Source organism: Dipodomys merriami, unplaced genomic scaffold, assembly GCF_024711535.1.
Source record: "Dipodomys merriami isolate MVZ:Mamm:240054 unplaced genomic scaffold, mDipMer1.0.p SCAF_259, whole genome shotgun sequence".
NCBI classification, from domain to species: domain Eukaryota; kingdom Metazoa; phylum Chordata; class Mammalia; order Rodentia; family Heteromyidae; genus Dipodomys; species Dipodomys merriami.
This window is the reverse complement of record NW_027204037.1, coordinates 1,288,762-1,432,940: the sequence shown is the minus strand read 5'-3', so window position 1 is coordinate 1,432,940 and position 144,179 is coordinate 1,288,762. Positions and strand designations below refer to the sequence as shown.

The following is a 144,179-nucleotide window of genomic DNA, read 5'->3' as shown; positions in this document are numbered from 1 at the left end:
CATGAACCACTGAAACTCAGGTTATGTGTACTCATTTTAAACAAATATCTACAATGAACAATTCTCTTGCTTTCACACACAAAAGTATATGTATTCTAAATTAACCAAATTTCATCCACATTTTGAAGGAATAACCTAAAATTTAGCCCATGTTGCTATGTTGTATATATTAGAATTTCTGAAAATATATGCTCTTTACCATGTAAGAACAAATATGAGACTATTACCCTTCTACTGGGGACACTTTCCAGAACCCTAATGCATGCTTGAAATGGCAGAGACCCCTGAGCTCTGTAAGACTGGTTTCTCCATACAAACTGGTGCCAGGTAGTGAATAACAATGATGACAAATGATAATTGTTTTCATAATATACTGTAATACAGCTTTCAATTAAACTATTGTACATTTAGGACACAATGTTAAATCAAAGAAAGGCTACTTGAGCTCTTTTGCAGTGAGAGCATCAGTCAGCCTGATGACTGACAGAATTAGGTAATCAATAGGAGAGTAGTGTAGGCTGTACAGATACACTGCAGAGAAGTGAGCTACACTGTGTGTCAGGATGAGGAAACCTGGCTCCCAATCTCACTATGCTATCAGTAATAAAAGGATGCAACTTGAAACTAATGAATTGTTTATTTCTGGAATTTTTCACTGAATATTTACAGATTATGATCAATTATATGTAACTGAAGCTGAACCGCAAAACCATGGATAACAAAATAAACCTCTTTTTAATGATTAAATCTTGATAAGAGGAAAACTATACTGTAGGGAAAAAGTGAATGATATAAAAATAATTTTTTACAGGTTGGCAGGACATTATTTGTTCTATTTTTAATGGACCTTGACATTTTAAACATCTTTTTCCAATATTTTATGTGTGTCCCATTCAGATATATTGTTTCTCTAAAATTACTTAAACTCCAGTCTTCTTTAGCTCCTTGTGGCATCTGTACTCTTAATTTTCTATTAACAAAATTTCACCAGTGCAAAACAAGGTTTGGATTTGCACAAATGTTAATGTGATTCCTTTTTCTAAGGTATTGTACTGTTAATTGAAACATCTCTGGTTGTAAGCTTCATTTAAATAAGGGTTTAAATTTGTAAACACTAGTGCACCTGTTAAGAGAAGCATTCTGCATCGATTAAACGCGAGGCAGAGATGGCTGGGAAGGAAATAAAAAGACAGATGCTTTCTGATTAAGAGTGCAATATTTATGACAGTCTGGTAGTCCAAGGCACAGTTCTTCTGTCACTTACCAGCTGTTTCACACAATCCTTGTTCCAGATTGCTCTAGTTACTCCCTGTAGGCCAGGTCAGAGGGCCTCCCTCTCTTAGTATATCAAGAGATCAATTCATAACCTATCAAGCTTCATGCCACAGACAGAAGCTTTGGTTCCTCACTCTGCTTAACCTCATATTTCTTGCTCTTTTGTTTGAAACGTTCTACTTTAAACCAAATTTACCTCTAGAATAGAGCTTTGACATTTAAATAATAATAGGCTGAATGGGTATTATAGCTTTTATATATTCGAAGTCATGATATCATTATTTCTATATCATTTAGTAAATCATAGGTATATATCTAAGTAGCATTAGTGTATTGAAAGTTTTTATTAGCTTTTCCTTACATGCTAGATGGCCTGAGTGACAATTGAGATTCTTTTTTTTTATTGTGAAAATACCGTACAGAGGGGTTACAATTACATGGGCAAGGTAATGAGTACATTTCTTATCAAGCATTGTTGCCTCCTCCTTTGTTTGCTCTTCCCATCCCACTACCCCCCAATTGAGATTCTTGAATCAATATTCAACAGAATGTAGGAAAGTATTTGTGTGTATGCATCCATGTGTGTGCATGCATACGTGTGTGTGTGCATATGTATGTGTGTGACTTTGACGTGGAAAATTTTATGGAGTAAAACCAATAATTTATATTTGCAGATATAGTAAAATACAGCTCAGTAACAAATATATACATATTTTTGATTAAAGTAATAAATAGTTTACATGTTGATGCATCATGCTTTATTCCAAATAGAAGAAGAATTTGTACTTTATTTGGTGATCACTATTTTCTGCTTGGAATTTGCTCCTGTCCCTGTTTAGTTACTAGATATTGTTAGTATAAATGTCAATTATAATAACCAGAAGAGTTCTGCTTCACTCTGTGTTCTACAAGTGATTTGCAGTATATGATAGAATGTGCTCCATACTAAGTGCTAAACATACTTAATCAATGCTACTCACTCTGAGATGAGAATTTCTTGTTTCATTTTTTATTAATTTGCAGGTAGTGCATTCTCACTCCAGTTTGTTTGATTTTCTGGCACTCTCATAGCTGAACCATTCCACCAGTCCAGCTTTTTGCTGGACTGATCCTATGTACCTCAGATTCCTGGGCAGTTAAGATAATAAGCTTGAGCTACTCAATACTCAGATCTTTTCTACTTCAAATTATGCCAACCAGAAAGAAAGGTTCTTTAGGCATGTCTCTGGCCTAGTCTTTGTACTTTATTTTAGCAAAACCACTGAAAAAATTGTACCAAGATACATGGCATTATTATCTCCTGATCAAATTTGCTTCATTTGAGGAAGTTCTTGCCCATTTTTGATCTGACCGTCTAAAATTCTGAAGATTGATTCCCCAAAATAGATTTTGTTTTCTGAATAATATGTACAAATATTTATCATATTAGGAATTAATTTTTATTTAACTTTCATTTATCCACTTTTATTTAACTTTCATTTATCCACTTTTATTTAACTTTCATTTATCCACTTAAATGACAATAATCCCTAATTTATTAATGATCTATTGTTAAATTTATGAAACTTAATTAACAATGAGAGTAAAATTTAATATGAAATATGGAAAGAACTTATTTTACAAAATATAACCATATTTACAAAGACAAAAACAAATAAATTAGAAGAGTGGTTTTGTTTCCCATCTTTGCAAATTTCTTACAAAAGACTTTTGCAAGATGCAGCTGGATGTTTCTGTTTCTGCATCTCCTTTCTGTAATGTCTTGTTTTGGTGAATAAGCAGTTGTGGTAAGTTTCTCTGTCTGATACAGAAATCAATAAAACATAAATATGGAAAAAAGAACTTTGCCTCTTAGTAGCCAACAGCCTAGATTAGGAATTACAGATATAAACCATCAAGTGAGTTACAAGGTAAGAGCATGTTGTTGACTCACAGGCTGAGCAGACAGTTCTCACTCATAAGGATCAAGACTCAAGGATCTCTTCATCTTCCCCTTCAAAGAGTCCTTTCTAAACTTTGTCCACTTCTTTCAGATTCAGGGGTATGATTGCCTGGAGTCTATGAGATCCTTGCATCTACCTATGACCCTTGAATTTAAAATCGATAATTACATAATTTAATTATTACATAAATTAGTGCATAATAAGTAAGAAAAAATAATATTACCTTAAAAAGAAGCATCTAAAGCCAAGAGCTATGGACTCATTCCTGCAATCCTAGCTACCCAGCAATCTGAGATCTGGATGCTAACAGTTCAAGGCCAGCTTTAGTGATGAAAAGTCAGAGGTACTGTGCCTCTCATCTAAAATAAAACCAGGCCAGAAGCATGGCTCAAATGGTAGAATGATACCCAAGCAAATACAATCAGCAAATATTAGACCCAGTACCAAATAACACAAACAAAAATAAGCTTCTAGTTAAAAAAAATATGTATAGAGAAGAGGCAATGTTCAGAGACTGGAGAATTTTAGTATTACTGTAGATGCATTTTGCATCTAATATGAAGTAAAATGCCTTTTATAGTATGTTTATCTTTGAAAGTTCTACTTTAAGTAAAAGGTTTTTTTTATTGGGGGGGCAGTCCTGGGGGCTGAACTCTGGGCCTGGGCTCTGTCCCTCAGCTCTTCAGCTCAAAGGGAGTGCTCTACCACTTGAGCCATAGCGCCACTTCAAGCTTTTTCTGCTTATGTGGGCTGAGGAATCAAACCCAAACTTTGCATTTCAGATATTCAAGTGACTGAATTAAAATATGCAAAAACAAGCTAAAATTAAGCTATTCCAAATATGACCATTTACTTTCATAAATGTAAAATAATGAAGATATAAGCTGAGTGCCGGTGGCTCACGCCTGTAATCCTAGCTACTCAGGAGGCTAACATCTGAGGATCGTGATTCAAAGCCAGCCCGGGCAAGAAAGTCCATGAAACTCTTATCTGTGATAAACCACCAGAAAATCAGAAGTGGCACTGCAGCTCAAGTGGTAGAGCTCTCGCCTTGAGCTGAAGAGCCGAGGGACAGCACTCAGGCCCAGAGTTCAAGCCCAATGACTGACCAAAAAATAAAATAAAATGCAAATATGACACTGGGGCACCTGTAGTTCATGCCTATAATCCAAGCCAATGAGGAGGCTCAGTGCGGAGGATCATGGTACAAATCCACTTTAGGCTAACAAATCCAAGAGAATCGTACCTTTAATTAAATCAATTGGACTTAATTTAATTAATTAAAATAATTAAAAGACAGATATGATGATTATTTGGCTTATTTATTCTTTCTTCAAGAATTGTCCACATTATGTAATAGCTACCAGCTGTCTGTGTGTGTGTGTATGTGTGTGCATTCCATCCTCTGTTTCCTAATTTCATTTCCAAGTTAATTTTGGAAGCTAGAAAACAGACAAATTCTTTTCTTCTAATTCAGTGTTCATGCCAATTTCTTTGAATATTTTTAGATCTACAGACATTTGGAAGAACTAATTTAGAAAACTTCTTTTTTTCAAAACATCGAACTAAAATGTTAAGAACTTTGGTACCAACTTCCTTTAGTAATGAAGTCTAGAAGTCTAGATGGAGGGACTTACCTAGTGCTCACATTTTGAATGAGGGCTGTGGCCACCAATGAAATATCTTGTGCTTTCTTTGCCTTGATACCTTTGTCATTTCTCTTCATTTGTGTCTGGAGTCACAGATTTTCTGGGTTATTTTTCACCATTTACATAAACCAAAGTTTCTAACTTCTGAGGCTTCTTTCCCCCCTCCTCCAACCTCCAACTTGGGCTTCTTTTTTAGATAAGCAAATGTTTCTATATGAACTACAAAGAATGACATGTTTCTTAAGTCCCATAAATGTTAAGACATTTTAAAAAATTCCTCAGATGAAAGCCAAGGACACTGCCATATAATGATCCTTATTACTTCCTAATGAAAGTTCTGACTTTTCTCTAAGTCTCAAGAAAGAGATCATTGTCTTTGGTCTCCTTTTTTATTTTGTTCTTTAAATGGAGAGAGGATTCTACTGGAAGAGAAGAAAGTGTTTATCAGACTTTTGATTTCTTTTTTAAAATTTATTGTGAAAACACTGTACAGAGGGGTTACAAAGGTTACAAGGTAATGAGTGCATTTCTTATCAAGCATTGTTGCCTCCTTCTTTGTTTCCCCTTCCCATCCCTCCCCATCTCCCCAGCCTCCCCACCAAAGTTGTGAAGTTCGTTTTTGACATAATGTCTTGTACATCTCATTGTTGCAATGGGTCCACCTGTATCCCTATTTAAACAATTTGGTTTTTCCGTTCCCCTCCACAAATTATACCAACATCAAATACAGTGAAAACAGGGATTATACCTTGTGGAAGGGACATACAAAGCAACAAAGAAATTATAACTATGTTAGAAACAATCTCAAGAAAGAAAAAACATTTGAATCCTTATCTTGGGGTTCATTTCGCCTAACATCAACTTATCTGACCTTTTCTGCTTGTCTCAGATATATACTAGTAATTGCAAATAAGGGAAACCATGGGACTTATGTTTCTTTGGGCTTGGCTTACTTCACTTAATAATATTTTTTCCAAGTTTTTCCATTTCCTAACAAATGGGGCAATGTCATTCTTTGTGATGGAGGCATAGAATTCCATTGGGTATACATACCACATTTTCTTGATCCATTCATCTACTGGGGGGCATCTGGGTTGGTTCCATATCTTAGCTATGGTAAATAATGCTGCAATAAACATAGTTGTGCTGATAGCTATAGTAGGGTCTTGTTTGCGATCATTTGTGTAAATGTCCAAAAGTGGGATTGCTGGGTCATAGGGGAGCTCTATGTGGAGTGTTTTCAGGAATCTCCATACTACTTTCCAAAGTGGTTGAATAAGTTTACTACAAAGTGTTATCAATAGCTTGCATCTTGAAATTATTCTGGCCCTATTTTCTCTTATCAGAGAGAGCATTTTAAACCTAAATAGTACAGTATTTATGTAGTACTGAGAAGAGGGCAAAAGTGGGAAAGAAGTGGTATCTTTATGTACAAAATGACCTGGGACAAGGGCTGCCTAATCAGCATATCTGAGATTTTAGAAATAAGGATAATGAGAAGTGGGTATCGAAAAGGAGAGTTTTGGCTAGCTGAAATATATCTTTTTGAGTAGGCTAAAAAACTACAGACCATAAAAAGTACAAAACAACAATTAAGCTCTAGAACTTGATGTCCAGTATCCCAAATGATAGATAGTCCCAGTGCAGAAAAGTTAACTTCTTATAGACAGCTGCTCAGAGGCATTAGACTTGTGAAATGTTTGTCATTAAAAAACCTAGAGACCTGAACCAATTATTAAAATGTCATTGGCAATTTCATTCGTAAATTGTGAAAAACTGGGTTTACAAAGTATGGATTTGTAGCTGAAGCTTAGGAGGTACTGTAATACAAGATGAATTTGAAAATTTGTTCAAAGATATCAGGCTTAACGGGAACATTAAAAAAAACAAAACCTAACAAGTTGGCCTATCATGAAGAGTCTTCAAAGGTGTACACATATTCGGTTTAGGTAGTATACTTTTAAGGGAAAATTCACTGCAGAAGACTTTCTAAAAATAGAATACATGGGCTGGGAAGATGGCTCAGTGGTAGAGTGCTTGCCTTGCATTCAAGAGGCCCTCGGTTTGATTCCATAAGCAGAAAAAGCTGGAGGTGTTGCTGCAGCTCAAGTGGTAAAGTGCTCGCCTTGAGCTGAAAAGCTGAGGGACAGCACCCAAGCCCAGATTTCAAGCCCCACCACTGACACCAAAAAAAAAAAAAAAGGAATGCATTACTGAATGTGGATGACTGAACTAGATTCTGCTTCCAGTGCTGTCTGCCACCAGCTCCATTTCAGAGCTATGAACACATACATGGTAGTTTGTGTGTTTAGAGCAACAGAGTGTATGGGTATGAGTAGTAAAATGTTTCAAGCAATGCAACATCTTGCATGTTTTTGACAGACAGGTATTACCCTTTACATGTTTGAATCCTAATCAGAAAATGTAAATTCTAGATTTAAACACTAAAAGGAAAATAGAAAATGTTAAGTATTCAGGTCAACTAACACAGGTTCCTTATATTCTATCATTAGCCATGGTATTTAGGTTCTATCTTGCCAAAAGAAACAATATGTAGACTAATAAAACTACAATATTAGACCAGAAAATAAAATAATTGTGCTGATATTATATTTGTTAAATGAAAGGGTGAGTAAATTCATACAGCAATGTTATTAGTATTTTGATTAGTTTCAAGACACATCTAAACTTTAACCTTTTCTTTCCTCTCCTTTCTCTTCTCCTCCCTTCTCTTCCTTTTCCTCTCTCTTTCCTCTCTTTCTTCCTTCCTTTTTTGCTTCCTTCCCTCCTTCCCTCTTTCCCTCCTTCCCTCCTTCCTTCCTTCCTTCCTTCTTTCCTTCCTTCTCCTTCCTCTTTTTTATTTTTTTGTGTTGTCCATATTTTTACATTTATTTATTTTAAGGAATGTTAATGGTATTTTATTTTATTTTAAAACATGATCATAGTGTATAGTATTGTCATGCCTATTATAATTATTTACTCATAATTAGAAGTTACCATAAAACCATAAAATATTTTATTGACTATTTTTAGACTTGATCATTGTACTTGTCTCTAGTTTGTCTTGATAAATTCCTATCCATAAAGTTTAGATCAAAGTATAAATATTTAAAGCCCTGAAATGTACTGAAAAGAAACCGGCCTCACTGGTTATACATTTCAGAACCTTTATATAGAGATCAAAGTATTCTTTAAAGTCACTCTTACTGAAAGTTAGTGTATATATTTTTTTAAAGTCTACAGATCTGTGTTCCAATCAATTTTATCTTATTTAACTTGCTCAGCTGTAGTTTACTGATATGGATTATTTTTTAAAAGATATTCAATATAAAGTCAGTTTTGAGAAATGAATACATTAGCATAGAACAAGAAATTGAACTTTCCTTTCAGAAATAAAAATTGGAAATATGGCATCAAATTTAACCTGAGGACAAACCAAAAGAGAATATGAATTTGTAATTAATTTACTAGTTAGTGCCAAGATGGCATTCATAAATGATTCTGTTTAAGTTTAGCACTGTTGGAGTGTTTCTGCATACTCACATATTCTTGAGATGTAAGAAGCACTGAAGTGTTTGAAATGTTGAGACTGGAACATAGAAAATGTGTGAGAACCAGCTTGACAGGTGTCAGAGATTTCCTTATGAAAATCTCACTACTTTTCCCCCAAAACTACTGCAAAGAAATAGCATATAGAACTCCTTCAGCAAGGTCAGAACAGATCCTAAGAAAGGGAAGAAAGGGGGATGATGAAAAGAATCTGAGCTAAAAGTGTGCAAAAATCAAGGTTAATCATTCCAAAGACATAATTTTAACATTACAGATATTTGCTTTTAGTGCTGAACAAAGGTATATGTGTGTGCTTAAGGATGGGTAGTGCGCAGGTTTTTAAGAGACTCAAGACATGATTAGTATCTCTGTCTAGTGAGCATGCCACCCTTCAAAATAGCTTGTGCTATTACTACACTATGATTAACCTGTAATGCAACAGAAAAATAGACTCACACCACATTGCTTTCTATCATTCTCTGAAATCATTTTTTAGAAAGTGCCATAAGAAAAAATTACACTTCAGCTTTGGTAGTTGGGTGGATAGTTCAGTGCGTAAGGTGCAGGTATAGATTATTCGATCTAAATTCTATTCAATACATCTATTTTATTAGTAGATTATATCTGCTTTTCATATATGATGCAATGTAAAACATTTTTTTCAAAATAACAAATGGAATTTAATTTATGTTAAACATAAAACAATGTTGGGTGTAACAATGTTTGACAAGAAATGTCCTTATTACCTTGTTTATGTAACTGTAACCCCTCTGATATCACCCTTATAATAACATAATATTAAATTTTAAAAAAGTCTCTACCTCTCATGCTAAAAAATAACATCAGACCTGAGCACTTAGAGATTTCTTACAATCATTTATAAGGCAAGCGTATATTTGTAAAAAAAAAAAAAAAACAGATTGGGGAAGGTGGAATAAACAGGCATCTTATGGTAACAGGAAAGTAATTTCATCTTTTCTTCCTTAAGAATATTAATCATAACTCTTCAGGATACTATACCATTTGCAAAGAACAGATAAAGCAATGATATAATCCATAGTCCTCAAGGGATTTATAATCTCATTAGAGCATCCAAGCATAAGCATAAACAAATATATGGCAATAAAAAGAAGCCAAGGCTCAATGCCAAGAGATTTCTGTAGACAGTAAGGTTATCTGTGGCATATCAAACAGAGTGGTGCATTTAAATATAAATGAATATTTAAATGTACCTACAGTTATATCTATTTTAAAGTTCCTTGGATAGTACAGATACATATACTGAAGATAAAATTATCTTGAGTAACAAGAAAAAAAATGAAGCTATGTCTATCCAGTGATAACTTAGAGATAGTGGTTTCAGATAAGCAGGTATTTAAGTGTTCAAACCACTCTCCAAAAATGATGTCGATTACCTTTGTATAGTAATCAGAGTGAGTTTCTAGTATCACCCAGGTAGAATCCATTTTTAAAGACTTCTGTTGGAAGTGGCACTGTGGCTCAAATGGTAGAGTGCTTGCCTTGAGCTGAAGAGCTCAGGGACACTCAGGTCCAGAGTGCAAGTTCAATGACTGACAAAAAAAGACTTTCATATATAATAACATATTTATTTCAAAACTTAGACTTGTATTAATACCACTCACCAGGAACATTGTTATAAACACCTCAATCTAAGTGTTGATTTGGATTTATTTTCTGATGCTGGTACTGGGCTTTATAAGCATGTTTGCTGAGCTTTTTCTGTTGAGGCTGATGCTGTAAAAATTGAGCCATACTTCTACTTCCCAACCTTTTAATGCTTTATATTATTGTTTGCTATTTTCATTTCTCACTCAAGTCAGTTTTTAGAAGTACTGCTATTGACAGTACTATGTAGTTGAGTTCACTTTTCCCCTTAAAGACTTTGTATCATGGCCACCAATTAATTGCTAATAATTACTACTCATTCATGCCATTCAGCATTCTTTCACATCTAGTCCTTGTTGCTTTTTACCAACCATATCATCCTCTACATTACTTGAAAATGGTTGTCTGAACAACTTTCCATGTTTGCTGTGAACGATTCTTTATGGTACCATAAATAAATACTACTATCTTTTTCTTCTTTTTTTTAATGCTAGTACTGGGGCTGAACTCAAGGCCTAGGTACTATCCCTTAGCAGCCATGTTTTCCCCCAAAGCTGGCCCTCTACCTACCATTTGAGTTACAGCTCCACTTCTGGGTTTTGGTGGTTGATTGGAAATAAAGAGTTTCATGGACTTGCTCAGGCTGGCTTTAAGCTCCAATCTTCAGATCTCAGCCTCCTAAGTAGCTAGGATTACCGTGAAGATCCATTTGTGTCTGGCTATAGTCTTTCCTCTTTCCTGTTGTCTTTAGCATTCTCATGACATTTAAGAGGGCAGTAATATGAAGTTAATTGAGTTCTTTTTTTCCTAATAGTTCACTGAGGGTTGATGATATTTTTCCTAGTCCTTTTATATACTGCATATGTGCCCAGAGTCTAAAAAGACAAATAGTTCAAATTGTTTATTGAGATAGATTTAGTGCATAATTTTTAGTCTGTTAAGGTTTTGGATATCTATAACAGAGAACCAGAAATCAGATGTTTTAACAACAAAAAAAATTACCGTCTCTGTCCAGAGACTACAAGTTCAAGGTCAAGAGGTCACCAAGTAAGGCTGGTTGCTTCTGAGGACTTGGAAGACAGTGGCTTTAGAGTATTCCTTGCTTTTATAAAGCTTTTTTGGTCTGTTGCAGGATAATTTCCATCAACGCATTTTTTTACCTTCATCTAGCTGCCTAAATTTTCTCTATTAATACTACCTTAAATATTTTATTGTAAAATTCTCCTTTGATATCTCAGCTTGAAGACTTTACTCCTCAACAGAGTCTATTTTTGGATGAGGTGAGCCCAATTCACAATGATGATGTTGATGCAATAATATAGATCAATGGCTATTGAAGAATTTAGTTTGCAGGTTATTTCCTATGTTGCTATTTTTTCTCTTCCTGAAGTGCTCCTATGACCCTATAACATGCCTATAAAATGTCTTACTTTCCTATTTTTCCATACCCCTCTTTTAGCATAGACTTAAGAAACACTTGACACCAAGTTTCAATCTTGTTTTACAAAGAGCTTGAGTGATTTGAGTCAAGAGGATCTAACAAACTACTGAAACATTTCCAAGTTTCATACTGTGTATTTGTTTATGTTCCAGTTAGCCTGGTTCATGGCTCTGAATGATTATCTAATCACATTGCTACACAATATTGCAAAGTAGACAACTGCATAAGTTTTCCTTGATCGGTCATCATGGAAAATAGAATCTTGATTCGATGTGGTTCCAGATGGTGGTTTGCTTACAATAGTTCAGATTTAATCATGGTCATTATAAAGGAAATGCAAATAAATTATACAACCTTTGTGAGAATTTTTATGTTATGTGCAACTACAGGCTTTCATTAAAGGCATTGTAGAGACAAAAGTAGATTTTCTTTAGGATTTAAAAAAATATTTCTGTTATCTTCACCGTATGAATAATTTAATTTTTAAAACCAGTACCTCATAGTTTTGATTGTTATTTACTTGCTGTTCATTGCTTTGAGCATGTCAAGATGCAATATTTTTTTCAGTGTTCTTAAACCTGCTCTCCAGAAACATGACAAGTGGGTTAAGATTATTACTAGCATTGTCAATTTTTTCTGAGAAAATATTTTTAGTATATATTAGTATAAAATCTCTGTAGTTTAAAAATTATTTATATAAATTCAGTATGCAACATTTTATGCTAGCTGTCCAGAATCCTGCTCTGTATGACTTACAGAACATTTATTTTTACCACTGAAGTCATAAAAGTTGTTTTCCATATCCTCTGTCAAACTTAACTACAGGCAAAAAGCAGTAAGAAATTACCTGTCAAGGGTATAAAGTTAACCCCCCAAAATCAATGGCTTTTCTGTATGCCAACAAAAAGTATGCCAAAGAAAAGTGTGGCTGAATTTAGGAAAGTAACTCCATTTGTAATAGCCCCACAAAAAATAAAATACCTAGGAATTAACTAAACCAAAGAAGTGAAGGACCTCTATGATGAAAACTTTAAAATCTTGAAAAAGGAAATCAAAACAGAACTTAGAAAATGGGAAAAACTCCCATGCTCCTGGATTGGAAAGATTAACATCGTGAAAATGGCAATACTTCCCAAGGCTATCTACAAATTCAATGCGATACCTATCAAAATTCCAACCTCATTCTTCAAGGAAATAGAAGAGGCAATCCAAAAATTCATATGGAACAATAAGAGACCCCGAATAGCAAAAATGCTCCTCAACGGAAAGAACACTGCTGGAAGAATATCAATACCAAATTTCAAACTCTACTATAAAGCCATAGTAATCAAAACAGCTTGGTATTGGCATAAGAACAGACCTCAGGACCAATGGAATAGAATTGAAAACCCAGAAATGAACCTACAGACCTATAGCCATCTAATCTTCGATAAGGAAGCTAAAACAATAGAATGGAAGAAAGACAGCCTCTTCAGTAAATGGTGCTGGCAAAATTAGCTAACAACTTGTAGAAAACTAAAGCTAGATCCTTATATATTACCTTGCACCAGAATCAACTACAAATGGATCAAAGACCTTGAACTCAAAGCAGACACTCTGAAAACATTACAGGATGGAATAGGAGAAACCCTAGGTCTCCTTGGCTCAGGCCGAAATTTTCTGAATAGAGACTCTGAAACACAACAAATCAAAGAAAGGTTGGACAAATGGGATTGCATAAAGTTGCAGAGCTTCTGCATGGCAAAGGACATAGCTAGCAAGATCAATAGAAAGCCCACCGATTGGGCGAAGATCTTTAATAGCCATACAACAGACAAGGGTCTCATATCTAGAATATACCTGGAACTCAAAAAATTAAATCCCCCAACAACAAATCTTCAAAGAAACAACTGCCCAATAAATAAGTGGACTAAAGACTTACAGAGAAACTTCTCTGAAGAAGAAAGAAGGATGGCCAATAGACACATGAAGAAATGCTCAACCTCCCTAGCCATAACAGAAATGCAAATCAAAACAACATTGAGATACCACCTCTCCCCAGTTAGAATGGCTAAAATCAAGAACTCTAATAACAACAGATGCTGGAGGGGATGAGGACAGAATGGAACCTTATTGCATTGTTGGTGGGAGTGTAAACTTGTTCAACCAGTTTGGAAAGCAGTATGGAGGTTCCTCAAAAGACTCCACATAGAGCTCCCCTATGACCCAGCAATCCCACTTTTGGGCATTTACCCAAATGTTTACAAACAAGACCACACTAAAGCTACCAGCGCGACTATGTTTATTGCAGAATCATTTACTATAGCTAAGATATGGAACCAACCCAAATGCCCCTCAGTAGATGAATGGATCAAGAAAATGTTGTGTATATATATATACACAATGGAATTCTATGCCTCCATCAGAAAGAATGGCATTGCCCCATTTGTTAGGGATTGGAAAGGCTTGGAAAAAATTATATTAAGTGAAATAAACCAGGCCCAAAGAAACATAGGTCCCATGGTTTCCCTTATTTGCAATATCTAGTATATGTCTGAGTCAAGCAGAAAAGGTCAGATAAGGTGATGTTAGGGAAATGAACCCTAAGATATGTATTCAATTTTTTTTCTTTCATGCAATTGTTTCTAACACATTTATAAGATGATTTCTTTGTTGCTTTGTATGTCCCTCCCCCACAGTATAACCCCTGCTTTCACTGTATTTGATGTTGGTATAATTTGTAGAGGTGAAGGGGAAAAACAAATCATTTAACTAGGGATACAGGTGGAACCATTGCAACAATGAGATATACAAGTAGTTGTGTCCAAAACGAACTTGACAACTTTGGTGCCGGGGGGGGGGGTGGGAGGGAGGATGAGCAGGGATGGAGGATGAGAAGGGATGGGAAGGGGAAACAAAGGCTACAATGCTTGATAAGAAATGTACTCATTATCTTGCCCATGTAATTGTAACCACTCTGTACAATATTTTCATAATAAAAAAAAAAACCTGTGAGATATCTTGCCAGTGCTAGGTCATGCCTGCAATCCTAGCTACTCAAGAGACTGAGATTTGAGGATAGCAATTGAAAGAATGTCCAGACATGAAAGTCCATTAGATACTTATCTCCAATAAACCACCAAAAAACTACAAGTGGCACTGTGGCTCAAGTGGTAGTGTGCTAACCCATAGCTGAAGAACTGAGGGACAGCGCCCAGGTCCAGAGTTCAAGCTCCATGACCTATATATATATATACATACATACATATATATATGTATGTATGTATGTATACATATATACATATATTTATATGTATGAATAAATGACCTCTCAAGTAGAATAAACTTCAGGTCCATAAAATCGGAGTCTGCTTCTGAGATACTTATATTTCATATATGGTTTTTATTAGAACAGTTATATTAAAATTTGACACAACTGTACTAAAGATATAAAAGCAAATTACTTTTTTTCTGACCTGTGAGGGACAAATAAAGATTGAAAAAAAAACATGAAAAAAAAGTTACAAAGAAGCACAGGAAACCATACAAACTAGGAACAGAAATGAGAATGACAGATCTGGATAAAACTATCATTTAATCCTGGGTGTCTGGTCTCTTCTCATTTAGAAGCTGAGTTGAGTCATTACAAAGTCTCCAATCTCAGGGTAGGTTGTAATTAGATATAGACCATGTTAAGTGAAAAGGGCAGTGTTTTCACTTCTGCCCAAGGATAGGCTCCACTGAGAGATGTCCCCACCGTGGCCATCCTAGAATGCCTAGTCTCCAAGTAGGACAAGGGCCATTGGCCAATGTCCTCGTGGTCCTCACATGGTTGCCATGGTAGCAGTAGAAGCATCTGTGGATGGGCCCAGAATTCCTTGACAATGATCCTCCTGGCCCAAGTGCATAACTGCCGGTGGGTTTGCCCTGGGCTCTGATTGGCCCATTTTCTCACTGATGTCAATGGCCTGACTTCTGATTGGTCCAGTTCCTCCTGATGTCACAGGCCATTGTGAGGTATGCCCAGCAGGATACATAAGAGGCAATTGCCCTCCAACTCTGTCAGTTACAGCACTGGGAGCTTTTCCTTGGTGACCCGCTGGACTAAGTCAGAGCTACTTGGTTGCTTTCTTTGGGTATGGGGGTTGTGTTTGTCTTGTTTGGGTTTGGGGATTTCATTTACTAGTCTGGGGGTTGTATTTACTTGTTAGTTTACCTTTTCGTAAGATTTATTAGTTGGCAACTTCATTGAGATCATCTTAGGTAATAGTTAAGCTTGATCACTTGTCATCTCAGCTGAAAGATGGTAATGTACAACAAAGTCTCCTTTAGCTCTTCCCCCAAGAAGGAGTTGATCACTGTACAACTTGACAGAGATCATCGACTATGGCTGCTATGGCTATGTCAATCTGGCCCATCACCGCCTCACAGACACCACAGTGGTGGTCAAAGTTCTCTGAAAGAAAGAGCTGGAAAGCCATGAGATAGAAAATGAGGTGGCCTTTGTGAAAACTGTACGTCACCCACACATCATCTGATTATTCCAGGTGATGGAGAATGAAGACTGTGTGTACCTTGTCACTGAGCTGGCCACTCGGGGTCATCTCTTGAGGTGGATCAAAAAATCCTCCTCCAGCTACCTTTTAGAGTTTGAAGCCAGGAGGCTATTCAAACAGATCACGAGTGCTGTTGACTACCTTCATGAGAATGGAATTGCACACCTAGACCTGAAGGCCAACAACATCCTATTGGATGCCAATCTCAATGTCAAGGTCAGTGAATTTGGGCTGAGTGACAGGGTGACCTACACAAATGTTTCTACACAAAATGTTCGATGGGTACCAGGTGGACATTTGGGACTTAGGCGTGCTATTGTATGTGATGACAATGAGAAAGTTCCCATTTGAGGGGAGTAATATGGCTGACATAGGGTTACAAGTCCTAGAGGCCAGTACACTGTTCCCCTTCACCTATCTGCAAAGAGACAAGATCTCCTTTCTAAACTGCTGACTGTGGACTTCAATCTGAGGCCTGCTATTGAGGAGATAATGGAACACCCATGGCTGGCTCTAGGTGTGGGATTTGGCCTGCTTCCTGATGAGCCACTGCCTGGCAAGCTGGATCGCATTGTCAGAGTCATGTGTGACATGGGGTACAATGTAGCTGGCATTGAAAAGGCAATCCAGGACAGAGAATTCAATGAAGCCATGGGCACCTACCTGCTCATCCAAGAAAACTTAAAAGAGAATGCCAGAATTGTGGAATCAAAACTGATGCTTTTGGATAGTCCATCTGGCACAACTCCTGAGGACAATCCCACCACAACTCTCCCTCCACAAAGGAGAGCCAGCTTTTTTGCAGGACATAACGCCTTCAGCTTGTCCTCAGAATTTCAGTTACACAATGATGATGATCAGTTACCTCTCAATAAAACCCGAAGTGCCAGTCTGCTTGTCTTTCCTCTCTACTCCCTGCAGAGCTACAGTTCCAGCTTAATGTTGGGCCAGGATTCTTTTAGCTGCTTGACAGAATGGAGCATTCACACTCAGTGGAAAATGCCCTTCCCTCTGGGCAGCCTTAGGGGGAGGCCACAGCCCCCAGGTGGAATATTAGACAGGGCTGGAGGAGGGTGGCTAACAGGATAGTCACCATATTTCGCAGAATCTGCTGCTGTGTGAAGGCCCCAAAGTAATGTCCACAGATTGAAAGTAAAGCTGTCCCAGAGAAAGTGGTGCAGAACTCTGAAACAGCACAATTGAAAACCACCAAACTCAGACTTTCAGGGTGACTCTAACTGGGTTGTGGAAAATCTGAGAGGTGTGGATTTGAAGAGCTGCAGGAGGAGAAGGAGTCATGCAGAAAGTTCACACTGCAGAAGTCTCTGGCCAGCATGGCCAGGTTGTGTGACAAGTGCTAGGGGATTCTCCAGCTGGGATTCCTTCCCAAGAAAGGACACTGCACTGGCTTTCCAATGCTAAAAGATAAGCTGAAAGGTGATCTCAAGCTGCCTGTACTTTCTGAGCTGGCTAATTCCACATCGATCCCTTACTTGAGTATTGTCACTTCATTGAACAACCTTTCACATTTGTCCCTTGAACACTAAAGATGCTTTTGTCCCAAATGCTGCAGCAGGTCATCATCTCACCTTTTATGTATGTTGCTTGTCTGCCTATTTACTTTCTAGTTCATTTATTTAGGTTTAAAGTGAGACCCTTGATGCTATAGGAGCCCATGGATCTGAGGGGCAAGAGGCATCCTGGACTCTGCTTCTCTTTCAGCAGTCTTCAGGTGAAAGGGTACAACTCCTGAGCACACTAGGTACACTGGCTGGGTTGGAACATAAGAGCAAATCTTCACTGGGAATGGAGAGGGACCTGTCTCCATTCACCCCATACACTGTCAGTGGTTTCTGCCCCAACTTTCCTCCTATTCAATGCAGTTTTCTGTGGGTGTGATTTCTATCTAAACCTCATCATTATCCCAACATAATACCATCATCCAAGAATCCCTTATTTCAGACTTGTTTATTTGCTCACAGTCAAAGAGACCCTATTACCTAGACAGGTTGTTTGATTTGCAACTTCTCCCCCTCCCCAGGAGCCCCCATTTTCTTTAAGGGGAACCAGAATGTTGGGTTAGCTGTGTTTCAAATAAGAGAACAGTCTGAACAACCAGAGTTCCTGTTAGACTGGCAAAATATATGAAGTAGAATGATACCCCTTCCTTCAAGGTAGAGGTGAAGAAACCTGTGAAGGAGCAGGATTCCTGAGAAAGTATGGAGATACAGTGGTGCCTGTGGATGGATGCCTGGGTGGGCTTTGCTAGTGGGTGGACCTTGGCTGGGCTGACTGTTTCTGAGCATGAGCAGAAACTCGGTAAGATTGGATGTGGCCCTCGACCACTGCGTTATATGTGTTGGCTCAGCTACCGGGGGGGGGGGTTTAACAAGGGAGTGATGGGGAGCAGTTGGGCACACGTGGCCTTTGCTATTTGTGCTCTGAGTCAATAGGCTGAACCTGCAGAGCACACATGACATTTGTGGAAGGAAGTGAGCTGGAGCTCCTGGTAAATCAGATTCAGCTCAGGGCCATTTGGGAAGCAAATCTCCCCTCAAAGAATGAGATGGGATTCTGGTGGGCCAAAAGGAGGGGCCAAAGGACAGCCCAAGGAGGGCCAAAAGAGGGTAAAGGATGGGCACCTTATTGAAAGACAGGACTGACACTGATGCTGTATTACAACTCAGAGGAGGATGGCCAGGAAAGGAACTGAGGAATCCTGAACTCCACATGGACCAGTGTTTAGTGAAGAGGGTGGGTGGGGAGGGAAGTACTGTGAATTTCCTTGATTTCTCAATGCTTTTTCTTTTCTCTCCATGTTTGTTTGTTGTGTGTTTGTGTCTGTGCACCTGTACTGGCTCTGGGACTTGAACTCAGTGCTTTTCTCTCTGTCTCCTTTACTCTCTCTCCTTATCTTCCCCTTCTCAGCTCTCCACCCCATTCCATCTACCTTCCCTACTTTTCTTTCTCCCTCTTACATTCCTCGTATTCTTCCCCTTTCATTCTTCTCTCTCCTCTTCTCTTCCTATTTCCTCCTCCTGAAATCTTCCTGTTCCATTCGGTCTCCCTCTCTTCCTGCTCTTGAATCAGTCTCTGACAATGTTTGTTTCTCTGTCTCTCCTCTCTCTGTCTCTCTCTTTCTCTCTTTCAGTTTGTATGGTCATAGCTGGTTCTCTACCACTTGAGTCATACCTCCCGGCTTTCATTTCTCTAGTTAATTGAAGATGGAATTTCCTAGAATTGCTGTATCTGTAATCTTACAGGTGAACTTGTGGGATAGCTAGGATTACAGGCAAAAGCCTCCAGCATCAGGCAAACACATTAGACTTTGTTAGTTTGGTGTAGCAGAGGTTGTTTTCTCAGTTATTATGAAAGGGATTTGTGTACTTATGTAAGGGACAGCTGTGTGAGGGACACCTTACAAATGGTTGTGGAAGGAAGGGGGTGGTGGCATAGTGTGCAAATGGACAGGGAGGAAGGGACATGTGCACTGCACAAAGGGTCAGCGCTGAATGTTCTATTTTGGTAGAGATTCTGGGAGTCTCCTGAGAGGCCCCCAGCTGACACCCGCTTCCCCAGAGCACAAGGTTGTGGGCATGATGCTTCCTTTCCCCTGGCAGTTCCAAGGGGAAGTGTCTAGGCCTCATGGAAGAGTAGACCCTAATTTTTCTGCTGAGGAAACTGGCATGCTGGGGGAGCTGATGTTCAAATATTCAACTATTCTTTTTTTGTGGGGGGGGTCCGGTCGTGGGGCCTGAACTCAGGCCTAGGCACTTTCTCTCAGCTCTTCAGCTCAAGGCTAGTGCTCCACCACTTGAGCCACAGCACCACTTCCGGCTTTTTTCTTTTTGCTGAGGAATCGAACCCAGGGCCTCATGCATGCAAGGCAAGCGTTCTACCACTGAGCCACCTTCCCAGCACAAATATTCAACTATTCTAAATGTCACATCTCCATTTTAGGAATCACAAAGTGAATGAATTAAAATAAATTCCCTTCCTTTCACCTAGAGGTGGTGAAGGAACAGGAGACCTGAGAAAGCATGCCTATATAATGGTGCCTGTTGATGGACCCTGTCTGAGCTGACTGCCTTCCCACATGAACAGAAATCCGGTGAGAGTGGATGTGAGCCTTCATCACTGTGATGTTTGTTTTGGTTCAGCCAGGGCACTATATTTGCACAGAGAGTCAGTGCTGAGGGCCCATGCTGCCCTTGGGTGACAATGTGGGATGGGGAGGACTTGGGCACAGCAGGCCTTTGCTATGAGGGGACTGGACTCAGAGGGCTGAGCCTGCACTGCATAATGATGAGATTTGCAGAAGGAAGGCTGTGGCTCCTTGTAGACCAGTGGTGCCGCTCAGGGGTATTTAGGGAACAGAACTCTTCTCAAAGAATGAGATGGGTTTCTGGTGAGAGAAGCAGTGAGGCCAGAGTGGTCATATAGCAGGCATCTTGGTGATAGACAGTGTTGACATTGATGCTGAAGGAGAGCTGAGAGGAGGAAGCTAAGGACTCTTGTACTCTGGATGGAACCATCTTCAGTGAAGAGGAGGGTGGGCAGGGAAGTAATGTTGATTTCCATCTTGTCTCAGTCCTTTTGTTTTATTTACTTTCTTTTTGTTTGTTGTATGCATGTGTTTGTGAGTGTGTGCTGGTACTGGCACTTGAACTCAGTGATTTTCTCTTTCTCTGTCTCCTTTGCTGTCTCTTTTTTCTTTCCATTGCCTGTCTCTCTCCCCTTTTCCAGCTAACTTCCCTCCAGGTCATTCATCTTCTCCTCTTCTTCCCCTTTCCCTCTTCTCTTGTTCTGTTTCCTCTCTCTTCCTCTGCCTCAAATCTTTTTCTCTCCTACCCCTCTATATCTTTCTCTTTGAGTTTGCATGTTCATAGCTGGTGCTCTACCACTTGAGTCACTTGAGTCCAAGCCAACATTTTTCTTCTTAATTGAAAATGGAGTATGCCCAGGATGGCTTTAACTGTGATCTTCTGAGCATCAGCTTCTGGGAGAACTATGATTACAGGCATGATCCACCATCAGCAGCAATGCTTCTGACCTCGTTAACCTGGTGTTGCACAGGTTTGTTTCTCTGATTGAGAAAAGGGATTTAGGTACTTATCTGAGGGCTGTCCATCAAGGTGTAAGAGACAGCTTGAAAATGGTAGGGGAAGGAAAGGGTTGATGGATTTTGGGGCAGAATGGACAGGGAGAAAAAAACGTGCATGGTGCAAGTATGTCAGCACAGAGAGAAGTCAGAGGTTTTGTAGAGAACCTATGCATCCGCAGAGTCCTCCCACTGACACCCCCTTCTCCAGAACACCAGGCTTTGATCAGTTCTTATTTGAGGTCTTTAGGCCTCATGGAAGAATACCAGAGCCCAATTTTTTTCCTTAGCGAATCATCTTGCTAGGAGAACAGAGTTTCAAGTCTGAGAACATTCTGAACATCCAGAGCCCATTCTGAATGACAAAAATGTATGAATTAAATACTTTTCCTCCTTGTCAGCAAGAGGTGGAGAAACCTGTGAATGAGCAAGAGACCTAAGGAAGTATGAAGATATAGTGGTGCCTGTGGATGGACCCTGCCTGAGATGACTGCATCTGGACGTGAGGGAAAATTCGGTAAGATTGGATATGTCCTTCCAGCACTGGGTTATTTGTATTGGTTTAGCCAGGGCCATGAGATTTCCACAGAGAAGGTTTGGTGCAAGCTCCTGCTGTCTGCCCTTGGGTGACAAGTGTGTGATAGAGAGGATTTGGGCACACCTGGCTTTTGCTATGTGTGCACTGATGTGAGGAGGCTGAGCCTGTAGAGAAAACTGATGAGATTTTCAGCAGGAGGTGGACGGGAGCTCCTGTTGGATCAGTGGTCCAGCTCAGGGCTATTCGAGTGCATATCTCCCCTGAAATAGCAAAATGGGATTCTGGTGAGAGACCAAATAAGGGCTCCATGAGGGAAAAGATGCGTACAGGGTAAATGACTGGGTGGACACTAAATGTAAAGGAGAAGTGACAGGAGGCAGGTTAAGAAGGGAGCTGAGGAATCCTGAATTCCACATGGGCCGTTCTTCAGTGAAGAAGGTGGGTGGGAAGGAATTACTGTTGATTTGTAAGATGGCTTTAATTTTTTCCTTTTGTATGTTTGTTGTGTGTATGTGTTTGTGAGTGTGTGCTGCTACATCTCAGTGCTTTTATTCTTATGCTGTTTCCTTTCCCTTCTCTGTCCTCTCTCCACTTTTCTCACCTTCCCCCTGCCTTGCCCCGCCATCTCCCTTCCCTTGTTTTCATTCCTCCCATACCTACTCCTATTCTACTTCTCCTGTCCCTCTACTTGTTCTCCTACCCTCTACCATTTCCTCTCCCTCTCTTCCTGCTCTTAAATCTGTCTCACTCTCTTTCCCTCCCCCTCCCTCACTCCTTCTCTCTCTACACATCTCTCCCTCTTTCCCTTTCTCCTTCTCTGTCTTTCTCTTTCTTCTCTCAGTTTTCATGGATATGTCTGGTTCTCTTCTGTTTGAGTCACGCTTCCAGGCTTGCATTTCTCTAGTTACTTGAAGATGGTATCTTCCCAGCCTTGCTGTAAATGCAGTCTTCAAGTTGTCAACTTGGGAGATAGGTAGGATTACAGACAAGAGCCTACAGCATCAGGGAATGCAATTGACTTTGTTAATCTGGTGTGGCAAAGGTTGGTTTCTCTATTTTGAAAGGGTATTTGTGTATTTATGTGAGGGACAACTGTGTATGGTTCACCTTACAAATGGTTGTGGAAGGAAGGCAGTGATGGGTTGGTGTAAATGGACAGGGAAGGATGACTTTTTTGGAATCACAAAGTGATTAAAACATACTCCCCTCTTTTCAGCTAGAGGTGATCAAGGAACAGGAGACCTGAGGAATTATAGAGATAAACTGGGGCCTATGGAAGGACATAGCCTGGATGGACTTTGGTTGTGGATGGACCACACCCATGGATGGACCCTGCATGGGATGACTGCCTTCCCACAAGAAAAAAAATTGTTAAGATTGAATATGAGCCTTCACACTACAATATTTGTATTGGTTCACCTAGGGCATTTAGAATTGCACACAGAGGCAGTGCTGAGGACTGATGTTGCCTTTGGGTAACAAGTGTTTGATGGGGAGGAGTTGGGAAAATCTGGCCTTTTCTATGTGTACAATAGGTCAGGAGGCTGAACCTGCAGAGGAGACTAATGAGTTTAGCAGCAAGAGGAGGGCTGGGGCTCCTGGTGGATCAGTGGTACTGCTCAGGGCTCTTTGGGGAGAGCAGATCTCCCATGAAAGAACAAAATGGGATTCTGGTGAAAAATTCAATGAGTGCCACAAGAGGGAAAAGATGGGTACATGAGAAATGACAGGGTGGACACTAAATGTAAAGGAGAAATGACAGGAGCTGAGGAATCCTGAATTCCACATGGACCATTCTTCAGTGAAGAAGTGGGGTGGGAGAGAATTACCATTGATTTCCATGATTTCTCAATCCATTTTCTTTTATTTTTTCAGTTTTGTTTGTTGTGTATATGTGTTTGTGAGTGTGTGCTGGTACATCCATGCTTTTTTCTTATGCTCTGTTTCCTTTCCTTCTCTGTACTCTCTCCACTTTTCTCACCTTCCCCCTTCTGCCCTCTCTCTTAACCTTGTTTTTATGCCCCCCATAACTACTCCTACTCTATTTCCCCTGTCCCTCTTCTTATTCTTCTCATGCCCTCATTCTCATTCCCTCTTCTCATGCCCTCTTCTCATTCCCTCACCTTCTCTTCCTGCTCTCTGGTGTTCCTTATCTCTCCCCTTCTCCCTCTCTGTCTTTCTCCCTTTTTTTCTTTTTCTTTCAGTTTTCATGGTCATGTCTGATTCACTGCTTGAGTCACACTTCCAGGTTTGCATTTCTCTACTTAATTTTCCCAGACTTGCTGTAAATGCAGTCTTCTAGGTGGCAATTTGTGGGATAGGTAAGATCACAGGCAAGAGCCTACAGCATCAGAGAATGCATTGGGCTTTGTTAGTCTGGTACGGCAAAGGTTTCGTTCTCTCATATGAAAGGGATTTGTGTACTTTTCTGAGGAACCACTGTGTGAGGGTTACCTTACAAATCGTTTTGGGAGGAAGAGGATGGTGGGTTGGTGTAAATGGACAAGGAAGGTTAACTTGTGCACTGTACAAGTGCATTGAAAGGTGTTAGAGTCTTAGTAGAGATTCTATGAGTCCCCAGAGAGGCCCACAGATGACTCCCCATTTCCCAAAACAGCAGGCTTTGGGCATGGTTCTTCCTTTCCCCTGGCAGTTCCCAGTTAAAGACTAAGCCACATAGAGGAATTCAGAGCCCAGTTCTTCCCCTTACAGAACCAAAGATCTAACTTAGCCAAGTTTTAATATTTGAACATTCTGAAATCAAGAGTTCAATTTTGGAATGACCGAGTGTTTGAATTAAAATACATTCCCTTCCTTTCAGGTAGAGGTGGTCAAGGAACAGTTCAACTGAGGAAGCATGGTGATCTACTGTGCATGTGGATGGATGGGGCTGGATGGACTGGGGTTGTGGATAGATCACACCTGTGGATGGACCCTGCGTAGGATGGCTGGCTTCCCACAAGAACAGAAATTCAGTAAGATTGAATATGAGCCTTCACTACTAGGATATTTGTATTAGGTCAGCCAGGGCATTAGATTTGCACACAGAGGCAGTGCTGAGGAGTGATGCTGCCTTTGGGTGACAAGTGTGTGATGGGGAGGGGTTGGACACACTTGGTGTTTTATATGTGTACACTGGGTCAGGAGGCTGAGACTGCAGAGCAGACTGATGAGATTAACATCAAGAAGGAGGGTTGGGGTTCCTGGTGGATCAGTGGAAATGCTCAGGGGTATTTGTGGAACAGAACTCTTCGAAAAGAATGAGATGGGTTTCTGGTGAGAGAAAAAATAAGGGCCAAAATAGGCCAAATAATGGGTACCTGGTGCAAGACAGGGTTGATACTGATGCTGCAGGAGAGCTGAGAGCAGGAATGTAAGGAATCCAGAACTCCTCACCAATCAGTTTTCAGTGAAGGGTGGGTGGGGAGGGAAGTACTGTATGTCCATTATTTTTCCATACTTTTTATTGTCTTTCTTTTAGTTTATCATGTGTATGCATTTGGGAGTGTGCTGGAAGTAAGGCTTGAAGTTTGTTCTTTTCTCTTTCTGTCTCCTTTCCCTCTGTGTCCTTTCCTTGCAGCCTCCTTCTACTGTCTGTCATCTCTCTTATGCCCACATTCCTTGACTTCCCCTACTCTCCTCCTTCTAATCATTTTTTCTCCATTTTCCATTCCTTCTAACGAGCTCCTTTCTCCTGAATCTGTTTCTCTGTCTTTATGTATGTGTGTATGTATGTATTTTTCTCTGTTATTCTCTCTGTTCATTTGAGTTCTCTTTCTCCATCCCTCTCTCTCCCTCCCTCAGTTTCTCTCTCTTGGCCATGGGCATGTTTCTCTCTAGTATTCTCCCAGTGGAGTCACACCTCTAGGTCTGATATTTCTACTGCGTTGGACATGGAGTCTGCCCAAGCTGGCTTTATCTGAAATCTTCTCAGTGTCAGCATGTGAAATAATTAGGGTTACACACATGAGCCTTCAGCCTTCAGTTGGTTTCTTTGTTTTTACAAAGGAATTTGTGTACTTGTGTGAGGGACAACTTACAAATGTTTGGGGAAGGAAAGGGTGTTGGTTTGGGCTGCAAGTGGAGAATGGACAGGTAGAGAATTACATTTTCACAGTGCTAGGGGGTCAGCCCTGAGAGGTGTCTGATCTTAGTAGAGATCCTGTGAGTCCCCAGAGAGGCCCTCAGCTGACACCCCCTTCCCAGAGCACCAGGCTTTGGGCATGGTGCTTCCTTTCCCCTGGCAGTTCCCAGGGGAAGCCTATAGGTCTCATGGAAGACTAGTAGGGCATGATTTTTGTCCTCATGGAACCACAGTGGGGAGAAAACTGAGTTTCAAATATTAGAACACTCTAAACTTGCAAAGGTGATGTCTGACATTACAAAGTATACAAAATAAAACATTTTTTCTTCCATTCAACTAGAGGAGAGAAGCCTTGGAAGGAAGCAAGACACCTGAGAAACCATGGAGTTACAATGGTACCTGTGGATGGACCCTTCCTAGGACATAGAGAAATTTGGTAAGACTGAATATGACCCTTTGCCCCAGGATTATTTTGCTGATTCATCCACAGGCATCAGACTTTCCACACAGAGGTACTGCTGAGGGCTGATGCTACCCTTGGGAGACAAGGGTGTGATGGGGAGGAGTTGGGCACACCTGGTCTTTGCTATGTGTGCACTGGGGTCAGGAGGCTGAGCTAGCAAAGCCAACTGAGGAGGAATTCACGAGGAGATGGGCTACAGCTCTCGTCAAATCAATGGCCCAGCTCAGGGGTATTTGAGGAGAAGAGCTCAGATCAAAGAATGAGATGGGTTTCTGGTGAGGGAAGCAATGTAGGCCACATTGGGCAAAGGATGGGCAGCTTGCTGATAGACAGAGATGGCAGTGATACAGAAGGAGAGATTTGCGGAGGAAGCTAAGGAATCCCGAAGTCCTTAAGGAGCAGTGTTCAGTGAAGAGGCTGGGTGGGGATGGAAATATTGTTGATTTTCATAATGTCTCAGTGTTCTTTCTTTTCCTTTTTCCTTTTTGTGTGTTTTTCTGAGTATGTGCTGGTACTGGGCTGGCTATCAGTGCTTTTTTTCTCGTCTTTCTGTTCCTTCTCCTTCTCTTTCATCTCTTCCCTTTTCCCATTGTTTCTTGCTTTACCATCTCTCTTCCATCCTCTTCTTCCACCACATACCATCTCCTACTGCACTTCCCCTTCCCTTCTTCCCCTCACCTCCTGCTTCCATTTCCTCTCCCTCTCCATCTGGTCTTGAGTCAGTCTCTAACCCTGTCATTTTCTCTGTCTCTCCTCTTTGTCACTCTATTATTCTCCTTTTTGTGCTTTATTTATTTGATTATTTATTTGATTAGTATTTATTTTTGGTCATGGGGCTTGATGTCTGGGTCTGAGCACTGTCCCTGAGCTCTTCAGCTCAAGGTAAATGGGTCTACAACTTGAGCCATAGCACCGCTCTGGATTTCTGGTGGTTAATTAGAGATAAGTATCTCATGGACTTTCCTGCCAGGGCTGGCTTTAAACCTTGATCCTCAGATCTCAGCCTCCTGAGTAGGTAGGATTATAGGTGTGAGTCACCTGCACCTGGTGAGTCACCATGAACATGATGTACAGAGGGGTTATATAAAAGAGTGCATTTCTCTCTGGGTGCTGGTGCATCCTAGTTACTCAGCCTTAGGATCATAATTCCAAGCCAGCCCAGGCACAAAAGTCCTTATAAGACTCTTATCTCCAATATCCACTCAAAAATTTAAAGGAATCATGGCTCAAGTAGTAGAACAGTAGCCTTGAGCCATAGAGGATCAGGGACAGTGGCCAAGCCCTGAGTTCAAGCCCCACAACTGACAAAAAAAAGAGTGTATTTGTTTTTAAAGATTGTTATCCCTTCCCTCGCTCTGTCATTGCCACTCAAAAGTTGTATTGTTCATTTTCACCATAGGGTCTAGTAAGTAGTGCTGATCTAATCCATTATTCTGATTTATACCCCTTCCTCTTCACCCTATCACTTTCCCTCTCCCTGTTCCACGCTCCCATGCTTCTTTTTACTTTCATGATCTTTTTAAACTGTCCTTTGTTTTCTTTTTTTCTAATTTATATAGTGAGAGAGTATTTGCTTTTGTGAGACTAGATTATTTCATTTAACAAGATAACCTTTCATTCGATCTATTTTCTAGCAAAGGAAGAGAATTCTACTCTGTTTATGGCTAAGTAATACTCTGTTGCCTATATAATATTTGATATAATGTCTATAAGTATGTTATACTAATGTATTTAGTATATTTCTTTAAGGGGGGATCTGGTCGTGGGGCCTGACTCTGGGCCTGGGCGCTGTCCCTCAGCTTTTCAGCTCAAAGCTAGCACTCTACCACTTGAGCCACAGCTCTACTTCCGGCTTTTTTCTTTTTGCTTATCGGGTACTGAGGAATCGAATCTAGGGCCTCATGCATGCAAGGCAAGCGCTCTACCACTGAGCCACTATCCCAGCCCCTGTATTTAATATCTTTATGTTTATTTATCCTTGTGATGATGGTCATTGAGGCTATATTCATGATTTGATTGTTGTGTACAATGCTAATATAGTTGTGAGTACAAAAATAGCTCTGTGGTAAGTTCTTATTAGTATGTAGCCATCGTATGGCTGTATTGTATGGAAAATTTCATTTCATGAGGCATTTCCCTGCTGATTTCCATTGTCATGAACAAATACATTCCTACCAGTATCCTGGCTACATTTATTATCTCTTTTCTGGAGATAGAATGTCTATACTCATATATTCCTTCATGCAATATTTTTCTGTTGTTGTACAAAATTATGTGGTTTATTATGACACTTCTACACACACACACACACACACACACACACACACACACACACACACACACACACACAGAACATTTTGATCCTATTGTCCCCTCATCACCTTCCCTTGTCTCCACTTCATACTTATCTGATTCTTCCTCCACAAAATGGTCTCTCAATTAGGTTCCTATCTTTTCATTGAACTTATCAATCTAGATTCTACATAGGAGAAAAATATGTGATATTTTCTGTCTGCCTTACTTTAACATGATGATAGCCAGTTTAATTCATTTTCCTGCATATGTCATATAATTTCATACATATTTATGGCTGAAGTAATACTCCATTGTATTAGCATGCACCTTTTTTTATCCATTCATCTGTTGATGGGCACTTAGGCTGACGTACAACAACTCTTCACAAAGGGACAAAGGCCAAGCACACCTTTTGGTGGGGAGATGCAAAATCCACTCTTGAAGATAAGTGGGCTTTTGGGTTTTTTCCTTGTTGTTAGTATTGGGGCTTGAAGTCAGAGCACCTTGTGTGTTTTGTTGTTGTTGTTATTGTTAGTACTAGGGCTTGAACTCAGAGCTTGGTGCTCTTTCTTACCCTATACCCACTCAATACTGGTGCTCTATCACTGCAGCCACACCTCTATTTCTAGCTTTCTACTGATTGATAAGAATTAATACATCCCTTTGATTTGTCGACGTAGGCAGGCTTTGAACCTCAATCTTCAGATCTCAGTCTCCTGAGTACCTAGATTATAGGTGTGAGCAACCAGTATCAGGCTCACGAGAATGTGTGTTTATGGGTTTATTTATTTTTATGTAGTTGTGTAAAGGAGTTTCAATTCCACAAGGTAGATTATGAATGTAATGCATCATGATCAAAGTCACCTTTCCATCCTTCTATGCTGTCTTTCCCCATGATGTGAGTTTTGTGATCAGATAATATCCTTTTACTTTTCAGCAAAAGGCTTTTAGGGAGGATGGCTTATGCCCTGTCTTTTGACAATGCTTATTCCTTGATTCCTTGTCTTTTGTACTGTCCTTTTATAAACAGAAGAATTAGGTTGTCTCTCGCTATCCTCTGAAATTTGTCACAAGTATTGAAATTCTCTGGTTTACAGAGAATTCACCCACTTTGTCCCTTTACCCACTTTGTCTCTCAGTCTTGTAAGTTCATGGTACCCCAAATAGTTCATCCAGCTTCCCTGAACTTCAGACCTATAGAACTAAAGTTCTTTTTTAGGCCTGTGATCGAAATAATTTCTCACATTTTCTTAAAAGAAATGTTCTCATTTCCTGCCTTATGAAATGATAATCCCTCTGTACAACACTTTAAAATTCAATGTGTGACACACACACACACACACACACACACACACACACACACACACACACACACACACACACATTCCTGAGAGAAAATAATATTTCTGGTGCCACCATAGGCCTGTAAGTATACCTGTTGGTAAAAGAGAAAATACTAGGTTACTAGGACTACCCTTGGTACAAGAATCCACTTCTGCACTAATTCTCCTCCCTTGGAAACTCCTCACTTGGCCACTGCATAGGTTAAAGGATCTGGCCTTCACTATGATATGTATGGGATTATCTCTGGTTTCTGTTTTAACCTCACAAGAATTTGGCAGTAGTCACAACTTGCAGAGTGCTGAATTTGAGGAACAGAAATGTGAAACCAAACTTTAAGCTTCTCTTTCCATCAGCAGAGCCATTTCCAGGAATCAAAATGTCTGGAAGGCACATTGGCAAAGTTTGCCTGTGCATTTGTGATTGGTGAGAAGACAAGATGGCAACCCAGGTAGGGGTGCATCTTCTCAGTGACTAAAGAAGTCGCTTCAACTAGAGCATGGCTTTAGGCAGACCCCGTACTTTATACCCACGATTCATGTCTTGCCCACCTCTCAGCAGCTCCCTTCTTCTGTTCATCCTGAGCTGTCCCACACATTGCCCCATACAGAGACTTAGTGTCTCCCCCTCCCACCCCTTCTAACCACAATCCTCAGATTTCAGGCCCCTGTGTAGTGTCTGGCCTCATATAAGATATATCTCCTATTAAACACCAAGAAATGAAAAAAAGCCAAAAGCTGATTTGTGGAGCCTAGCCTTGAGCAAAATATCTCAGGGATATTAACTGGGCCCTGAATTCAAGCCCTATGACCAGCACCAAACAACAAAAAAAGCTCAAGTGGTTGAGCTGTGGCTCAACGTGTGAAGCCCGCTTGCCTGTTTAAAAACAAGAACCCTCAAGGAGAGACACTAGGACTTTAAGAATGAGATATGAATCCTGCACTGAAAAAATGAAACAAACAAAAGACCCAGAATAAATGAAAATGCAGGCAAGAAAAAGAGCCAATTAAAGGTTTTGAAACTAGCACCAGCATGAAAGTCCATGAGACTTGTTTGAATGTGTGCCAGTCATGCACTTGAACTGGAGTGTTTTGCTTCTGGCTAGGAGTCTACTACTCCTAGTAGTTAATTGGAGATGAGTCTTATGGACTTGCCTGCCCGAGCTGGCCTCGAACAGCAATCCTCAGGCTTCAAGCTTCTGTGTAGTGCCTTTGGCTTCCCATAGGACTCTTATCTCTTCTTAAGGACCAGAAAATAGACAAACAGAAAAAGTCATGGGGGGAAATGTCAAATTGTAGGAGCTGCAAACCTTGAGGAAGAAAAACAACTAAACTGTTAAGAAGTGAAGGAGAAAGGATGGAAATAGACCAGACTCAATCTTCCACGGGCAATGACTATTAATTGAGATAGAGCAGCGAGGAACAGCCTTCCCACAGGCTTGGAGACTGTGTGTCAGAGCTGGGACAGGAGCTAGGTTTTATGAAGTCTGAGCAAGGAGGCAGCTAATGAAATAGCCACTAGGTCAAAGGCGGGGTGGGTAGGCCCACAGTGGTGGAATGCTCACAGCTGGGCTTAGAGTGATTGTCCTGCTGGAGTCAGGCAGTCGGCACTTATCTTTGGTGGGTTGCTGGTATCTGTATGCACCTGGGAAAATAGGGGGGGAATCAATCCTTCATATTCCATCTTTGGATACATAAAAAGAATTGTGCTGAGAAGGGAGCAACATGTTATAGCAAGAACAAAGCAGAGTCTTATCACAAACAAAAATAGTGGGCAGGAAGTGAGTTCAAGCCCTGGGGCCAGCACCATAAAAATAAAAAAGGCAGAATTTCACCTGTGGCTAAAGCTGTAAATCCAGTAACCTTGAGGGGTAAAAAATTAGTACAAATTGCAGGCCATGATTCCAAACCCTAGCACTAGCTCCTAAAATTTTAACATTTTTAAAAAGTCAAAATTTCTGCTTTGGCTTAAATTGTAGATTCTGCTATTCTTGAATTTAAAAAAAAAACTTAAAAATGAATAGGATGGTCAGGCCCTCACTTCAAGCCCTGCAAGTGACAAAGTGGCAGAGCAGAAGTCACTCCATCTGAGCATGAGTAATGAGCTCCCTCTTTAAGACAAGGAATGTCTTACATAAGGTCTTAAACCCCTTTACAATCTCAGCATGTCGGATTGTGGCAGGCAAGACCTGGTCTTGAGTGCAAACTTATGGTGATTCAGAAGTAGAAAGAAGTCCACTGGCCACACAGGCTGGTTGTTTTACTTTTTCAGTGCAGGTTTTATGTCTTATTCTTAAAGGCCTGGTGTCTCTCCTTGAGGGTTGTTGTTTTTCAACAGACAAGCAGGCTTCACACGTTGAGCCACAGCTCAACCACTTGAGCTTTTTTTTTGTTGTTTGGTGCTGGCCATATGTCATGCTGTTGAAAACTATGGAGAAAGGGGGATATTGACATAGTGATGGGACCATAGATGGCCTCAAATACACTCAGCTGGGGGGAAGGGAGTAGAGAGACCCAGATGTACTTACCCTACTTCCTGTGAGCTCTGTCTCACTCTCTGATCTCAAAGGTGCCATTTCTATACTCTACATGCTTATGAGCCTCAGGTCCATACCCTGTGTGAACCTCTGGCCCCTTATTGGTAACATACACACATTCATAACACACACACATATACACACAAACCTCTTCCTAAGAACAAGCCTGTCAAATTAACAACCCTAGCAATCTACTGGTAGGAAACCTAATTGAGCAACGGTGAAAGGTCAGTTTCAACATGCAAGCTTGAGTTTTTTGAATATATCTCCTTTCTTTGTGTGAGCAACTTTGTAGCCAGTTGAAACAGAAAGCAGGCATTTTCATGTGGATAAAGGTGTTAGCAGGAGAGGGAGGAAATACTGTTTGTTTTCCTAAACTGTTGTGGAATGTGTGAGAATTGAAGTCTTCACTTATTAAAGTGTGAAGAATTTCTCTCATACAACCTGTTTATTATTATTATCATTATTTTTATATTCCCTGCTTGTCCTGGGGATTAAACTCAGGGCCTGAACACTGTCCCTGAGCTTCTTCTTTATCATCAAGGCTAACGAATCTATCACTTGAGCCACAGCTGTTAAATGGCTTTTTTGCTGGTTAATTTACAAATTTTTCTTCCATCCAGGGCTGGCTTCAAGCTGCAATCCTCAGATCTCAGGATACTGAGTAGCCAGGATTACAGGCTTGTTATAATTCTAAAAAAAAAAAAAAAAAAAAAAAAAGGATTACAGGCTTGAACAACTAGCCCCCAGCTTCAGAGCCTGATTTTTATAGAATCTTGGAGCCTGGAGATCACTGAAGAGTATTTGAAGGCAAGGTGGCAATGTATTCCCTGGTGGGAGGAATAATGAGGATCAGTGTTGGTCCCTTAAAATATTTCATAATCCCTGGAACTCTACAGGGATTCAGTAACATGGAAAAAAGAGATTTGGTGGACGTGAATATATTAAAAGGAAACTTTATCACATTATCTACGGTGGGCCTCATGATATGCTACTCAGGGTCTTTTTTATTTAAGAGAGGAATGTCTCAGGTAATGAGATGTGACAGCAGAAACAGAGTTTGGAGAGGTGCTGCTAGGAGCCAAGGAATATGGGCAGACTATGTAGACATTGGAAGAGGCTCTGCTTTATATCCTCCCAAAAGGAGACTGCTCTTCGCACACCTTGATTTCCTCTGAGAGCCCATAAGAACCCTGTGGGATCCATTTTGAATTTGTCATTTCCAGAACTTGGAAATGTTGTTGTCTGGTTGTTTTATGCCACTAAATTGGTAGTCATTTGTGACAATAGCAACAAGACACTGACACATCCATCCTTGGATCTTGCATTCCTACAATTTACTCCAGAAAACCACTAGAACCATTCCTTAGTGGCATTTGTGGAGAAGAGATGCTCTTTAATGTAAGAACATTTTAGAGACCTACTATACATTGTACTTGAAGTAAGAATTACACCTGTTACTCCTCATAACAACTCTGTACTCCAGTAACACTACTACCTACACCATCAGTTCTCTATTCCTGTGTAACAAATGCTTGCAAACACTAAGCATTTATTCTCACTCAGTTTCTGAGAGTCAGGAATCCAAGAGAAGCTTAGCATGGGGGTTCTGAGTGAGGGGCTTAGGAGACAAGTGTGAAAGTTTCCACTGGGGCTAGGGTCATCTGCAGGCATGACTGCTTCCTGCTCATGTACTCCAGTCATCAACTGGAAGTTGCAGCTCCCTGTCCTAGGGCCTTCTCCATATACTGCTCACACATGCAATTGTTTCACCCAGAGCAAAGGGTGAAAGAGAGACAAAGAGATCTCACTGTGAGAGTAGGAGCCACTTATATGGCAATCTCAGAACTGATAGCTCTCATTTTTACCGTATTCTGCTCACTAGAACCACGAACTAGATCTGGCCACATCTGAAAAATGAAAGTGCAGATGATTATTACAGTTGGTGCAGTTTTGACCTGGGACATACTTTGGAGTGTGTTCCTAAAGGGGACCTGTTCAGCTAATGGCTCATGGGTCTTGAAATGAAGGGACAATCTACACCTCATCTATGCTCTGTCATAACCAGTGTCTGAATGAGTCTGTGCTCAAGATACATGGTTTCAGAGAGGGTTGGGTGTGCCTGGCATAGTCTGGAACCGCCCGAAGGCTAAGGGTCACTGAGTGGGACAGGAAAAAGAAGAGCACAAGAGAAAGGTAAGGGCCCATTATTCTACCACATTGAGAATTTGGCAGTCAATAAAGAATGCTGAGGCAGGAAGATCATAAATTCCAGTACAGCTTAGGCTACATCACCCAATTCTATCTCAAAAAGGAAGGGAGGGCAAGACAAAGGGAGGAAAAATGCAATGAAGGGAAAGAAAAGGAGGAACTAGAAAAGAAAAAGAAGGGGTAAACCCAGGAAAGAAGGGAAGGAATTAAAAGAATCAATAATAGGGGAAAAGTATATGTTAGGATGTGTAAATAATCCTCAAGAATGAACCAACTATGATAAATGACAGCAACTAATTATGGAGAGTTTTAAAAGAGAAAGAAGTAGTAGGTGACAATAATTGAGAAAATGAAGTAGGGTTATGGAGGAACAGCTCCCTGAGATTCTTCTGTGAGTAAAATTACTGTTCTTGGGGGAGAAGGAGAGATTTTTTTTAACTAAGTCTTGCTATGTAGCCCAGGTTAGACTGGAACTCACTATACAGGCCAAGTTGGCCTCACTCCCTAAACCTCCTGCCTCTGCCTTCTGCATCTGTGTGAATATAGTTTTATTTGAGTGTCTCATTTTAATGCTGTTGCTGTTGCCAGTCCTGGGATCAGGACACAGGATGTGGGTGCTATCTCTGAGCTTTTTTCTTTTTTTTTTTTTTTCTTGTTTAAGGCTAGCCCTGTCCCACTTTGAAACTTGGGGCTACTTGTGGTTTTCTGGTGATTAATTGTCAAGAAGAGTCTCATGAACTTGCCTGTCAAGGCTGCCTTGAAACCCAGATCCTCAGATCTCAGTCTCTACAGTAGGTAAAATTATAGGTGTAAACCACCAGTGCCCAACCCATTATTTTTCTTACAAAGACCTGTCAAGTAGAATGAGCTGTAAGCCCATAAACTATGGGTTGTCCTCTGGGAAAGACTTAGTATTTTATGCTTGGCCAACAGAGCTATATAAAAACTGTCATCTATATATACCCACTTGCATGCTGTATTATATGATTTATCATTTATTTGATTTATCATTTATCAATGTCTACCATGGAGCAAAATCTTCAGCTAGACATTTTTGTGGTGGTGTTATTGGTCATAAGGCTTGAACTCATCCTGGGCGCTCTCCCTGCGCTCTTTGACTCAAGGCTAGCATTCTACCACTTTGAGCCACAGTGCCACTTCTGGTTGTCTGGTTGTTAATTGGAGGTAAGAGTCTCACAGACTTCCCTACCCAGGCTGGCTTTAAATCACAATCCGCAGATCTCAGCCTCTTAAGTAGCTAGGAATGCAGGCATTTTCTAGCACCCCTGGCTAGAAAATATTTATACCTATGCTAAAACTGCATGTTGGTGGCTCACATCTGTAATCCAACTACTCAGGAGGCTACAATTGATCTGAGAATTGCAGTTCAAAGCCAGTCTGTGTAGGAAAGTTTGTGAGAATCTTATCTCCAGTTTACAAGCAAAATGTCTTCAGCAAACATGGTCCAGGTGGTAAAATGGTAAGAGTGTCAGCTTTGAGCAAAAAGGCCAAGGGAGAGAATGAGGCTCTGAGTTCAAGCCCCAATACTGGCACAAAATTCAAAAACAAAAGAGACAAGTGCCAGTGTCTTATGCCTATAATCCTAGCTACTCAGGAGTCTGAGATCTGAGGATCAATGTTAAGACAGTCCAGGCAAAAAAGTCTACAAGACTCTAGTGTACAATAAACTATTCAGAAAACGATGAAAGTGGCGCTGTGGCTCAAATGGTAGAGCCCTAGCCTTGGGAACAGAGTCTAGAGACAGTGGCCAGGACCTGAGTTCAAGCCACAGGACTGACAATAAAGAGGAAAAAGAAAAAGAAAGTTGAGCAAAATGAGTAATAAGGGGCTGGGAAGGTGGCTCAGTGATAGAGTGCTTGCATTGCATGCATGAGGCCCTGGGTTGGATTCCTCAGCACCGCATAAGCACAAAAAGCTGCAAGTAGCATTGTGACTTAAGTGGTAGAGTGCTAGCCTTAAGCTGAAGAGCTGAGGGACAGCGCTCAGCCCAAAGTTCAGGCCCCCTGACTGCCCCCCCAAAAAAAGAGTAATAATAGTAATTAATAGGTGTTAATATATACCACAGTAATCAATTATCAATGATCAAAATTGAAAGAAAAATATTCACTTGGTATGTATATTATTCTCTACATATGTGTGTATATTTATATACACATATATAAACTCACATATATGTAAGTTTACATCCTTGTATATAAGCAGTTAGGTTTTTCTATATGTACATGGATGTACTTAACTATAGACAATTGTTCTTGTGTAAATATATGCATATATGTAAACATATATACATATGTAAATATATGCATATACACATATACAAGCATCTTACTAGGAAAGAATCCTAACTGATCAAAGTCCCAGAATGTTTATTTACTAAAAGGTTTTGAGAGAAAAGAACTGACATATCGCCTTAAAAATAACTTGACTTGGGCTTGGAAGTTAGCTCAGTGGTAGGGTGCTTGCCTTGCATGCATGAGCCTCTGGGTTCAATTGTTCAGCACCACACAAGCAGAAAAAAGCTGAAAGTGGCACTGTAACTCAAGTGGTAGTGCACTAGACTTGAGCTGAAGAACTGAGGGACAGCACCCAGACTCAGTATTCAGCCCCCATGACTGATAAAAAAAAAAGAAATAAAATAAAATAATTTGACTTTTTAAATCTGTCACCTCTTGCTGTGTTGTTGTCTAAGAGTGTAGGCACGCAGACTGCACACATGCTATGTTTGGTGGTGACCCCAGGACTTTTGCAGTTTGGATTGCTCAGGTTGTGGCTGGAGGCAGATAGCTCTGCTTCTCAGTTGTCACTTTTGTTGGCTTCATCAATTCAGAAGTGGTCAAGAACTTCAGTTCCTCATGTGAATTTCCTATTATTCTTGTTATTTTTTTTATTGTGAAAATACTGTACGGAGGGTTTACAATTACATGGGCAAGGTAATGAGAACATTTCTTATCATTTCTTCATAGCATTGTTGCCTCCTCCTTTGTTTCCCCTTCCCATCCCTTCCATGTCTCACCCCCCTCCCTTCTGCCCCCGGGCAAAGTTGTAAAGTTCGTTTTTTTACATAACCACTTGTGCATCTCATTGTTGCAATGGGTCCACTTGTATCCCTATTTGAACGATTTGTTTTTTTCCCATCCCCTCCACAAATTATACCAACATCAAATACAGTGAAAACAGAGGTTATACCATGGGAGAGGGAATACAAAGAAACTAAGAAATCATCTTATAAATATGTTAGAAACAATTGCAAGAAAGAACAAACATTTGAATCCTTATCTTGGGGTTTGTTTAGCCTAATATCAACTTATCTGACCTTTTCTGCTTGTCTCAGACATATACTAGTTATTGCATATAATGGAAATCATGGGACCTATGTTTCCTTGGGCTTGGCTTACTTCACTTAATTTAATTGTTTCCAAATCTTTCTATTTCCTAACAAATGGGGCAGTGTCATTCTTTCTGATGGAGGCATAGAATTGCATTGTGTATATATGCTACATTTTCTTGATCCATCTACTGAGGGACATCTTGCTTGGTTCCATATTTTTTGTTGTTGTTGTTGTTCCATATCTTTTCTATGGTAAATAATGCTGCAATAAACATAGTTGTGTGGTAGCTTTAGTATGGTCTTGTTTGGGATCATTTGGGTAAATGCCCAAAAATGGATTGCTGGGTCATAGGGGAGCTCTATATGGAGTCTTTTGAGGAACGTCCATACTATTTTCCAAAGTAGTTGACCAAGTTTACATTCCCACCAACGTGCAGTAAGGTTCCCTTCTGTCCACATCCCCTCCAGCATCTGTTGTTATTAGAGTTCTTGGTTATAGCCATTCTAACTGGGTTGAGGTAGAATCTCAATGTTGTTTTGATTTGCATTTATTTTATGGCTAGAGAGATTGAGCATTTCTTCATGTGTCTATTGCCCATCTTTCTTTCCTCTTCAGAGAAGTTTCTCTGTAAGTCTTTACCCCACTTATTTATTGGGCAGCTGTTTGTTTGAGGATTTGTTGTTGGGGGATTTAATTTTTGAGCTCCAGGTATATTTTAGGTATAAGAACATTGTCGGTTGTACTAATGAGAATTTTTTGAGTGTGTGTCTGTGTGTCTGTGTATTTGTCTGTAGAATCCCAGCATGTTAGTTTGGGTTCAGATCCAGGAATGTCATGTTTAAATGAGGGAGGAAGAGGGTAAAATGTCTTTGCTTCCTTGTGGAGAAGGTTGTTGTGAAATGGCACTATGTGTGACAGAGGTGCTGGTTATTACTCTGTAATGACTAATGCTGATTGAAGGACTGCTTACCCTTTCCATCTTGACCACTTCAGCACCAGGCAGGCACATTTATTCTCTGTGAATGATGTGTTTTTCTGGTCTCTACAAGAGACTGCATTGCTATCCCCAGAGTGTTTTGTGAGACCATTGTAATGCAGACAGTTCTTTCAAGATTTCCACAAGCATCTGATCATTGCATAGCCCTGAAACAGTCTCAGAGAGAGAGAGGTAGCATGGTGCCTTATCTTCTTCTTTTGTTGTTGTTCTTGTTTTGTCAGTGGCAGGGGAGGATGTTGAACTCTGGGCCTGGGTTCTGTTCCTGAGCACCACAATTCCATTGCCAACTTCCATTTGGTCAAGTGGAGATAAGCATCTCCAGGACTTTCCTGCCCAGGCTGGTTTTGAACTGCGATCCTCAGATCTTAGTCTCCTGAGTAGCTGGGATGACAGGCGGGAGCCACTGTCTGACACCCAGCCTGGTATTCATTCTTTTTTTTTTTTGAGACAGACTCTCACTACCTCTGCCTTGGCTGGTTCCGACCTGGAAGTACAGATACGTGGCAAAAGGCCCTGAAGTGGTCCTGAAGGTCGTAAATCGTATGACTGGGGTTAATTTGTAACTCTTCCCAACTAAGAATTAATGAGAGTTGGAAATAAAACAACAACAAAAAATAACCCAAAAGCTCTTCCCTAGCATTCTTATGTCCCATGTTTCTTTCTCTCTCCTTCTCCCCACCCCCTTCATGAATTCTTTTGTTCATCCACAGGAGGAACTAAATCAGGGCAGGAAACCATGACAGAATAAAGGGAAGTTCTATTGTGTCTCCCCTCGTATCCCCACCAAAGCACTGGCAGGCACGCAGCCCAGCAGCCCAGCTACCAAGGAAAAGATCTGAGAATTACGGTTCAAAGCCAGCCTGGGACAGAGAAATCCATGCAACTCTTATCTCTAGTAAACCAACAAAAAGCCAGAAGTTGTGGTATGGCTTGAATGGTGGAGCTGTGTCCTTGAGCCAAAAGAAACTGAGTGAAAGCTCAAAGCCCTGAGCTCAAGCCCCAGAACACAAGTGTGTATGTGTGCACAAGATTGAGTACCAAGCAGTAGGTTTTACATCGAAGAATATAGTACTGGGCCTAGAAATTAGCCAGGTGCCCATGGCTCACACCTGTCATCCCAGATACTTAGGAGGCTTAGATGTGAGGATTGCAGTTCAAAGCCAGCCTGGGCAGGAAAGTCCATGAGAGTCTCATCTCCAATGAACCACCAGAGAACCGGAAGTGGTGCTGTGGTTCAAGTGGTAGAGTGCCAGCCTTGAGCTGAAGAGCTCAGGGACAGCGCCCAGGCCCTGAGTTCAATCCCCATGACTGACCAAAGAAACAACAACAACAACAAAAAAAAAAACACTCGAGTCTCACTGGACACTCAGTGGGAAATGTGGGTGGAGATGGGAGGGAGAGAGCGAGGGAAGGGGGACCCTGTCCAGAAAGATGTCACTGTCACCCCTCTGCATGTCACCTTTATCATAACTAAAAATAAAATCCAAAAACAAAAAAACTAAAGTAACAGGAAAGCAAAGAACAACAACCACTAAAGTCTCATTGCAAAAGCCGAAACCTAGCGGCCAGAGTAGGTTAAAAGCAGATTGGGAGATGGCGCTGAAGCCAGTCAGAAAAATTGCAAGCGCTGGGCCTTTGGGTAGAATCAAAGGAAAGGGAGAAACAGCCGGGGGCAGGGGAGGGGGGTCCTCCCTCTCTCCCCCTCTGTCTCTTTCCTTTGCTCTTTCTCTCTTCCTCTGTCTCTCTCCTCTCCTCCCCACGTTTCTCTCTCTCTGCTTCCTGGCCACCATGATAAGAGATACTCTTCCTTTCGACACTCTACCCACTGCAGTTGATAGAAATCTCTGCAAGGAGTCAGGATAAGTCCTTCTTCCCCTGGAGTCATTCCCATCCAGCGTTCCATCAGAAAGACAAGTGCCCATGAATACAATGACTGGCTGTCCAGCGGAGTTTCTAGAAGGTGAGCAAGAGGCTGTGACCAGGGGATACCTAGGTGCCGCCCCAGCCACGGACTCTTTGGGAGGGGGGAGGTAAGGGTTGAAGCTGCTCCTCCCACCCAGACTTTCTGTCTTTTCCAAGTGTTAGCCGGACTCAGAGCTGCCTCGAATAAATGTGACACTTCCTCCTGTTCCTGGAGACTTCTCGAGAGGTGGAATATTGCTTTGAGAAGAACAAGACCAGCCCCACATCAGTCCACTCTGTATCCTGATGGATAGAATGAGGACACCCCATCCAGAGCTTTGTTAAACATCTTAGGAAGACTGGGCCTTGGTGTTCACACTTGTCATCCCCACTACTCAGGAGGCTGAGATCTGAGGATCATGGTTCAAAGCCAGCCTGGGGAAGCAAAGGCCATGAGACCTTATCTCCAGTGAGCCACCACCACACTGGATGTGAAGCTATGGATCAAGTGGAAGAGCGCCAGCCTTGAGTGAAAAAGCTCAGGGACAGCACCCAGGCCCTGAGTTCAAGCCACCGCAGAACTGACACCAAAAACAAAACAAAGGAGGAAGGACGCAGTACTTTGATGAGATCCAGCTTCGCCAAACCTCCACCCCTGGCCTCTACCCACCTCAGCTTCTGCTCTGGAATTTTGCTTCCTGGGATGTTGATCTCTGAACCTCCTTTTTACCACCCTGGCTCCTGACTTTAGCCCATCTCTAGACTCCTACTCTTCCTCCCCACCCCCAAACTCCAGGTGAGGCTCTTCTCTGTTTCCAGTGAATCTTCTGGGGAGGGGGGTGTTCTTTTTGGAGAGGAGGAACACCCATTTTGTCTTAGCTACTTCCCTTGAGTTGTGTTTTTTGGGGGAAGGGCAGAGCCTCTGGCTGGCTCTGCATAGATTTTTTGTTCTCTTTTACAGCCAGGGGCCAACTCATTCCGAGGAAGGGTGTAGCAGCAGGGGCTAACTTTGGAATCAGGACTTTCTGATGTATTACTTACTTACAAGGTTCAAAAATATAAATAAAATAAGGAAAAAATTAAAGAAGAAATTACATGGGCTAACCATCCACCAGCTAGATGTGTCTTACAATGCAGTGTTCCCAACCAAGGCTCTGGGGGAGGAAAAGGATTTGGGAAAGCAAATTAACAAGTTATTCAGGCTTGGAAACTCCCTCCTTCCTTTCCTCCCTCCCTCCCTCTCTCCCTCCCTTACCCTCCCTGCTACCATCCCCACTCTCCTCTTTCTCTTTCCCTCCCTCCCACCCTCCCTCCCTCCCTCATTCCCTCATTCCCTCTCTCTCTCCCTTCCTTCCTTCCTTCCTTCCAACTTCCCTCCCTCCCTTCTATGACATTGAGACTTGAACTCAGGACCACATGCTCTGACTTGGGTTTTTGACTCAAGGCTGGCACTCTACCACTTGATCCACACCACTCCTTCCAGCTTTTTGGTGGTTCCTTGGAGATAAGAGTCTCATGGACTTTCCTGCCCTGCCTGGCTTTGAACCAGGATCCACAGCTCTCAGCTTCCTGGGTAGCTGGGATGATGGGCATGAGCTGCCGTGTGCCCGACTGTCCTGCTTGGTTTATAAAATACTTCCAGTGCCTTAGGTGGGGGCCAGCACCCCAATCCCAGTTCTCCTGTCCCCTCCTTCTCCTGATCCTTGCCCATCCCCTTCCATTCCCAGACCTGTCCAAACCCAGACCCAAGGAAAGGGTTAATGAGGCCTGCTGACCAACTGCCTTTCTCATTGGTTAGCATGCATACCAGTCACTCTGGGGTGGGGCCTTGGCTCCCAGTGGACTGCTAGCCTGGTCCTCAAGGGCTGCAGCAAAGCCTCCCCTCCCCCTCCCTGCCCCTCCCCCTCCTGCTCCCCTCCATGGTCCCAGTTAGTGATTCTTGTGTGGTCGGCTGTGGAAACTCTGTAGATTTTGACTCTGTGCAGAAAAGCTGAAGTTTGGGCAGATGAAAGCAGGGAGATGCAGTGGCACCAGCCTCTGTGCTTCCCGCTCCATTCCTTTCTTTGATTTTTTTCCCTTTTTTTATTTGTCAGTCCTGGGCCTTGAACTCAAGGCCTGGGCGCTGTCCCTGAGCCACAGAACCAGATTCATTGGAGATGAGAGTCTCACAGACTTTGCTGCCTGGGCTGGCCTTGAAATGCAATCCTCTAGATCTCAGCCTCCTGAGCAGCTGGGATGACAGGCGGGAGCCCCAGTGGGGGAGAGGGGGGTGGACACTGACCCCGGGGGTTGGGGGGCCACTCTAGGCAGGACTGGGGACAACTCTGCAAGCCCAGGGCTGAGCCACCTGGAAATCTTGGGGATTACAAGCCCCAGCTGGGGTCCTGGGAGGAGGCCCTGAGCTGGAGGGGTGGAGGCTGGTGGGGCGGAGATGGAGGCCAAGTACACTCCTTCCTCTTCCACTTCCTCCTCTCTTGCTTCCTGCTTCTCCTTCCTCCTAGCCCCTCCTCCTCCTTTTCCTTCCTCCTCCTCCCTCTTCCTTTCCTTCCTCCTCTACCCTCTCCTCCTCCTTCTCCCCCCTCCTCCTTTCTACCCCTCCCTTTCCTTCCACTTCTTCCTCTTTCTCCCCCTCCTTTTCCTCTAGCTCCTCCTTCTCCCTTCCCCCTCCTCCTCCCCTGTGGTGGGGGGAGGGGAGGGGCAGGGCTGGAGAGAGAAGAGGGGGCAGGGTCATTGCAAAAGAAAGCCCAAGGATCAGCAAGTCTGGCCACCATGATCAAATCCGCTCCCCCTCACCCCAACCTCAGTTCCCCCATCTGTAAAATGGGTGCAAAGGGGTCGCGGCCACAGAGAATCAGAAATAAAAAGGAATCGCAGCCACAGAGAATTAGAAGCAAAAAGGAATAAGAGAAAGACACACAGGAATCCCTTTCTCAGGGACAAAAGCACCCCTTCATCCTCCGCTGGGGTGGTGGATTGCAAAAGGCAAAGCTGGGGCCCTGGTTGGAGAGGGGAAGGGAGGTGCGCCCACCCTGTGGGGTTGCCATGGTGATGGCAGGGATGCAGGAAAGATGGAGATACTCCAGGCCAGCTGGTGGTGAGTTACTTTGAGGGAAAAACAACAAACTTGACAGGACTGCAAGCTGGCAGAAGGCAGAGACAGGGCCCTGGGGAGAGCAGGGGTCACCCCAATGAGGGACAGGATCAGAGGGCCCAGGATGGAGTCACAGAGCCTGGGATGGGGTCACCCCAGTAAGGGACTGGGTCCCAGGTGCTGGGCCCAGCCCTGCCTACCACAAAGTAAGGAAGAAACCAACTCTCCCAATCTCCATTTTCCATATCTCTAAAATGGGGTCGATCACCCAAATCCAGAGATTCAAGAGGAATGATGTCGATTAAGGTGGGAAATGTTAGCCAAGCACCCATGGCTCACATCTGTCCTCCCAGCTACCCCAGAGGCCGAAGCCAGCCCGAGCAAGAAAGTCCATGAGACTTCTATCTCCAATGAGCCGGCAAAAAGCCAGAAGTGGAGCTGTGGCTCAAGTGGTAGAGCGCCAGCCTGGAGCACAAAAGCTCAAACAGAGCCTACACCCCAAGTTCAAGCCCCAGGAGATACACACTCTCATGCACACTTGTGTGCACACACGCATATTACAAAAAGATGATGTGAAATTTTTAGTGTGTTTATCTGAAGCTCAGACTTAATCTTCTCAGGATCACTGTGATTTTCAGTTCACTGGGTCTTCACGTGGAGAGACTGTTCCACAAACTCAACAGAGGCCCTGGCAGGGTGCACGGCTGCCCAGGCCTACTGGTTAACGGAAAGAACTTCCTTAATAAGTTGCACAATGAGCAACAACCGGAACCGTGCCTGTAGCCAATTGAGCCTCAAAGTCACACCTAAGCAAACACGTTTCTGGTTGTCTGTTCAGAGACCTGTCCACTGCCCACTGCCCACGGATGGTACACAGAATGAAACAGTGTGGAACCCCTTTCCTCTCCCCCAGGGCATCTCTGAACCCCTAGAAACCTTCCTTCCCGGCCAAAGCCTGGGGAAGGTTGACCAGCTCCATGGCTCCTCCTGTCCCCCCACAGGCTCAGGTCTTGAGAAACCCTGCAATCTGGAAAATTCGTGTGTGTGTGTGCACGCTTGTGCACTGGTCCTGGGGCGTGCATGCCGGGGCTGGCTGGGCGTCGTCTCTGAGCATTTCACTCAAGGCTGGTGCTCTACCTCTTGAGCAGCAGCTCCACTTTTGAATTTTTTTTTCTTTTTGCTGGTTTGCTGGAGATAAGAGTCTCTGGAACTTTCCTGGCTTCGAAACGCGATGCTCCAGATCTCGCGATGCTCCAGATCTCAGCCTCCTGAGCTGCTGGGATGATGGGTGTGAGCCTTGGGCAGTGTGGCCTGGCTTCTAAACATGAGTGAACACTTTGGAGGGAGGGAAAGGACGCCGGCCTCCACCTGGCCTCTCCCCTGTCCGGGGCTGACCTGGACGTTGTCCACAGCTTCTAGGGTGGAGGGCGAGGGCAGAGGGCGGAGGGCAGGCTGCTGCTGTTTTGGGCCCACCTTGGCCTCAGGATGTGGTCAGAGTGGACTGGGGCCAACCTTGTGATCACACCTGGGACTGAGGCCCAGTGGGGCCTCCCAGGTGTGGTGGAGGCTGGGAGGGTCCCACTGGGGTGGTGTCCCACCCCCACAGTGTGTCTTTGTGGACCAAGGGTTGTTTGTGGGTGTGTGGTGAGGGTAGGGCCCCTCCACTCTCCTCTCCCCCTGAGGGGTGGGGAGGGAGGCAGCTGCAGGGCTGGGTGTGCAAGGTTGTGCAACAGTCAGACAAGGGTGTGTATGGGTGGTGAGAAAGGCTGGGGCTGTTCTCCAAGCCCCAGGGGCCTGTCGCACACACAGAACCCACAGAGCACCCCTCCCCTCCACCAGCAGGCCAGCCCTCCCCCAGCCTGGAGGGCCCAGCCCCAGGGTTGCCCTCTCTCCTGACAAGGGCAGTCAGGGGTGGGTGCAGTGGTCTCCTGGCCTGGATCTTGACTGGGGGCCGGGCCTCCGTCTCTCCTCCTCCTCCCCTGGCCTCTGTGAGGCGAGACTCCAGACCTGATCTTCCAGCCGGCTCTGCTGCTCCAGGAAATAGCTTGAGGCTCCAGCCTGCTTGGCCCTAGGCCCTACTTCTCCATTCGCACAGACAAATACAAACAATACAATGGAACACAAACATAAATAACCACCAGGAGAATCCAGTCCCTGTTTTCCCTCCCACCAACCCCACCCTAGGAGGGGTGGAGGGAGGGAGAGAGGGAGGGAGGGAAAGAGGGAGGGAAGAGGGCTGGGACACAAACCCACTCAACCTCTGGCTATTGTTCTCCAGCTCAGAAACCGACTCAAACTTCCCAGAACTGGATCTGGTGACTGTTGTGTTGGTTTCAACCTTTTGTGGTGAGGGCCTTTAGCGCCTCCCAGGGCCTGGCCCTCCCACCTGCTCCCACCCTCCCCACCCCGCCCCAGTTTACTGTTTATTTATTTATTTATTTTGCCCCTCTTGGCCCAAGGCTCCCCCATCCCCCACCCTAGCCCCACCACACAGACCCTCCAATTCCTTCTTTCTTCTTTTAAATGGGCTTAGGTTGTAAACTTGGTGCTTTTGTTGTATTCACCATGGAGTTTGGTTTTGCTCAAAGGATATAGTACCCCAAAAGTCTTTATGGGGGGGCTTGAGGGGTTGATTAAGGAGCTTAAACTCAGCGCCTGGGCACAGTCACTGAGCTTTTGGGCTCAAGGCTGGCCCTCCACCATTTGATCCGTAGCTCCACTTCGGCTTTTTGGTGGTTTCCTAGAGATAATAGTTTTTACAGACTTTCCTGCCTGACCGGGCAGGAAAGTCCATGAGACTCTAATTTCCAGGGAACCACCAGAAAACTGAAAGTGGAACTGTGGCTCAAGTGGTAAAGCACCAGCCTTGAGTGAAAGAGCTCAGGGACAGCACCCAGGCCCTGAGTTCAAGACCCAGGACGGGCACAAAAACAGAATGGAGAAAAAGACCTGGAGGGGTTGAAGGGAGGGGGCTTACACTGCACATTTATTTCTCTTCTGCAACTGTACTTAGGAGCCCAGATACCTGTGGCTTCGCAGGATGGGGGTGGGGCCAGGGCAGGAACATTCCGATCTTTGGGCAGTGGGGCAGAGGCCAGACATGGTGGAAGATGGCCTGCTTCATCTCCAGATGAAGGGGAGGGGGAGGAGGAGGAGGAGGAGCAGGAGGAGGAAGAGGTAGTGGTGGAGGAGGTAGAGGAGGAGGGGGGAGGAGGAAGAGGGAGGAGGTGGAGGAGGAGGTGGAGGAGGAAGTAGAAGAGAATGAGAGGAGGAGAAGAGGATGAAGAAGAGGAAAGGAGATGGAGGAAAAAAGAGGAGAAGGAGGAGAGGAGGAAGAGGAGGGAAGGAGGAGATGGAGGTGAAGAGGAGGAAGAAGAGGAAGAGGAGATGGAGGAGGAGGAGGGGAAGAATGGAGGAAGAGGAGGGGGTAAGTGGAGGTGGTGGAGGAGGAGGGGAGGAGGAGGAGAGGAGGAGGAGAGGAAGGAAGGAGGGGAGGAGGGGGAGGAGGAGGGGAGGAGGAGGACTATTTCAGGATGAGTGTTTTCACTTTGAGGTCTGCTGTCAGCGGAGTGGAGCTGGCATGGCTGGCCACCTGTGGCCCTGAGGCCTCTCGGCTCCCTCTGCTGGCCGGTCCATGAGAGACAAGGCTCCCAGCCTCTGAGTACTTGGATTATTTCCCACCCATCGTTGCCCAAAGGCCCCGAGGTGAGGTTGGGTTGCTAGGGTCTGGGCCCAGGAACAGGCGTGGGGTTAAACTATCGCTGAAACTAGGAGAGGTTCGCCCTAAAGATCAGCACCCTGAAGATCAGCACCGAGAAGAAAGCAACAACCAAGAACTGTGGTTTCTGCTCTGTGAACCAACAAACAAAATCCAGAGTGAGCTTGCTCGCTTAAACATTGAATTTCCAAGAAGCCTTAAGGAAGCCCTGGGGGAGGGGTGTGGCAGTGGATCCCCAAATCTACTTTCATAGGAGGTGAGTCCTGTCACTGCTGGGGCTCAGAGATTCCAGATTCTGCTGGTCCTCAGTGGCTCACGCCAGTCATTCCAGCTACTCAGGAGGCTGAGATCTGAGGATTGCGGTTCAAAGCCAGCCCAGGCAGGAAAGTCTGTGAGACACTGATCTCCAGTGAACCACCAGAAAACTGGAAGTGGCACTGTGGCTCAAGTGGTAGAGTGTCAGCCTTGAATGAAAGAGCTCAGGGACAGTGCCCAGGCCCTGAGTTCAACCTCCCCCCCAACAAAAGGTCCTTTCTTCTTGGCTAAATGGTGATTGTGGTTGTGTTAACCACCTCTTGGCACTATACCTGGCAAAAATAACAAGTAAGCAGGGAGTATTTGTTGGGCAGACCAGTGAAACTGAAATCCCAGTTCTCTGGCTCCACTGCAGATTCCTCCAGACCACGTGACCATGGCATGGTCTCCCCTTCCTCTCCCGCGCCACCGCCCCCTGCACCCCCCCACTCCTCACCATGATTAGATCTGGGTCCTCATTTGTCTGCCCGCAGGGTGGAGTACATCCTTGTGTTTTATCCCCTAAAACAACGATCACTTAATTCTCTTTTCTCAGCAGTAGTCTTTGAAATAAGCCTGCACCCTGTTTCTGAATTCCTTTATGTGTGTGTGCACATGTATGCATGCACATGTGCATGTACCCATGCACACACATATTGGTGCTATCCTTGGGGATTAAACTCAGGGCCTGATGCTGTCCCTGTGCTCTGTCTGCTCAAGGCAGCCGAGTGCTCTACCATTTGGGCCACAACTCCACTTTTGGTTTGTGTGTTTGCTTAATTTGAGATGGTAATTTCACAGACTTTCCTGCCCAGGGCTGGCTTCCAACAGCCCATGCTCAGATCTTGGTCCCCTGACTAGCTGGGATTACAGGCACCATTCACAGGTGCCTGGGCCCTGATTCTGAATTCAGTTCTGGCCAACCTTCGCTGATGTTTTCCTGCCTCCTCCCGCTGCCCAGAGACAGCTTTTTTTTTTTTTTTATTGTAAAAATACTGCACAGAGGGGTTACATGGGCAAGATAATGAGTACATTTCTTATCAAGAATTGTAACCTCCTCCTTTGTTTCCCTTCCCATCCCTTCCCATCCTCCCTCCGCCCCCCCATCCAATCCTCCCCTCTTCCCCCTCCCCCCCACCAAAGTTGTAAAGTTCGTTTTCGACATAACGACTTGTACATCTCATTGTTGCAATGGGTCCACCTGTTTCCCTATTTAAATGATTTGTTTTTCCCCTTCCCCTCCACAAATTATACCGACATCAAATACAGTGAAAGCAGGGGTTATACTGTGGGGGAGGGACATACAAAGCAACAAAGAAATCATCTTATAAATGTGTTAGAAACAATTGCATAAAAGAAAAAAAATTGAATACATATCTTAGGGTTCATTTCCCTAACATCACCTTATCTGACCTTTTCTGCTTGACTCAGACATATACTAGATATTGCAAATAAGGGAAACCATGTGACTTATGTTTCTTTGGGCCTGGTTTATTTCACTTGATATAATTTTTTCCAAGTATTTCCATTTCCTAACAAATGGGGCAATGTCATTCTTTCTGATGGAGGCATAGGGGCTGGGAAGGTGGCTCAGTGGTAGATCGCTTGCCTGATGGAGGCATAGAATTGCACTGTGTATATATACCACATTTTCTTGATCCATTCATCTACTGAGGGGCATCTGGGTTGGTTCCATATCTTAGCTATAGTAAATAGTGCTGCAATAAACATAGTCGTGCTGGTAGCTTTAGTGTGGTTTTGTTTGTGAACATTTGGGTAAATGCCCAAAAATGGGATTGCTGGGTCATAGGGAAGCTCTATGTGGAGTCTTTTGAGGAACCTCCATACTGCTTTCCAAACTGGTTGAACAAGTTTACACTCCCACCAACAATGCAGTAAGGTTCCATTCTGTCCACATGCCCTCCAGCATCTGTTGTTGTTAGAGTTCTTGATTTTAGCCATTCTAACTGGGGAGAGGTGGTATCTCAATGTTGTTTTGATTTGCATTTCTGTTATGGCTAGGGAGGTTGAGCATTTCTTCATGTGTCTATTGGCCATCCTTCTTTCTTCTTTGGAGAAGTTTCTCTTCAAGTCTTTTGCCCACTTATTTATTGGGCAGTTGTTTCTTTGAGGATTTGTTGTTGGGGGATTTAATTTTTTGAGTTCCAAGTATATTTTAGATATGAGACCTTTGTCCATTGTATGGCTAGTGAAGATCTTCTCCCAAGCCTTAGGCTTTCTATTGATCTTGCTAGCTATGTCCTTTGCCATGCAGAAGCCCAGAGACAGCTTTGTAGAGACAAAGGCTTAAAAGTTCTAGACAGACAGGCACCAGTGGCTCACACCTGAAATACCAGCTCCTCTCAAGGCTGAGATCTGATGATTGCGGTTTGAAGGCAGCCCAGGGCAGGAAAGTCCTTTAGGCTCTGATTTATAATTAACTTTCAAAAAAGAAAAAGAAAAGCTGGGAGTGCAGTTGTGGCTCAAGTGGTGGAGCGCCAGCCTTGTGTGAAAAAGCTCAGGGACAGCGTCTAGGCCCTGAGTTCAAGTCCCAGTCCCAGGACTGGCACACACACACACACACACACACACACACACACACACACACACACACACACACACACACACACACAGGAAACCCCACAGTCTCTGCCACCATAGCACAGCAGTAACCAAAGGGAATGATTCTTCCTAGAAACAACCCAGGCCTGGGGGGGGGCTTCCCTCTCTCTCCCCTCCTCTTCGTCCCTCCCTCTCCCTCCCCTCCTTCTATCTGCCCCTTCCTCTCCCCTCACCCCATCAGGCCTAGAGGGCCCTGGGGCTGTGATGTAATGCTGAGAATAGGGAGTCACCCAAAATCGAGAGGAGTGAGTCCTCTCTCCTCCTCCAAGAGCCCTGCTTTTTTCTTCCCTCTCCCCCTTCCCCTGCCTATTCTCCTCCCTCCTGGTCCTCCCCCCTCCCCCCACAGCTAGGATGCTGTGATTGACTGTGGGAAGGATGGGGTGGGAAGCTTCCAGAAGGAATGTAGACAAGGGAGGCTGGGACAAACTCTGCTAACCGTTTCCTGCTACCACCAAGTGCCCAAGTGCTTCCTGCTTGCTCACTAGCCTCAATTCTACTATTCAGAGATGCCTGACCTGACCCTCCATGACCCTTGACCTCCTAGGCCTGGTGATCTGTCTCCACTCCCAGCCCCACGGCTGCAGGGATTCCTGCCTGGCCGCATTCCTCTGAACCTGTTTGTCCAGTCAGATCACCCCAGTCAAAGTTGGTTTAACTCCTTCAATGGTAGGAGGAGCCTGCTCATGCCTGTCACCCCAGCTACTCAGGAGGCTGAGATCTGAGGATCCTGCTTCAAAGCCAGTCCAGGCAGGGAAGCCTGTGAGACTCTTACCACAAAAGAACCAGCAAAAAGCTGGAAGTGGCACTGTGGCTCAAGTGGTAGAGCACTCGCCTTGAGCTGAATTGCTGAGGGACAGCGCCCAGGCCCTGAGTTCAAGCCCCATGACCTATCAAAATAATAAAATAAAAAAAAACTGTTGACTGTGAGTGGACTCATGTCTGCCCAAAAACTTGCGGCCTCAAATGCACTTAACACGGTGAGGCAACTGAATCACAGAGGGAGGCAGAATAAAGGAAGAACAGGAAAACCATTCCAACAAAGCAGATCAACTCCAGTGGAGAGAGGGGAGGGATGCCATGGGGGCCTGGTACAGGGGGCCTGGGATGGATAGCCTGGGACCTGGGTAGGGAGGGAGCTGGGACAGGGTGTCTGGTGCAGTGGCGCTGAGCTGGTCCAGGCCTAAACGGGGTGGAGGCTGGGATATGGGGGGTCCCAGGGAGATGGAAAGCCTCGGGGTTCAGGGTATGGGACTGGGGGACCAGCGCCTGGGAACAGCTTTCACCTTCCTCCACCAAGGACACAGGATGACTCCAGTCAGACCCAGGAAAGGTCCTCTGGTGCCTGGACACCTCTGTGCACCGAACCCCACATCCAAGATTCCTGGACACCTCTGCACCCCACATACAAGGCCCCTGGACACCTCTGCACCTAACCCCATATCCAAGGCGCCCAAGACCCACCCGCAGCCGCCTGGGGCTCTGAACCCAAGAACTGGGCGATTGCTTCCTATCTTTAGACAAACCAGCTTCAAGCGAAGTGTGTCCTCCTCCTGTCTGTCCTACTGTCCATCCTCCTTCTGCCGGTCCTCCTCCTGTCAGTCCTCCTGTCCGTCCTTCTCCTGTTCATCCTCATGTTGGTACTCCTATTGGTCCTGCTGTCGGTCCTTCTCCTATCAGTCCTCCTCCTGTTCATCCTCCTGTTGGTCCTCCTACTGTCGGTCCTGCTGTTGGTCCTCCTCCTGCTGGTCCTCCTTTTGGTCCTCCCCACACAGAAGCACTGCTGTCTCCACTTAAAGCAGTCTTCTGGCCATCTCCACCCTGCCAGCATGGGGTCTTCTGTTCCTGTCTGTGCACAGGGCCTGCGGTTACATCCAGGGCCTGGTGAGGTGCAGCAAGGTCCCTGGCCCTCATTTGTTGGAGGGCTGGGATGAATCCTTCGCTGGAATTTACTGGAAAATGCCAGGAAGTGCATCTAGCTATGGTTTAGGAGAGCCAGGGACAGGCCTGGCTGTAAGCTGGCTGGCGAGTGATCAGCCTGGCCTCACATCAGCTTGGTTGAATTTGGGTGGGCGATTGATGGGCCTGAGTGCACATCGGCTGGCAATTGATCGGCCTGGCTGCATATTGGCCAGCGATTGATCAGCCTCAGTGCACATCAGCCAGTGATTGATCGGCCTGGGTGCATATTGGCCAGCTATTGATCAGCCTGGTCTCACATCAGCCGGCAATTGATCAGCCTGGTCACCCTTTTTCACCGGTTTTGAAGGAAGCCGATGGGATGGACAGGGCAGGACCCAGGAAGGAGCTGGATGTCTGCACAGAAAGCAGGCGGGGGTCTCTCCTGCGCATGAGAACACGAGTTCGCAGCCTGCAGAGAGCATGCAGCAAATGGACCCTGGTGTAGACAATGGAGGGTCTGCACTGCCAACCCAGCTGGGGCAGGAAGGCAAGGATGGCTCGACCCCGAACCAAGGCCCGCACCGTGGAGTGCTGCGGCTGTGCGCATGCGTGCCCACAGCCCGGGGAAGTGAGGCAGGATGGAAAAACGCATGCGTGCCTGCGGCCTGGGCAGTGAGGCAGGAATGCGCATGTGTGTCGTCGGCCAGGTGGAGAGACAGGAGGGGAATGCGCATGCGTGCCCATGGCCAGGGCTGTGCTTGTTCATCTGAATCAAGAGGCAGGAAAGGAACACACATGTGTGGCCTGGGAAGGCAGAGTTAAGAAAAACCCTTATACCTAAAATCAGTTCCCAAAGGAAGCAAAGGGTATACACCATGTCTGTCCTTACACGTCTGAGATACAGTGTGTGTGAAAAGAAAATGCACTTCTTTGAAGATAGCAGGAAAGAGGGGGGCAGGGGGAGGTCTGAGTGGAACATACTGGGGCTTCTTTCTTTCTTTTTGTCAATACTGGGGTATGAACTCAGGGCCTGGTTGCTGTCCCTGATCTCTTTCATTCAAGGCTGGAGTGAACAGCTCCACTTCCAGTTTTCTGGGTTCACTGGAGATTAGAGTCTCACAGACTTTCCTGCCCAGGCTGGCTTTGAACTCTGATCCTCAGATCTCAGCCTTTTGAATCACTGGGATGACAGGTGTGAGCACTGTCTGGCTCGTTGGCCATTTTTGAGGTAGACTCTCACTTTATGTCCAGGCCAGCAGGGACTGTGATCCTCCTGTCATCCTGTCTCCCTCTGCTCACTGCCCCCAGCCATGCACTTCCCCCTAGCTGGAACAGCACACACCACCAAGCCCCCCCCCATAAGGTTAAGATGGTGTCTTGAGACCCTGTTCTCTTCCCTGGGCTGGCCTTGAACCATAACTTTCTCCAATCTTTGTCTCCCAAGTAGCTAGGATTATAGGCTTGAGCCACCACATCTACTCCAGCTCCTTTTGATGTTTTTTGAGACATGGTTTCACTACAGAGCCTGGGTTGTCTTTAAAACTACAACTTGAAAGCCTGAGATGTGGGTTGAGTGTGAGAACAACCTCCTCGCAAGTGGGAGGCCCTGCGTTCAGATCTGAGCGTAGAGAATCCCGAAGAAGAAAGGAAGGAGGAATGGAAGGGGGTTCAAGAGAGACACAGAAAGACAGAGAGAACATATTGAACTGGAGGCATTGGCTCAAGTGGCAGAAATCACCAAAACCACCTTCATGGAAATATAGAATTTCTTGACAATAATTTAGCTTCTGCACTTGACATCATTATTTAGGACTTGTTATGCTTTAAAAAGTTATTTCAAAGCTGGGTGCCAGTGGCTCACGCCTGTCATCCCAGTTTCTCAGGAGCCTGAGATCTGAAGATCGAGGTTCAAAGCCAGCCCAGGCTGGAAAGTCTATGAGACTCTGATCTCCAATGAACCACCAGAAAACCGGAAGTGGAGCTGTGTCTTAAGTGGTAGAGCACCAGCCTTGAGCTGAAGAGCTGAGGGACAGCACCCAGTCCCAGAGTTCAAAACCCAGGAGCAGCACACACACACACACACACACACACACACACAAACACACACGTGTGCACGCACGCACACACATACACACATGCAGAGTTACCTCCATTTAGGAAGTTCATTGTGTCAGTGGTAGTGGTGAAAACTTTGAGGAAAGTATCCATCAGTGGTGCTTTAGCTTAACCATGCTGCCCCCTGCTGGGCACTCCAGAGCACTGTGGATTCTAAAGCCCTGAGATGATAAGGTTCTTGGGGTGCAGATCCCGATAGCTGTGGGGCGCATGCTTGCTGACTGCACCTAAGAAGTACCCCCCACCATCCTGTGACTCCTCAGCCCAGGCTTTGCCACCCACCCTCGCTGGCAGTTGATGGGTTGAAGTTTTTCTCATGTTCCTCCCTAGCTCTTGGGAGTCACTAGTCCCATTCCAAAAACGTTCCTTTTTTAAAAATTATTATTTTTATTTTTTGTGAACATACTGTACAGAGGGGTTACAATTACATGGGCAAGATAATGAGTACATTTCTTATCAAGCATTGCAGCCTCCTCCTTTGTTTACCCTTCACATCCCTTCCCAGCCTCCCTCCCCCCCCCCCCCGCTCCCCCACCCAATCCCCCCCCACACACACCAGAGTTGGAAAGTTCATCCAAAAACTTTTCTTTATAGTATGTCTGAGTGCCTTCGATGGGATCCCAGGGATTAAAGTTAAACATTAGAGCCCAGTGTCCCTGGTTCGTACCTGTCATCCCTGCCACTCAGGAGGCTGAGATCTGAGGATCACAGTTCAAAGGCAGCCTGGGCAGGAAAGTGCATGAAACTCTTATCTCCAGTGAACCACCAGAAAACTGGAAGTGGTGGTGTGGCTCAAGTGGTAGAGTGCCAGCCTTGAGTGAAAGAGCTCAGGGAAAACACCCAGTCCCAGAGTTTAAGACCCAGGAGCAACACACCCACACCCACACCCACCCACCCACACACACACACACACACACACACACACACACACACACACTTAAACCTTAGGACACAGAAAGGGTTTAGGGAGAGGTAAGGTAGTGATTTGGTATATAACTTATGTATGTATATATGTATGTATGTGCTTATTTATTTAGTTGATCATGGACTTGAACTCAGGGCCTGGGGGTTGTCCCTGAGCTCTTTTACTCAAGGCTGGTACTCTACTACTTGAACCACAGCTCCAAGTCTGGTTTTCTGGTGGTTCATTGGAGATAAGAGTCCTGCCCTAGGCTGGCTTTGAACCTTGACCCTCAGATCTCAGCCTCCTGAGTAGCTAGGCTGATGAGCATGTGCCTGGCAGGCATTATAATTTTCTTCTTTTTTTTTTTTTGTGTCCGGTTGTGGGGCCTGAACTCTGGGCCTGGGTGCTGACCCTCAGCTCTTCCGCTCAAGGCTAGCAGTCTACCACTTGAGCCATAGCGCCACTTCCGGCTTTTTTCTTTTTGCTTATGTGGTGCTGAGGAATCAAACCCAGGGCCTCAGGCATGCAAGGTAAGCGCTCTACCTCTGAGCCACCTTCCCAGCCCGAGGCATTATAACTTTCAAGGCCTCATGTTGAGGGGTAGAGCACAGCTAGAGGTGGGGTGTATAGCAGATCACTCTCCTCCACAGGCCCATGGCTTTTCAGGGCCCATATTTGGTCACTTTGGGGTTATACAGAACATTCTCTGTGCTTTACCATCTCTGCGTTTCCACACTATTTATCTATCTCTTTTCATGGGTCTGACTTCCAACCCAGACTGAAACTCAGAGGTTAGGAACTGAGTCTCCATTGTGTGTGTCAGTCCTGGGGCATGAACTCAGGACCTGGGCACTGTCCCTGAGCTTCTTTGGCTCAGTGCTAGTGCTCTACCACTTGAGCCACAGCACCACTTCCAGCTTTTTTGTAATTTATTGGAGACAAGAGTCTTACGGGCTTTCCTGCCTGGGCTGGCTTTGAACCATGATCCTCAGATCTCAGCCTCCTGAGTAGCTGGGATGACAGGTGTGATCCATGGTACCCGGCTCAAGAGCTCGGTTTTCTAATCTCTGTATCCCCAAGACCTGGCAGTGTTGAGTGCAGGGGCGGCCTTCCCTGAGAGAGGCCTTTAGGTTAGAATTTGTTCACAGTGAGCTTCCGCTCTTTCTTCTCCATGGTGAGGAGCCTTAACTCAGGACAGCACTGTGGGCATTTGGTGGCTGCTGCTGAGGTGCGGATGACATCTCATTTCCATGGCAACAGGCCTATATACTGACAGTGTTCCTTGGAGGGTGGGGGTGGGGGGATATATATATAGATATAGATAGATAGATAGATAGATAGATAGATAGATAGATAGATAGATAGATAGATAGATAGATAGATGCTTCCTCCCACACTGGAAGAACATCTGTTGTATTTTGGCATTTCTAGTCACCTATTTGCCCCCTCTAAATGTATTTATTCTGAGTTGTCTGTGTACTGTGGTCTGGGGTGGGGAGATGAAATGGATTCAGACAGGAAGAGAAGCAGAGATCAGGTAAAAAATAAATAGGGCTGGGAAGGTGACTCAGTGGTAGAGTGCTTACCTTGCATGCATGAGGCCCTGCGTTTGATTCCTTAGCACCACATAAGCTGAAAAAGCCAGTAGTTCTGTGGCTCAAGTGGTAGAGCACTAGGCTTGAGCTAAAGAGCTGAGGGACAGTGTCCAGGCCGAGTTCAAGCCCCATGACTGACAATAAATAAATAAATTCAATAAATAAATTATTAAATAAAAAATTAAACAGAAAGGACACCAGGCACTGGTGGCTCATGTCTGTCACCCTACTACCAGGAAGCTGAGATCTGAGGATGGAGGTTCAAAGCCAGTCCAGGCAGCAAAGTCCACGAGATGCTTATCTCCAGTGAGCCAGCAAAACCTGGAAGTGGAGCTGTGGCTCAGGTGGTAGAGTACCAGCCTTGAGTGAAAAAAGAAGCTCAGGGTGAGCATTCAGGTGCTCAGGTCAAGCCCTAGGACTGAGGAGAAAAAAAAATCAAATAGAAGATAATTAATAAGGAAAAATGAAGGTCCCCCTAAGAAAAAGGTGTCAGATGAAATTCAGAGGTACAGACAGCCATAGTCTAATACAAGGGAGGGGGGGAAGTGGGGGAAAGGACAGGAAGGATGAGAGGGAGAAGGAGGGAGGGAGGAAGGGAAGGAAAGTGAGGGAGCAAAGAGAAGAAGAGGAGGAAGAGGAGGGAGGGATGGAAGGAGGAAGAAAAGGAAGAGATATATAGAGGTAGATGAGAGATGGATGGGTGGATGGATAGGAGCAGAATGGAGAGAGCGAAGGGAGGGAGGGATTTTTCTTGTAGGTGACCAGGTAGAGGATGCAGCCCTGGGGAGTTGTGTTAGCAGCACTGGTGCCTCTTCCTGGCCGCCATGTTCCCAGAGCTGGCGTGGTGGCCGCACAGACATGGGAAGGCCTGCGGAGGTGGGCCCACCGGCTCACCGTAGACATAACCACAGTTTGTTGTTCTTGTGAGCTAAGAAGAATAAGATTATTAGGAAATAACATGAATTACATGAATAATATGAATATGAATTATTGGAAAAGTTCAACTGAACACTTGCAGTCCATTGACTTAAAAAAATTTTATTGTGGGGCCAGGAAGGTGGCTCAGTGGTAGAGTGCTCGCCTAGCATGCATGAGGCCCTGGGTTCAATTCCTCAAGACCATATACACAGAAAAAGCTGGAGGTGGTGCTGTGGTTCACGTGTTAGAGTGCCAGTTTTGAGCAGAAGCAGCAATCCTGAGTTCAGGCCCCAGGACTGGAAACAAAACAAAACATCCAAAAATTTACTGATGATGTGACATGCAGAGGGGTGACAGTGACATCATTCAGGTCATGAGCGCATTTCTTTGTGGATCATGTCCCCCCTTCCCTCACTCTCTCCCCCAGCTTTTCCCTCCTGTCCCCACTCACAAGTGATAGAGTTCATTCTCCACATGGTGTCCAGTGAGGTCCACGGCTGCCTTGATTCCCCTTCTGTCCCCCTATTTCTATGCCTCCCTCACCCGAAGACAGAGAAACCCACACAGGAGACCAGAGATAAGCAAGCAAAAGTGAAGAAAAATCCTCTTTCCATTTCTACTCTTTTTTTTTTTTAAGTAAATGACATGCAGCTCACCAAGGTGAATAACGTGTCAAAGACACACGGAGAGCACACACCGAAGTTCAGCCAGGGAATAATGTGGGCACATCTGGACTCAGACACCATTCTCTTGCATGCATGTATGTGTGTGCATGTGCACGCATGGGTGGGCACACATCCATGCGCAATGGGCACACATGCACATTGCACACACATGCACATATGTGCATGCACAATGCACGCACACGCACACACACATGTACAGGCGGGTATTCCTGGCAGGACCGGGGTTTGGAGCCAGCCTCCGGCTTGCTCTGCAGGCACTCCACTGCCCACGCCCTCAACCCACCCTGCCTGAGTTAAGGTGTTCATTTGGTCATCAGCAAGCCGGTCACACCAAGCTGCCCCCGGTGGGTACCTTCCCGCCTGTGGCCACGAGGGGTCACCCGAGGGTCGAGACAACTCCAGGGTGGATTCCCAGAGCATGGCCAGGTGGGATTCGATCAGAAGCTCCAGGCCCCTCGTCTGCCTTCGGTGGGTGGGGCGGGAGTCGGGGGGTGGGGGCCCTCAGGGTGTGGGTCGTGCACAGGTGGCATTGATCCCCTGGCTGTGGAGGCCTAGCTGCCTCACACAGATACAGACACACAGACATAGACAGACACACACACACATGCCCAGGCATCTCTGCCCCCCCAGGCCCGGGCCCATGTTTGAAATGCAGACTGTCATGTGAGGAGTCCCGTGTGCAGTTTGTGTGCACTGCCCCTCTGCCCACGGGCACTGAGGGGCCGGCGGGTGGGCGGGGCTGGGTCCAGGAAAGACCCCCCAGAGATGGCAGTAGAAGCAAGGGGGTCTCCCTGTGTCCTTATCCCCATCGGTCCATCTACCCATCCATCATCCATTCACCCATCCATCCACCTACCATCCACCACCCATCCATCCACCCGCCATCCATCCACCCATCCATCCATCCATCCACCCACCCATCTATCCATCCATCCACCCATCTGTCTATCCACCCATCCATCCATCCATCCATCCATCTACCCCATCCATCATCCACCCATCCATCCATCTTCCATACATCCACCATCCATTTATCTATCTACTCATCTGTCCATCCATATGTATGTAGCTGTCATTTATCATTTATCCACTTTCAATCATGTATCATCTATCCATCTATCTCTTATCAATCATCTACAATTTATCCAGTCTATCAATCATATTATCTACTTCCCTCCTTCCCTCTCTCCCTTCTTCCTTTCTTTTCTTCCCTTCCTCCCTCCCTTCTGTTCTCTCCAGCTCTCACCCATCTCTTGTCTGTGTCTGTCTGTCTGTCTGTCACCTGTGGAGTTGGTTCTTGTGACTACAGAGTTTGGCAGCTGGGATCCTGCCAGTGGCAGTGGGGTCGGTGGTTGTGGTGGGTGTTGTGTCTGGAGGCTGGGGGGTGGTCTGCTGCCCCCTGCTGGCCTCCCTGCCTCGGTGGATCCGGTTCTCCTCCCAGCTGTAGTGACTTGCAACCCCTGTGTGGCATGATGCTGTGGCTGCACTGGGCTGTGAATGAAGAACTCATCTTCTGTGAAAGTGCTTCCCACATGGACTCTGGGCATGACCAGGCCCCTTGACACTGACATACCAGCAGAGCTGGGCGTGTGCACAGCAAACCCTCCGTCTCCCTGCCCAGAAAGCCATGAGTGGCCACGTGGTTCTGAATAAATCTGTGACACGCTTGCACTTGAGTATTGTAAAAGTCAAGAATTCGGCCCTGTGTCCCTTCTGGAGGCCTTGGACAGGGAAGGCAATGAAGAAAGTACACATGATGTGAAATACGGAAGCATCAAGTATTGTTTATTACCAGTACTGGAATTTGAACCAAGAACCCTGTGTTTGCTAGGCAGACGCCCCACAAACTTGAGCCCCACTTCCCATCTCCTTTCACAACAGTGTTGTGAAAGCCCCACACCTCCACTCCTAGCCAGCCTCAGGCCTCCTTCTTCCTCACTCAAGACTTCTGTCTGGCTGAGATTATAGATGTTAACCACCATACTTGTATTCTCTGTAATTTTTTGTTTTTTGGGCCCAGGATGGCTTTGAACTATAATCTTCCCAACTGCCCAGAACCGGATTTGTTTGGACGTCTTCGTGTTACGGAGCAATGGAGATTCAAGAGGATGACGTGAGTGTCCTTAGGAGGAGGCAGGGGGCACAGTGCTCGTGTGGGGTGTGTGGGGCCTTACACGAATCTCGGTTCATGCAAGAAGTGGCCAGGGTGAAGGCAAGCAGATGGCGGAAGCTCAGAGCAGGCCTTCGGGAAGGAAGTGGCGCTGTGGCTCAAGGGGTAGAGCACCAGCCTTTGGCCGAAAGAGCTCAGGGACAGCGCCTAGGCCCCAAGTTCAAGCCCCAGGACTGGCACAGAAAAAGAAAAAAAGGAAAGTTAAAAAAGAAATAACGAAGCTAAATCACAGCAAAGACGTGCCACGAGGCATAACAACATCTGCCTCGTGTTATTTCTGTCACGGAAGCCATAAGGAAGCTTTGAAATTTCCTTTTGCTCCCTTTTCCTTTATTTTTTCCTTTTCCTTAAACAAACAAGGCACCTGCCTCCCCACAGCCAGCGCCACCTGCCCCGCGCTCAGCTCTGCAGAGGACATGGTCGGAGAAGTGAAGGAAGGCACACGTGGTGTGGGGTTGGTGGCTGCCCTCTCTACATTAGCAGTGTTTTGGGGATCACTCGGGTGATCCAAGTCAGATCAGTCTACCTGGGCTGGCTTTGAACCTCAGTCCTCAGATCTCAACCTCCTGAGTAGCTGGGATGACAGGTGTGAGCCACAGCAACCCACTTCCTCCCTCTCTCTCTCTCTCTCTCTCTCTCTCTCTCTCTCTCTCTCTCTCTCTCTCTCTCTCTCTCTCTCTCTCTCTCTCTCTCTCTCCTCCCTCCCTCTTTTCCTTGGGCTTGAACTCTGGGCACTGTCCCTGAGCTCCTTTTTTGCCCAAGGCTGACGTTCTACCACTTGAGTCACAGCAAACACGCCTAGTTTTTTTTTGGCGTAGTTTACTGAAGATCAGAATCTCTCAGACTTTCCTGCCCGGGGATGGCTTTGAACCTCGATCATTGGATCTCAGCCTCCTGAGTAGCTGGGATGGCAGGCGTGAGCCACTGCGCCCCGCCTGCTTCATCTTGTTTTGGATGCAGAATCCAGGCACTGTTGGCTGGTGGTGCATCTAAGCGAACCCTGGCTAGGTTTCTCCCTCCCTGCATTTTCTCCTTCACCTCTGTGCCAGTCCCTGGGATCTGGAATTATCCTGCCACAGAACCTCTTCATCTGTTCCTCAGTCATCTGCCTCCCCAGCCTGCCTTCAGTGCCCATTCCCTGGCTCTGCTCCACTGGAGTTTGTGGTGATATCATCTTCCTCCTCCTCCAGCTTTGGGCCCCACCACACCCCAAGCACTGAACTCCTGGATGCTGAGCTCTGCCACGAACCCTTCCTTCATCCTCCAGCCTCTGCCGACTTCATTTGATTCTTGCCACACCGTTGGTAATTCTCTATCTGAAATCGCTTCCAGTCTCGCAGATCTTTGCAAAGATCCTTCTGGAATAACATGTGGTTAAATGGCCACTTCATTTTGGTTTCATTTCTCCACTTGGCTTAACAACAACAACAACAAAGGCCAGTCCTAGGGGCTCACGCCTGTCATCCCAACCACTCAGGAGGCTGAGATCTGAGGATTGCGGTTCAAAGCCAGCCTGGGCAGCAAAGTCATGAGACTCTCATCTCCAATGGACAACCAGAAAACTGGAAATGGAGCTGTGGCTCAAGTGGTAGAGCACCCAGGTCCTGAGTTCAAGCCCCAAGATAGGTATACTGTACACACACACACACACACACACACACACACACACACACACAGATGAGATTTCAGCCCTCATGGAGTGGCAGTGTCTGCTCCTGCCAGTTAACACCATCGTTTTCCCTTTTGTCTCGGATGATGGTGTTTTGCACATGGCACCATTAGACCAGGGGTGAGCTGGAATTGTCCTCTCACCGGCCAGCCCCGGCACCTTGCAGTGGATGTTCTATGGACTCCTTCCTGTGTGTTCTGGTGCCTTCTTGAACAACTCCTTGAAAGACCTCCCACGGTATTTGTCAGCTCCGGTCAACCACCTCTGCAGGCCAGGTCAGCCAGTGGACCAAACCTTTCTCCTCCAAGGAGAGAGAAGTAAAACGTCAGAACACTACATATTGCTCACAGGGTGGGAATATTAAAAAAAAAATTAGGTTATCATAGACTGTCCTTGGAAAATTCTGTAGCCCCAATTCTGACCTGAGCCAAACCATCGGGAAAAAACACTTCTCTACACGATCTTCCTCCCTGGACATGGCCCGTATCATACATACCGTATCATACACAATATATAGTATATATTACATATACTGTGTACTATTTAATATAAGTTATTTAAGTATAACACATGTATAATGTATAGTATGTATATATTATATAATATATAAACAGTATATTTAAATAACATTTAGACTATAACATATTTAAATATATATATATTTAAATTATATATTATTTAAATATGTATATATTTAAATATATTATATTTACTATATTAAATATAATCATATATATGCATATATACATATATGTGTATATATATATAGACCTATATCTATATAGATATCTATATTTATGTCTATATCTAATATCTACAGATCTAGATCTATCTATCTATCTATCCATCTATCTATCTTTCTATCTATCTATCTATCTATCTATCTATCTATCTATCTTCTGTTTATCTATCTATCTATCTACAAGTCTTTGCTCACTTGGGCTTGAATCTTTGTATCCTCTGGAAGGTTCTGGAGCTTTCCAGATGTCTGAGGAGAGGCTGATGTGGGATTGGCCCCATGTGTGGATGGAGTTGGGGTGTGGAGAAGTGCAGTGGCCCCTGGTCCCACAGCAGCACACACCGGGGTCTTCTGCCTGGGAATAGCCCCTGGGTGGATGGGGATGCATGTGCATGTGCACACACACAAACACACACACACACACACACACACACACACACACACACACACACACACACACACACACGGCTCCTCAGAGAGCGTTCTCCAGTTCCTGGTAGACTTTAGGAAGGCGTCCATTGGTCTCCACGTGTAGAATGTTGTTTGACTTAAAAGCGTGTGTTCTCCTTTGCATCTCTCCCGCTGTCCTCCAACCAACCAGGTGTAAGGCAGGGCACTCAGAGCAGTCAGCTGCCTGCACACGGGCCCTGGTTAAAGCCCAGCAAACTCACCATCAGGAGAATGGAGGCAAGGCAGCCTCGCCATGGCTGTGAAGCTTGTTTGTATAGTGCATGTCAAAAATGACCTGGAGGATGAGGTCTTAAATGCAAAAGCTTTATGGGTGCTTGGGGGCAAAATAACAATAAGAATAACAATAACAATAGCACAAATATAATAATACTAATAACAACAACAATAATAATTATAATAAATGAAATAACACTCCCCCAAATGAGACCGTGAGATGTTCAAATGCTACTTATATCTTTTGCTTTATGCACTCTCCAAATGTAATTTGAGAAAATATGCCATTATTCTCTTTTTTTAAATCTTTGGTTGGTTGTGGGTCTTGAACTCAAGACCCCGGATGCTGTCCCTGAGCTTTTCTGCTCAGGGATGGAGCTCTACCACTTGAGCCACAACTCTGCTTTTGGCTTTTTGAGTGGTTCATTGGAGGGATAAGAATCTCACAGACTTTTCCTGCCTGGTCTGGCTTCTAGCCATGATCTCAGCTCTCAGCCTCCTGAGTCGCTGGGATGACAGGCGGGAGCCACCAGCGCCTGGCTGTATACCATAATTATTTAGAAGCTACTAGAATAAAAAATGCAAGGAAAGGAATTGACTATTCTAGAAATCTCAGGTTGAGGAAAAGTGCACGCTAGGGAAGTGCTGTACACACAGCTCCTTGGGCGTTTGAAACAGGCCTTTCTGGATACCTCCGGCTGTCCTTGAACTTGATATTCCCCCGGCATGCTGGGACTACAGAGGTGTACCATGACACTTGGCAAACAACATCTGTATTTAACAACCTAGTCGTCAGCCTGAGCTCTAACTAGGGCTGTTTTCTCTAGTGAAGCCGCTCTTAACTCCCTCCTTCCCTTCCTCTACTACCACCACCATCACGTGTGAGAGCCATGTTCTTCAGTAAGACAAGAATTGTGTCCTCCTAAAAAGAGTCCTTTGTTGGGGCTGCTACCATCATCACCGCAAATGGTACATATACGTCACAAAGTTCCTAGAGAGAGAGATTGGGTCACGCAGCCCATGAATGGACACAGAATTTAAGTGTCCGGCTGCCAGCCTTCAAAAAAGCCAAGTGAGGGCATTCGAGGCTCTGGGTTCAAATCCTGATACTCACTCTCGTACACACACACACACACACACACACACACACACACACTAACACACACACAACTTAGAGAAGAACATAGGTTGAAGATGACCTCATATGTGACAATGATTCATTTTCTTTGCAGATTTCCATGCGCATCTATAGACTAGCAGTAGCAAAAGCAAACAAAACAACAAAACAGAACTATGGTGGCCCTCTCAAATTGAAAAAATGAAAAACAAAGCCAAATTAAGCCCATGGTTCTGTCAGCTTCAGGCCTCCCACCAGGCAGAGAAAGTCGTTAAATAACACGAGGAGAATGCTCTAGAACCAATATACACACTGTGCCGAACAATCCGGTACTTGAGACATTGAAATGATAATTGTCCATTTGGTGACAATCATACAGATTAAGGTTAATTTCTGTGATTCTCAGCCACTCAGGAGGCTGAGATGTGAGGATCGTGATTGGAAGCCAGCCTTGTCAGGAAAATTGATAAGGCTCTCATCTCCAGTGAACCACCAAAAAGCTGGAAGTAGAGCTGTGGCCCAAACGATAGAGCACCAGCCTTGAGCACAAATTGCTCAGGGACAGTGCCCAGGCCTTGTGATTAAGTCCTAGGCTTGACACACACGTGTATTTTTGTTGGTCATGGTACTTGGACTCAGGGCCTGGGCGCTGTCCCTGAGCTCTTCAGCTCAAGACTAGCGCTCTACCAGTTGAGCCACAGTGCCACTTCTGGTTTTCTTGTGGGTTATTGAAGATAAGAGTCTCAAGGACTTTCGTGCCCTGGCTGGCTTTGAACTGCGATCCTCCCTCCTCCCCCCACCCAATTATACCCCCCTCCCCCCCCACACCGACATTGTAAAGTTGGTTTTGACATGACATTTTGTACTTCTCATTGTTGCAACAGGTCCACCTGAATCCTTAAACGACTTGTTTGTCCCCATCTCCTCCACATGTTATACTGACATCAAATATAGTGAAAGTGGGGGTTACACTGTGGGGGAGGAACATACAAAGCAACAAAGAAATAATCTTATAAATGCGTTAGAAACACATGCATGAAAGAAACGAAAACATTAAAATACATATTTAAGGGTTCATTTTCCTAACATCACATTATCTGACCTTTTCTGCTTGACTCATACCTATACTAGATATTGCAAATAAGGGAAACCATAGGACCTATGCTTCTTTGGGCCTGGCTTACTTCCTTCCCTCCTCCCTGTCTTCCTTCCTTCTTCCCTCCTTTCCTTCCTTCTTCCCTCCTCCCTATCTTCTTTTCTTCCTCCCTCCCTCCTCCGTCTTCCTTCCCTCCTTCTATCTTCCTTTTCCTTCCCTCCCCCTTCCTTCTCTCCCTCCCTCCATCTTTCCTTCCTTCTTCCCTCCTCCCTGTATTCCTTTCTTCCCTCCCTTCTTCCTTCCTTCCTTCTGCCTTCCCTTTTTTCTTCACTCCTCCCCGTATTCCTTCCTTCCCCCTTCTTCCTTCCTTCCTCCCTCCCTTCTTCCTTCCCTTCCTTCTTTCCTCCTGTCTTCCCTCCTGTCTTTTCTTTCCTCCCCCCGTCTTCCTTCTTCCTTCCTCCCTATCTTCCTTTCCTCCTCCCTGTCTGCCTGCTTGCCTTCCTTCCTTCCTTCCTTCCTTCCCTCCCTCCATTGTTGTGTCCCCTGGGATGAGGAGCTAAGGTACAGAGAACTGGCACACAGACTGGGCTGAGCTGTGTAAGCCTTGGGGTTGGTTTGTGGGAGATTCTTAGGAAAGTCTGGGGGTTGGGGTGGGGCTGGGACTGCTGATGACAGGGCATGGCTGGGGGGCAGACCAGAGGGCTGGTGATGAGAGTTTTGAGGTTCACCTTTGGTGCTGACAACAGGTGGGGTAGTGCGTGGTACAGTATCTGCCCCAGAAGCATTTTCCTTGTGCCAGAGGTTGGTTATCATGTGTGTGTGTGTGTGTGTGTGTGTGTGTGTGTGTGTGTGTGTGTGTGCATATGGTGTTTTCTTTTTCCAGTGCTGGAGTTTGAACCTGGGGCTTCATGCTTATTAGGCAAGTGCAGTACCACTGAGCTATAGCCCAGGTACTGTTATATGTATATGATGTTGTTGACCTTTTATTTTTGATGCCAGTCCTGGGACTTGAACTCAGGGCCTGGGTGCTGTCCCTCAGCTCTTCAGCTCAAGGTTGGCACTCTACCCCTTGAGCCACAGCCCCACTTCTGCTTTTCTCATGGTTTATTGGAGATAAGAGTCTCACAGACTTTCCTGCCCAGGCTGGCTTTGAACTATGATCCTCAGATCTCAGCCTCCTGAATCTCTGGGATGTCAGGCAGATGCCTGGCTACTTCCTTGCTTTTTAAGTTCCCGATTAAGAAGACAGATGTCAGCATCTGCTTCCCACCTAGGCAGAGCCGAAGACTGATCATTAGGGAAATTTAAACTTCATTAATTACCCCATGTTCATAAGAGGCTCGGAGAGAACAGGAGTGCTGCTTAAGTAAATATGTTCTCCTCCCCAGGTGACGGCTCCCCTGCCATTCAGACACAGGCATCAGGGTTGGCTTTTTTGCCATTTAATTTTAATTTTAGTGGGTTGGGCCATTAAAAAACATTTGGGTTACCGAGCATTTGATCAGCTTCTTCCAGCAGGTTCTCTCGCAGAAACTGCTCTGTGCAATTTTGAAGCTACAAGCGATGTCTAAATCTAAAGTGGTTTATTTTATGTTACGTGTTTATTTTTACTTTAAAAAATTGTTATTATAAAGGTGATGTACAGAGGGATTACAGTTCTATAAGTCAGATAAAAAGTACATTTCTTTTTGGACAATGTTTATCTTGTGTGTGTGTGTGTGTGTGTGTGTGTGTGTGTGTGTGTGTGTGTGTGTGTGTGTGTGCTGGTCATGGGGCTTGAACTCAGGGCCTGGGTGCTGTTCCTGAGCCTTTGGATTTAAGGCTAATGCTCTACCACTTGAGCCACAGAGCCACTTGTGGCATTTTTGGTGGTTCACTGGAGGTAAGAATCTCATGGACTTTCCTGCCCAGGCTGGCTTTGAACTGAGATCCTCATATCTCAGCTTCCTGAGTAGCTAGAATGACAGGCGTGAGCCACTGGCGCCTGGCTCTAAGTTTGCTTATTTATTTTTTATTAGCACAGAGCATTCCATCTGTGAATAGCTGCAGCCGCCATCTTCTGGTTCCTTTACCCGGGAGTCCATGAATGCTTAAAGATTTTTCTTGTCAATTGTAGCCCAGGTTTAAGGGGACAGAGAAATGTCAGTTGATAAGTGAATGTTTCATGCTGAATTGTCCCATGTCAAGATTTCTTGACCTCCCATTACCCCACCCCTCACCTCCCAATCTCCGAGACGCTGAATAAAAATTGTGGTTATGTGTGTTGCTGTTTGATTGTCTCTTGCTTTAAAATTTAAATATTTTCCTTAAAATTTAAATACTTTGTTCATTCTGAGTCTCAAAAAGTGATTTCAAGCCAAGCACCAGTGGCTCACGCCTGTCATCCCAGCTACTCAGGAGGCTGAGATCTGAGGATTGTGGTTCAAAGCCAGCTCGGGCAGGAAAGTCCATGAGACTCTTATCTCCAATGAACCACCAGAAAATCGGAAGTGGAGCTGTGGCTCATGTGGTAGAGTGTCAGTCTTGAGTGAAAGGCTCAGGGACAGTGCCCAGGCCCTGAGGTCCAGCCCCAGGACTAATAAAAAATAAAAAAATAAATCTCACAGTTTTATTTCCTCTCCTTTTTCCTCCCCTCTCCTTGATAACTCAGGCTTCTCATTTGTGAGTAAGCTGAAATACAAATTCCTAAAGACTCCCTTAAAAAAACTGTCTTCCTCAAAACCTCTCCTTTGCAAGTTGTTATAACTGATTGTGACCGTCTGTTTGCACGGCTCTCACTATTTTTCCTTTTCACAAATCTGACCACCTTAGAAGCTGAGATCATTCTTGAGTTATTTTGGTCCATCAGTTGCCTGGTGAAATTTAAAAAAAAAACCCACATACAACCCAGTAAACACTCAATAAAGACTGTATAAATAAGTAAGTCTTCCCCTTGGAGATCTTTCATGGACCTTTCTCTCTTCCTCATTTGGTACCTTAATTATGTCAATTACTGTAAGTGTTCCGTTCCTGATTGCTGCAAGAATTCAACCCATTTACCCTCGAAGAATGGTTCTTATGAGAAGCAAGCAAGCCGGACATCAATGTCAGGAAAAGGACATCATATCACCACATATCTGATGCATCTGGGTCCAGGATTTCTTCGTTCTGTCACAGCAGGGGTCATGTTTTCCCTGAGGGGGTCACTGCCATGACTCTCAGGGGCTTTAAACATTGCTTGTGGTCCAGTCCCACACACACAGAAGAGTCATGAGGTCAGACTTCACTGATAAACCTTACATGACTTCCCCAAACCAAAGACAGCCAGCCTTCCATATTCACCTGGGCCACATCTATGGGTCCAACCAATGGTAGACAGAAAATCTCTGCATCACCGGCCACCAGTGACTCATGCCTGTAATCCCAGCTATGCAAGGAGGCTCATGGTTCCAGGCCAGCTTTTGCAAAAAGTTAGTGAGACTGCCTGCCCCACCCCCCACCTCAATAGAAAGAGCATGGTGGCACATGTCTATAATCTCAGCTATATGGGAGGTGTAGGTAGGAGGATCAAGGTTTGAGGCAGGCCCAGGCAAAAGCATGATGCCCTTTCTGGAAAAAAAATAGAACCTAAGGAAAAAAGTATTTGAGCTTATGTTTCAAATGGTAGTGCTTCTGCCTTGGAAGAATGAGGCTCTAGATTCAAATCTTGGTGCGAGCCCCAGAAAAATCTTTTGGTGTTCTATTTCTCTCCAATCCTCTTTCCCACATCAGCCTCTAACTGGCTCCCTGTACCCCAAGTCGTCCCATCCCACATTGCATTGCAGACCGCAAGTGAGCTGTGCATTTCCACTGTTGAACTACGGTTTCCTCAAGCACGATTGTCATCAGAAAGCTAGCACTGGAAATAGGGCTGATTCTCATTTTTTGGACTTTTTTTTTTGTCCTTGCACCCCCCCCTACCATGGTTTTAATTCACTCGGTTCGCAGCCGGGAAGCTTAGCCCAGCAGTACGGAGCTGGTGCCACTGCCTTGCTCATATGTCATATGAGCATCAGTGGCTCATGCCTGTCTTCCCAGCTACTCAAGAGGCTGAGATCTAAGGATCACTGCCCAGGAGAACTCAGTGGACAGTTCCCATGCAGGAAAGAAACATAAAGATGAGGGTGAGCAGAACCTCCATTTTGCTGAGTTTAGAAGCTTTGTCCCTCAAGGAAGAGGAAGAGAACAGTTGAATGAATGAACCTGCCAATTACCAATGAATGAATGAATGACCAGCAACTACTAACCAACTAACCAATCACCAATGAATGAATGAATGAGCCATCAAGTACTAACTAACCAACTAAACAATCACCAGTGAGTGAATGAATGAACTATCAACTACTAACCAGCCAACCAACCAAACAATCACTAATGAATGAGCCATCAACTACTAAGCAACCAACTGACTAGATAAACATCCAACCAGCTAACCAATAACCAATGAAAGAATAAACATCCAACTAACCAACCATCAACAAATAAATGAGCATCAACTACTAACCAACCAACTGACCAGCCAAAACTAACCCAAAAAACATCCAACCAACTAACCAATAACCAATGAAAGAATAAACATCCAACTACCAACCAACCAACAACAAATGAATGAGCCATGAACTACTAACCAACCAGCCAACTAGCTAAAACTAACCAAAAACATCTAACCATCAAGCTACTTACCCACTGCCAACAAATGAGTGAATAAACCAATTACTAACCAGCTAACCAACTCACCAAACATCCAATCACCAACAAACCAATCACCAATGAATGCGTGAATGAATGAACCAACTGCCAACCAACCAATGAATTAACCAGCCAAAAAGCCAACCATCAACCAACCAAGCAGGCAGGCAAACACTGAATAAGCCAGCCAGTCCACGGCTGCCCACTCCAGTCCACGCAGCTCTCTGTGGTCCGGGATCTGCAAGGGCCACCTGGAAGCCTGGAGCATGGAAGCCAGGCTGCCCAGATGGTGTGGGAGGTAGGGGAGGCAGTGGGGAGGAAGGAGTAGGGAGCAGACAGTTGGGACAGGAGCAAAGAAGTAGCAGAGAAGCTTACTGAACCACACCCAGGCATGCTCCTGTGGCTGCTCCTGGTGTCTTGTCTGTGTCATGTGTGATCCAGGTAGAGCCCTGTGGTTCTGACTCTGCCTGCCCGTGGCTGGGTGAGATCTCCATCCAGGCCTTGGGCTGTGAAGTGGGGTAACATGACAACAGATGAAGCAGGTCCTCCGGGTTCTCAGTCCTGGGTCTCCACTTGAGGTTTCATGAGGCACCAACCATGCACGCAGAATGTTAAGGCCCAGCCACCGGTGGCTTTCTCTTATCCAGCTACCTCTACGGGTGGCATTCTCTGGCTATAGCTAACCAGAACAGAGTGAAGCAACAGGAAATATATATCATATGAGCGTCAGTGGCTCATGTCTGTCTTCCCAGCTACTCAAGAGGGTGAGATCTGAGGATCACAGTTTGAGGCTAGCCCAGGTTGGGAAAGTCCATGAGACTCTTAGCTCCACTGGACTGCAAAATGCTGGATGCAGGGTTGTGGTTCAAGTGGTAGAGCGCCAGCCTTGAGCATAAAACAAAAAGCCAAGGGACAGTGTCCCAGGCCCTGAGTTTTATTTCTTCCAAGGTGGCTGTGAACCTGGCACATTTCCACTGTTTCAAAACCATTTCCTCTTTGCACTGACCACACAGAGGAGGCAGCTCGTCCAATTGCTTGTGCCATGGGCGAAATAAAAGACCCTGGCTTGCTTTGGCTTTTAAGCACATTTTCTTTTGCACATGCTTTCTTGTCCCTCCCAAATGGAGCCATCCAATTACTCTCCTCTTTGGTCTTTTAATTTCACATTTTTTTTCCTTTTTCTTTTTTGTATACTTGGAGACTGCACTGAATTCGCAAGCAAAGCACCCAAAGAGCATTTAGATGAAAAGAAATGTATTTTACCTTGTAGCCACGTCACCTGGACTAGCCCTTGTGTTAAACCAAGTGAAGAAAACAAGGTTCTTATCACTATTATTATTATTACTTGCTCATTGTGGGGCTTGAACTCAGGGCCTGGACACTGTCCCTAAGCTTTTTTTTTTCCCCTCAAGGCTAGCACCCTAGCATATTAAGTCACAGTCTTTTGGGCAGCTAACTGGAGATGAGAATCTCACAGACTTTCCTTGCCAGGTCTGGCTTTGGACTGTGATCCTCAGATCTCAGCTTCCTGAGTAGCTGGGATGACAGGCATGAGCTACCAAGCACCGGCCACCTTCAACTTTTCTTGAGACTCCTCCCCTCCAACACCACAGTCCCCTCTTCTGCAGTTTCCTCGCTTAAACCTGGGGTGCTGGCCATTCCTTGTAGGCCTTTCATCCCCTGCCTCACCATTCCACCAGAACATGCGAGTGGGTACAACCTCCCTCCCCAAATCTGGGAGACATGAGTCTCAGCTTCGCCTGCTCTGAGAATAATGATGAGGCCTTTGCTGAATTCTGAAGGTCATGGCCGGGTGGGAAGGTGGAGTTGCAGTCTCTTTCCTGTGCCATCTGTTCCCCGTGGATCTCGATGCTTCTAGGTACAGCATGTCTGAAATCCCCCATCATCTTTTCCAAGTGGGTGCTGGGCCTTGCTGGTGCGTTGGGGTCTGGGTTGGCCACAGTCGTGGTTGACACTGAGCGCTTGTGGTGCCTTGTGTGACTGGGTGATTTTTGTGTGTGTGTGTGTGTGTGTGTGATTTTTTGGAGAAGGCATGGCATGGGGTGTTAGAACAAGTGGGGGAGGGGAAGAGAGAATGCTGGACATCTTTTCTGAGCAGAGACACAACGAGGAGGGGAGTGGTTTCCTAGGAGATGGAGCTCTTCTTTATTTAAAGTTTTCCCAAAGAAAGATTTCTGTGCTGGCTTCTGTTCAGTTACTAGATGAGGGGGAGACAGCCTGGGAGGCCCCACTCAGCTCTGCTCTCCGTCAGGAGCCATTGTGGGTCAGCTGAGTCCCCCCCCCACCCCACCCCTTGTCCTCCCTGCTTCCCTTTCCTACAGCGATCCTACCGAAGGCAGTGGGGCTTGGCTTCCCAGGACTGAGAATCAGTACCTTGTTGGAGAGGGAGGAGGACTCTGTTTGCCTGAGTGCTTGTGATAAGTGTCTCGGCCAGTGGAAGGTGATAGGAGTCAAAACATGGGTGAAAGCACACGACGGCTACCACCCTGCCCCAGGCCCCTGATTTCAGCATCTTCCTCAGCTCAAGGGGCGACCAGTCTTCCTCAAGGTTGAGCGAGGTTGATGCGGACAGCACTGGGATATTGCACAGTGCTGGCTTGGGCTCCTGGTGTGGATCTGGGGAGATCTGAGGGCCTGATGCTGAGATCTGAGGATCAGGGTTCAAAGCCTGCCTGAGCAGGAAAGTCCGTGAGACTTTACTGCCAATGAGCCACCAGAAAACCAGAAGTGGCACTGTGGCTCAAGTGGTAGAGTGCCAGCCTTGAGCTGAAGAGCTCAGGGACAGTGCCTAGGCCCTGAGTTCAAGATCTATGACTGGCACACACACACACACACACACACACTCACAGAGTGGAATGGCTCAAGTCTCTAGAGCTCTAAGTTCACACAGGAGTGTAGGGTCGGAACACGTCTTGTCACTTGGTCCCACAAGCATGTCAATACTGTAAGACAGCTATTCTCTCTGTTTTTTTGGTGGTCATGGGTCTTGAACTCAGGGCCTGGGCACTATCTCTGAGCTCTTTTGCTCAAAGCAGGCCCTCTACCAACTTAAGCCACAGTGCAACTTCTGGTTTTTTGGTAGTTTATTGGAGTCAAGACTCTTATGGACTTTCCTGCCCTGGCTGGCTTTGAACTGTGATCCTCAGATTTCAGCCTCCTGAGTAGCTGGGATGACAGGTGCCTGGCTTGTAGAATTCTTGCAAGGGCAGTGAAGAGCCGGGCAGCTGGCAGGGTCTGATCAGCACAGCTAATGACACCCGCAGCGATCACCCATCTTTGCTCCCATCCTCAACCAATCAGTCGCTGTAGGCCTATTTAATTAAATCTACCAGTTGATCTGATCACAGGAAGGTTTCCTTTCTTATGGACATAGACACTTTAACCACTGGGAAGATATGCCCTACATTTAACATGATGAATTGCCATTTTGATTCATATTAAGTCTCTGGTGAATCTGTGTAGTGTAGGTCAGCTCTCCTGGATTCCTCCCACTCCACAGGGATCCAAAAACTCAATTAGTTGTCTTCATTAGTTACTATCTCTTCTTCTCATTAACTAATGGCATGGGTCTCTTTCTGGGCCACCCAACATGTTATTTAACATTATTCTGTCTCAGATTCATACAAGGCTTCAAAAGGTAGACAGGAGCTGTGGACAGGAACCGTGGACAGGAGCTGTGGACAGAATACATAGCTCAGCTACTCTCAGGGTTGATTCCAAATCGTTCTATGTTGATACAAGTGTCAAAAAGGCAGATGGGCAGGGGCAGAGGGAAGATACCTGCAGTTTCGGTTATCCGTTTTCTATTGTTGCTTTAAGAAATCATCACAGCCTATTGCTGGTGGCTCCCGCCTGTCATCCTAGCTACTCTGGAGGCTCAGATCTGTGGATCAAGGTTTGAGGCCAGCCTGAGCCAGGGAAGATCATGAGACTCTTATCTGCAAGGAACCACCAAATTAAATAAATAAATAAGGGCAGATAGAGAGTTGTGGCTCAAGTGGTAGAGCGCCAGCCTTGGGCAGAAGAGCTCAGGGAAGTGCCCAGGCCCTGAGTTCAAGCCCCACAATCGACAAAGAAAAAAAAGAAAAAAGATCATACACTGGGCCTCACTCTGAGTCTGGGAAGAACATTACCATTTCATGAGATCCTGATGGTCTCCTGGGGTCAGGGGTCAAAATCATCACAAAAGCTGCCCATGTGTCCTCAGAGATTCACAGTGAACTTCCTCAGGCCAAACGAAGTATCTAGTCTTGGGTGCTGTTTAACTTGGTTTCTCAAATTTGATATTTTAACATTTTGGGGTGAGTGTGTGTGTGTGTGTGTGTGTGTGTGTGTGTGTGTGTGTGTGTGTGTGTGTGTGTGTGTGAGTGAGTGCCAATCCTCTGTCTTGAACTCAGGGTCTGGGCACCGTTCTCCACTTTTGTGCTCAAGGCTGGTGCTCTATCACTTGAGCCACAGCTCCACTTCTGGCCTTTTGAAGGTTCATTGGAGATAAGGACTTTCCTGCTGAGCTTCTCACCACGATCCTCCAATCTCAGCCTCTTGAGTGGCTGGGATGAAGATACAGACTACGGGGCAGTTCTTGTTCTCACTGGGCCAGCCTGGACTGAAGAAGAGCACAGGTTAGCAAATCCATCCCTGGGGCCGGCCCGGACCACCTTGCTGTCCATCGTGTCCCCTGTGGGTTTTCTTCATGTTCTCCATGCTGGTGTACTGAGGCTGCCAGCTGTCCCCAGCTGTTCCTAGCTCTAGGCCCCCTTTCTGGGCGCAGGGCTTGGACGTGTTTGTCGAGGGCATGTGTCCTTGCTTTCTTGGCTGGTGACTTTTCTGACACAATAGCTTGGGCACACCCTGCTGCCTTCCATTCTCTGCAAACATTCCAGCAGAAGGCCTCCACAAAGGCGGCTCAGCACCTGGCCAGTCTCAGACAGCAGGACTTAACTGGGCCTTTTCAGGATCGACATGAGCTGGCCCCACCCTCAGAGACAAGAGGACAGGGGACAGACAGACCCCCCCCAGCCCTGTGAAGGACAAGCAGCCCTTTACTAGTGGGTTCCATCAGCCCAGGGAAGGATTCTAAGAGGCCTTGTCTTGCCTTGCATTGGGGCTTATTGGCTGGTTTGTGGCTGTTTGAACTGCACTGCATCAGGGAACATCCTAGTACTTGAGACACAAAAGCCACAGGCCTTGAATGACCACAGGAGGGCCACTAAATTGTGCTCCACATCTTGGCACAATTGAACAATGCTTAGTTAGGTCAAAACTTTGTCTATCATTCTCACAAAGACCCAAGTGGATTTCCCATGTCTGTCTTTTTTTTCCCTTCCTTCCTTTTCTCTCTCTCTGTTCCCTCTCACCACTTTCTCTTTGATGCCAGTCCTGGGGCTTGAACTCAGGGCCTGGGTGCTGTCCTTGAAGTTCTTTGGTTCAAGGCTGGTGCTCTATCACTTGAGCCACACCTCCACTTCCAACTTTTCTTGGTGGTTCATTGGAGATCAGAGTTTCACGGACTTTCCTGCCTGAGCTGGCTTCCAACCACGATCCTCAGATCTCAGTGTCCTGAGTAGCTAGGATGACAGGTGTGAGCCACCAGCATCTGGCACTATTCAGAGCTATTTTTATTTAATGCAACAAATTAGGCAAGTTAGGTGAAATAGTTAATATTCCAGAAGGATACAAATTCTCAAAAAAAAATTCCCAAGAAGAAATAGAAGTCTAAATAGGTCTGAAATATATAGAGGTTGAATTAGTAATTAAAAATCTTCCTACAGTGCCACCCCAGTGCCAGCTGGTGTCAATAGCAAATTTTACCAGGCCTTCAGAAAATTTCAATAACACCATGCTAAATAAACATGTTCAGGAGGAAGGATGGGCTACGTTCAGCTTGACAGTGCTAGTGCAGACTCAAACCCAGATAAAGGGGGCACAGGACAAGGAGCCAAGGAAAATCTCTTCCCAGGAGTGTAGCAGCATCCTCTAAAACCAAAAACGTTCCAGAAAGTGAAATGAAAACCACAATGAAAAAAATCTCTAAAGACACACAGAAATATCCACTGTCAGAAAGCCCCACATTCTTATACACTGGGAAAATTAAAATTTTTAATTTTTTTGTGCTTGTACAGGGAATTGAACTCGGGTCCTTTTAGCCTTTTATTATGATTGAATTTTAAAAAAGTTACATACCTGTCATCCCAGAGACTCAGGAAGCTGAGATCTGAGGATCACAGTTGAAAGCCAGCCTGGGCAGGAAAAGTCCGGGAGACTCTTATCTCCAAGGAACTACCAACAAAACCCAAAGTGGAGCTGTGGCTCAAGTGGTAGAGTGGCAACCTTGAATGAAAAAAGCTCAGGCAATTTGATGTTAGTACACTAGACACATAGATGTAAATATGACAATAAAATCCCTATGTGCAATTAATTTATGCTAATCCAGAAGGAACAAAAGAAAGCGACTCAGACACAAGTAACTGTGCCTTGCCTACGGCTATCATCGGAAAAGCATTTACTAGCATTCACTGATAATTATTACACGTGAGGTTGGAAATTAGCAATTTTCTCCTGTCATTCCTTCAGCATTTATGACTTGCATGAAAAACCTTTTGTTTCCATTGTTCACTATGTGGGGCATCCCAAGGGAGTAATGATTTATATAATGAATCATGGTCAATAATGGTCATTATTGATTTTTGCTTATACATTTATGTATATTTGGTGTATATGCTGGTCCTGAGGCTTGAACTCAGGGCCTGGGTACTGTCTTTGAGCTTTTTCACCCAAGGCTGGTGCTCTACCACTTGAACCACAACTCCACTTCTGGTTTCTGGTGGTTCATTGGAGATCAGAATCTCATGGACTTTCCTGCCCGGGCTGGCTTTGAACAGCCAATCCTCAGATCTCAGCCTCCTGAGTAGTTGAGATGACAGGCATGAGACACCAGTGCCTGGCCCAAGGATATTTTAATCATGATCCTTGGTGATCTCAACCTAGTTTTCCCTGTCCCCTTCTCCACCCCCACCCTACCCCCAGCCCCTTTGGCTGGGTATTTTGAAAGTGATGCTGAGCACTCTGGAGATGAAGCTGAATGCAAGCGCAAGTTGAACTGGAAACGGGTTTAGTGAGATGTTATTTATGAAGCTCGAATCAGCTCCTTAGAGACTTAGGTTGTTGGTAGCTTGCCCCAGAGAGAGAAAGACTTTCTGGTACAAGAACAAGTCACAATTGCCCTGTTCATCTCCTTGCTCTTTCTGGATGTGAAGCTGTGGGATAGATAAATGGATTAAAGTAGATTGCTGGCAACTGTGAAAGTGGAAGGAAAAAACCTGTTGAAATTGTTCTGGGAAGGGGAGAAAGAGTGCTAGAAGGGGTGGGACTGCAATATATTGATAATCTGTGTGGAAATGTACAATGAAACACCTGTAATACTAATACAAGCTAACGTATATGCATATACATTATAGACATACAGAAAGAGGCACTCTGTATTGCATGCATGCATGCATGTATGTATGTATGTATGTATGTATGTATGTATGTATGTATGTATGTATGTATGTATGTATGTATGTATGTATGTATCTGGCATTGCCTCTCTCTCAGTCCTCGGTGAGAATTTGTTTTTCTCAATAAGCATTGCTGGGGAATACAGTCAGACCCCTTGTCTCATTAGAACGCACTTTCCTTTGGGGTGGTGAGGAGGTGTGCCAGGACATCATAATTTGTCACATCAAGGAATGGCGTTTCAGATTTGAAAAAGCTGCCTGGCTCCTGATATAGTTTTAATGAAAGGTCTGTGGTTCACAGAGGCCAAGTTGTTTGTAAAAATGTGTAAAAGTAGCCGGGTGTCAGTGGCTCACACCTGTCATCCTAGTTACACAGGAGGCTGAGATCTGGAGGATCATGTCTGGAGTCCTCGCTGAGATCTGGAGGCCGGAGTCTGGAGGCCCAGCAAGGGGCAGCAAAATCGGCTGGACATAGTCCCCTGTGGACAAAGCCAGGTTGCCATTCCGATTTTAAGGAGAAGTCTAGAACCAGCGGGCCGCAGTCCTGCTAGGTCCTGCACAGGAAGCCGGTGCAAAGTGGGCCGGGGCCTGGCTTGGCGACAGAGCACCCACCCGAGACAGACGGTCTGCACGCGAACGAGCGGGTGTGAACTGTGAACCGTGTGAACAGGCGTGACAGGTGTGATTCCAGCTCGAGTGTCGGGGAGGCTGGGGACTGCGGGGTGCCCTGGACCCCCCATCCTGCTTGCACTTATCTCAGTCTGCACCTTCCCAGGGATCAAACTCCGGGCCTTGAATTTTGGGCCTGCAGGCTGCACTTTCCCCTTGAGGCTGGCGCTGCACCGCTTGAACCACAGCTCCACTCCGGGTTTTGTGCTGGTTAGCTGGAACTCTGGAGAACCCCGCAGACTTCCCAGCCTGGGCTCTGATACGGGTTCCAGGGGAGATGGCGGTGGCCCTCGGCTGCGCCTAGGCTCCTAAAAGGCTGGAACCAAGCCTAGCATGCGCCTGGCCACCTGGCCAAGGCCACCGTATGCAAATTACCGCCTGTCAATCATACCTCTCAACATATCAGAGGCCCCCACGGAGGAGTTTAGCCAATCAGAGGCACCCAGGGGCAGCCCCGCCCACGGCCTGGGCCCCTTCATCGCCTCAGCGGCCAGCAGGAGGCTCCGCCAACTGGGGTTTGGCCTTGGGTATCCCCCAGTTCGACCCAGTGCCTGGCGCTTGATGTGGGCCGCCGCCCCCAGCTAGGGTGCTCGCGATCCCGCAGGGCAGAGGCGGGGGTGCAGGCCCGCTGGTGGGGCACGCGCCTGCGTGTGCTGTGTGTGCAGCCTCGGGGGGTGTGAACCCCAAATCCAGCCATGGCCCGGCCTCCTGTGCGGTCCTGGGGTGCTGCCGCGCCGCCCGGTTCCTCCCAGAGTGCTCCAGACGCCAATCAACCAACTGAGGTAAACCTGCCACGGGAGGGAGGCGGCCCGACCCTTGACCCCAACCCCCGCCCGCACGCACGGAGCCGCGGTGAGCGCCCAGGGTCGGGCCTGCGGGGGGCGGGGCTGGGCTGCGGGGACCTCGCTGTCGATCTCTGCGGGTTTTGGGGGTCGAGGGGATCCCGGGGGGCTTGTTGTGGTTCTCTGCGGGTTTCGGGGGCGGGGCCGGGGCTGGGCCCTGGGGATCCCCCTGGGCCCTGGGGATCCCTCCCTTCTCCCGGGTCCTGCACGGGGCTGGCATGGCAGGTGAAGCCCCTGAGGACGCGTGCGTGCAGAAGGGGCGGGACAGTACGCAAGGGGGATGGTGGTGGGGGCGTGCGCAGGGGACAGCGGGCAGTGCGCATATGCGTAAGGGCGGGGGGAATGGCAGCGGCAGCGCGCGCGGGGGGGGGGGGCGGGAGCACGGCGGGGGCCTGCGGGGCTGAGCGTGTGTGAGCCAGCACAGGCCTGCGAGCGGAGCCCCGGTTGTGGCACGGGCACCTGCAGAGCTGTCTGCACAAGCCAGGGTAGGAGGAGGAGGAAGGAGAGGAGGAAGAAGAGGAGGAAGGAGGAAAAGGAGGAAGGAGAGGAGGAAGGAGATAAAGGAGGAATGAGAGGAGGAGGAGGAGGCCCCGCCGCCGCCACCGCCGCAGCCGCCAGCGCAGCCATGATCCGGGTGCCCCCTACCTGTCAGCCCCCACAGCCCGGGGCTTCGGCCGCATCAGCCGAAGCCAGTGTGAGTGACTGCCGGTGCTGGCCCGCGCGTGCCCGTGTGCGCGCCTCCCCCCCCCCCCGCCCCCCGACCCCCTCGGGTCGCCCGTCCCGGCGCTGCCCTGCGCCCCCCCTTACACACACACACGCACTCGGGGTGCGGTTCTCCCCCTCCACTGCTACCCACTTGGGATGTCTCCTGGAGCACGCCCCCCTCCACACTGACCCTCTTTCTCTCTCTCTTCCCCCCCCCTAGGAAGGGGCGGCGGCGCCATGCTCCACCGCCGCCAGGGGGACACAGCTGGCTCCCTGCTGCTCCACCCCAAGCTTCCACTGCTGAGCCTCTGTGAGGAAGAGGAGGGTCAGGAAGAAGAGCCAGGCGCGGAGCCCCACCGACAGTAGGAGCCCCACCGACAGTAGGAGCCCCACCCTCGGGCCACTGGAGGGGGGAACCGGGGCCACCCACCAACCGACCCACTGGACTGCCCGCCAGCCCACCGGCCCGCCACCCCGCCACCCATGCTGGGGCCGCCCCACCGTGCCCTCGGACCCCAGGGCCAGATTTCCATGCAAGCTCCCTGGCTCCCTCCCAAGTGGATATGACAGGCAGCACCCCAGGCCTGAGCCACCCACCAATGCTGGCCGCTGACCGGCCGGGCTACAGGTTCGGCTCTTACCCATACAGGTGAGCCCCGCGCTGGCCGTGCCCCCCCCCACTCCTCACAGGGCTCAAGGGGCTCCCCGCACCCCTGTCCCCTTCCCGGACCACACACACACACACAAAAGGGGTCTCTACTATTCATTCCCTTCAAGTGATTCTTTATTCATTTATTTTTGGGTCTCTCACCCCAAAAAACGGATCTGAAAAATAATGCTTTTTTTGGGGGGGGGAAGACTTCTAACAAAGAAGGCGGCCTCTTTCCCCTCCATCATCAAACAGGTTTTATTGGGGGATCCTGGCAGGGGGCAGGTGGGAGGGTGGGTAGGCGTCTGGGTGAATGATGATTTTCTAGTTAAATGCCATTGTCTTCGCCAAGAGCTCCAGCTATCTATTCTTTTTTCTTTTTTTTGGGGGGGGGGTCCGGTCGTGGGGCCTGAACTCTGGGCACTGTCCCTCAGCTTTTTAAGCTCAAGGCTAGCGCTCTACCACTTGATCCACAGCGCCACTTCCGGCTTTTTTCTTTTTGCTTATGTGGTGCTGGGGAATCGAACCCAGGGCCTCATGCATGCAAGGCAAGCGCTCTACGACTGAGCCTCCTCCCCAGCCCATGTGCTCCAGCTATCTAGATTCCAACCCCCCCCACTTCTCCCCTTCTGCCTAATGTCTCCACCCCCACCCCCACCCCCCTATCTCCTGGCTCCATCTTTCCACCCCATCCTAATGATCTGCACCCTTACATTAAAAATCAGGAGAGAGGATTACAGCAAGGGTCACTGCGGCCATCTCGAGGGCAGACTGCTGGTCCCGTGCTGCCTCCCATCCCTGGAGGCCAGGTCGCCCAGGGGTCCAGGCTGGCTGGAGAGGCAGGATTGCCAGGTTCCACCCCCCCTAGGGGGTCGCTGAGGGAGACCTTAAAATCCTGAGCTGGGCAAGGAGGGACTGTGTCTGTAATCTGCTTTTTCATTTGGATTTGTGTGTGTGGGGGGGGGAGATTTCTTTATTTCTTTATGTTTTTCAATCATCCTCCACACCATGTGTTCTCTCTCTGAGCTGTAAATTTCTCCTGTGTCTACACATCTATTTATACCCACACATTCCTCCCACCTCCCCCTTCCCTCCCTATTTTTTGGGGGCAAACTGCTGGAGCTCCTCAGTTGCAAATGGCTCTCTCCCTGAGTTCAAAATGCAGGGTGTGTGGGAAGGGAGTCCACACGTGAGAGAGCTTTTGTGCTGAACAAAGGGATGGTACTGACCCCGCACGTACGTGCGTGTGTGGTGTGTGTGTGTGTGTCTTACCAGCCCTGAAAATCGCATGGATACTTCCATTTCCCCCACCTTCCCCTTTCATCCATTTTCACAATATGGCAAAATGTCGGTTAGGCAGCATCTTAATGTGTGTGTGCATGTGTGTGTGGGGGCGGGGGAGGAGAGCTGAAGAAAGACTTAGTGAAATGATTCTTCTATGAGCCACTTGGGCAAGCCAAGGTAACTCTTGAGGGAAAAACAAGATGGGATCACGACCCAGCTAGGGGTGGCAACAGCTGGAGCTTCTGATCTTCCAGGGCCCACCTTCCTGCCTCACTCAACAGACAGCTGCAAACTCAGGGAACAGGTACACACCAGCCTGAGCTTGGGATCAAGGTCTGGAATGAATCTAGAGCAGAATCATCAATAATGCTTTCCCGATATCTCATCCCTTTCTTTATGTGTGTTACTTATTTTCCCATCTCTGGTCTTAAAAAAGCGAATCAGCAATGCTTTGGAACCATTGAGATGGAGAGTCAACGGAAGGCGCTCGTCCCTCTGCCCTGTAGTAGATGATTATTAAAAAAAAAAAAAAAGAATTGGCCAGAAAGGGCGGATGGATGTCAGCCAGATGCCCAGTCATCTCCTCTTGTTTCAGAGTGTGTGTGAGACTCCAGTCTGTGCCCGAGGTGTCTCAGAGTGAGAGGTTCGAGTCCCACCGCCTCCACACATCCTCGAGGTGCTTGCTCACTTTGGAGGTCCCTCAGCTGGCTTCTCCACCTGCTTGCTCCAGGAAGGAGGTGGGCTGGGAGAACTCTTCATCTTTCTTCAGAATAGCTCAGAGGCAGGGGTGGGGTGGGCCATGATTGCAGGTAGAGTTCGCAGGTGAGTACCTTTGGGTCTCCCAGTGATTGGCGTGGAGTGGGTTGGGGCGATGGCAGGGTCTCAGCCCCCGTCCCTCCCCACTCACCCAGTAGGACAAAGCCAGGTTTCCAGCTGTCATGTGTGGACCCCAGGACCCACCAGCAATGGGGAGGGAGGGGTGACAGAAGGTGGGTGCAGAGGAAGAGAAGAGAAAGGGCATGAGGAGAATGTGGAGGGGCAGGACCCGAGTGGGGGTGAGGGGTTCCGACTGGCCAAGGCCTTTGGGGGAGTGGCCACAGGTGGGCCTTTGTGGGGTGGGGGGGACCCCCAAGACGAGGGGTCGGGGTGAGGGGGGAGCCTTTGTTCTCCTCTCCTCCTGGCTGCATGAATTGCCAGTTGGGTTGGCTTTTTGTCTCCTCCTGCCCCCTCCCCCCTGTCATGCATGACGAGGTTGCTGGTGGGAGCAAAAGTAGTTTTAATAGCAACAGCAATGAGGAGCACGCATGGTATGCAATTAAAACAAGAAATTAATAGGAAACCAAGACTTCCCAGGAAGGGTCAGTGGTGCTGTGAAGCAGGAGTCCCAGCCCCCCTGGGGGCCGTGTTTCTGGGTTGCCGGGCTGGGGTCCCTGCATGGAGATGGTGGCCCATGGGCTCCGGCCTGCCTCCTCTTCTCACTCATTGGCCTTGGCTCTAGGAAGCCTGTCTTGTCTGAAAGTCTGCCTCTGCTACTGGGTGATTTTTTTCTTAGGGGTGATGCAGCAGGCAGAGGAGTAAGTGAGGATAAATGGCAGGATAGGGAAGGGAGGAGAAAAATCCCTCTCGAAAAATCACCCCCTCTGCACACCAGTTGCTTTTTTTGGCTGTTGTGGGGCTTGAGCTCTGTGCCTGGGTGCTGTCACTGCGGGCTTGAGCTCAAGGTGAGTGCTCTACCACTTGAACCACAGCACCACTACCTCCAACCTTTTCCCAGTAATTTACTGGAGACAAGAGACTCACAGACTTTCCCACCCGGGCTGGCTTTGAACCTCTATCCTCAGATCTCAGTAGCTTGGATGACAGGTGTGAGCTGCTGGTGCCTGGCTTCTTTCTCCTCCTTCTTTTATTTAGTCTGGTTGAGAAGAGCGGCTCCTACTGGAGGCGGAGGGAACTGTAGGACCTTGCATCTAGAAAGATGGCAGCAGATTCTTCCCTGTCCTCTTGGCTTTTGGCCTCATGGCCCCCATGGGTAGGGCCTGGTGCAGGGGAGGCCAGGTAGGGAACAGCACCGGGGCTGAAATCAGCAGATGGAGGAAGTGATCTTCAGCAGGGAGAAGCAGGCTGAGTGGATCTGGCTCTCAGCATGTTTTTTACATCATAAGACATCTTTCCAGATCCTTCTCATCTCTGCTGGATTTGAGGATGGGGCGGGAGAGGACAGGGAAGATGATGATGGCATTTTATGTTTCGCTGTTCAAGAATCAACTGACAATGACATCTGTGCTCCCCTCTGTGGGCTGACGTCCCTTCAGTTGTCTGAGGCAGGGTGTGAGGAAGGGGCAGGGAGAACTGGCCGTTTGACTGTGTGTGGTTGGGCGTGGTGGTTCCAAGCTAGTGTGCTTCTCTTTCCTTTTTCCGTTTTGAACTTGAACTTGGTCCCTGACCCTATTGGCTGGCACTCTATCAACGGAGACACGCCTCTGTGGCTATGTGTGGTTCACGCCTCTGTGGCTATGTGTGGTTGGGCATGGTGGTTCCAAGCTAGTGTGCTTTTCTTTCCTTTTTCCGTTTTGAACTTGGTCCCTGACCCTATTGGCTGGCAATCTATCAACGGAGACACGCCTCTGTGGCTGTGTGTGGTTGGGTTTGGTGGTTCCAAGCTAGTGTGCTTCTCTTTCCTTTTTCCATTTTGAACTTGAACTTGGTCCCTGACCCTATTGGCTGGCACTCTATCAACGGAGACATGCCTCCTTCCCCCCCCTGCAGTTCCTCTTTTGAACTACAAAGATAAAGGTTGACCCAAGGGGGTGGGGTGTGGATGGTCTTGGCCAGGCAAGGCTCTTCTGTTTTGTTTTGTTTTTCAGCCCCATCCTCCAAGCTTCCCTGACAATTCTAGAAAGCTCTTCCTCACAGTTGACTCCCATTTTCCCTTCTCTGCCATTGGGTGTGCACAGCCCCATCCTCGTGGAGTCCCTCCACCCCCCTCCCCTACCCTCTCTGTAAATAGAGATCAAAAGGGGAGTTATGGGTCTAATGAGTTGTTCACATTTTATTAGAGTGGATCTCCTCTTTCAACCACAAGGGATTCTCCAGAGACAGGAGATTAGTGGTGGGATTGATGTCCTCTTCCAGGATGCCGGGGCTGGGCCAGCAGCAGGCAGTCCAGAGAGGGGTGGGCTTCAGGGCCTGCCCAGGCCCTGGCGGTGGCACAAAACCCATTGGGTGCCTCAGCCCCTGGGGGCAGGAATGGGAGAGTGGTGGTATGAGCTGGAAGGGCGTGCTCGTGGTTGGATGTCCATGCTCCTCCCAGGTTAGTGGCCTTGTGGCCTTTCTCTGGGCCTTCTCGAAGCTACCGGCACCTGCTCAGGATTTTGGGTGTACTTGGTGCCCCGAAATTCTCTTCACGCACCCTGCTGGAGAACGGGAAGTATGTGAACTTCTCCAGGGCGCGGAGAGAGATTTCAATTCAGCACTTGTATTTAACATTGTTGAGTGACTAGTAGCACCTAATGAAATACACACGTGTGGACTAAGTGAAGGAATGAATGAGTTAATGAAGCTGGGGGCAGGGGTTGTCTGGTCTGGTGGATTAGAGGAAACCGGAAACGTCCAGCTCTGACCTGCTAGAAAGATGTCCACTGCCGGCTTCTCATTTAAGAGATGGGGGAAAGTGAGGCCCAGGGTCTCCAGGTTGATTTGCCTCAGGGCTGGCGGCTCCTCAGTACCCATGTCCAGTGGGTCTTCTTTTAATGGGTGATTTGCTTTCTTATTCTTTCTTTGGGTCCCCCCCTTTGTAATTGATCTTATCTGATATCTTGGCATCTCTTCTCTTTCACATTGTCTTCTTTTAGTTAATTAGATTTTTTTTTTTGGTGCCAGTTGTGGGGCTTGAGCGCTGCCCCTGAGTTTTTTTTAATTTTTAATTAATTAATTAATTTTGATTTTGCTCAATGCTGGCGGCTCTGCCTCTTGAGTCACACCTCCACCTCTTGCTTTTTGGTCTCACAGACCTTCCTGGCCTAGGCTGGCTTTGAATATTGACCCTCAGATCTCAGCCTCCTGAGTGGCTGGTATTGCAGGTGTGAGCCACTGGTGCCCAACTTCTGTCTTTTCTAAGTGTGTGTGTGTGTGTGTGTGTGTGTGTGTGTGTGTGTGATTTCTCTATTCAACTATTCAATAAATACCTGCTACAGACAGATTTGCCAAACATGGGGTGACCACTGGGGCTGGACTCTGTTCTCTGCCTTCTAGCACTGTGGGAACAGAGTGCTTGGAGACCATCTCAGGGCCGGGTGAGATATCTCAGGAAGAGTGTGTGGGGAGAGAGGGATAGTCCATATTACAATTAATTTTTTTTTTTTTTTTTGCTGGTTGGGGCCTGAATTCTGGGCCTGGGCACTGTCCCTCAGTTCTTCAGCTCAAGGTTAGCACTCTACCACTTGAGCCACAGCGCCACTTCCAGCTTTTTTGCTTATGTGGTGCTGAGGAATTGAACCTAGGGCCTCAGGCATGCAAGGCAAGAACTCTACCACTGAGCCTCCTTCCCAGCCCACAATTGATTTTTTATTGTGATGATAAAGATGACGTGCAGAAGGGTGACAGTTACATCAGTTGGGTTGTGAGCTCGTTTTTCTGTGGACCATGTCTTCTCTTCCCTCGCTCTCTCCCCCAGTTTCTTCCTCCCGTCCCCATCCAGGAGTGGTAGAGTTCATTCTCCACGTGGTGTCCACTGAGGACCACGGCTGCCTTTGTTCACCCTCTGTCGCCTCATTTCTGTGCCTCCCCTTCCTTTGTTGTTGTTGGTTGTTTTCTGATGCAGATCCTGGGGCTTGAACTCAGGACCTGGATACTGTCTTTTGCTCAAGGCTAGTGCTTTATCATTTGAGCCACAGCCTCACTTCTGGCTTTTTGCTGGTGCCTTGGAGATAAGAGTCTCACAGAGTTTTTCTATCTAGGCTGGCTTTGACCCACGATCCTCCTGTCTCAGCCTTCTGAGCTCCTCAGGTGACAGGCCAGAGCCACATGTTCCCCACCCATATTTCAGTTTCCCCCTGAAGGATGAATTGCAGGAAAGGAGGAGAGAGTGGTTTCAGGAGGAGGAGGAAGGACACAGGGAGAAGGAGCTGGTGGAGGGCCCAGCCCTCCGTGTTCTGCACCCCCACTCAGGGAGACACATAACGAGGGGCACGTGCATGCATTCTCTGGCCAGCGGGAAGGGGGCCGGCTCCCTGATCTAGCCGCACCAGAGCTGTCCAGCTGAGGGGCTAGTGAAGGACACACGAAGCAAGCTTCCTCCCTGGCCACTGGCTTTCTTGCTGGCCAGGAGGAAGAAAGGGAAGCTGCTGGTTGACTCTCGGCCAAGACAGAGTTGGATGGGGGCCCAGGCCTGGCTGTTCACAGCGAGGGGCTGGCCTGGGCCCCTGTGTTTCTGGAGTGGTGAAGGCCGTGCCGTGCACACACTGGCCACTTTCACTGGGGGTGCAGAGCAGGCCGGGTGAGGGGTGTGGGGGGGATTGGACAGAAGGGGGGTGCCCAGGACAACCTCTGGGCGTGTCCCAATCCTGTAGCACTTCCTTCCTCAATGTGGACAGAGGAAGGGGCGGGGGCAGACCCCACGCACGGAAGCACCCAGCCCCTGGGGTTGTGGTTTGGACAGATGCCGCCCCCAAATTGATTTTTCACCTTCGAATCTCCACGCTGTGGTTTGCATTCGGAAAGACAATTCACAAACACGAAGCGAGGCTCAGCTGAAGATGTGCTCACTTGCTCTCCCCCCCCCCTCTAGCTCTCTCTTTCTCTCACTCACTCAATGGGTGGGTGCTTTCCTCCACTAGCTGGGCACCCAGCCCTTTTCACTTTAGCTGCTTTTATTCAGGTAGGGGACCTCAGATGGTGATCTTCCCATGCATACCTTTGGCATAGCTGGGATTACAGGTGCAAGCTCTCATACCTGGCCTTTAGCCTGAAGGCCAGATGTGGTACTCTGGGGCTGGAACTGTTGGGGATGAATTTTTAGGGGTCTCTGAAGGGCAGCGCCTGGAGGTAGAGGCACAAGACTCTGCCTTTGAGGCCAGAGCAAGAGGGGAACTGAGGAGAGGCCAAGGTGGATCTATAGATGTCAGGCCTGGCTGGGGGTGGGAGGTGGACATGGTGGTCAGAATCCTTCACTGGACTTCCGGGTGTTGTAGGGGGGTGGGAGAGAGTTGTAGGTGAGAGCTTCCTTGGCCTTGAACTAGAGCCACAGCTCTACTTCCCACCTCTCTGCCGGCTCATTGGAGATAAAAGCACTTCCCTCCTCCCGTCTTCTGGGGCCCCATCAGGTCATGCGGATGTCAAAATAGAGGTTGGTGGAAGAGTAAAGAGGGGAAGGAGGAAGAGTGAGGAGGAAGAATAAGGAGCAGGAGAGGAAGAGGAGGAGAAAAAGAAAAAGAGAAGGAGGAATGAGGAGGAGGAAGAGCAAGGAGGAGGAGGAGGAAGCCTTAAGAGACACCTTTGCTCACCTGACTGTGGCTATAATCACTGATGGTTAGCCTGGCTGGCTTCGTCGTTTTTGCACAACCACCTTTTTTGGCTTCCTCCTTTCTGTGTTTTAAAATAAATGGGAACCCAGATGTACAGAGGTAGGAAAAAGAAAAAAAAGCCAATCAAGATCAAGATTTATGGATCTGTGTTCCTGAACAAAGCCCAGTGCATTCATTTATTTACCTATTTCTTTTCTGCTATTTTTCTTCTGGATGCCTGTTGGTGGAGGTGGGTTGGGGAGGAGTGGTAGTGAGTGTAATCTGGGTTTTCGGGTGTGTGTGGTAGGTTCTACAATATTCAGGGAAATCAAGTCACGCCTCATGGATCTGTGTTTTCAGACCTTGGCTGGTGGGCTCCACCTAGGCAGGGGCAGTGATCACAGACAGACTGAGTGACCATGGCTGGGAGTTCCTACCAGGCAGGCCAGGTGTGCCTCTGGAGTGTCAGAATGGGAGCCTTGCTTGTGTGTGTGTGTTTCTCCTTGTTAGAAACTCCAGGAATTGTTGATGAAACTCAAGGGTCATTATTTGTTTGATTTGCACCCACCTCTGCTGGAAATGACTTGAGAACAATTCCACTTTGGCCTACCTAGGGTTCTGGGCCGCAGGTGCCCTATCATAGGGAGGGGCACGTAGAATCTACTGGAGTGAGACGGAGACTAGACTTGAAGGGAGGGAAGGCCTTGCCGGTCTAGCTGTAGTCATGTAGGAGGAGGGCTGAACCAATTGCACCTGTGTTGGTCATTCGGTCTTCATCTAGCTTCATCCTTCTGTGTGGATGCTGTTTCCCCAAATTCCTCCAACTCCATTTCAAAGCTCTTCTCTCCTCTAGTTGCATCCCAAAGGGGCTGTCCGCTGCAATTCTTGATTGTTCTCCTCAGCTAGAAATAAGCTCTGAGCATGTCTGTCCTCGAACTCCTGTCCTCATCTGTGTTCCTAGCATTTTTCCTAAGTGGTTTTGGGGTCAGGTCTTATGAGGGTTTTTCACCCCTTCGTCATCCCAGGTCCTCTCTCTGTCCTTCCGTTTTCTGGAACAAACACGATCTTACTTCCTTAATCTTCCCGACCTCTTATTTATTTAGTTGGTCATGGGACTTGAACTCAGGGCCTGGGCGCTGTCCCTGAGCCTCCTTGTGCTCAAGGCTAGCACTCTACCACTTGAGCCACAGCGCCACTTCTGGTTTTCGAGTGGTTCATTGGAGATAAGAGTCTCACAGGGACTTTCTTGCTCATGCTGGCTTCGAACGATGATCCTCAGACCTCAGCCTTCTGAGTAGCTAGGATCACAGGCATGAGCCATTGGCGCCCAGCTGTTTTCTTTTAAAATTTATTCTGTGCCTATTTACAAAGGTGCTTTGGTTTCAAGAAGAAAAACCCAAGAAGGTTACTTCTGAAATACACACGATCCTTTCAAGAACCTTCTCCTGGAGTCTGTTTTGCCGGTGAATCCACATTTATTTACAGAAAGCAAGATGAGAGCACTTAAGGGAAAACACAAGTAGGTTTCTAGACATAGGGAACTTGAGATCATTAATGTTTTTGAAAAAATAAAAAAATAAAGGGTGGGGTGAAAGCTCTACAGGCCTTTGGTGTGAATCTGACTAGGATAGTCTCCCATTGGTACTTGTGACTGGTCTCTGCTGGTGGTGACTTCCGGCAGCTACGGTGCTGATGGGATAGATGTCCTTGGAGGCTCGTGGCTGGCCCTTGGCATTCTGTGTCAGGTTCATACGTGGAGGCCTCAGGAGACTGGCCTTGTGTGATTCTCGCTGCCCTTCAGAGGCACAGAGACAGGGGCTGCAGAACTTGGGGTGGCACTGATACCAGCCAGGTTTCCGAGTAGGTCTCCTGAGAGTTGAGCTCCTGGTGTGTGGCCTGCTGGGGGTGTAAGGCACGGTTTACATTGTAAGTGAAGGAACTCCTTATCCGCACTGGCTTTGGGACGTCCCCCAAAGTGCCCTTCTAGAGCCTTGTCTCTTCGCACATCACACAAGGCTGATTTGGTTCGAATGAATGACTAGAATTCCTGCAAAATAGCCCATTTCCAGGTTTTGATGTACTTTGTGGAGGACAAGAGGGCGGGAAATTGCCCCGCACGTGGTGATCCTGTTTCCCACAAGGCTGAGTTCTGGCCGCTGTCCTCTCCACCTTCCCCTTTCCTGCTGTACATATGTCCCCAGCGCCCCCCTGTGCATCTGGGAGACCGTCTACTCTCCTGCGCCTGTCTCTGCCTGCATTCTGTCTGTGTATTCGGACTCTATGTGGAGATTGACTGTGATTCTCCCTACTCAAGAATGGCCGGCGGGAGTGCTGTTTCAGTGATGGGTTTTTTAATCATTGTTGTTTTTAAAGGAGCTTTCCAGAAAGGATGTGAAGCCAGGTGTTGTCACTTTCTCCTATCATTCTAGCTACGCCTGAGGCAGAGATTGGGAGGATGGAGTTTCTAGATCAGCTAGGGTAAAAAATTCAGGAGAATCCAGGTGCCTATTGCTCATGCCTGGAACCCCAGTTTCTCTGAAATTTGAGGATTGAGGTTCAAAACCAGCAGAGGCATAAAAATCCTCGAGACTCTTATTTCCAATGAACCACTAGAAAATCAGAAATGGAGCTGGGCTCAAGTGGTACAGCACTAGGTCTCTAGCAAAAGAGCTAAGGGACAGGTTTATGATCATTGTCTGAAAATCCATGGGATGGAATGGCTTCCTTGCTCACCCATGATCATAATAGGCTGAGGTCTCCCAAGTGTGTAGGTGGCAGTACAGAATTGTGTGGTGAGTTCAAGGCTGGTGCTGTACCACTTGAGCCACAGCACCACTTCTGGTTTTCTAGTGGTTCATTGGAGATCAGAGTTGCACAGACTTTCCTTCCCAGGCTGGCTTTGAGCCATGATCCTCAGATCTCAGCCTCCTGAGTCACTGGGATGACAGGTGTGAGCCACTAGTACCTGATGTATTATACCTGGTGTATATAATACACCTGCTGTATTATGAATGTATTTTGTTTTGAGATTTCTCCGATGCAGCCAGCAGCTTTGGCGGCATCTTGGATACATTTCATGTCTTGTCTCTCCCGATGTCTCTTAGAAGCATGTGGGTTCTTTGGCCAGTGGATGAGCTCAATACTTCTTGAGAACCTGTGGGACCCCTGGGTGTCTGTTTATTTAGAGGATGTGGCCCCTCCGTCCGCAGCCTCCCCTGCCAGCCGGGTTGGGGGGTCAGTGGCTGGCATCCAAAGAGAGCAGGATCTACGGGGTCATGCGTGTGGGGCAGTGCTATTTGGGTGTGGTGGGGGACTGGGACTGCCCTGCAAATGCAGAGCACAATCAGCCTGGGCGCCGTGTAGCAACCCCTCCCCCCCAGCCTGCCCCCCATCCAGACTGAACAAGACTCTGTTCTTTTGCTGGGAACATTTTTGAATTTCAACCTAGAGGAAGGGGCAGATGGGTCCCTGATAGTATGTCATCATCTCCTCCCCTCCGCTCCCCTCCCCTTCCTTTTCCTCTCCCCTCTTCCCCTTCCCTTCCTTTCCCTCCTTTTCCCTCCCCTTCTGTTCCCCTTCCCTCTCCCCTTCCCCCTCTCCCTCTCTCCTCTCTTCCCTCCCCTTCTTCTTTTCCTTCCTTGGAGACAGTGTGCCTGTATTTGCCCCAGAATATCATTCTTTATTCCTTTGCATTCAACACAGTTTGACATTTTGCATGATTGTCTGGGTACTAGTATTAGATGTCATCTTATCCTTCTCTAATAATAATTTTAACAACCAAAAGTCAATTGGTGTGTGTGTGTGTGTGTGTGTGTGTGTGTGTGTGTGTGTGTGTGTGTGTGTGTGAGTGTGAGTGTGTGTGTGTGTGTGTGTGATAGTACTGGGGCTTGAACTCAGGACCTCCTTTGCTCATGCTCAGATTTTTCTCTCCTGGCTGACACTCTACTACTTGAGCTATGCTTCCTGTCTCTAAAAAGTCAGTTTATTAAAGTGATACTTTAATAAATTAGTAATTAATTAAGTGGAGTAAAGGTACTCTACCATTTGAGCCATGTATCAAGTTCATTGTCGCATTTTTAAATTTATTGTGCTTGTCCTGGGCTTTGAACTCAGGGTCTGGGCGCTTTCCCTGCGCTATTTTTGCTGAAGGCTGGTGCTCTACCACTTGAGCCACAATTCTACTTCTGGCCTTTGGTGGTTCACTGGAGATCAGAGTCTCATGGACTTTCCTGCCCAGGCTGGTTTCAAACCTCGATCCTCAGCTCTCAGCCTCCTGAGTAGCTGGAATGACAGGTGTGAGCTGCCAGGTGCCTCCATTTTAATGGGGGGGGGGGTAATCTATTCTGAGATCTTGGCAGAACATGTAAGTCAGGGAGTCGCAGATGCTCATCTGGAACGTTCTCCATGTCCTCAGACTTCCTCCAAGGAAGTTTGTCTGCTGGTTCTCCATGGAGGTGACCTTTGGGCTGGCTCTTGGTTGGAGCTCTCTCCCTAGTGTCTGACTGGTTCAGCCACCCTCCCGTGAGGCTCCCCACCCCTGAGTATCGCCTCTGTGGCTACACGTGTTACTCTGGTATCTTTGCAATCGCTGGCCTAGTGCTCTTCAGGGAGGTCAGCCATGAGTCATATGCAGACGAGGCCCCAGGACCCCTCTGACTAGTGTCAGCGTGTCCATCGGGAGCTGAAGTAGAGTCGGCTTTCTCGTGCCTAAATAAATGCCGTACTTCCTGGGGGTAAAACTCATGTTATCTTGTGTCAAGTCCTGAACAGAGGATTTGGCCTGGGCTGAAGTGTGTGTGTGTGTGTGTGTGTGTGTGTGTCTGTGTCTGTGTCTGTGTGTGTGTCTGTGTGTCTGTGTGTGTGTCTCGGTGTGTGTGTGTCTGTGTGTGTGCTGGTCCTGGGGCTTGAACTCAGAGCCTAGGTGCTTTTCTGAGCTTTTTTACTAAAGACTAGTGCTCTACCACTTGAACCACTGCTCCACTTCTGACTTTTTGCTGGTTCATTGGAACTAAAGACTCCCATCAGACTTTCCTGCCCAGGCTGGCTTTGAACCACGGTCCTCAGATCTCAATCTTCTGAATGGCTAGAATTGATAGGTATGAGCCACTGGAGCCTGCCTCAGAACCCCACCTTTTATTTCAGTGTTCTCTCTGCTTCTCTGCCAAGGTGTACATTCTCCACAGGCATGGTCTAATGCTGTGTCCTTGTTCATAGGGATTTTGTTTAACATCACTTATGTGTTTATGTGTTGCAAGCTAGCTGGTATTCAAAGGACATTTAATGCCCACCTTTGCCTGCTTAGTGTTGGGAGAGCAGCAGGAGAAGGGGATGGAGCAGAGGTCCCAGCTGGGACTTTGGATGAGACCAAAATGTGGGTTGTGTTGGACTTTATCCCATGAGAAGATAGAAGCTGGGGTGGGGTCCTCAAATTGGGTAAAAATCTCTGACTGGGGGAAGACTCTCTTGATTTTTCAATTTGTTTTCCAATTTTTATTTTTATGTAGGTCATGGGGCTTGAACTCAGGGCCTGGGTGCTGCCCTTGAGCTCTGATTTGCTCAAGAGTAATGCTCTACCATTTGAGCCACAGCTCTACTTCTAGCTTTTTGTGGTTCATTGGGGTAAGAGTCTCACGGACTTCCCTGCCTGGGCTGGTTTCGAGCCACAATCCTCAGATCTCAGCCTCCTGAGTAGGTAGGAAGACAGGCGTGAGCTACCAGTGTGGAAAAGGAGAGGATGGGAGAGACCGTTGGGAAGACAAGCTAGAGCAGGGCCATGGGGATGGTGCCATCTGCCCAGGCCATGGGCAGCTTTGCCCTGGCTGTGGTGGGGGAAATGTCTGCCTGTGTCTGCTCTCTCAGGTCCCCAGTCCTCAGGGAGGTGAAGGCCTGCTTGTCTAGTGGAGCCTGGCTCACAGGTTTTCTGCTGGCTGGGCCAAGCTGTCAGCTCCCTCCTATTGGGAGATAAAGAGGAGAGGAAAGTCGTGCGGCCCACATTGGCATCACCCCGGGGCGAGGTTCGCATAGGGCACCACAGCCTCTCCTTGCTCAGGGAATGGCAAAGAGCCGTCTGCAGCCACTGCCGCCGCCTCCAGTGTAGAGAGCAGAGGACATGCAGGGACCCCCAGCTCTGCAAGGAGTGTGAAGGTGTGGGTGATCGGAAGGTTCTAGTTTCCAGATCTTTCCTTCCCGCCTGCCTGTCTTCCATTGCCAGAGACAGTGCCAGCCCTCCCCTCTCCCCTTTGTGGCTTTTTCTTACATGTCAAAAGAAGAGGGTGTCTCTCATTTACCTAGAATTTCACTACCTAGCTAGTCCCAAGGTGTTAATGCTCCTAAGGTCATAGAAAATGATAATAAGAAATACTGGTGTTAGAGGAAGCATGGTGTATGTGTGTGTATGTGTGTGTGTGTGTGTGTGCGTGCACGCATGCGTGTGTACACACATATGCACCAGTCTTGGGGCTTGAACTCAGGGCCTTGGCACTGTCCCTGAGCTTTTGTGGTGGTACTCTACCCCTTTGGGTCACAGGCCCCTTGACTGGACCCAAAAAACAAACAAACAAAAACCAAAGATTATCAGTGTATATTCTGGTTGTAAACAAGTGTCACATAATCCAATATTGGGCAAAATTAGATTTCTTTTTTTGGGGGGAGGGTTCCAATTGTGAGGCCTGAACTCTGGGCCTGGGTGCTGTCCCTCAGCTCTTCAGCTCAAGGCTAGCACTCTACCACTTGAGCCACAGTGCCACTTCTGGCTTTTTTTCTTTTTTGCTTATGTGGTGCTGAGGAATCGAACCCAGGGCCTCAGGCATGCAAGGCAAGCACTCTACCACCGAGCCACCTTCCCAGCCCCGTCCTTTGGAATTTTTTTAAATGGTTAAACATTTTTCATAGCTCGAATTCTATCTGTTGGAGATACCTCTTTGGAAAAATGTGGCTTCTTGGCAAAGATAAGTGCAGTAAACTCTAACTTTGTTCTTTCTATACTCCTGTCCTCTACCCTTTGGTCAAGCACCAGCTGCCGTTTGCCAGTCTAATCAATGCCATCATGGCCTTTTACCCAGAAAATATTTCAGCAGTAGTTGTACAGGCTCGGAAGCATTCTTATGAATATGTATGAATAAGTGTGAATAAGATATGCATAATGTAAATAAGTAGGTCACACATGAGGACCCCCTGCTTTGACTCCAGTTCTTTCATTTCTGTGTGGTCTTTTGCCTCTTGCTACCTCTTCTATCGTGGCTGGTAGGGCTATGATGACTGAACTTCTCTGCCAGGTGTTTCACAGTGACAGTCCTTTTCTGAGCTGTGGTACACATCCAGTCAGCTCTGTAAACTACTAAATCCTAGTGTCAACTTTGTCTGCATCATTAGTACTCTAAGAAAAAAGCAAATTGCTTTTGTAAAGTGAATATATATTCTTCATTGCTTAATTTTTATCTAGGTAAATGTAAGGACTTAAAATTCTTTGACGGGCTGGGAAGGTGGCTCAGTGGCAGAGCACTTGCCTTGCAAGCATGAGGCCCTGGGTTCGATTCCTCAGCACCACATAAGCAAAAAGAAAAAAGCCCGAAGTGGTGCTGTGGCTCAAGTGGTAGAGTGCTAGCCTTGAGCTGAAGAGCTAAGGGACAGCGCCCAGGCCTAGAGTTCAGGCCCCACTACTGAACCCAAAATAAATAAATAAATAAACAAACAAATAAATAATATTCTTTGAAAGCTTATCACTGAAAAGTAGCAACTGCTTTTATTTTGGTGAACAGTTTTCCACGTTGCTTGATATGTTCAAATAGAGATCTATGTGTGTACTTTTATTAAGTCAGTGAGCTGTAAACCCTCTGTACATCACCTTTATAATAACAATACAATTTTTTAAAGTTAATGATGCTTCCTATTTTCATACATAATTTTTTTCTTTTTGGCTCAATAGAGATAGATTTATCACATTAATGTTAAATGCCTGCATAGCAATTCACTCTTTCATATATTCTAATTTACTAAATATGACTCCTATGGTGGTTTTAGGTAATTGTCAGTTTTGGGTTTTTATAAGCAATGTTGTATAAACATTCTGAGTACTTGAAATAACTCTGTGTAATTACTCCTTAGATTAATTACTAGAAGTAAAATTTCCAAAAATGCTTTCAAAATAGTATAGACAAGTAAAGCTTGCAGTAAAGGTAGACTGAGGGGCTAGTGAATCTGGGTGATGTTGAATTTGGGGAAGGGAGGATTAAAAAATTTACTTTTCTGCAGGGAGCCTGTGGCTCACGCCTGTAATCCTAGCTATTCAAGAGGCTAAGATCAAAGCCAGCCTGAGCAGGAAAGTCCATGAGACTCTTATCTCCAATTCACTACCACAAAACCAGAATTGGCCCTGTGGCTCAAGTGGTAGAGCACTCACCTTGAGGTGAAGAGCTGAGGGACAGCACCCCGGCTAGAGTTCAAGGCCCAGAGTTCAAACCCCACTACCAACCACCCCCCCCTAAAAAAATAATTTTTTCCCTCACCTCCTCCTCACTGATTAAATTTTACTAACTTGATATCAAATAAATTTGTAAATCCTGAATGTTAACTGACAACTTGATGAAGGGCCTGAAAGAAATAGATAACAAGGTGGTAGCCTGGCATTTGAAATATACATGAATCCACAGTGATTAATCCGTTATCAGATAATCAGTGAATCTTCTAGAAAGTGAGAGAAGCAGACCATATTTGTACTTCCTATCCCAGCTCACTTACTTGCTAACTGTGTTCTCAATACTTGGTACTCATGGTTTAGAATTGTTTCCTGTTAAGTCTAGAAACTCAGGATAGCTACTTTGTGTAAAAGTGTGAAAAATACTTCTAAATTCCCATTCTTTCATTTGCTAGCTTATCTGTTTCCAGTCTTATCTGAAAATGACAAGGGGAAATAAACCTATTTATAAGCCAAGTGCAGTAGTACATGCCTATAAACCCACATGCTGTTATCCCAGCTACTGAGACTGTTGCAAAGTTTATGATATAGTCTCTTGTACCTGCTGTTTTGTCAGATGGCAAATGTATGTAAGCCATAGAACCAGTAATTAAATGATATATTAATTGCACTGTTCTGTAAAGTTACTTTTAGTAGCAAAATTTCTTAGATTTGAGTTAAAAAATCATATATTTTCAGTATCCCAATACTGAGTATATATGAAAGGTGGATTTTGTGTGTGTGTTTTTGTTTTTGTTTTTATCTGGCATAAGAGCTTGAACTCAGGGCCTAAGTGCTGTTCCTAAGCTTTCATGCTGAAGGCTAGTGCTCTATTACTTTGAGGCACAGCTCCACTTCCTGTTTTCTTGTGGTTAATGGGAGATAAGAGTCCCACAGACTTTCCTGCCGAGGCTGGCTTTGAACCATGGTCCTCAGATCTCAGCCTCTTGAGCAGCTAGGATTACAGGCACCTGGCCGAAGGTATTTTATGCTAAGAAAGCTGTTTTTGTTTTTGCTTTGGGTCTGGTTGTGGGGCCTGAACTCTGGGCCTGGGCACTGTCCCTCAGCTCTTCAGCTCAAGGCAAGTGCTCTACCACTCCAGCCACTGCGCCACTTCTGACCTTTTTTTTTCTGCTTATGTGGTGCTGAGGAAGCGAACACAGGGCCTCATGTATGCAAGGCAAGCGCTCTACCACTGAGCCACCTTCCCAGCCCAAGAAAACTGTTGAATAACAGTAGGTCCATTTGTTTTTACAAACAAAAGAAATTTCTGCTTTTATCATTTCTTATTTGTGATTATTAGACAGGTAAACTATCTGTGCCATATCTTTACTTTTTGTTGTTGTTGGTTGTGGGGCTTCAACTCTGGGCCTGGGCTCTGTTCCTGAGCTCTTTAGCTCAAGGATAGCCCTCTACCACTTGAGCCACAGCACCACTTCTCATTTTCTGGTGGTTTATTGGAGATAAGAGTCTCACTGAGTTTCCTGCCCCGGCTTGCTTTGAACGGTGACACTCATGTTTCAGCCTCCTGAGTAGCTAGGATTATAGGCATGAGCCATGAGCCAGGGTGTCTTGTATATCTTTACTTCTTAAAGTTATGGAATGAGTCTTTAAAAATATATTTTTAATAGAAAGAGAAGTAACTTATTACTGTTTGTGTAATGCCTGTTTCCCTTCCTTTTAGTGTTCTAATATCGTTCTATAATGCTGAAGATGAGTCAAACATTCTCTTACCCAAGCTGCCCACATTACCAAAAAAGTAAGTATCAGAGTTGTATTTCTTTGGACTTAATCTTGCAGGTTAATCTGCTTTAAATATTGGTACATACTTCTCTCATGAGTATCATTTTACCTTTGTCTCTCCTTTCTCTCATTATAGCAGCACCTCAAAAATATTTAGGTAAAATATACTTTTTTGTTGTTTTCAAATAAAATAATGTTTTTTTTTAGTTGAAAGAACATGGTTGAAAGATGACTCAATTTATTTTTATATTGTAGTGAGGAGAATTCTGATGAAATTATTAAACGCTTGGGAGATGTCAGGTAAATCTAATTTAAATAAGTCACTTTTCATATTGGAGGAACATTTCCAAATTTTCAGGAGCAAATCTTTTGTTATGTTATCTCATTGTAGACACGCTGTGTCTTCAAATAATAGATGTCACCGTCTTGCTGTTTTTACTGTGTGCTCGTTCTTTGTTTCGTGTGTTAGCAGTAATGCAGTATACTTGTTTTTAATAAGTAAAAGGGGATAGTACTAGAATTTTTAAAATTTCAATTTTAATTATCCAAGTTCTTCATTGTGTCATATCCATAATAAAACTGTTTTGTTATTGGCTGTATGTGAATACAATTATTAGTATGTTATGTTACTATAAATGCTTAATGTTAGCTATAAGAAATATATATTGTTCTTTGGAAACAAAAGAAATGGCCTGCTGTGATTGAATATTGAGAGTTGCTGTGTTTGCTTAGTGTATCAGTTTTCCCCACAGAGGAATTTTAGCACTCAGATTAGATTAAAGCAGTAACAATTGATATTTTGGCTAAAAAAACCACAGTCATCTAAAAGAGAGAAGAGGAACCAGCAGGAGGGAGAAAGGAAAAAGAGATGGTGAGGGAAGGTGAATATATATGTATGACAATACCAGCATGAAGCCCTCCAGAAACTTAGGAAGGAATAGATAGGGAGGAAGGATAGTTAAGAAAGAGTAATATAGATTAGGAGTAAATTTGATCAAAGTGTATTATATTCATGTTGTAAATATCACAGTGTAACACTTTTGTACTATAAGTTCATGCTAATTATTTTTTAAAGATAGTGTAGAAATAAAATCCACAAATATAAAAAACACCCACAATCATCTGTGTTGTTCACTGGTTCTCTGCTTGTTACATTTTTTATTAGATTAAATATTCTTGTCCTTGGAGGAAGCTCTGGATTTATTGAGCTTTATGCTTATGGGATGTTCAAAATTGCTCGAGTCACAGGAGTGAGTTTTTCTTTTAGGTTTCCTGTATTATTTCTCTTAAAATATAGTGGCTAGTTTACTTATGGAATAAGAATAACATAGTAAGTTTTATTTTTATTTTTTCAGTTTCAATTTGTTTTTAAATAATTAGAGGATTTTTTAAGCTAAAATAATGATATTACTATAGAGATGAGAAACTTTTGGTGGAATTACTCATGCTTTTTCCTTTAATGAAAAGATTGATCTGATCCACTTGACTGTGATTTAACTGGAGCCTAATGAAAGCTATCGGAAGCCACTCTTTGTTGAGTACTGAGTCTCCTACTACTGCTAAATCAGTCTTCTCCAGAGCCTTTTTCATCTCGCTCTCACAATTCCCCAAGGTGTAGAAAATATCATAGCCTTCAGGGAATTTGTTCATCAACCTTTGATGTGCAACTGTTGATGGGATTGGGATCAGAAGTTTTAATGTTTATAGGTCTTTGTGACTAGGAGGAGCCCTTTACCTGCTTTACCTACCTTTACCTGCTACATGAGTATAGCTGAAACCAGAAGTGTGTGTCACAGCTTTCTAAAGTTGTGTATAAATTGTTGCTTCCAGTATTACAAAGTGCACCCTAGCAGTGATACCACATGTATGAGGGTGTGTGATTATTTTGCAGATTGCTGGCACTTGTCTTGCATTGTGTCTATCAAGTGATTTGAAATCATTATCAGTGGTCGCAGAGGTTTCCACTGGTGATGCTTCAAAGGTTTCATACTTTCAGCTATGTAATTGTAGAGATTAAGAATATGTTTTAGTTTTTCAGTTGTTTTTTAGGGTGGTTGGTGCTGAGAGTTGACAGGACGTACGAGCATGCTGTCCACCACTGAGCTGGGTCCCCACCTCTGTGGGTTTGTATCTATATCTCACTGTATTCTAATGGGCAGCAAAATAAAACATCTCCATGGAGTTTCTAAATTGTACATATTGAATGCTGTTGTAGTACTATTATTTTCCACATAAAAACAATGTTTTGATGATCTACAAATTGGTTCCTATAACAGAATTACTTGGTTTTGAGCATTTTCTTGGGACTCAGTTATTAGTAATAATAAGGGCTGATATTCATCATTTATTATATGCCAAACCCTTAGTGCCTTAAACACAACAACATATGGATAGGCACTGTTATTATACCTGAAGAAAGTACTGGACACATACAAAAGCTCATAATTGGAAAGTGATACTAGGCAGTCTGCATTCAGGTTCTGTGCCTTTTTTCTCCTTCTAATGAGAGGAAGGCTTGCTTTGTAATCCAGACTGGCCTAGAACTTCAGGTTCTCCTGCTTTAGCCTCCCAAGTGTTGGGATTACAGGTGTGCACCATTAGGCTCTAAACATGCTTTTTGTGTAAAACATTTAAGTATTGGTGAGGGCTCTTTTATTGTGTGTAGCATACATAAGAAGATTAGGAAACTGTTTGGGCTACTGTTATTTAGATTGTACCTTTGCTTTGCCAAGAAAACTTCCCCAGTGTTTCCTCTGAAAATCCTATATGTTTATCCTAAGTATGTGTGAATTTTCAAACAAAGTAGAACAAAAGGATAGAAGATGTGAGGACTGCTTAGTGTCTTCAATAGCATGCTGTTCAGTGTTCCAGAGCACCCTAGACATAGAATTCACAACAATGGTAGTACACATTTGTGTCTTAAGGCTGAGCAACTGTGATCACCAGGCTGTATTTGTGCTATAATAGAGCAGCTCTTTTTTTTTCTGTGAAATTTGTAAAAGTTTTTTTTTTTTTTTTTTTTTTTGTCCTGGGGCTTGAACTCAGGGCTTGGGCACTGTCCCTGAGCTTCTTTTGCTCAAGGCTGACATTCTACTACTTGAGCTACAGTGCCATTTTTGGCTTTTTCTGTTTATGTGGTACTGAGGAATCAAATCTAGGGCTTCATGCATGCTAAGCAAGCACTCTACAACTAAGCAACATTCCCAGCTAGTAATAGATTTTTTTTTAATGACAACTTCTGTGCGATACAACTGGTAAGGGATATTTTCTTTGTTTTTACCAGTAGTATTTTAATGCCTTTTGATGCCTTCCCTTGGTTCTGATGCCTCCAACTTGGTTATGTTTCAAAGGGGACAGAATTATGATTTGGTCTTCCTGATACTTAGTTACATCTTTGCTCCTCTTTAAGTTAGAGGATGCACACGTGTGCGCATGCACATGTGTGTGTATGTGTGTGTGTGTGTGTGTGTTTTACAGGAACAATTTATCTTTAAAAAAGTAAATACATCTGATTATGACTCAATTTATTCTTGTTTTTCAGCTTGAAACCAATCTGCTCTACTCCTTCTTACATGAAGTAACTCAGATGGCCAGGAAGTTTATTCACATTTCAGCTCTGTTGCAGGTATTTATTCATCACTTGCTTTCTAGTAGTATCTACTGTAACATTTGTAATTTTATTTTTTAAAACTGACGTCAGTTGGATGTCTATTCTGCTAATCTTACAATATTTATTAAAGCCAGAAAAAGTAATTTAATTAATCTACTCATCCAATCCTATCACCTCCAAATGAAAGGGAAAAAATAGTCAATCTTTTAAATGTTCCTGTTAATGTTACTTATACTTTATTGCAAATAAAATAGTCTTTTTATGATTTTAGGTTTTGATCATAACAAAGATACCCCAAATTAGTAGATAATTTTGTAGGTTAGCAGTTTGGACTAAACTCAGCCAGAAAGTTGTGGTGATCTGTACCTGGTATGGCTCATATCACCCAGCTTGATCATGCAGCTGATATGTGTCCCTGGCTGAAGTGGCTTTGCCTCTGCCCTGCATCCCTCATCTTCTAGCCAGCTAGTCCTGGGCTGTTTCTAGGGTAGTGGCAGCAAAGGTTTCAAGAGTACACATTGAGGGATGGGAATGTGTCTCAGTGGTAGAATGCTTGCCTCACATGCATGAAACCCTGGGTTCGATTCCTCAGTACCATGTACACAAAAAAGGCTAGAACTGGAGCAGTGGCTTAAGTGGCAGAGTGATAGTCTTGAACAAAAGAAGCTCAGGGACAGTTGCCCAGGCCAAGTTCAAGCTCAGGACTAGCAAAAAATTAAATAAATAAGAGTGTAAGTTGAACTGTGGTTGGTGGGACACTTCTATAATCCAGCAATTGGGAGGCTCAGGCAAGAGTATTATAATATCAACTTGAGTTATGTAGCAAGCTTGGGCTATATAACAAGATCCTGTCTCCCTCTCCGTCCCCTCAAAAAAAAGTGCAAGTCAAGATGTATAAACAACTTGAAAGCCCTGGCCTCAGCAGTGTTTTTTCTGCTATGTTCAGTTAGAGCAAGTTATAGGGCAGCCAGGTGCAAGGTGAGGAGAATAAGTCAGGATAGAAGAACTGTAAAGAATTCAGGCCATTTTTTTCATTATTGTTCTACCACAGCCATTAATTTACTTGATGGCAAATGTAACTAGGTGTCGAAATCTTTTAAGGGTCCTCTGACAGTTTAATAGTTGAACAAATTAACATTTTGACAGTGTAATAAAACACAGCTTAAATAATAAAATGTAAAAGATGTTTGTTTTACTAGGTATAGAAATGTTCTTTTGAAATGAAGGAAGGGGTAACACTGTGCAAAAAAGAAATGTACTCATTACCTTTCTTATGTAACTGTAACCCCTCTGTATATTACCTTTACAATAAAATTTAAGTATAAAAAAAGTTCCTTTCTAAAGTTCTAAGAATCATTGATTCTTTGGTAAAAATAGTTGTTACCAAACAGTTAGACCCTGGTGGCTTACACCTGTAATCCTAGCTACTTAAGAGGCTCAGATCTTAGGATCATGGTTCAAGGCCAGCCCAGGCAGTAAAGTCTATGAGACTTTTAGCTCCATTTAACCACCAGAAAATAGGAGGTAGCACTGTGGTTCAAGGTGGTAAGGAGCTAGCCTTGAGCAAAAGAGCTCAGGGACAGTCCCCAGACCACAAGTTCAAGCCCCACAATTGGAAAAAAAAAAAAAGAAGTTACCAAAGGTTAGCTATGGTCTTCTCTTTTCCTTTGGCTTAACTAAGTTAATTAGGGTGGTTGAAAGTAAGTTCTGGATTTTTTGTGACCTTAAATAGCACATATTAGGTAGAATGTGGGTTTAAAATATTTTTTTCTTTTTGCTAATAGTATATAAATTTGTCACTGACATGTATGTGTGAAGTATGGGAAGAAATACTGATGCAGATGGATTCTCGTCTCACTAAGTTTGTGCAGGTAATGTAACTGATATTTCCTGTGGAAAGAGTTTAAAAGTCTATTTGCTTTATATGCTATATGAGAAAGGTCAGTTTAATTTATGAAATATTAAGACCATAATTTCTTCAGACAGCTTGGCCTAATGACTATTTTCACAGAAAATATTTGCAAAAAGGAGTCTATATTAGGTTTTGTTACTATAACAAAGTACCTGAACTTGGGTAATGTATACAGAAAAGAGGTTTATGTATCTTCCAGTTTTGTAGACTAGAAGTCCCAGATTGTGTGGCTCTGTTATTTTCTTCCTCTGGGAGATGGCATCTTGGCAGAGGGATCACTTTGTGACGCAGGAACCAGAAAGTGGAGAAGGGTGGTCTTGCTCTTTTAGAATAACTCACTCTGCAGGATCTAACCAGGTTCCTATGAGAACTACATTTTCTTCACATAGCAGCACCCTCAGTGACCTAACCACCTCCCAGTATGCCTTACCTCTTAAAGATTCCACTACCTCAGCAGCATCATAATACATGAACCGTTGGGGGACAAACCATATCAGATCCATAGCTGACTCTTCCACCATTGGAACAACTTAATGCAGTGGGTGTGCTTTGGGAATGAGGAAGCTATTGAAACAGCTGACTGGTTGTCTCCAGTCACTGAACCTCAGATATTTCCTGTATATAAGGGCTTGAGAGAAGACAGAGGAAAGAACAGTGAGTAGATGTACTTTATAAGCTGCAAAACATGTACCACATATTTCTTTTTATTTTATCTAGGAAAAGAACATAACCACATCAGTACAGGATGAATTTATGCACTTGCTGTTGTGGGGGAAGGCAAGGTAATAAACTCTTCCTTTTCCTCCCTTCTCCCCCGATTGGTTGTAGGGCTTGAACTCAGGGCCTATGTGCTGTCCTTAAGATCTTTTCGCTCTACCACTTTGAGCCACATCCCTGCTTCCAGTTTTTTGAGTGGTTAACTGGAAATAAGACTCTCACAGAGACTTCTCTGTTTGGGCTGTCTTTTTTTTTCTGTACTGGAGCCTGAACTCTGGGCCTAGGCTCTGTCCCTGAGCTCTTCAGCTCAAGGCTAGCACTCTACCACTTGAGCCACAGCGACACTTCAGGCCTTTTCTGCTTATGTAATGCTGAGGAATCCAACCCAGGGCCTCATGCATGCAAGGCAAGCACTCTACCACTGAGCCCAGCCCTGTCTGGGCTGTCTTTGAATCACAATCCTTAGATATCAACCTCCTGAGTAGCTAGGATTATAGGCATGAGCCACTGATGCCCTGTTTCACCTCTCTCTCCCCTTTTTAAATCAATTGATTTTAAAAGTAAATAAAAATGAATAATTCATTTGTCCAAATGAAATAGAAAATTCTGGTATAAAAAGAGTATTAGGAGTATAGATCTCCAGGTTTTTTGATACACCCTTTTGGGTTAATGTGATCATTTTGTACAGAAATTTTAGTTTTTATGTTGCCAAACTAAACTTTTTCTTTTTGGTATCTTAGAACTTTCCCCATCTTAAGCGCATGAAAAGGTTAATCTGTATTTACTTCTGGAATTATTTTTTATGGTTTTCATTTATTCCCTCCCGTGTTTCAGATGTGATTTCCATGGTGCTTTGTGGAAACCTCTGCCATCCTTTTCCTAAATGCTTAGATTGGTACAATATGGCTTAGTGAGCATTGCCCTTTGCCTTACTAAGCCAAGTCCTTTTTAATATGCAGTGTATCCTCATGTGTACTTAAGTGTGTTAGGGTTATTTTTTTGTTTCTTTTTGTATACAAAAGAAAGTTGTATTTTTTTAAGAAAGTTTTATTTTTGTTGGGAGTAGTTTTACTTTGTTCCAAAATCTTGTTTTTTTCTTTGAAATCTATGATTTTAAGCAATGTGTACAGATTTTAGATGGAGAAATGACTAAAACATCCTTTTACATTGTAGTGCTGAACTTCAGCCCCTTTTGGTGAACCAGCTAACTGTAAAGGTGCTGTTAAAGTCATCATATTCCAGTATTCAGAAGTTGGTTATAAGTCATTTGCAGAGGTATAAAGATGATGGACATTGCTTTGGTCTTTCTGAAAATTTACCTTTATTGTCTGGCATTTTCTTCTGGAATCTTTCCTAGCTGAATTTTTTTTTTTTTGTCAGTCATGGGGCTTGAACTTTGGGCCTGGGCACTGTCCCTCAGCTCTTCAGCTCAAGGAGAGTTTTCTACCACTTGAGCTACAGTGCCACTACCCTGAAAATTTTTTAATAATAATTTTTAGTGAGATTAAGTGATTATATAAATGTCACAAATTTCATAGTACTGTAGGATAGTGATATTTTGTTAAAATCACAAACACATTTTAACCTTTGCAAGGCAAATTGTCATTATCTTGGTCTATAAAGTTTGTGAATTCTATGAGCTTTGACAATATTTCTTCTGCTTTGGGTGATAAATATATTTCTTTCCTTTTGCTTAGTGTTAGCTGTTCCCTCTTTCCCTCTCATCCCTCCCTCCCTTGAGTTCTTTAGTTCATTTTCATCAATGCCCAGTGTAGCTGATGGGTTCCTCTGTTGTATTTTTTCACCTGTTTCCCTCTGATTCCATGCCCTCCTCCTAGCTTCCCTTAGATGTGTGCACATATATACCCCATATGAGGTCAAGAACATGGAGTCATTTAGAAATTATATGGCAGATTAAGTAGATGTCCTTTGTTTCTTGAGTCCTGTTTACTTTGTCGTATTTCCTTGCGTTTTGGATTTTAACATCCTCATATCAGGAAGAACATGTGCTATTTGTCTTTCTGCTCTTGTCTTACCTCACTCACACTGATTCATTTTAGTTCCATCCATTTCTCTGCATCTGGGTTGTTTCTATATCTTGGCTATTGATTGTGAATAGTGCCTAGCTGAAATTTTTGCATTGGCATTTGAAGGGGAATCTTGGCACACTCAAGGGTAAAGATTATTTCTGCTTCATGAAATAATTTTTCACTATCTTTTCACCAAGCAAGTCTCCCATCTGGATCCCCCCACTATACTATAAGGTATATTTTGAAATAGGGCATATATTCCTTTTTTTGTTCCACAGAGAAAATTGAGTATGTTGTATATTTTATCTTGTAAAACATATTGTGTATTTTTCATTCAACACCCTAGAATTTTGTTCTGAGTCTCATTTTACCAGGATGAAACTGAATTAGTTATATGTATGGCCCAAAGATAGTACATGGCAGAGCCACAATTCCTTTTAGTGTTCCAGGTCTCGTGTTGTTCCTATCCGTAGCTGCTTGAGTGACAGTTTTACAAGCGGATGCTGAATGTTCAGTTTAAATTTGTATACAGCCCGTTATGTAATGCCTTCTGCACTGGTCTTTCTATACTTTGTTCCACAAATGTCTGGTCTTTTTACTCTTCTTTTTCCTTTTCTTGCAATGCTCTGGGTCAAAACCAGGGTCTTGTATATGCTGGGCAAGGATTCTACTAGTGAGCTATATCCTCATCCCTGTAGAATGTGTATTCCTCAGTAAATCCAATAGAATACCTCTCACAGATGCTCCTGTTCCCTTCTTTTTGATCAGTCCCCATATTTTTTCACCAGTCCCCATATTAACTCATATTACACTTATACCCTTGTCCTATGCATTCCCCTCAAGGTATTTATGGCCATTGGGAAGATTACACTGTATGATTGTGTGGTTGAGACCTGTCTCCCCTGTTATGCTGTAATTTCTGTGGTCACAAGGACCTGATTCTTGTCAGCTTTCTGTCCCTAGCATCTAGCACAATGTCTGACACAAAGTTGGATCTCAAAAACTATTTGTTTAGTATCGGATAGATATGGGTGAACAAGATTGCCTACTGGCTCTCTTTAAAGTGCCAAGATTGGGGCTAAGGGGTAGCTTAGTGGTTGAGCACTTGCTAGCTTATGCAAGGCCCTAGCTTCATCCCTAGCATTGCGCCTCCCCTCAGATAGTGCCAGGACTGTGAAACACAATTTGTTCATATAAAATTTAATCGTATTGTCATGTATATTCATTTCAGTAGATGATAGCCAGATGATTGTGCTTATGTTTATAGAACTAGAGATACAATTTTTTTAATGGCAAGAAAATTAAATAGTTACCTTAAATTTTTATTTCTGAAAAATTGGAACTGTCTACCACTGCCTACCACCCTGACTAAGTAATGATACTATGTCTCCTGTGACTAAGTAATGATACTATGTCTCCTGTTGTGCTAGTGGCTCAGAGTCTTTATTGTATTATTTGAGTGAACTGAAAGGAATGGCTTCATGGAAGCAAAAATACAAACCCCTTGGACTGGATGCTATGGGAATTGAAGGTAGTGATTTAATTTCTCAACAGAATATATTAGGTATAGTTTACTTATTTAACAAGGACTATTTCTTTATATTTTTTATTTCCTTTTAGATGCTATTGATTGTGAATATTTACATTTGAAATTAATAAGAACCTTACACACATACCTGTAATCCCAGTGCTTGGTATGCTAAGGCAAAAGGATTGTAAGTTTATTTAATCATACAAAGAGTTTCAAGTCTATGAAATTTAACTTTGATTCAGTTTTTAATCTATTTATATTTGGCTAGTATGTCCAGTACAGTAAGATACAGTTTAGGAATACATTTTACTTTCTCTTTCTGTTGAGCTGTTTTTCTTTTCTTTTCTTTCTTTCTTTTTTTTTTTGGTGCCAGTCTCAGAACTTAAACTCAATTCCTGAGTGCTGTCCCTGAGCTTTTTTTCTCAAGGCTAGCATTCTACCATTTGCTCCATTTCTGGCTTTTGGTGATTAGTTGGAGTTTATGAATCTCCTGGATTTTCCTGTGTGGGCTGTCTTTGAACTGCAGGCCTCAGATCTCAGCCACCTGAGTGTCTAGGATGAGGCGTGAACCGCCACAGCACCAAGCTTCTCAGACTCTCTTGTCATTCCTGGCTGTTGGCTCTTTGAGCTTTCTGCACTTGGCTTCTCCTGGAGAACTTTGTCACTCACCAGTATTCAGTACTTCTGAAACTAGTTTTAAGTTGTTCTTTACTCTTTATTTTTCTAAGTTTATAATACATATGCTTCCTCCTGTTCACTGTCATTATGATTGGGCTCTAGAAAGTGAAAACCCCAGCACTTGCTCAGAAGACAAAGTGAGAGGAGAAATGACATTGCTTTTCCTGTGTTTTGGAATATTTTTGGAATTTACATTTGCTGAGAGCAAATATGATATACTAAGTTTTCTAGGATTACCTCTCACGATGAATAGAAAGTATTTAACTTCTTGATCCTCTTAAGTAGAAAAAATGTCACTACGAAGGGTTACAGATGGAGGAACAGAGCAGTGGGGGAGGGCTTTAGTGTGGTCTGGTTGTGTTAGGTAGGGGTGAAGGTATTAGTTAGGTAGAACACAGAAAACTTTGTTTTTCACTGGTGCTGCAAGAGAATGTTAGTTACCTTACTTGATAACATAGGAGTGCTGCAATCTTTGATTTCCTAGTAGGGTGATTGATACTGATCCACCTCTCAGTGATATTATGAAACATAAAAAAAATACTTGTACTGCTGGGAATGTAGCTCACTGGCACACTGTTGTCTAGTATGCACAGGCTCCCGGTTCAGGTCTTAGGACCTCAAGGAAAATCAGTACAGGTATTATTTGCTTACTGTAATTATCACATAGAAGTAAACTTAAAGAGTTTATAAAAATTGAACTCATCTCTGTATTCAGAAAGTTCACCAAAATGAAAATGAGTTTGATTTATAATACTTAACGTTTTTTCATTTGTGTCAAATCCAAGAGAGTTCAATTTTTGAGACCTCATTTATTTGTTGGACTAAAAGATTAGTTTCATAAAATGATGTCCAGTGGTATCAGACATTGTGACATAACATAAGTTTATAGTAGTAACTTCCTCTTGGAGTCAGTTTTTTTTTTTTTTTTACTGATTAGTAATTTTTTAACAAAAAATGTGGGAAAATTTTTTCCTCACTTACTTGCAGAGTTAGGAAAAGAATTCATATGTCACAGAATGCTGGGAAAGATTCAGTTTTTTGGAAACACAGTTACAACCAGATAGTATCATTTATTTGCTTAATTTTTGAAAGAATCGAGATGTGTTTTGTTTTTGATTGCCTTAATTTTAGGAATGTAATAATGTTTGGCTTGTAAAATCTGCTCTTCTAAGGGCTTAAATCCTGACAAGACAAAGAAGAACAGTAAGGTTTATTTTACTCTGTGACAGTTGAACAGTACTACATGAACTGCACATGACTTTTTTTTTCTGATTTGTTTATCTTTTCAGAGTTATAGACATTAGTATAAAGAATTTCAAGGCATTTTTCCAGTGGCTTTCTGTGGGTAAGTTAACTTTAACATTGTTGTTTTAACACTTTTGAAAACTGTGGAAATACATCTTAGATTTGAATTAGTCTGTTAAAATTTCAAATACTTATAAAATAGTATAATGAGCCTCCTTGTTTCCTTCTTTCACCCAGCTTCAACTGTTGTCCATCTATGGCAGTCCTATTTCACCTACTCCATGATTCCCCCATAGAAGTATTAAAGCTAATTTGTAACACCTGTGCCCCTTACACTCACTAGTACAGTGATCCCTTACCTATCTTGGGAGTTAAGTTCCAGACAACCCCGTGATAAGTGAAAATCCCATGCTCTATTGTGGTTCATTTATTGCTCTGGAAAGTAACTACCTGATAGGTGAGGGATCACTATTTCTGGTTTGTTTCGTTTTGTTTTTTAACCCTGGGATGCAATGAAGCTACAATACAGCGAGGGACAACTGCATTTCCTTAGGTTAAAATTTAGTGTTTGAGCCCTTGCTATATATTGGGCACGGGTATAAGATTTTCAAAAAGCCCTTCAGTAGCTTGTGTTACATTTTACACTCTGTTCTTCAGTCTCTAGAGCTGTGTGGTCCATGGTGGTAACCACTAACTAGCCTGTGGCTGTTGAATTGATGGAAATCATCTAAAATTACACATTTAGTTATGTAGTCAGGCTAGCCTCTTTGAAGTTCCTAGGACTCACAGATGATCACTGACAGCACAGAACTGGGATCTTGCTATTACATTTTCATGGGCAGTGGTGCCCTTGCTAAGTGGTACACAGACTTCTTTAGGACTTTCTTTGTAATGCCACTACGTCTTTGCCATTGGGTAGGCAGTTTAATTAACAAATACCTGTTGACTTCACATGAGATGGTTTGATCACCACTCTGAGGTACTTGCATTTTTTTAGGCCCATTTATACTGCTATTTTTGTGAAGTATATTCTTTAAATAATGAAACAAACATTTCTCTCCAACATATGCAACATTTAGTTTTATGTCTCATATTTGTTAAAATTTAGAGTGAAATACAAGATAAATTCCTTTTGATATGCTAATACTGCAAAGTGTCCAAATGTTCAGTTCTAATATTACAAAAGCAGACTTTATGCTTATCACTCTACTATAGTTACTTTTGTTTAAAACCTGAATGTGATCTTAAGTTACTTGAATTCTTGGTTGGATATTTTTGTTTGTTTCCTTTTTTTCAACTATATGATTGATAGTTGGAATAGGGAACTGGAGTTTTTTCAGGCTAGCTTGTTGCAGATCTGAGTTTTAATTAGAATAAATTGCAATATTAAAAGTAGGACTTTAGAAATCCTTTCTCTGATGGGATTAGTGGTTTAGTTTTACTTATAATTATTGCGTGCTCTAACTAAGCATCAGCAGTAGAAGAGCAGTGAGTAACGGCTCAGTTCTTATCTCCAGAATGTGACACTGTTGTCACCCTGGCTTTGTCACTGACACAAGGTTATAACTTTGTTGTCTTTTTTTTTGTAAAATGTAATTTCCATGAAGGCATTTTTACTGCTCTGTCCCCAGCAGCATAATCAATAAGGTTTTGTTTGGGGTGAGGACCAACAATCCTGAATATATTTTAGATCCTGATTAAGTCAGATTTTAGTTCATACTAAATTGTTCAAAGAGAAAGTTTTTTGTAGTAAAAAGAAACTGTTCAAATGGAAAATTTAGTTCAGTAAACCTCATTTGGTCTTTGAGGTATATCTGTAATAAAAATTACATTTCAAGATAATTTTTAACTTTGTATTTCCAGCCATGTTGAGAATGACCGAAGACCATGTGCTTCCTGAGCTGAATAAGGTATGCACAGAAGTACTTATGGCCAGCCCTGTGTGTCAGCAGGTTCCATCTCAGTAGATTCAACCAACCACCAATGAAAAATATTCTGAAAATAATGCATCTGTTCCAAACATATGTACTTGTTTTTCTCTTTACTATTCCTTACACAATACAACAATAGTTATTTACATCGTATTAGGTGTTACAAGCACTCTAAATGGGATTTAAAGTGTACAGGAGGATGTGTTTTCTTATATAAAGATCTTGAGCACCTGAGGATTGTGTTATCTGTGGGGGTCTTAGAACCAATCTCTCAGATAACAGGGGACACCTGTGTAATTTCCTTACCTATTGTCCTGATTGAGCTCAGCCTTGCTCATGGTTTTGGTACTCTTACAGAGTTAGATAACAGGACGTTGGTCTTGTTATCTAAATAAATTTGAGTGGTTGCATAATATTTTCATCTCGCGGAATACTGTTACGGATATTTGAATTTACAATTTTCATGTTTGAATGAGGTTGTATAATTCTTACAACATAGCATCCTTATACTCTTTAACTGCCTTAAGTCTTTTTATTATTGTGAAAATATTGTACAGAGGGGGTTACAATTACATGGGCAAGATAATGAGTACACTTCTTATCAAGCATTGTAGCCTCCTCCTTTGTTTCCCCTTCCCATCCCCGCTCCCCCACTTAACCCTCCTCCCCCCCCCACCAAAGTTGTAAAGTTCGTTTTCGACATATGACTTGTACATCTCATTTTTTTTAGTCCAGTCGTGGGGCCTGAACTCTGGGCCTGGGCGCTGTCACTCAGCTCTTCAGCTCACGGCTAGCGCTCTACCACTTGAGCCACAGCGCCACTTCCAGCTTTTTTTTTTGCTTATGTGGTGCTGAGGAATCGAACCCAGGGCCTCATGCATGCAAGGCAAGCGCTCTACCACTGAGCCACTTTCCCAGCCCTTGTACATCTCATTGTAGCAATGGGTCCACCTGTATCCCTACTTAAATGATTTGTTTTTTTCCCTTCCCCTCCACAAATTATAACAACATCAAATACAGTGATAGCAGGGGTTATTCCGTGGGGGGGGGGGACATACAAATGAACAAAGAAATAATCTTATAAATGTGATAGGAACAATCGCATGAAAGAAAAAAAAACATTTGAATACATATCTTAGGGTTCATTTCCCTAACATCAACTTATCTGACCTTTTTGGCTTGACTCAGACATATACTAAGTATTGAAAACAAGGGAAACCATGGGACCTATGTTTCTTTGGGCCTGGCTTCCTTCACTTAATATAATTTTTTCCAAACCTTTCCATTTCCTAACAAATGGGGAAATGTCATTCTTTCTGATGGAGGCATAGAATTCCATTGTGTATATATACCACATTTTCTTGATCCACTCCATCTACTAAGGGGCATTTGGGTTGGTTCTATATCTTATGCCTTAAGTCTTAAATGCATTTTTATTTTCCTTGAAATATAAGTACTTAAATGTTGTACCTAAGTTGAAGCCTGGAAATGAGCAGTTTCTTTCTGTGAGGATGTGGAAAGAAGCATTCCCTGAAAGCGAGCTTAGAGAACAGCCAGCCTCCTCCTTGCTCTCCACAGCCCACTCACCTGCACCCAGGCCCAAACTGTGGATTCAGGCAAATTATTGGGAAGCTTTCTTTTTACCGTGATTTGTTTTCTTTTTGCCCCTTTTTGTTAATAGATAACTCAGAAAGATATCACATTTGTTACTGAATTTCTTACTGAACATTTCAATGAGGAAAGAAATAGCTATTTTTACAATTAAGTCACTTTGAAAATAATCACAGCAAAGATGGTTCATGGTTAAAAAGTAATGAGCAATTACTTTTATAAAAAGACTAATTTTAAAAAGACTAAACATAAAGTCTATAAGTAGACTTCTGTCTGTATGTATCTTACAATCTGCAAAAAACTAAATGCAATGGATAGCTGTTTTATAAAATACATATTGAGTTTGTTAATTTTAAGATTATTTTCTTAATATTTTGAGCTTTTAGAAATAAACTATGTTTGTTCTTTCTAGGCTCCAGACTTTTCTAATCGAAAAAGAAAATACTTTAATGTTGAAAAAGTTGGTCAGGTATGGGCTTTCTATTGAACTTGGTTTGATTTTTAAGAACGAATTTTAAGACTTTGTACTGTTAATTCATATTATCTAAATTTTATGGAAAATAATACAATGCCAGTATAACTGGCATTGTTGTTTATTTTCTCAGCTGTCTTTGATGTCCAGCTTAATAGAAGACAGCTAATTTTAATGTCTACCTATGTGTTTATTCTGTTTTAATATGCTAATTTGCTTAATGTATATAAGGAAAATCTAACTTCAAGCAGGTGTGTGTCCTTGGAAAGGAGAAAGTACTGAACTAGTTTTGTCCTTTAACTGAGGATATTCTTTAATATTATACAAAATCCTTCCAAGTGTTGGTCTCTTGGAAGTTTTTAATGTGGAATCTAAAATTGTGTTTAGTAGACACTTCATACTCAGTTTCATTAAAAATCTCTCCATCTTCCTTGCACTTTGAAAGGCACTTTTACTCATGCTTGTTTTCATAGCATCATAACTTGGTCTTTTTAGAAATATTGGTTCTGTGGCTTTTACAGATCTTTTTAAGTACTGACGCCTTCCATTATACATTATAAATATGTGACTTCAGTCTACTCTAATCAGTCTTTAGTTACTGTGAAGCTGTCAGGCACTCAGTAACAGATGCAGGTGCCAACATTTTGAGTTTTGCTTAAAAGTTGCTTTTTTTTTTTGAGACAGGGTCTTGCTCTATAGGCCTTAAACTTGTGATATTCCTGCCTCATCCTCTTCTAAGTGCTGGAATTACAGGCCTTTAGAACCAAGTTTAGCTGAAATGTTATTTGCAATAAATATTTTAGGTTGTTTTGTTCAAAGTCACTTTATTTTCAAAAAAATACCTGCCAAAAGTAAGAGTTTGAGGGGGTAGAGGGATGGATGAGTATGCATGTTCAAAGGGGTAACATTGACCAAGACATATTTGTCCATAAGCTGAACCATGGCAACTCCTTGTACATCTATTTAATAAAATAAATAAAAATTTTAAAATTAAAAAATACCTCACAAACATCTAAGTATGAAGAACCAGTTTGTCCCCTAGTCTTTTGTTTCTAAGTAAAAATGGAATGTCATTTTTAAAATATTTATTTATTTATTATTGTGAAAATACTGTACAGAGGGGTTACAATTACATGGGCAAGATAATGAGTACGTTTCTTATCAAGCATTGTAGCCTCCTCCTTAGTTTCCCCTTCCCATCCCTTCCCATCCTCCCCCTTGGAATGTCATTTTTTATAAAATGTCTGCCTTTACAACTGAAACAAGACAGTTTCAGTTTTTCTTCAAGACAACTTTGCATGCTTTGATGTGTTGTAAAATCACCCGTGTGCCTCCTAACTCTGACTCAAAAAACGTTAAAAGATCTGCCATCAAGACTTGAGAATTAACAATTTAATAGTTCTATCAGGATAAATGAAACTGAATATGTGACAAAGAACACAAGAATTTGGTCTACTAGGTGAGGGGTGCAGGTACTGGCTGTTCTTTCTTCCACACCTTCAGTGCAAATGTTGACACCGTGAAAGGGCAAGTGACACCTTGGCACTAAAGCTGGCATTAACCTTGTAGTCAATGGAAGCATGCTGAGCACTCTCAGGGATGGGGCTACACTGTGAGAACTGCCCTTGTGGAGCATACTGTCAGTTGGTACTTGTAAAACTAAAATATAGCCCTGATAGGTAAGGTTAAAATATATCTTGAAAATGAACCACAAAATGTAAACTCTGGTTTCTACATTTACTATACTCTGACCATTTAAGTCATTTTCATGTTGTCTAGAATTTGTCACCTCACTTAGAAAAATAATGTACCTTCAGAGAACCTGGCAGTACAACAAGATAACTTAGTAACTAGAATAATGTTAAATACAGATTAGAGCCTGAATCATTGCTTAACTGAAAAAAATTTAAACTATTTTTAGTATTTGAAAGATGAAGATGATGGCCTTGTGTCACCCCCTAACACGGAAGGAAACCAGTGGTATGACTTCCTCCAAAACAGCAGCCATCTTAAAGGTACTTTATGAACCAAGCAGATGTTGGCCATGTTTATACATATTTGAGATTAAAGAGTAACCTCAAAATTTGTCTAATTTCTTCAGGCTTACTTGGCATGTCCATTTTATTTGATTAGAGAACAGCATTTTAACAAGTAGAGTATGATGTCACCATGATAGATAGAAAACACCCTGAAATTAACTGTGCTGTGGTACATTAACTATGCTGACACTAAAATTATTTTTTCCCTCCTGACACCAGCCAGTTATGATACCAGCTGAAGGTCCTGCAATGCAATTCATTGCAATTATGACACTGAGCACCCACAATGATCATTAGCCTCCAGAGGGAGGAAGGCTCAGTCTGCTAGACTCCTCACATCACATCAGTCCCAAGAGCTAGGTTCCCTTACCCACACCTCTGTGGGACTTGACTATGGGACATATGTCCCAACTTTCTCCCTTAAGTTGGCATAGCTTCCAGACTGGTGTACAATGCTCAGGAACACATTCAGCTTTCCTTTCCAGACTGTTTGTAATAAAAATTTAACTTGGGCATAGCCCAGTGGAAAACATCATTCAGGGTTTGATATGGAGGAAGAGGCCACAGCTTTTAGATCCTCCCAGCACTCAACATGTTCATCAACCAGGGAGCCATCCAAACCTCCCCAGTGTCTTTTTTTTTAATTATTAAGAAGGTTAGTAAAGAAGGGTTATGGTGGGCTGGGAAGTTGGCTCAGTGGTAGAGGGCTTGCCTTGCATGCATCAAGTCCTGGGTTTCATTCCTCAGGACCACATAAGCAGAAAAAGCTGGAAGTGGCTCTGTGGCTCAAGTGGTAGGGTGCTAGCCTTGAGCTGAAGAGCTGAGGGACAGCTCCTAGGCACAGAGTTCAGGCCCCAGGACCAGAAAAAAAGAAAAAGAAAAAGAAAAGAAAAGTTATGGTTACGTAAGGCAGGTAAAGATTACATTTCTTTTTTTGACAATGTCACCCTTTCCCTTGCTCTCTCCCAGTTTGTCTTGGGTTTTTGATGGAGGCTTCATTATAATGATTTAGTCACTGGGGTAGAATTCAACCCCAAGCCCCGATTCCTTTCCTGCAGTCTGGCAGATGGAGCTGAAACTTATAAGCTTCTGGTTAAGGCATAGACTTTCCACGCCACCCAACCCTGAGGCTTTGCAGGAACCTGCCAGAGTGGCCACATTAAAATTGGCCATCATGGGCTGGGAAGATGGCTCAGTGGTAGAGCGCTTGCCTTGCATGCCTGAGGCCCTGGGTTCGATTCCTCAGTACCACATAAGCAAAATGAAAAAAGCCGGAAGTGGAGCTGTGACTCAAGTGGTAGAGCTCTAGCCTTGAGCTGAAGAGCTGAGGGACAGCGCTCAGGCCCAGAGTTCAGGCCCCACAACCGGACCCCCCCAAAAAAAATTAAAATTGGCCATCACATTTACTACTCAGGATATCTGGGTTTCAGGAGCTGAGTTTTGGGAACTGGCGACAAAGGCAACATGTTTTTCTGTAATTACCTAGTATGTCACCTCTTGAACCTTAAAGTGCTGAAATGATTATTTTTTTTTACCTAACACAGCTGGTAAGGGAAGTGCTGAGTGTGGGAGAGACAGTCTCAGAGCCATTTGAGCTGGTGGGCCTGAGTCACAGCTTGATTCACAGCTCTTTTCATCCCAGGCAGTTCCAGAGGCCCAGTAGGCCTCTTTGTTTTTTTTCCTTTTAAGTTGGAGAATAAGATGAGTTCTTATGGATATTGTAATACTGTATAAAAAAGCCATTTTAAAATAAAAAGCATACTGAATACAACAGCAAAAAAGAAACAAAGCTAGCAGTGGCAGAGTATCCTGGACTGCTGCTGCTATCACATTGTGGCAGAGTTGAGAAGAAAGAACAGGTTTCAGTACATAGCTTATGGTTTCCAATGCCTTCCATTTTTCTAATAGCCAATAGCATTTTACTGTTGGGCTTTGGTGTAGGACTAAGCATGAGAAGGACCAAGCGAATGTAGTTGTATTAAGTGGACTGGATTGAAGGGAGATTCTGGTCATTTATTTTAACAAGGTATGTCGAAAGTATAATGAGAATTCCACCATGAAAAAGTATGGACTATAGTAATCAAAACAGCTTGGTATTGGCATAAGAACAGACCTCAGGACCAATGGAATAGAATTGAAAACCCAGAAATGAACCTACAGACCTATAGCCATCTAATCTTCAATAAGGGAGCTAAAACAATAGAATGGAAGAAAGACAGCCTCTTCAGTAAATGGTGCTGGCAAAATTGGTTAACTACATGCAGAAAACTAAAGCTAGACCCTTATATATCACCCTGCACCAGAATCAACTCCAAATGGATCAAAGACCTTGAACTCAAAGCAGACACTCTGAAAACATTACAGGATGGAATAGGAGAAACCCTAAGTCTCCTTGGCTCAGGCCGAAATTTTCTGAATAGAGACCCGGAAGCACAACAAATCAAAGAAAGGTTGGACAAATGGGATTGCATAAGGTTGCAGAGCTTCTGCAGGGCAAATGACATAGCTAGCAAGATCAATAGAAAGCCCACGGATTGGGAGAAGATCTTTACTAGCCATACAACGGACAAGGGTCTCATATCTAAAATATACTTGGAACTCAAAAAATTAAACCACCCAACAACAAATTCCTCAAAGAAACAACTGCCCAATAAATAAGTGGGCGAAAGACTTAAAGAGAAGCTTCTCTGAAGAAGAAAGAAGGATGGCCAATAGACACATGAAGAAATGTTCAACATCCCTAGCCATAAAAGAAATGCAAATCAAAACAACATTGAGATATCACCTCACTCCAGTTAGAACAGCAAAAATCAAGAACTCTAACAACAACAGATGCTGGAGGGGATGTGGACAGAAAGGAACCTTACTTCATTGTTGGTGGGAATGTAAACTTGTTCAACCACTTTGGAAAGCAGTATGGAGGTTCCTCAAAAGACTTCACATAGATCTCCCCTATGACCCAGCAATCCCACTTTTGGGCATTTACCCAAATGTTTACAAACAAGACCACACTAAAGCTACCAGCACAACTATGTTTATTGCAGCATTATTTACCATAGCTAAGATATGGAACCAACCCAGATGCCCCTCAGTAGATGAATGGATCAAGAAAATGTGGTATATATACACAATGGAATTCTATGCCTCCATCAGAAAAAATGACATTTCCCCATTTGTTAGGAAATGGAAAGGTTTGGAAAAAATTATATTAAGTGAAGTAAGCCAGGCCCAAAGAAACATAGGTCCCATGGTTTCCCTTATTTGCAATATCTAGTATAGGTATGAGTCAAGCGGAAAAGGTCAGATAATATGATGTTAGGAAAATGAACCCTTAAATATGTATTTTAATGTTTTCGTTTCTTTCATGCATGTGTTTCTAATGCATTTATAAGATTATTTCTTTGTTGCTTTGTATGTTCCTCCCCCACAGTGTAACCCCCGCTTTCACTATATTTGATGTCAGTATAACATGTGGAGGAGATGGGGACAAACAAGTCGTTTAAGGATTCAGGTGGACCTGTTGCAACAATGAGAAGTACAAAATGTCATGTCAAAACCAGCTTTACAATGTCGGTGTGGGGGGGGAGGGGGTATGATTGGGTCGGGGGGAGGGGGTGGCTGGGAAGGGAGGTGAAGGGTAAACAAAGGAGGAGGCTGCAATGCTTGGTAAGAAATGTATGCATTATCCTGCCCATGTAATTGTAAACCTTCTGTACAGTATGTTCTCAAATAAAATAAAATAAAATTTTAAATTTAAAAATAAAAAATAAAAAAAAATAAAAAAAGAAAAAGTATGGACTGCCTCTGACAATGGATTATTTTCTCCTAATCATTGGTTTGCTATAGTTTTTGTTTTGTTTCTGTTTTTGTCTGAAACCAGAAAGCCCTTTGCTGTTTCCTTATTATGCTCGAAAATCATTGCATTTTGTGAAAAGGCAAATGGAAACCATTATTGATCAGTGTTTGCAAATGACAGCAGTAAGTTGGGAAGAAATGCATGTCTTCGTGTGGGAACAAGAGTATAGTATGTCTCGTCTATGTAAATGAACATATATATTAGGATAAATTGTAAAAATGCTGATATTCAACTCGTTTTGATTGTCAAAATTGGCAGTTTCTTATGGCTTGGTTATATCCATAGTTAATTCCTTATATAAATTTATTTTACTTTATGTATTTTTAAAATTATTATAAGGTAGGCACTTATGGCTCATGCCTGTAATCCTAGCTTCTCAGGAGACTGAGATCTGAGGATCGAGTTCAAAGCCAGCTAGGGCAGGAAAGGCCATGAGGCTTATCTCCAATAAACCACTTAGAAAACCAGAAGTGGCACTGTGGCTCAAGTGGTAGAGCACTAGTCTTGAGCTGAAGAGTTGAGGGACAGAGTGCCCAGTCTTGAGCTGAAGAGCTGAGGGACAGAGTGCCCAGGCCCAGAGTTCAAGCCCCTCCACCGACAAAAAAAAAAAAAAAAATTATTGTAAAGGTGATGTACAGAGAGGTTACAATTACATAGGTCAGGTACTGAATACTGTACATTTCTTTTTCAACAATGTAACCCCCTCCCTCATTTTCTGCTCACATAAATTTAAAAATTATCGTCTTAGTAAAGTATCTTTAGTGTTTTATTTGCCCCCCCAGATCAATCTCAATACAGTCTTAGTCCCAGAGCTGGTGTGTCTTGTCAGTGACTGATGTCATGAGACCAGAGGGAGGGAGTGGTCTTTTAGCACAGGCCAAGCAGGCTCCTCACCACTAGCTGCTCCCCTTCTCTCTAATGATGTTTCCAAATCTTGCTTTTCTGTAGGATGAAATTGGAAAATCAATGAATCAAGCCATCTGTATTCCATTATATAGAGATGCTAGAAGGTTATCTTCTTTACCTGTTAGGTAGTATAATTTAGCAGCAAGTTTGAATTTTTCTCTTTTTTTTTTTTTTTTTTGCTTTTGTTTTAGTGAGGACTCTGCGCGCAGATTGTTCACATTTCCTTTTCTGTGTGTGTCTCCTCGTCTTGTGTAAACAGTAGTTTTTGTTCTAAACTTAAATAGCTAAATACATTACTTTTCTTTCCTTAGGTGGAATAATAAAAGTTCAAATCTACAGTACCTTCTTTTTACTATTTTAGAAGACTCACTGTATAAAATGTGTATCTTAAGATTAAGGCATACTGATATTTCCCAGTGAGTATTCCTTTGAAGTTTGAACCGAAGAGATGAGAGCTTAATATTTGTAATAATAATAAGCCATTCAGCTTCCCTCCAGCATTTCGGGTTTCAGCGAAGCTGCCTCATGACTTTAGGTTTGCATTCAGTATTCTCAGTTCTCACATCTGGGAGATGGTAATGCTGAATTGAGAAGCTATTTGATCCCTTCTTGTTCTAGAGTTTTAACTTTTATATTAGTATATAGCCTCGTATATAAGTTTTTTTTTAAAAATAGGTTTAGGAAAATGACAGCAGACCTGTGTTATATCTAAGAACACTTAGTGATTCAAAACTGTGTTAGTAAGTACTTTATAGAAAGGCTTTTTTAAATTTTAGGTTAATTATCTTTCATCAAATAAGAGCTCTTGCCCACAGAGACTTTTTGAGATTCCAAAGTAAACATTCTGAAAATCAAATGATATTCAGGGTTCCATTAGCATTTTAAATCGTTTTAAGTCTCACTATGAAGGTACTAGTTTATTTTTGTGTGCCACTCTGGGGTATGAATTTAGGCTCTGGGCATTGTCCCTCAGCTTTTGTGCCCACTTGAACCACAATTCCACTTTTGACTTTTTGGTGGTTAATTGAAGATAGGAGTCTCCTGGATCCCTGCCCAGGCTAGCTTCAAATGATGATCTTCAGATCTCAGCGCTGAGTAGCTGGGATTACTGACATGAGCCACCAGCACATAGCTAAAGGGATTTCTTTTTTCATTGTCAAGAGGGGTTACAGTTAATAAGTAAGATAATAGGTACATTTCTTGTCTAACTTGTTACCCCCTGCCTCATTTTTGTCCTTTCCCTCCCCTCCCTAATCCTCCCACTTGCCAAATTGTACAGATCATTTCCAACATATTGACTTGTGAATATGGCTATTGTATTGGATCCCCCTTGTCCTTTGTCTCACGATTCTGTTCTCCTTTCCCTTCCCTAATTCAGATAAATGTATGTATAATACCAGGGTACCAAAATCAAATACAGTGACAATAGGGGATAAACCGCAGGGGGAAGAACACACCAAAGAAACAAAAAGTACATAGTACATTAAAAACAACAGGGCTGGGAAGGTGGCTCAGTGGTAGAGTGCTTGCGTTTCATGCCTGAGGCCCTGGGTTCGATTCCTCAGCACCACATAAGCAAAAAGAAAAAAGCCAGAAGTGGCGTTGTGCCTCAAGTGGTAGAGCACTAGCCTTGAGCTGAAGAGGTGAGGGACAGCGCCCAAGCCTAGAGTTCAGGCCCCATGAACGGAACCAAAAAACAAAACAAAACAAAAACAACAATAACAAAGAAAAACCTCATGTTTCCATGTCTTGGAGTTCATTTCACTTAGCATCATCTTATATGGTCATATGTACATAGCTCTTGAGCTATTTTTCTCATCTGTTAAAATTATCCTAGAAGTATACTAATTATTGAAAATAAGGGAAACAATGGGACCTATTTTGGGGGGGTGTCTGGCTTCACTTGATAGGATTTTTTTCCCAGTCTTTCCATTTCCTTACAAATGGGGCAGTGTCATTCTTTCTGATGGAAGAATAGAATTCCATATATGTATATATATATATATATATATATATATATATATATATATATACACACACACACACATGTGTGTATGTATGTATACATATGTGTGTATGTATGTATACATATGTGTATCACATTTTCTTTTTTGTTGGTCATGGGACTTGAACTCTGTGCCTGGGCACTGTCCCTCAGCTCTTCAGCTCAAGGCAAGTGCTCTACCACTTGAGCCACAGTGCCACTTCCAGTTTTCTGGTGGTTTATTGAGGATAAGAGTCTCACAGACTTTCCTGTCTGGACTGGCTTTGAACTGCATTCCTCAGATCTCAACCTCGTGAGTAGCTTGGGTTACACGCGTGAGCCACTGGCCCCCAGCTTTACCACATTTTCTTGATCTATTGATCTACTGAAGGGCGTGTGGGTTGGTTCCATATGTTAGCTATGGTGAATAATGCGGCAATAAACCTAGTTGTGCTGGTAGCTTTAGTATGGCCTTGTTTGTGGTCATTAGGGTAAATGCCCAGCAGGTGATTGCTGGGTCATAGGGGAGCTCTATGTGCCTTTTGAGAACCTTCACTAAAGGGAATTTTTGAATTCAAGATGTTAGTTTTCCTTAGTTATGGCCTTTAGCTGCTTAGTGATTAAGATTTTAAACCAAGCTGGTTTGCCTGACTAAGTGTTTAAATTATAGTATTCTGGAGTGGAAGTGGTAGTGTTGGTCTGGGATTTGGGAAGTAGATATGTGTGCTAACATTGCCAGTCATGTTTGTTCAGGCATTTAGATTTATTGGCTATGTAGTTGTTCCATAGGGTCTCATTCCCCTCTCTCCTTTCTTTCTTCAAGGTCTGTAAGTAATGGACTAATTGCTGTGAAATTTGGGAGCTTCACCTATGCTACAACTGAAAAAGTCAGAAGAAAATAACGCCCAAGCCTGATTTGGGACAGAAGCATGTGTGATGTATGTGTAGTCAGTGCTATGTCAGATGTGCTGTCAATAAAGGGGCTCTGTCATTTGTAGGGGGGCAGATTTTCTTTTACTTTGATTCTTGTTAGCTCTGTTCACTCAGTTATATATAAGGTATAACTCATGAAATTTTCACAGGCTTAAGGCCTAGCCATTTATGTTCAGAGTTTTCTAGAACAGTGATAAAATGTCACAGATCATTTTGTTTGATCTGATGATTACTTATTTTGTTATAACTAGTTATATTTGTGAAAATTGATATAAAAGTATAAACTGATAAGGTGTTTTGTCATTGCAGGGAATATCACCTATGGTTTTATTTTGTTTTTGCTTAGTGTCAGCATGTTATGTGGTTATGATCATTTCTGATATAACAAAATGCATCTCACTTCCAGCAACTACAGCTGTTTAGATGCCCAGTTTTATGATGATGAAACTGTAACAGTCATTCTTAAAGACACCATGGGACGTGAAGGAAGAGACAGACTCTTGGTCCAGTTGCCATTGTCGTTTGTGTATAACAGTGAAGATGCTGCAGAGTATCAATTCACTAGAACTTATGCCACAAGGTAACTAACTACCTTAGTGGTATAGGGTCTGTGTGGTTAAAGTTAGCTTTAGTTTTTTAAAGGTAGGATCTCAAAAAGAGCTGAAGTGTGGCTCAAGTGGTACAGTACCAGGTGCTGAATTCAAAACCCAGAACCACCAAAAATTTAAAAAAGAAGTGTCCCATTGTGTATCTCAGGTTGCCTCGCCTTGAAATAACCAGGCTTGTCTCAAATTCATGAAGTTCTTGCATGGTCTCCAAGGTGTTGAGTTGTCAGTCATATGGTACCAGGCTTAGCTTATATTTAGCTATATTTACCATATGCCAAGAATTCCAGTTTCTTACATATGCTAGGCAATGTTTTTTTAGTTACTGGTCTACCCATACAGACAGCTGAGCAGAAAACCTCCTGCTTTGTTTTTTTTTTCTTTGTCCATCATGGGGTTTGAACTCTGGGCCTGAGTGCTGTCCCTCAGTTCTTCAGGTCAAGCCTAGCACTCTGCCACTTGAGCCACAGTGCCACTTTGGGTTTTGTGGTGGTTTATTGGAGAGAAGAGTTTCACAGTCTTTCCGGCATGGACTGGCTTTGAACCATGATCCTCCTGAGTAGCTAGGATTACAGGAATGAGCCACCAGTGCCTGCCTGGCTTCCTACTTTGTATTTTTAAAATCCGAACTTCATACAACACACTGAAACCCACCAAACACTGTTAGGAAAGATGAGGAGGAGACTAATTGCTATTAAATTTAGGAGGATCATCTACCCCACAACTGAAAAAAATCAGAAGGTAAGTCTTCCTTCATGCTACAAAGTCTTCCCAAATGTTACAAATTTCCTAATGTTACAATTGTATGTTACCTCAAAAATTAAAAAACTGGAAAAAATGTGCCGACTTTAATCATTGTCTTGTCCCTTGCTTTAATATTAAACTAGGATTTTTTGCTAGAATAAGATGAGGAATTATTTGGAATGGAGAAGAGGACTTCATTTGAGTTATGTTTTAAAGGATAGCATTAACTTTAGTTTGTTGTCACTAATAATTATAAACTTGCCTTTAGTGTTTTCCAGAATTGGGACCCCAGTTCCATTGCAGAGTCTATAGTCAGTTCTAGGAGATAGTTTTAGTTGCTTGAGGATTTAAAGTAATGAGATTCCTTCTCTAATTTAAAAACATGAGCATCTGCTCTCCTTGAAAGGGAATTGAGGACTGGGTGAATAGCTCAGTTGTGCAAGGCTTGAATTTAATCTCTAGTACTGTATCCTCCCTCCCCATCACCCAAAAAACAAAGGGCACCAAGACCTTACTAAAATGAAGCCAAGGCTCTGTGGAATGTAGTATTTTTACAGACTGTCTTGTCACCTGGGAATGGAGTGTGGGTGGGAGTAGGACCCCAGTTGCCCCAAACCCCTCCTCTAGTGAATGTGGGAGGTGGAGGTCCTGTTTGATTCCTGGGCTGGTTTTTCCTCCAGGCTAGATGAACAAAGCAGTGTTATTCCCACATGCACCCTGCACTTTGAGAAGCACTGGCGGTTACTGGAGAGCATGAAAGCTCAGTACGTTGCTGGGAATGTTTTTCACAAAGTGTCCTGTGTGGTGAGTATGGCTTTGTTTCTATGCAGCATCCTATGAGTACTCAAGCATGTCATCTCCAAGGCTCATTCTCTGCTTGTCATTCTGTCCCTTGGTTTCAGTTAACTGAGCAAGCAGCAGGCTAGTTATTTTGTTTTCTTGTTTGGAGAAACTTTGAGTAATTAAGAGCAATTTCAGAGCGAGGTGCTGGTGGCTCACGCCTGTAATCGTAGTTACTGAGGAGGTTGAGATCTGAGGATCTTAGTTTGAAGCCAGCCCAGGCAGGAAAGTTCAAGAGGCTCTTATCTCCAATGAATTACAGAAAAAGCCAGAAGTGGCTCTGTGGCTCAAGTGGTAGAGTGCTCACCTTGAACCAAAGGATAGCACCCAGGCCCAGAATTCAAGCCCCAGGACTGGCAAAAATAGTTTGGCTTCTAAGTTACATAAATTCACCATGTGCTGTGTGGAGATCCTTTTATGTAAAATGAAGGTGGAATTGGGTGATTTTATAGTAAATTGTTAAAAATATAACTTTCCTATAAATCTATACTTTGCTTAAAGCTTCTGATTTCTGCTTCGTTTTATAAAATTTGTTTGCAAAGCCATTAGTTAGAAAATTGTTAATGTAACTCCTGACACCAGTGGCTCATACCTATAATTCTAGCTGCTCAGGAGCTGTGGCTCCACTAGAATGCTATGAGCAAAAGATGCTCAGGCCCCATGTTCAAGTCCCAGTTCCAGGTGCATGTGCGCTTTCACACACACACACACACACACACACACACACACACACACACACACATTAATGTGCCTTTTCTTTAGTTAAGTTCAAGTCTCCATCATGTAAGAGTATTTGAAATGGACATCGATGATGAATGGGAGCTGGATGAGTCTCAGATGAAGAGAAGGAAGCCAGTGGTAAGCCTGTGAAGATCAAGGAGGAAGTGCTGTCCGAGTCAGAGACAGAGGCCCACCACGCCTCTGCTGATGCTCCAGCCCCAGAGATAGTCGTCAAAGTGGAGAAGCTTGACCCTGAACTGGACTCATAATCCAACTTGCCATTGTTTATTACATGTTACTGTGGCAGCCTTTGGATCACTTGGACCTGACATGAGCCGATGAATCATTGCTCAGTGCAACGTGAATGATTGTTGGCAAGTTCATGATAAGATAAAATTGTTGGAAAGAAGTTGGTGATCATAGCACAGGTGTGGTCCTAGAATGCTCTAAATGGAACTGTGACAAATGTTCTGCTTTCCCATCCCTTTTCTCTCTGTCTCTCAAGTGTCACCAGTCACCACTCCATCTGAGAGTACTCTAGTGCTAGATTGCATAATGTTCAGGTAGATAACCGCCACACAGTTAAAATAAGGGCCTACTTGTTTCTCACACCTAATAGGAACCATGATCAAAACATGAATTCTGTGATTGTTGCAGTTGATCAATGTCTACTCCCTGACAAATGGAGAATAGTTTTCAGCTTGTGGAATACTTGGGATTCAAATATCCAGCCATCTCTCTGCGTTTTCCTTTATTCCCTCACACCATGTCCCTCCATGAATATAGGACTACTAACTTTATTTTAAAAATCCTAGGTGACATCTCATAGGTTTTGACCTCTGTTAAGAGACTTAGCTGGATCTAGAACCAAAGGATTCAGAGATATGGAATCATTCTGTGATGATGGCAGAGCACGGGAGTGGCCCCTATCACCAAGCAGCTGGTATAGAAAGCAATCAGCTTACTCTGACAGTGGAGGGGGCAGGTATGTGACTGGAGATTTTCAGCTCAAAATGCTTGCTTTAGGGCAAGCAGTGGGGTGTCAGGACTTCAAACCTGATCTTCTTATCTTCCCTGATCCATGGGGGACTTGGATTACTTATTCTGACATTTAAAGGTAACTTCTACCATGAGCTTTCAAGACAGGAGCTTTCAGAAGGTGGTAGTGGTGTCTGTAAGTGCATATTTTGGGCAGACCCCTTGTTAGTATGCCTGGGCTTTGGGAAGGTAGGGTATTAATGCACTTGAAGTACATCTGACTGCAGTCTGGATTCAAATAATCCTTACCTGAGCTCTGCAGTGAGTTAGCGATCACATGTTTATGATGGGATTTGTCTTGTGAACCAGACAATGGCCTGTTGAATGTGAGGGGTGATGGACTTGGACTCTGTACTCCCCAGGAGAGACCTCTGTGCTTTTACATGTGCATCATGACTGGTTTTGCGCTTCAGACACTGGTTCCTTTTCTATATCTTCATGGCCAGTATAGCTTGAGCTCTATTTCCAACAGCTATGTGGCTCTTGGTGGGCTTGTGTGTAGGGTAGACTTGAGGTGTACGCAGGTGATTCTGAACCCCAGGACAAAGATCAGTTATATATAACTCCAAGGAGGCATTGAGACTGCCCTTCAGAGTAGAAGATACTTGCAGGAGATATGTATCTCAGTTCCCATAGTGAGGTCCTGGGGACCTCATCTAGCATAAAAACATTGCAGGCCTGAACTTGGGGGGAAAGAGAGCATGATGGACATAGATAAGATACCACTCTGTGGTCACCATCATCAGCATGCCTAGCGGGAAATGGAAAACACAACATGTTTAGTATACCTCAGTCTGTACCCAGATTCTCCAGGTTATAGGCCATGGCAGAGAGGAAACAGTGAATAGCGGGTGCTTCTCTCTAGACGAAGGCTTCTACAGGGGCTCTCTTGTGAATTGCTTTACTGTGCAGAGTTGTTAGAAATATTCAAGCACTAACTTTTGCCCCTGTATGATGCCAGAGTCTTGAAGTGAGCATGCTTATCTGTGTCAAAACTGCAAACTAGCTCACAAGTATTTAAGTTCTTGAATGACTTTGAGCTGGAAGATTCTTCATTGTTACAGATGTCCCTGGCATGATGGGAAGTTCCAAAGTCCCCCTTCACTACGGCACTGTGTTTGTCGGAATCCCCCGCCTCCCCAGCATGAAGAGGGAAATTTTCTTCTCACGTGGTTACATTTTTACTGGCTTGCAAATTATAGCCAGGCAGATAATACTACCTATAGTTTTTCCAAGGAATACCTGTTTGGTATTTTTATCTCATGGAGCCTTCAATAAATGGGTGCTTGAAACGTGTGCAACTTTCCCCCCATGATCTGTAACTTTTGGAAATGTCCCCTAAATTTGGGCACTGGGAGTTTACTTTGTGTTCCCCTTCAGACCAATATTGCTCATGGCTGATGTGATGAAAATGTACTCATGTCTCCACTGTATGTGTCACACATTCTGGATGTCTTACAGCAAGGGGAAAGATGGTATCCCACAGGAAATGATCTAGGTAATTCTCATTCTGCTTGTATTGTCAGGTGCATGCTGAGTGAGACAAGTGTATCCCCATGATACCTTGCTATGTCTGAATCTATGTCTGAATCTTTGGTGGGTGACCAAAGGAAATTGACTTGCTACAGGCCTCACATGGCCAAATTATAGGCCCTAGTATCCTCATGGGGATTTGGGCTGGGAGCTCATTCAAAATTTCTTGATGGGGTTTCAGGGGTACTTGGGAAGGCATGGGCTGGGACTCTTTGGAGGTAAATGTGGAATCTCTCCACCAGCATTACAGGCAGGTCTTCAGGAAAGACTTGTCTCTGCTTTTCAGGCCCCTCAACTGATTGAATTGGGCCCCTCAATGCTAAAATGATCTTTCCAAAAAATCAACTGATTGATGACACTGATCACTTCTCCAGGTACTAATCCACCTTAGACCAGTGTTTGGTTAGAGTTTGGGAACTGTATCCACAACCAACAAATAAAATTGGTCATCATGGAAATACAGTGATCTGTTTTCTGGAGAACCTAGTCTCTGAAGAGAAGACAGATCTGTTTTACGGTGTGACTCTTCTGTATAGCTGCATTTCGAACTCTCCAGTTACTTAGTTACCAGGACACTGTGACCAGAGCAGAAGTTAAAAATCCCAGTAGGTCTCCGACCTCTCGAGCAGCATCTCAGAATACTTGCACAGAATGAACTAGCTTCTGGTATCTAGGTGTGTGTACAGTGTATTTCCAGTTGTCCTGTGAATTATCCCGTATTGCTATAGCCAATGCCATTTCTAGAGGCATCTATGGATCTAGACCTATAGATGATACAGTAAAGTTTCAGTGGTAGATATTTAACTTATCTAGCATACGGTTGGGCATCTTTATTTTTTTATATGATTAGTAGTTGTCTAGCTCTTAGGTGGTTAATGTTATATGGCCTTGGTAATTACCATGTGAGTAATTTCAGAACCAAGGAAGTAAGTTCTGTGCCTCCCTAGTGATCATATCTGGTTTGTATACTTCAGTCAGTCTTCTGTACCTTGCACATGTCTCTGGTCTACAGAAGTTAGCTGTTGACTGTAGGCAGACCATTAAGAGTTCTGGAATCATCACTTCAAAGATGAAGACTGACCAGGGGTGAGCCCTTGGAATGTGTGAAGATAGATCCAAGCACCAGCTTGGCCCAGGGATGAATCTTTCCTTCCCATTGCAATTATTTTTGGAGTACTGGTGAAATGCAATGGGTTTAAACATTCTGCTCAACTAATGTGGGGTTTCTTGCTGGTCTCCTGTACCTGTGCCTGACCTCTTGCCAGAGTGGGAAGTTCTCTAGTCATTTCCCTCTGGGAGATACTGCTAGTCATTCTCAGTGCAAAACCTAAGTGAGCTGTGTTAGGCCTTGGTGACATGGACTTCTTTCTGGGCGAATCCTATTCTTCTGTGTGTCTCCAGGAAATGTTGGCTTGAAAAGTATTTTTGTAATCTTACCCATGGCCATTCTGTGTCCTGCTGGTTCCACTCCTGAGATAGAAACAGAGTGAGGCTTGCTGGATCTATTTCCTATCCTTTTAGGAAGGTCTATAAGGTGAATTGCAGTTTCCTGGCAAAATATGAAGCAGTAATTGCAGGCTAGCTTTGATAAGTACTGATTGATGTTGCTGATTATTAGGGCATACTGTTCAATTTGTTGTGCTCCCAGTAGGCAGAGGAAACAACTTGAACTATCCAAGAATGGACTAGTGACCTTCTCTTCGGTATCAAAAGACAGGAGTAGGCCCAGAGAGGCCGGTCTGTATTCAGGCAGTCTGTAGACATATGTGGTGTCTATAGATGGTCTCATATCTGATTTTACTTAAGGTGTGGTCTTGCTGTTATCGGCATCATAGAACCTTCTCTCTGTCTAAAAATACCTTCTAGATGAAATTCTTATCCTATGACTGAAGAATAGACCACTGTAGCTGGAGGAAGTGTGTGCGTGGGGGGGGGTAGATGCATGCCTAAGCTGGCTGTGATGTCAGCTTCTAGGGATAGGTCATGTAGATGTTAAAATGTGGGCCATTTGATACATTTCTTTTCAGTGGTAGGGCTGGGGAGGCCCAGTGCCTGCTAGGGTGACATAGCCTGGGTGGGATCTGTGTCTTAAGTGCTTGTAGATCTCTCTGAAAGAATGAAGATCTCTTGTGTCTCAGGATGGTTGGTATACTCTACTCTGTCCCTGGAATGGGTGACTTGTATGGTGGTTTAGTCTTCTAAATGCCTAGATTATACATAAACAGTGTACACCATAAGCTATGAGGGAGGAGATGTCTACTAAGAATAAATATCTACCACAGCATTGTAAAACACTTCTCCTGGTTTAAAGGTCAGATGCAATTGCCATTCCAGTGAGAGGCAGTTGAATGATCTCAGTGTGGTACCTTATGGAGAGTTTGGAGTCTGTGTCATTTGCTGACAGAACCAGAGTGGGAAGTCTGAGTATGGACTCATTGGGTGCCCAAATGCAAAGCTGTCTGAGTGCTAGGCAAGTCACCCTGTCTACTTGACAGTAAGTACATCCCAGGTTCTGGCCTTGGCAGACCCTACTTTAAGTTACGATAATCCCGTAATTCCCTCTGTCTCTTCAGACTTACTTGTGTTTCATCTTCTGGGCTCTGACAAGCCAGCCAATCCAATGGCTATTAGTATACATGATTGACTATCCTTATGTTAGACTGTTTCTCTTAACAAAAGATGAAGTATATCTTTGCTCATTGGGTGGACTTTGAATAACTGTTTTGGGTGCCTTCTAAGAAGCCACAATATCATAGCAGCTCATTTTTGGTTTTATTTTACACTGAGCCAATCTATTTAACAGGACTCTTCCTCCTTGTCATAGAAATATCATCATGAGTCCAAAGGTGAAGACTGAGATCTGATATCCGGGTCATTGGGAATCTGAGCTGCCTGTTCTTGAAATTTAAATGACAGATTTGCTACTTATAGTAGTTGTATTCATTGGAGCTCCCAATAGTCAGGAAAAGAGAGAATGGTTTGTCAGGTATACCTTTCCTACTGATTCCTGCATGGACCTCCTTCCAGTATTGTCCCCTTTACTCTGTCAAACCCCATGAGAGTTAGGGCAGAAAGTAAAGGTAAAAGACCAGTTATCTTTTGCTCCTTCAGACTGACCCCTAGTTTCTGAGCTCACTCGAAGATGTCTTCGAGCAGTATTCCAAAATGTCATGTGTGCTATAAATATCTTCAAAACTGGAGGGTCCTTTGACTTTGTGGTAAAGGAAGAAAATGCATCCTTGTTACTTAGGTGGAAGTCAGAAGTGATATTTCTGTGTACTTTAGGCATCTAAAACCATCACTAAAGATAATAGGGCTCCAAGGCTTTCCTTGTAGCTCTATCTCCCATAATGTAGCATCTAGGTGCTTTTCAGAGCACTTGCTACTTCCTCATCCTAAAATCTAACTGCTGCAGTGTCAGTAACATGTTCTGTGGTATACTAATGATCAGTGATTTTTCTATTGACCATGTTGGGACAGGGAACAAGAGAGCTGGGTGAAACTGAGGCCTCACCTAAGGCCTATTGGCCTTCCCATAAAAACACCAAAGTAACAGTCACTGAGGAATAAGAGAAGGTATTGTCCATATTTATTGATATGTAGTAAAAGGCAGGGAGGATGGTAGTGCTCAAGGTTTCTTGGGCATGACAGCTATGAAAGCTTAATATGGGCTAGTATCTGCCTTTCAGCAAGAGACTCCAAATTCTGAACTGGAAAAAACCTGGTAAAATGCCAAGGGGGACTTCCCTTCTGCACTTAGCTTCTTTTTGTGCATCTCTTCCAATAGTTACCTTGAACCACCTTTTGAATGAACTTCCTCGTTCTAGATGGCCATAAAGGAAATGCAAGTCAAGACAATATTAAAATTCCCTTTCGCTTCAGTCAGAATGACAAGAATTGAATATGATTTGGGGTGTGTGTGTAGGGAGGAATTTGGTAATAGTGGGAATGTAAATTAGTATGACCACTATAGAAGACAGTATGAGATTCCCCAAATTAAGAACAGAACCATTGCAAATCAGGATAGAGTAAAGGCACCTGCCCACACGTTCGTTGCAGTACTCGCAATAGCCAAGTTATAGAAGCAGCCCAGGTGCAAAAGGATCAAGAAAATATGTGTGTATATTTATATATCTTTATATAGATTGCCACTGACACCCTTGACTGCACTTGTGCTTATTACCTTGTACCTCCTCAGAATGAAAGCTTGATCTACATTTCATCTGGTGCAAAGCGTTTCCTGGACTAAATTGGGCTTGAAATATATGGAATATACTAAGCCTGTTCCTGAGGGGATTTTGCATTGTACAAGCTGACACATACTGTGAATGTGAGAGAAATTCTTCAACTACAGTCCCTACACTCACAATGGAAGGAGTGACCTTATAGTTAACATCAGCTTCTTAAACTTCCCGAAGCAGACTGGGTACTTCCTGCAGTCATCCCGTGGCTCATGACTAGTTTGGGTGAAGGGCAGACTCAAGGTGAGAAAGGCATCTCTCAATTGACGAAGATAAACTGTGTCCCCTTAGGAAGGAATCTTGAATGCCCTTCTGGGTGGGCAACTTTCTTCACCATGGGTCAAATTGCCCCTGCTCTAATTTTCCTGTGCCTATTTTGAACTACCTGAGACTTGAACAGAATTATCTTGAAGTAGTTGTACAAAGGGGTTTCAATTCCACTTGTAAGTTTGAGTAAAATGCTTCTTGGACAATTAGTCCCCTTCATCACTCTCCTCCATCTCTCCCTCCCACTCCTTTCTGTGCTATTGAAAGAATGCCTGTGTGTAGCATTGGTTTTGTTCAGGAAGTACCACACTTGGTTGAGTCCTTTAACTTTACTGATGTTCTCACAATCTCCACTGATGTTCTCACAATCTCCACAGGAGTTTTGACTCCTATGTTATCAAGAATCAGAGTGGATATTACCTAAAGTGCCACATGGGATGAGGCTAAACCAAACTGCAGCAAGTCAGAACACTGGTGCCTCTTCAGGTATGTCCTATACCTAATTTCAGACATTGGAAGCTCCAGGTCAACGGTAGATTACAATGCTGTTTTCATGGTAGCTGCCTTCCATTTTCTTCAGGAAATTTTTAATCTTTTGCAGGCTGTAGAAATTGCCTGGGAGGCAAATTGGCAGGATCTACCGATAACCTGCTATTGATGCTGCCATTTGCAGACTTGAGGAATTTCTTTTCTCTGAATAGTCTGGTTGGTATTAAGCTGGGGCAGAATCTGGTATCTATGGCTATGGAGATTTTAATTCTGAGTAATCCTGGTAACATTAAACACACTGCAACCCGACTTCTGTATAACAAGTGAGTGTTTTTGATAACACAAGTCATTCTGTAGGAAACCAGAGCTGTCAGCCTGAGGTGCTCCTTTCTGAGAAGCTGGCAAAGAGCACTTCGGATACAGACAGCCAATAATCAGGTCCCTCCTCCTCACTTTGGAGTGACATGCCATTTGGTCAGTCACAACCATAAATGGTAAGAGGACCCCCTCAAGGTAGCTGACCTTGTTTGGTCAGCTGCAGCTACATGGTGGAAATGACAGGTCCCTTATCTACCATTTGGGCAGCTACCAAAATCTCAGCCACCATTATGAAGTCCTCTGCTCATATGGCTGCATGAATTTGCCCACATCTAGCATCTCCAGATGGTAAAAATCACCCCAGACAAAGACAGGTGAGAGAATTAGGCTTGTCTGTGTCCTTGTGGGTTTCTGGGCTGGTACTTTCCAAAGCTACTTTATTAAGAACAGATGTATAGTACATTGAGTTGGAGATTGCACATTAGCTGCTGTGTCAGTGACTTAGACTCTGGTTCCTACCTGTATAATAAACTGACCTGGGCTTCACTCATAACAGAATATGGACTAGTTGCTCCATAGTGGTATGCTGCTGGGGTCTTGAATTCTAGGATGTCGACTTTTCTCCTGTGGATTTCTGGATTACTTCATAGATCCTTAGTTTCTCTGTCACTCAAGACTCTGGGAATATACCAGACAAACTGCCTGAGTGATCTTGAAATATCATTCCAAGTGGGTGCTTGACTATGCATTGGGGTAAAGATTTTCTTGTCATTATGGATAAGAACAGAAGACTAAGGTAGCCTTGAAGGACAACTCACAGTTCCTTATGGGGCTAGGTATAGCTTCAACAGCAAATGAATTGCAGGTCATTGACAAAGCCTTTTTATTCTATTGAGATTACACGTATTTTCTACTGAAAAGGTGCCTCATCTTGGCTTGGGGTCTATTAGAATATGGGCCATCCTTGGAAGAGCTGCCTATCATCGCAGTACTCATCCAGATACCAGGAAAGAAGGATCTTTTTTTCCAGAGGAAACAATGTGCAGTGTCCATGGATGAAAGCTTGATAGTTCTCTGGCTGTGTCTTCCAGTATTTGGTGAGAAGTGTAGGCATGCCACTGCTTTGAGGACTGAGCACACTTCTTTCCAGGATTTTCAGAGTGTGTCTGTATCCTTGTTTTAACCTGTCTTCCTGATTTGCACAGGGAAATGCCTTGTATTGCATCTAAAGGAAAAGCAGACAGGAAGTGGGCAGAGATTCTCTGGCTGTCTTGATCTAGTTCCTTGTTTGTCTAGAAGGAAGTTTTGTGGTTAGGTCAAACTGTTGACCTTTCTGAACTCTCTTGTCCTTTTGGCTTGATAGCAGACATTATCCCTGAATTTTAATTGCGAAGGGAACATTACCACCTGATTCTGCTTAGGTGGCCCACGTTGATCAGTGAAGTTTCACTTGGGCACCAGGAGTTGTTGAATGATTCTGGGTCACAACGTTTTTAGGAACACCTTCCTGGGTATAGGTTGTTGACATGACACTGTCAGTGACCAGATGTGGTGGGTCATTGAATCTCTCCTAAATATTTGTGATCCTGACTAGAGGCTTTCGATACAAGTGCATATGTCCCTTCTGTATTCCTCTTAGCAATATGTAGCAGATCATCTTGGCCAAAGTCAAAGCACTTCTGGGTTCAGAATCTAAGATCCAGTAGTCCTAGACACCTGTGATATTGGGGAAAAAAGGAGATACTTTGTGATAATTCTAAGAAAAAAGTGCTCAGAGCAAATAGTGGGAAAGAAACTTGCTTCTGCAGTTGTATGCTGTTCTCTCCATAGATACTTTTTTTGGAGGGGGGCTGTGATTCTTCCACATCAAGAAACTTAGAAATCCTAAGCTGTATTCCTATGCATCCTTCTGTTATATGGGAAACTGATTGTGAGATACACAGAACCCATGTTTTGAGAGGTTGAATTGTGCGTTTTTATTAGAAAGCCAGTAATGCAAATGGACCTGTGTCCTCCAAAGAACTTGCAGCCTCCAGTACATTTAATACTCTTGGGAAACTGAGATATGAGGGTACTGAGCTATGAAGGTACTAAAGAAAGAGCAGAAAACAATCTCCACAGACCAGATGAACTCTAATGGAGTGTTGAAGCAGAGGTAGAGAGGCTTAGCTAGGGTCACGGTTAGGGGGCAGGTTCCCAGGGAGGTTGAGAGTTCAGAGTCTTGCAAGTTCATGGCACAGGTCTGGCAGGTTCCGGGACCTATTGTCCAAGTCCCCCACCCCATCTGCCTCGAGGAATTCAGGTGCCAATCACCCAGGGGTGAGGGCAGGGAAGTGGAACCCACCTCCAGAATTTTTGGAAAGTCCACATCATCCACCAAGTTGGCACTGAGGATGAGCTGGCAACACTGAACCGTGTCCATACTTCTAACATTGCAAAGTGTTTGAACTACAAGGTCAAACTACCAATTTGGTAGGATTCTTCAGCCTTTTTAATGCTGACATTTTGGGGCTGGATCTTTATCATGGTAGGTGTCCTCTGTGCACACTGTAGGGCATTTATCAGCAGCTATTGACTAAACTTCCTAAGGACTAGCAGTTTATACCTCCCTGGTATGGCAAAATGAGCTTCAGAAGTTGCAGGACTTGAGTGGTGTTTCAGAGGCCTGTTTGTCTCAGTCATTATCCTTTGGGATTTTATGACTGGCACTTTGGATTCTTTTACTCATGACGATTGAGTTCGAGGCAAATAGCACATGCAAGATGGTTCCCTCCTCAGAGCTGCTGATCTTCCTTGGAGAGTTAGTTTAGTTTGGTTCATCCTCTAAGCTAGTGGTCCTTACTGGGGACTTTTTGCATACAGAGACAATGTGTACTCACTAGTCCTTCCACCAGTAACTAGCAGACTAGCTCACTCAAAGGCTAAGCACTGGCGGGTTCAGAATCTAAGCTTCAGTAGTGTTGTCTACCTGAAGCATACTGAAGCTGTGGGAGTTATAAAGGCCACACCTGAATAGCTAGTACTCGGAGCAAGACATTTTTCTTCAGCCCAAATGGTTTGATCATTTCCTTGAAGTATGAGAAGACATAGGTGGAATTCTTCATTAGGATATTACCAGAGGACCAGGGATGTCAGGACATTTGTTGTAAGGACTGTCTTCATGTGATAGAGAAAGAGGCAGGTGATTGGATAACGGGTCAATTGCATTTATTTCTATAGAAAATGCCTATAAATTGCCTATTTTAGCCATAGAATATGAATCTGTGTTGACTTGCCTTGAAAGAGCTAGTAAACCCATAGCAGCTGGTTATCAGGAACTATCTGCCTTGTGTTAGAGCAAGTGGCATGTCTTGTTCTATGATAGGCTCAGTGGCTTTGAGTTGAGACTGAACCCCGAGACTCATCTCAGATTGGATCAAGTAGATTCTATGTAGATACAGATGACTCCAGACATTGTCCTTAAAAATCTGTTTTCTTGATAGCTGTCATATGGTATTCCCCTTATGTTGAGCTGATGTGCAGGTTTTATATGTCCATCCTAGGTTCTGATTATGAATGGGTCAATGAGTACCATTGGGAATAACAGGAGAGGCCAGCCTGGCTAGATGTCTATAACATTGTCTTAGTATCTAGACCCTCATTTGATCTAGAAAAATATGGATGTTTTGGGGGTACTGCTGGTATTATTGGAGCATTATCACACCTAAAATGATCAAAGCTCAGTCTACACAAGCACCAAAGAGATCTGTGGGCTTCACTTGCTGTTAAGAAATAATCATATAGGCTCTTGTCTCATGATGACATCCCTATGTGCAGCCCCAGTGGCTCTCACGCATGGCCTGACCTCTATTCTTTGGTGTCACAGGATGTCCCTGTCATCCTGAAGCTGGCTGGAAGGAGGGCTTATGTCTGCTTTGTGTCCTGTCTAGGAGTTGTCCATTGGAAAGATGGACATGCTGATTGCCATGGCTCTGTGGCGATGGGAGTTCAAGTACTGGCTCTTGGGTCTGCCCAATGCTGTGGTTTTGGACAGGAAATCTTTTCTGTGATATGTCTCTGATCTTGAGTGACTGGTAGGAGAACTTTGGGATGTGGTGCTTTGTAAAGGTCGTTGTTCCTTTTCAGTTACTTCAGTAAGGCTGAGTATCTGGAAATTTCCTCATGTACTTGGGCTGAATTACCTATGATGATTTCCATGGGAAGGTCAAGCAGGTTCTCACTAGCAATAAGGTCAGACTAGTATTCATGTGCTGGACAGAATTAACCACATTTTTCCCTTGCTTGTAATGAACAAACTGTGCATCTCTGTCTGATGTTGCACAAAGGGAGTATTGTGAACAGCTTATGGGTTTCTTGGGTTCATGAAGAGTATCGTGTTGGTGGAACTGAGTCTCTTCAGAGAAGTGTCCCCTAGAGTTGTTCATGCTCTTACAGTGAGCAAATCCTCATGATGATGAGCTGCATTACAAGTGCCTTCTGCACTCTGAGGGCCCTATAACCACTGTGAAATGCTTACATGGGGGAAGACATCCAGTTTCCATAAAGAACTTGCTATTTCTCTATAGTCAAAGATGCGGCTGTTGACAGTCTGTTTTGTTTGGATTTTAAGAAAGGTAACAGAAGTATCTTTTCAGCTTCCTGATTCCATGCAGGTGGTGAACCTGCTCTTCAGGGTCTAATGACCTCAGCTCATGTTAGCTGGCAGCAGCCTGGCTGTTGCATTTTCAGGACATTATCAAGCATGTATTCTGTAATGTGCTGCATTGTCAATCTTGTAACCATGTCAGCATCTTGAATTCTGTGTGAAGGGAAAGAATCGTTTCACTTGCAAAGTGCCATTGAAGTATTCCTTAATTTCCTGAATGCTTGAACTATGAAAGGCAGAAGTGACCTTACTGTTCAGAAGCTCTTGAACTAAGATGTCCTACTGATACTGATTGTTGGATAAAACAGGTTTGCAGAGAAAAGGCCGTTGGTTAAGACTGCAGAGCTTGCATTCCTGGGGTCTAAGACTTGTCCTAACACTAAGGAGTAGCCCAGATGGAAAGCATGATGGGAAATAGTCCCTCATCATAACTTGTAAAGACATCATTGTTTGGTCACTGCATTGTACACATTCCTAGAAGAACACAGAACACTAAGCTCACAATTATGTGCAGTGTCCAGAGGACAGCAGTCTATAGCTGAGGGAACTGTTGAATAACAGTTCAAGGAAAATGAGCAAAAGTTGCTTAATCTCTCAACCCCAGAAGCATAAGCCTCAGCAAACTGAGTGTGGCTGTGTTACCTTTGTGAACTCCCTTAATGCCTCCTATTCATGCAAAGTAGCACGGCTTCAAGGAAATAACAAAAGCTGTTGCTCTGAACGACCATGGCTTAGGAACAGATTCAAGTTAGGAATGATAGTCTTCCTTGGCAAAGGGTACTTGAGCTTTTGAAGTCATAAAAAAGTAGGTGGGCACTCCAAAGAGGGATTCTGATAATTGCCTTTACAAGGCCAGAAAATCTATAGGACTTAACAGATTTTGTCTTTACAGGGTGAAGAAATCTTTTACCTAAGTTGGATGTTCTTCAGTAGAAGATCTCTGGCTTTTTCCCCAGAGAACTCTGCTCACAATACTGGTAATCAGAGTTTGAAGGCGCTGCCTGTGGTCCTATGCAGCAAAGACCTCAGAGTATTTGGCCTTTCTGTGTGAAAACTGACAGCTATGTCAGGACCCTTCTACCTCATTAGTGCTGGGCTACCCTTTACCATTGGGACCTGTCCTAAGCATTAGTTTAATTCACATCTTCTGGATAATGGAGGTATATTCCATTGTGACAAAATGTCTATAGACATCTAACTGGTGGAGGGGTGAGTGTTTGCAGAGAACTGGGTGAGATACTTCTGGAGCACCTCTGTGGTAAGACATGCTGCACAGCTCTGGTATGGTGCTAGATGAGGTACTAGAATGTAAGCATTTCCTCTATAAATTAGGAAGGAAAGTCTAATATTCTAGAGAGGATGTGTCAGTTTCTCCACTGAAAATAATTTAGACCCCCTTGGAAATACTTTCTCTAGTTGGGCCTGAGAGTTATTTCCTCTTCCAGTTTCCCATTCACTGCTAATTCTTGTGGAACTTGTTACTCATGTCATGTTTTCTGGACTGGGCTATGCACAAATATACCTACTAAGGGATCTGAATGGCCATGAACTTCATAGCCTTGTGTGGGCTACTTTTGCTCATATCATCTGCCTACAGAGGTGCTGGGCCTTATTGATGTTTTTCTCTGCCTGAGTGACATGAGAACTGCTTCTTAACTAACTTGCCCAAGCCAGCTTCACAGTTTTTCACTCCTCTCGAGTTGTGGTGCTACATCTGTATTGTGCCAGAGGAACAAACATCAGGCAACTTGCTTCAGGGAGCTGTTTGATAGTTGTGGGGGCTTCTTAGCACATGTTTGATATACTGGGACTGGGGGGCATTCCTTGCTGGAAAGGGCTTAATTATTACAGTAGCTTCCCCAGCCCCCTTACAAGATATCTGTGGCCTGAGTCGATTTATTTGGACCTCAGAGAATGAGAATGAACCATGAAGTTCTAGTGTTACTAAGAGTTCCCTTCAGGTAGAGACAGATGTCTTTGGACCTGTGCCTCATTGTGAGAAGGTCGAGCATACATTCTTGGTTTGTTGTATGCCTGTAAGTGTTCCCTGAACATTCTGGTTGGAAGAATTCCATCCTGTCTCTCACCAGGACAGGCTACCGTGGCCGGTGATAACAGAAATATGTAACAAACTGGTTGTGTGTAGATGTGAGCTTGGATGCATTTGTCAGACTCCTTGACTGAAATGACACATCTCTCTAGGGTAGGATTTTTCCCTGCCCTGTAACTTCCAGAACATGGCCCAGGTGAGGGCTGCCCTGTGAGAAGGTTTGGGATTCCATGCTCCTTTTTCTGCTGCCGCCTTGGTTGATTGCTATGGAGCTGAAATGTCTTCCTGTGCTAGGCTTGCTATATGTGCTGTGCTATTTTGAAGGAGAATGTCTTTTGTCAGGCATGTGATGATTTTTTAAATAAGTTTTTTTATTGGGAAAATACTGTACAGAAGGTTTACAGTTACATTAGAAGGTAATGAGTACATTTCTTATATAAGTACATTTCTTAAATAAGGTTTTTTATCGGGAAAATACTGTACAGAAGGTTTACAGTTACATTAGAAGGTAATGAGTACATTTCTTATCAAGGATTTTTGCCTCCTCCTTTGTTTTTTCCCCTACCATCCTTTCCCTCCCACCTCCACAACTTGTGATGTTTTTATATTAATGCTGCTAGGTGTCTCTTGACTTTCCTATCACAGGATTAGGGCTTCACGTGCTCATCAGGTTGTGTTGCTTTGTGAAACCATTCTCATGTGCTCCACTGTACCCAAACAGAACATGACTCATTCTTGGTGCTGAAAACCCAGCTTTGTATTAAGGACATCTTTTGGAGTCCTCCTTTTCCATTCAGTATGACAGATCTGGTTCCAGGTTTGATGAAAACTTGGAACTCAGTATTCTCCCTTTTAGGATGTGGCTGATTTTTGAGCACATGGCCAGTTCAGGCTCCATTGATCTCACTCCAGCCCTCTAGATGCAGGCTTTATTTGAAACAGGGACTAGTATAGCCAGATCGATTATCAGGCCAGCTACTTCTACCAACACAATTAGCCAGGGGGATCTATGGTCTCTGCTTGGGTGTTGTCACCTCAGCTGTGACCCTCCAAAGTCAGACTTCGCATGGTGTGGATGCTGCTCCAGACTTTTAGCTTGGTTGGTACTTCGGGCACACGAGATGTTGTAATGGTATTGAGAGAATAAAACACAAAATGGCAACAGCCATTTTGAAGGATGGAGGACTGCTGAGGTTAGAAACTGAGGAGCCTTTAGTTCTGGGTGTTTCTAGGACCTGATCATCTACATCAAGGAAAGGGAAGACTTGGTCAGGCTTGAGGTTGTTGCTAAAGACAGCTTCTAGTGAGTACATGGGATATTTAGTGTCTTCCATATTGATCTGTTCCCACTGCTATTCAAAGGGTTATGATTTAGTGCATGGTAGGAGACAATTGCAGCTTCTGGAGGTGGCCCATTCAGTTCAGCTTGGCATAAAATGGTTTGAACCTTATCAGAATGAGGAGGATATTGTCACCTGACTTTGTAATTTTGGACCAATGTTGGCCATTGAAGTTGGCCGATTGAGGCCATTTCATCTGTGCCGTCCAGCACATCTATAGGATTTGCAGGATGGCAGCTACAGAGAGGCATAAAAGATCTCTCCTTACATCAATGTAGCAAGACCCAGTATTGCATTTGATGTTACCTTGCATGAAAGAGAATGATTTTCCAATTACAGTGGAGCATTGTGAAGACTGCAGAAGTACCCTGGTCTACTGAAGCTTAGAATTTGAATCGCCCTTAAAGAAGCCATGGTTGGAAGTGGCACTGTGGCTCAGTGTTAGAGTGCAAGTTTTGAGCAAAAAGAGCTCAGGGGCAGTATAAGCCCTATGACTAACAAAAAAATGCCTTGGTCAGTACCTGTCTGCCTCCAGTTGGGGAAGAGAGACAATAAACACAAATCTCAGCACAGAAAGGGCACCTGATTGGGTCTGGGTCTAGCCTGTGGTGGATGAGTGACTTGGTCCCCTTTGATTTCTAGATGGCATAGAGGTCTCTATAGGCTGAAG

General features: G+C 44.2%; 1 protein-coding gene and 1 long non-coding RNA gene across 3 annotated transcripts; both read left to right on the top strand.

Moving 5' to 3' along the window:
* The first annotated feature begins 15,515 nt into the window (after window positions 1–15,515).
* Window positions 15,516–28,703, top strand: LOC138836771 (uncharacterized). Of its 2 annotated transcripts, XR_011375049.1 has the most exons (6): window positions 15,516–15,598; window positions 16,010–16,234; window positions 20,027–21,094; window positions 21,521–21,636; window positions 24,479–24,632; window positions 26,082–28,703. It is a non-coding gene; the product is annotated as an uncharacterized lncRNA (long non-coding RNA). The 2 variants fall into 2 exon arrangements; XR_011375048.1 differs by lacking the exons at window positions 15,516–15,598; window positions 16,010–16,234 and having other exon boundaries at window positions 19,747–21,094.
* Window positions 28,704–81,188: 52,485 nt separating this feature from the next.
* LOC138836770 (anaphase-promoting complex subunit 4-like) lies at window positions 81,189–127,857 on the top strand. Its single transcript, XM_070035420.1, is given in 26 exon segments — window positions 81,189–81,245; window positions 99,166–99,239; window positions 99,354–99,381; window positions 99,480–99,524; window positions 100,390–100,474; window positions 101,116–101,247; window positions 102,766–102,849; window positions 104,619–104,705; window positions 105,464–105,528; window positions 106,637–106,738; window positions 108,924–109,057; window positions 110,585–110,609; window positions 110,992–111,047; window positions 112,811–112,857; window positions 114,560–114,643; window positions 114,902–114,958; window positions 116,883–116,976; window positions 120,881–120,978; window positions 121,805–121,866; window positions 121,954–121,992; window positions 122,074–122,178; window positions 124,570–124,642; window positions 125,084–125,259; window positions 126,709–126,832; window positions 127,631–127,697; window positions 127,700–127,857. Coding segments are annotated over 26 exon segments (2,151 nt in total). The 5' UTR covers window positions 81,189–81,195.
* The last annotated feature ends 16,322 nt before the right edge of the window (window positions 127,858–144,179 follow it).